Source organism: Adiantum capillus-veneris, chromosome 9, assembly GCF_014529385.1.
Source record: "Adiantum capillus-veneris isolate H3 chromosome 9, ASM1452938v2, whole genome shotgun sequence".
Classification (NCBI taxonomy): Eukaryota; Viridiplantae; Streptophyta; class Polypodiopsida; order Polypodiales; family Pteridaceae; genus Adiantum; species Adiantum capillus-veneris.
Genome location: NC_140939.1, coordinates 123,120,507 through 123,264,685, shown reverse-complemented (window position 1 = coordinate 123,264,685; position 144,179 = coordinate 123,120,507). Strand labels below are relative to the sequence as shown.

Here is a 144,179-nt window from a genome sequence, read left to right as displayed (position 1 = left end):
AGCATTGCACAATCTTTTCCATAACTCTCTAGTTGTACAAGCATCCAACCCAATGCGATAGACAGACTCACCAAGTTGTAACATGATCGTCGAACGTGCAAGCTCATCCAAGTCCTCCCATTCATCGTTAGTCCTTGACTCTGGCCTAGCATCCATGCCCTGTAGTGGCAACACTTGGCCCAACTGAGTCAATGCATCATGCATACCTTCTTTCCAATGCTCAAATTTTGAACCATCAAACTTTGTATGGAAAAGCATAAACCCTGACAATGATGTACATGCCAAATCCATGGCAATAACCTGTGACAAGATCCAGCACAAGTCGAGCAATTGACAATAGCCAAAGCTTGGCTAACTCATACACCAAGTACTGTCAAAATACAACATAAGCTGGCATAAGCTATCTAAGAGAAGTATCATCAAATATGGCGATCAATGTAACGAAACAAAGTGAGCAAAACCGCTCAAATGATGCCAAAACACCCGCTCTAACCCAAGAGCACTATGTGGTAATCGATGAAACCATCATCAACGATCTCCCTCCTGAAGAGATTACCACATGTATATCAAATGACATAATCCGGTGAGAAAACACTCTCACAATGCGATGCCAAAACACTATGGCAAAGCAACCACTGAGTGCCAAATGCAATCAAAACACGATTGCAAAGCATGTGCATAAACAAATAAACTCGCAAGAAAAATCCGGCAGAGTTTCGGCAGTATTTGGCTATCTAACCATAATAACCATACATGCCATAAACATACTCAAAACCATGAGCAAATCATGCGCAAAATCCACACTCAAGCATACATGAGCTGCCCCAAAGTCTCAACTCCTTAAACTTGGAAAACAATCCTGTAATCCGAAACACAAAGTGCATCAACCGCACTCTACAAGCGAAGCATATACTAGCATAAACTTGGATGCAAACCAACCAAAATGTGGCACAAATTGATGCTGAAAACAGCTGAAATTCATCCCACATATGCCATTGCAAGGCGAAGAATACCATCCGTCGAAAAGCGCACATCATGTGCATCCACATGGCAATATAAACGAGCATCAAGCATGTACCAAATGTGTATCAAAGAGCATCCAAATGAGCTGAAAATTCAATTCACAATCATGCTATAAATTCTTTTAAATCTCTCTACAAATCTATGCACCACACTTTCCGAAATCTGCACAATCGCATAAGTCAATGCACATAACCTGTGATGAAACCACTCTCGAACCTGAGAGTCCACAAGAATGCATACATCCACGAATTGTTCTCAATGTGTGCGCATAAATGTGTTGAAAATATCAACCCACACTCTCTTCATTGAGAGTAAAACATCAATGCGCAAAACAAGAGAATGACAAAGATCAATCAGAGCTCTCCGAATGTAGCAAATCACCACAATATACATACATAATCTTCAACTTTTTGAATACCCTACAGCCTGTCAGCTCATATCTTACAAACCGCTCTGAATTTGCAGAAACTTCCTTCTGCAAAGTTATAGACCACGCGAGAACGGTTGGGCCTCACAAGAATGGACCTGAAATGTGTTGTTTATATAGGTCAAAATAGATCTGTAAAAATCTGCACCTGTGTACCCTAGACGTGCAGGCAGTCTGAGTGACGTATCTCAAAATTGGTGAAGATTTTGAGAAAACTTTCTTCTGCAAAGTTGAAGAAGAAGAAAAACCAGTCCGCTACCTCGAGAATCGGCTTGAATGAAAACGTTTTGGTAGGCCAAAACAGATCTGCAAGAACGTGCTGCGGTTTTTGTTGCTTCTCTGTTTGCTTCCTCGCTGAGCTCCAATGGTGCTCCCAATCCCTGAGCTCTGATACCAGTTGAAGTGCGCGAGCGAGAGCGTGTGTGAGTGTGTGCAGCGATGGAGAAGAGAGGAGAAGAGGAGACCTTGTGTTTGTAGGGGCTGAAACTCACTCTCTACATGCGAGCCCCCTTCTTCATGTACATAATGAATAAGTATAGTGGGCGGGCACCTGGCCTAACCGGCCGCATGGGGCTTTACCCCAACAGTAGCGATGATGCAATGAGAAACATAACACATGAGTCCAATCACGATAGCACTTTCCATGTGCACAAACAATATTTTCCAAGTAGTCAGACTGTACAGGGTCTCTACCCCCTTACAAGTCCACCATAAACTATCAAAACCACTTCATGATCCAATCCAAAGCCATAAACCACAATCCAATCACATCACATGGGTGATACCTCCACCCAACTCAGGGTGATGCACATCCATCCTTGCAAAAACCACTTTAGCACATAACATGGCTGCAAAAAATTTTGCAGCATAACCATATCCAAAAAAATAAAATCCAAGAGCACACTCGCTTCCACAATCAAAAATCACAACCATAATCCATGAGGGATCCCATCCCTTGACCATAACCCATATTCCATACTGGACTGACTCCCATACTTGGAGTTTGACATATCCACTACAATCAAACCGAGTGCAAACACATGGCCCTTGAGACATGAATCTTCTATGCATAAATTAAGTCCAACCAGCAACTAAACATGATATCAAATTCCAATTTTGACAATATCCAATCATGCATAAGTGATGCACTACGACTATACCTCACCCCTAGCACATAGAGCTACTTTTGCCCTAGAAAGGGTGGAAAGAAACATACACATGCACATGAGGAATCAACATCCATCTGTGAGGTTCCATACATCATATGACATCATTCCATCAACATAAACATGATGAAAAACAGCTCCGTCAGTTTGACTTACCATAACTTCATATATATGCAAAAACCATAACTTCACAAATATGCAAAAAAATATAACTTTTTGCCATTTTTGGGTGCATGCATAACATGCAAAGGAAAGTATTTGACCTCAAACAAATGCATCAAGCTCATATTCATAATATAGACTAACATCTTATCACATCACTTTGCCCCTATGAGACTCATGCAACAACGATAACACAAAAAGAAAGCCACTTTATTCATAGTTGCCCGTATGGTTGGGAGTGACTAACCATATACCCTCATATAAGTTTATGGAAATCTAACACTTGAAATCAACTCACCAAAACAAACCACTATGAAGACCAAACTTTAGAGCTTACGGCTTACAAGCTTTGCAGATATCCTTAATGCAGGCAAACCTATTGAGCTAGAGTTATCAAATAGTGGGAAGAAGAAGCTAGAACCTGCTTTTGTTTGTGAAATCAAAATACCTCGTCATGGGGAGGAAGAAAGGTCTGGGAAACCATAGTAAAGAAGAGAGAACTTATTGCGTATGAAGGCTAGATGAGATCATTTATGTTATACTTGTCTTTATCCTGACCATTAATCCAGAGATTGTTCATTCAACAATTAATGCTTCACAAAATTTGGTGGACAATTATGAAATCAGAAACGTCAACCCAAACCGGAACTTCAAAAATCTTAGACCTAGACTGCTTTGCAACTCAATGAAGCTTCAATCAGTAAAATCAGAGACGGGCGCAAAACCAATAGACCAAGGAATCCACTTTTTCTCCAAAATGGACCACCCACCAACAATAACAACAAAAATGGGGATAACTTCAATCGTCAATCCAAGAGGAGGAGGAGGAAATCAAAGACCTCAAGGAAGAGCTCAAGTTAACAAAGCTCAAGGTGCTAGAGGTGAAGGAAACCAAGCAAATGTATATGTTCATGTTGCAATCGAACATCAGACTGGATGAACAATTTTTAGCGATTCAAACCCCATCAAAGTATCAAGGTAATCAATTTACCTTATTGATTGATTTTGGGAGTACCCTAGATGCATAAGAACCTCATTCTATCTAAACACTCTGATTCATACCTTACAATGGAATTATGTACGGGTAGGAAGATTAAGTCTTCTACTTCAGTGGGTAACTTGGATTTTGTATTGGATGGTCACAATACCTCAACACACTTTAGAGCATTACCCATAGCAATCTACGATGGAATCCTAGGAATGGATTGGCTTAAGACCAATGATGCTCACAAACATTGCAAAAATGCCTCATTAACTTTCATAAATGACCAAAACTCCAGAGTTACAGTTACCAAGAAATGGGGGAAACCTAAACTTAATATAGTGAACTTTACCAAACTAACAAAAGACTACAGAAAGAATGAGATGATTTATGCAATAAAGCTTAACCCTACAGAGAAGAAGCTAGACACATTTGAACCCAAATGGTTGACAGAATTTGATTATATATATTTAGAAGAACTTTCACAATTACCGCCTAAGCGCAAAGTTGATCATGCAATAGATCTTATTCTAGGAGCTCAACCTGTTGCTCGCAGACCATACAAGATATCAATGCTTGAGTCTGCAAAACTCAAAGAGCAACTTCCTCAACTTCTTGAACAAACTTCATTCAACCCAGTGTTTCTCCATGGAGTACTCCTGTTCTCCTTAATTGAAAGAAGGATGGTCTCTACATCTTTGTATCGATTATCGTGGATTGAATTAGGTAACGATCAAGAATAAGTATGAAATACCAAGAATTGATGAGTTACTTGATCGATTGCATGGAGCTTCTATGTTCACGAAAATTGGTCTTAAGTCGTAATATTATCAAATCCAAACCAAGGAGAAGGATATATCAAAGACATGATTCAACTCTCACTTTGGACGTTGTGAATTTATAGCCAATGTGCCTTTTTGATTTACTAATGATCCTGCAACTTTTAATCGTCTTATAATTGATGTGGTTAGAGAACATCTTGATAATTTTGTTCTTGTCTTCTTTTATGATATATTGGTTTACTCAAAGAATAGAGAAGAACATGAACAACATGTGTGATGAGTACTTTAACTTCTATCCAGAATCAACTTTATGCTAAGCGTAGCAAATGCACCTTCTTCACTAACAAAGTAGACTACTTGAAATTTATCCAAGGATGGTGTTTCTATTGATCCAAGTAAGATTGAGGCATCTCCACACCATCACGCATAGTCTTGATAAGCCGTTGTACTTCCACTCCCATCTAAAGATGCTCTTTCACAATAAGGCGAGAGAGTATATCCGTACATATCTCTTGAGGTAAAATGTTAGTCATCTATACACACACCCCATCACTCAAGTTAGTTAGGAATGGTAAAACAAAAGTTCAAACTCAAAGGTGATGACCTTAAGAAAATAGTATGGATTACATCAAAATCAAATTCTTATAACCATAAGAATCAAAAGGTTACATGCTACTTTAAAGAAGGTACATAAATACAAAAAGGTCCTATGAACCAATTCTTGGTTCCTACAATTGAGGTTCTATCCTTGTATTTGTTTACATCTCGGGTTTCAAAGTTTAAAACTTTTACTTGTGCGCTGAGACATCCTTTTTGTCATACCACTCTTCCCCTCGAGATATATATGTGGGTGGTATTGCATTAAAGCAGTTTACATGAGCATGTCATTTATTGTTGATATCATCTCTATAGAAATACCTACTTGAGTTCACTACCATTGGATATGCTTGAGCAAAATTGTAGGTACATCTAGGCTTCTCATGGTTATCCGAAAGTGATAGTGACATTGTGAGGATTGCACTCAAGAATAGATCCGTAGACTCTATTGAACCAGTCTTGAGGTACATAATAGAATCAGTTGCCGCTATTTGACTTCTTCCAAACTTGGATTATGAATTTCTCACAGAAGCCATATCAAGAGCCTTCTTATTAAGGATGATTTCATGGCTCGCTATACCCAAGAGTGAGCACAGGTTAAGATAACATATCTCTATACTTTGACATCACCCTCCTGAATCTTCTCCTTGACCCAAAGTTGTGGGTCGACCACGTGCCTATAAGGCACTTGGTTCTAATGTTCAGGTTGTGCTTTGACATACAGTTTCCATGCTACGTAAGTATTTGGAACAAGGTAATCTCTAGTCCCCTTTGAAGCTCAAACCACTTCAACTCCCCAATGAACATTGAATCCAACCACATAGTTGAAAAATATATTTCATGCAAAATTCCTTGAAAGTTCATCTAGATGGTTAAGAAGATCAGTCTAAAAACAAAACAAGGAGAGAAAGACTTAGTACACATGTACAAAACTGAGTCTATGCTCATTATTCACATCAAAATTTGATTTTTACTATTACTGATGTTTCAGAGCCAAATCTCTAAATACTCTTTTAACTCTCATGATTGGGTATTCCCTTAGACCTCCCACACGAAAACGTGGTCTATAGTTATCTTCTAGCCTTTCTTTCCCTATGACAACTGCAAGTGCTTCAAACTTCTTGGTAACTTTGACAATCCTTAGCATCTGTGAGTGTATTGCCAAGTAGTAGTACATATCTCTTAGACCCAGCCACATCCTAATTTGAAGTAGTATGAGGTTGGAAAACCAATCTCTTGGTCTATCATCGATGTAAATAAAGAACTAATGGAAGGGTTCTGGATTACAAGTAAGGTAACTACGATCAACACTCTTCCAACAAGTCATGTTTCCTGACATTGCAAAGACTTTGGTTCCGATTTCTAGATAAAAGATTTTCCTCGCGTCCCTCGGTAACCGCGTTGCCATATTGTTGAATACCATGGTAAAAACCTCGTTCCCCTTGCTAAAGTATTCAGACCCACCTTAGGAGCCATTTGTTACTACAAAACAGACATTCAAAGAAATTCTCATTACAATTGTTGAACACTTTATCACTTCATCATAACTCAAGACCACATAATCTCATACAAGAAGACAAGTCAAGCAGGTACCACCAATCAATGTCACTCATAGATGCATGATGAATACAATATTCTTTATCAAACGACAAGCATGAATGCATGCATGATGCATAACTTCCGACTAGTATCACGCTTCACGCTATCCATACAACCTATAACATGGCTCTGATACCAAGTGTGAGAGATACCTCTCTCCATGGGTCTATGCACAAAATACACAATTTACACTTTTATACAATTTTCAATATACATCAGAGTTGTGGAAGCGTTTGCATAGGGCAACACCGCACCCGACCTAGCATGGATTTTAGGCCATAAGTTGTGACTGCATCCAAAGGTACCTAGCGCCTAGTGCTACCTCTCAATGGGTGATATAATGAAAGTGTAATCAAGAAAAATAACATTGTGCAGGTTGAATATTTGTATACATAGCATTGCTAGGGTATAAAGAGAGAGAGACAATAGTAGAGGGTGAAATAGAGTGCATAGAGACACTAGAGAATGACAAAAGAGAATCTTTAAATACCCCATATAAATGAAACAATAAACCATGTATTAATGCAATAAAAGAATTTGGGTATATCATAACAACTAAATAAAAAATGAATAGCAGAGCATCGGACCTTGTTTAGGGAACGACTGGTCCGCCCATCCATTTCCACTCTATTGTGGAAAGAGAGAGTTTCACTTCACCGGGAGAAATCCATAACACCTCCAACCTACCTCAACTATACATAGACTGGGGCCGCTTTGCCTCCCTCCATGAACGCAAGCTCTGAAAAGATCCCAAATACCAAAAGATGGTAGGGTATCAACACCAACTATACCAGTTGAAGCGCCATGCCTCTTCGATGCCCAGCATTGGGTGTTTAGGAAAATCCAAGGTAAGATCCCCGACATGTTAGCCATGTAGGTTGTTCCACCTCCAACACACTAACTGTGTAGATGAGCCTAACAAAAAAAAAGAAACCCTAGGCAACACCCTTGATCTAGCAAAGCCCCAGGTCGTTCAACCCCCGACGCACTAACTATGTAGATGAACCTAACAAAAAAAAGAAGACCTAGGCAACACACTCGATCCAGCAAAGCCCCAGGTCATCGACCCTTTTGTCTAAGGATAGCAATGTATGTGATCCTAGTCTTGTAGCGACGTTGCCATGAGAAACATAACACATGAGTCCAATCACAATAGCATTTTCCTTATGCACAAACAATCTTTTTCAAGCAATCAGACTGTACAGGGTCTCTACCCTTACACGTCCACGATAAACTATCAAAACCACTTCATGATCCAATCCAAAGCCATAAACCATAATCCAATCACATAACATGGGTGAGCACTCAACCAATTCAAGTTGATGCACATCCATCCCTACAAAACAACTTTAGCACATAATAGGCTGCAATAAATTTGGCAGCGTAACCATATCCGAAAAATAAGATCCAAGAGTCGCATTGGCTTCCACAATCAAAAATCACAACTATAATCCATGAGGGATCTCAGTCCTTGACCATAATCCATATTCCATGACCGAGTCCCACACTTGGAGTTTGACATATCCACTGCAATCAAATTGAACCCACACACATAGCCCTTAAGGCATGAACATTTTATCCATAAAATAAGTCCGATCAGCAACTAAACATGATCCAATGTTTACAATATCCAATCATGCATAAGGGACGCACTACGACTATATCTCACCCCCTCAGCACATAGAGCTAGTTTTGACCTAGAAAGGGCGGAAGCAACATACACATTTACATGAGGCATCCACATCCATCCGTGAGCTTCCATACTGTTGGGCGGCGCGTTGTAGCACGACCTAATCGCAACCCACACAAAATTATCAAATCCATGGATCCGCAACCCGGCTAGGGCATGGAAGCACGAGCATCGAATGAATAGAAATAGAGGATTAAAGAGAATACCTCACCAATGCAAGTAGAGATTAGCCATGGCAAGACTAACTCTAATCATTCTCTAATCACTAATCTATCAACTCCTACACACATCAAGTCCACTGAAGTCTGACTTGCCAATCTTATGGAGTCACAAGAACACAGTCAACACAAGCATCCATGATCAAAGCACACACTAAATGCATTGAAGTTGGCTTTCCCAATCATCACATGCCAACAAAGTTACTTTAATCACATCACACACAAGTGGCATTGAGCTCAAGGCTCTTAAACCTTCACAGACTTAAGCACACAATTAGGCACAAACTCTAATGACATGACCAAGAGTGCACACATACTACACTAATCAAGAGAATTAGAGAAGTAATCAACTAATTGAAATATAAGGGAATAAGAGAGTTAAGATCAAAGCAAGAAGTACATACCTCTCTCAAATCTAGAATAATGAGAGTGTAATACTACCTCATGACATAATGAAATGTAGAGAAGATAAGACTAAAGAGTAAAATAGGGATTAGATTAATCAAGCTTCTCTAATTACAATGGATTAGTACTAGCCTGTTAAGCATGGGCATTAAACTCAAGGCTAGACCATCCATAGAGTAAGCACTCAAGAGAGAGAGAGAGAGAGCTCTCAAAAGTGGATCCTCAAGAGTGGATACTCAAGAATGAGCCTCCTTGCATAAAGGCTTCTTTTCAAAGGCTTTCACCACAATCCCTTCTACTATGGGTTTAAGTTTGCGCCCTCTAACTAGCATATACAACTTTGGAACTCCCAATGATCCCAAGACTTATACAAAGTGAGTTGGAAATATTATGCACAACCATAGCATATCTCCCGCTTGATGCATATTCGGTGTAGCCTGTGTTAGCCGTTGCTAACACATATATCATATGACATCATTCCATCAACATAAACATGATACAAAACAACTCATTAACTTTGATAAACCATAAACCATAACTTCACATATATGCAAAAAAAAATAACTTTTTATCATTTTCAGGTGCATGCATAACATCTGAAAGGTTTCTTGATGAGATCAACTCTTATACTATAGCGTGGGAAAGCATGGCTCCTATCAATGGCATGTCTATCACTGGCAGCAAAAATGGAAGATGCATAACACACAAATGAAAGCTTTTGACCTCAAACCAATGCATCGATCTCAGCTCCATAATATAGACTAACACCTTATCACATCACTTTGCCCATATGAGACTCGTGCAACAGACGGTAACACGAAAAGAAAGCCACTTTATTCATAACTGCTTGTATTGTTGGGAGTGACTAACCATATACCCTCATATAAGTTTACCACTTGAAACCAACTCACCAAAACAAATTATAAATCATATATAAACAAATCGACTAACTCACAACGTCATAGGGTACTTCCCTTTGGTAGCACCCCTACATGCATAAGTAAACCCATTTATGGAACAGTTAATAACTCGCACTCACGAAGTGATATCCGAGACCTAAATACATTTATCATCAAGTTTAATCAAGACTTTTAGTTGACTAAGTGGGTTTTCTAATCCAATGAATCTATATAGTGGTTCTCCAAGGAGTGTGAGGTCCAAAAATTTGACTGTGCAATGGCCAGCCAGCTGTTTTTTGACCATAACTCTTAACTCATGCAGAATTTTCGCATGACACTTAAGAGAGAAAATGTTTTGAATGATGTGTTTCATCTCTAGTTTAAAGGGTTCGGCCAGATTCATAATGGTTTATGAGATATGACCAAAATAGTATTCTTATTGTCTACGTGATGTGAAATGAAAAGCGCTTTTTGTGTACACGCGTAACCATAAACACATCGTGTGCATAAATCAGCGTGCTAAACATAATGGAATAAGCATGGAGAAACTTCATACACACCTGAAAAGTCCATACATGCACTCGTATATGAAAAGCAACCACCGAGAGGGTAGCTACTAAAAAAAAACATAGAGAGAGAGAGATGATGGTTACGGAGTTTAGAGCTTCTCACCGTGCTTTAGGATTGATTAGGGACTGTCAAAAGGCTTCTTGCTTTGCTGCAAGAGAGCGGTGATGAGAGCTATGTAGAGGCTTTCACCATGAAAGCCATCAAAGAGCGCGTACACCGTGAAAAGAGAGAGGAGATAGTAAGCAAGTAGAGAGAGAGTATTCTTCTTTTCGCAAACAAGATCGACACGGAAAACTGAAGCTTGCAGGTGAATTTATAGGCACTGTAGGAGGTTGGAGTGTGTCCAAGACAAAAAAATAGCACTACCTTCTCATCGAGACTTAGCTGCATACTTTTGGATACTTTGCTAAAAACATGGCTTAGCTTTTGACAGTCAACTCTCCCAATTTTCCTTTAACGAACTATTTCGCTAGTATCCCTACAACTAATGAGATTGTGACTAGACTATGCCGTATTGTGATGCCTGGACATAATTATGACTCTCCCGTACTGCCCCGTCATATTTATGGGTTGCCTTTTTATAAAAATAATTCTCGTAAAAATTTGTTTAATCCCGTTTTTTCTTCGCGTAGTCATTATTAAATTTGATGTGGAGACAAAAAAGAAATTAATATTTTTATCTTAGATCATCCTAAAAAGCACGTTGCTTTTCAAAAATGCCAAAAAGCACCAAAAACTAAAAATAGCATAAAGAGCAAAAAAAACAAAATCTACTAAAATTGAACCACGAGTTCCCCTTGTCCACCAGAACAAGAAATCGAACTCGCTTTTCATTAAAAAGCACTCATAATCATGAAAAGCTTAAAATACCGTGAAAAGCGCTCGAAAACGGATTTTTACAAAATTGAACCACAGCTTCTCCGGGACTCGTAGATTAAGGATCCGACCCTGGTTTTTACAAAAAAAGCATGAAAAAACTAAAAAAGATGGACTTTTCCAAAACTGAACCGAAGTCCAGAACATGGAAACAACCTTGCCTTTCACTTTAGAACCTTATAACACTGCCAAATAAGCATTCTAAACCAAAATTTTATGAAGCACATATTAGAATCTATTTTTCTTAATTTAAAAAAAAAAACCCAAAATTTGGGGATCTTACAACTTGAACTCTTGCAAGCATAGACGCAAAGATGGAGGCAAAACCTTGTTCATCTTCTTCTTCACTAACTCAAGATAAGAGGTCTTCATAAAAACATAAAAGGAAACTAATACAATAGTCTAGTGTGAGATGCTAGTGAGTGAGGTTAATGGTTAAGTCACTCCAATAGGTAGACCAACTGGATGTAGTACATATGTAGTATCATTGATGAAGTTATGCATATCCACCAAGGCATACCAGTGATGATGATTGTTAGTGATAGTCATCTAGGATGTTGAGCTCATACCTCAACGTTTTCCCTTTGATTTTTCCCCCCAGCATTACCTAATTGAAGGTACAAGCAAGATATAAGCTTCACAAAGAGTATTGTTTGAGCTTAGAAGACAAGCTCTACCACCACAAGGACGTGACTTATGAGGATTTACTAGCAGTATTTACAAGAAAAAGGGAGAATGGATGCAAGATCTTCTTGCATATGGTGCGGCCTCACCATGTGGAAGAGTGCAGGTTACTATTTCACAAGGTCTATCGAGGCATTCCTGTGAACATGGAGATTACAACAAAGGTTTCAACTTTGTTTGTTTTATGGGAGATGCCCAATTGCAATGCAGAGTCTAGGATGTTAGAAAGGTACATGGGCTTTGCTCGGTGAGCAAGTCCTTGAGCATTATCGAAAACTCTAAGGTGAAATGGACAAGAAGCTGAAGAATTAGATTGACCGCAATGAGGTCTCTTCCCTACCACATGTTAGAGTCTTGCATACCACTCGAAAGTCGAGGCTAGCATGGGGGACACATCAATTACAAGTTTCCCATCCACTATAAGCCTGAAATTATATAAGAGAGACTTGTCAAAGTCCAGCTTATGGCTAAAGTGGAGTAGATGGTGGATTCCAAAAATAACTACATCGCTTATAAGTGAAAAGTACATTGGACGCAACGAAAGTGTAGATGCAGGAGAAAAGCCAAAGCATGTGGAAGATAGAGGGCACCTAAAGACTATTTTTGTGCTCCACCATTTGGCTGTGATGGATTTTTTTAAAATATGAATGAAAATTGTTGGTGCGTCAGAAGATTAGGATGGTAGCAAATAGATAGAGCTCTAAAAGTCCACCATCTAACTAGGATTGAATATAACATGATAGTTACCAAGGGGACCTTAAGAGCATAATCATGGTAGAAAATAGATAATTTGTTAAGAAACTCTATTTGGTATCTTGGTATATGGTTAGTTTCAAGGTACAACCAAGAGTACCACCATAGGCACTTTGTACATACTGCTATATTATTAGGTGGCTTACAGAGCACCTTGAATCTAGTGGTACACTTGGTTGTACCTTGAATTTGACCTTAGATAGGTAGTACTCTTGGTTGTACCTTAAATTTGACCTTATCAATGTCCTCTGTAAGACACCCTATAATATAGCAATACATACAAAGTTCTCATGGTGGTACTTTTGGTTGTACCTTGAATCTGACCATATATCAAGCTACCAATTAGAGTATCTTCACAAATTACCTATTTGCTACCATCCCTAAGTTTATAGAGTACCTGTCCATAAGCACTTCAAAAGTACCTTTGCCTTGTTTTTTCAAAGTACCTTTCAAGGGACTTTCATAGGTTAGTTCTTTGAAAGTAGTTATGCCCTATTGTTCAAAGTCGTTCATGTGTTGATACTCTTTAAAAGAACATATGTCTTGTTTTGTGCAAAGTATCTTTCATATGTTCTTGGTAAACCTTAGGGGTTCACTCTAAAAGTATCTATGATTGGTGCTAGAATCTTGCCCTTGGTATATCATAGCTACCTAAGGTGTACCCTAGGCACATTTTTTAATGTACTTGCAGTGGATGGTTTGAATGTACGCTATTACCTTGGTAATATATCTAAAAATAATCATCATAGTTGATTTCATCTTTACCATATGAGGTAACATAAATTTATTTCTTATTTTTTGTGCCAAAATAATTGATTCACCTAGAAGCATCAAAAACTATTTGTGCTTCTCAAGCAAGCTTCTGTAAGGGCGAGAAATTGAGCAGAGGTGACTCAATGTTGGTACTTCCAATAGTTGGTGAGTAGGGGACTCACTTGCATGCCACTTGGATATTCTAGGAGTATGTGCTACATGCAAACTTTCACTCATGGCTTAGGGTGGTGTAGTATGTGTGTACACACTAGCATACAGTGAAGCATACCATGCTTTGTGTTTTGCTAGCTAGTTGGGCTGAATCATGGACAAAATGTGCCAACCCCTCTTGTAAGTAGAGTATATTAACTCAGAAAAGACAATGAACTTATGTAATGGTTGGTTACTTATTTGTTGATGATTTTTGTTTAGAATGTTTTCAGGAATTTCTAATTGTTATAGCTTTTGTGGTATAGTTGCAAGCTTTAATAACATACCATGTGTCACACCATTACCATATGAGGTGCCAAAAATGTGTTTGTTGATGCTACTCTAGATGCCCACACTATGGACACAAACACCCACTTTGATGATCAGAACAACTCTTGCAATAGAATCAAAGAAAGGTGAGCTAGTGGACGATGTTGATGTTGACATGATGGAGTCTATGGCACAAGAGGGTGTGGATGTGCTGCAACACATGCTTCACACACACACACACACACACACACACATAGAGAGAGAGAGAAAGAGAGAGAGAGAGAGAGAGAGAGAGAGAGAGAGATTCCCCTATCTTCCTCAGTGACATGATAAAGAACTCAAAGAAATGTAAGAAACTCAAGGATGGCATGTGATTTTGGCTACATTGAGCATTGAGAGATTGTGATTGATGTGATTATTAATAATGCAGCTAGACATTCCAAAAAGGCACAAGCATCAAAGATAACATGCTCAAAGAAACAAGCTAACAAGGATAAAGGAGGAAAGTGATGTGAGACCTCTGTTACTCATGGATTGTTCATGAATTTAATCTTAATATATGGAGGAATTTTGTAAAGAATATCAGTGATGTGCTCATTTCTGTAGCTCATGTCATGCTTTCCAACATGTAAGTCTTTTGGACTTTCGTTTTAGGTGGAGAGAAGCAACAAGCAAGAAAGCACCGAAATCACCACCTCTTATGAAGGAGACTCCCAAAGAAGGTACTCCCCTTTGAAATTCTTGTACTATTTCCCACCCCGCAAAGCCTCATGTACACAAGAAATTGTGACATTGAAGACACATAGTTTCTTCACTCTCTTGTAATGATCTTTTATTCTTGATTTTTGAATAAAAACGTGAAATGCTTTTTTGGCCTCCATTTCTACTGCCCCTCATTTTATTATGATGGTTAGAAAGTGCTTAGTCTATATGTTCTCAATGTAAAATCGTGTCTTTCACAGAGATACCAAATGGAATGTGAACTCTCAAATTGGCTATCAAGGAAATAACAATCATGAGAGATCCACCTCCATATATTCCTCCAATCATCACATCGTTGCCCTTTGATATTTCCTACACGACCAATGTTAGTTTTTTATCTTCATGGTGTCCTTTGTGTTCCATGGAATTCATTTGAAAAGGTCAAAGAATCAAGCGACAGGTTTAACTGAGGCTGGCCTTTTTCTAGAATTTTTTTTGTGTGCCTCTTTGTTCCCAATGATGCATAAGAATTCCTTGCTTGGCTATGAACTGGGCAAACATATAGATCTAGAGTTCCTATATGCTAGATAGGAAAACCAATCTTTTTCAAGGCTCTATAGAATTCTATTCATTGACAATAGGAACCAATGAATAGCACATTTCTTTGAAGGGTTGTTATGTTGTGGTTGTGGATGTTATGTGCCTTGAAAAGAAATGTGCAATTCAAAGAAATGTGGTTGTAGAATTCTATAGAGCCTTGAATAAGATTGGTTTTCCTATCTAGCATATCGGAACTCTAGATCTATATGTTTGCCCAGTTCATAGCCAAGCAAGGAACTCTTATGCATCATTGGGAACAAAGAGGCACACAAATAAATTTCTTTGAAGGGTTGTTATGTTGTGGTTGTGGATGTTATGTGCCTTTGAAGTATTCTATGTGCTATTCATTGACAATAAGTGCAATAAAAGAAATGTGCTATTCATTGACAATAGGAGTTATAAATTTCCTTTTGATCCTTCTGGTTTGTACATCATTGTCACCAGCCACTACAAGAGGCTATTCATATTAGCGACGCTCACACAGCGACGCTCAAAAAAAAAAATCCCGGCGTCGCTATGAGCGTCGCAAATTTACAAGTAAATTTGCGACGCTCATAGCGACGCCGACTGGGCTAAAAAAAATAACAGAGAGCGCCCAAAAACTCAGATCTCAGATCTGAGTTTTTCGGCGCCCTCAAGCAAGGAGCAGGTAACGCTCTCCCTCTCTCTCTCTCTCTCTCTCTCTCTCTCTCTCTCTCTCTTTCTTCTCCACACACACACACACACACACGAGGAGAGGAAGGAGAGCCAGGTATGCTCCTTCCCTCTCCTCACTCTCATGTTCCCTTTCCCTCTTTCTCTCTCCCTCTCTCTCTCTCTCTCTCTCTCTCTCTCACACACACACACACACACACATAGTGTTTTTGAGAGAGAGAGAGAGAGAGAGAAAGAGTACAAACATAAACAAAAACGCACACACACATACATAAACAAAGAATGCACACACACATTGAGAGAGGAAAAGAGAGAGAGAGAGCATGCATAAACAAAAAACGCACACATTGAGAGAGGAAAAGAGAGAGAGAACATGCATAAACAAAAAACGCACACATTGAGAGAGGAAAAGAGAGAGAAAACATGCATAAACAAAAAAACGCACACACATTGAGAGAGAAAGAGAGAGAAACTAATTTAACGTCGTAGGAAACTAATTAAAATTAAAAGACCTAAAGATCTAGCCGACGAGGAGTTGAACTCAAGACCTATTATTCAAGAGGGAAATGGCATAACCAATCTATCATACTTGGCATGGGTGATAGAAAGGTTATACCATTTATCTCTTTTTATTGGCACACACATCCACACACGCGCACACACACAAGAAGAAGAGAGTTATAACGTCGTAGGAAACTATCCTAAAAGACGTTAAAGATTAGGTTAGATGTAGACTTACGTTAAATTAGATTTAGATTTATTTAAGTTAAATTAGATTAGATTTAGGTTTATTTTTAGTTAGATTTACGTTTATTTACGCTAGATTTAGATTTACGTTATATTAGATTAGATTTAGGTCTCCATAGACTGTGATGCCTGCATGAAGTGGGTGAATAAAGCCCTCAATGGAATATAGGGTATTGTTGCCTTCACTCATGGTGGGCTCCGTCGATCCAAAAGTACTAGTGAAATGTCTTCAGAAGATAGGGAAGAAAGTGGATCTTGCGGGCGGCAAGAGTCACTACATCCCCGACAATGACCATCTAGACAACCTCTAGTCATTCAACAGCAACTTCAAAGTTAGTAACAAGAGCAAGAACGGTCCAAAGGGCCAATTGCTGTCATCAGATGTGGATGGAGATGAGGCAGCGTCACCGCCGGAAGTTAACTCTCACATCTTTAGTGATGAGAATGCCAACTCTTGCCGAGTTATGTGAAAAATTATGTGTTAAATCAGTTTTAAGGTTCTTATAATCCCTGTTAGTTTAGTTCTTTGTTTTTAATATAACATAATTTACGTTACATTTAGATTTATGTTATATTAGATTAGACTTAGGTTTATTTAGGTTTACCCACACACACACACACACACACACAAGAAGAAGAGAGTTTTAACGTCGTAGGAAACTATCCCAAAAGACGTTAAAGATTAGGTTAGATGTAGACTTACGTTAAATTAGATTTAGGTTTATTTTTAGTTAGATTTACGTTTATTTAGATTTACGCTTATTTACCTTAGATCGAGTCCACGCAAGAATTACTTACGGTTTAGGGTTTAGAGTTAGACGAACAGTGAAAAGATCTACTGTGAAAATATGTTAAGATGCTGTGAAGTGCTACAGCTAGAGAAGAGGCAAAGGGGTTTTATCCACTACATGCAGTATCATGTAGACGTGGGTCTGTAGATTTATTGTACCCACAAATATAGGTATTGACCAATAAAGACGAGATTATAACCCGGTGGTTCTGATCTCCGTGCACCTCTAGACCGAGGTGTGCGGGGATTGGACATGACTAGAGAATGTGAGGTAGAGAGAGAGAGAGAGAGAGAGAGAGATCAGACGAAGAATGCCAATAGAATATTAAATTTGTTGTCCAGGTTATAAGATTTTTATCCTCATTATGAGTAGTGACGAGGATGTGGGACCGTCCAACCGAAACACCTATCTCTCAATGAGGGTCTTATGTCCTTGTAATCAATGCAAGCATGTTGTGCGACGAACAAGACGTGTTTCTTTGCAGCACGTTCGCGAATTTGGCGAGTTCGATCCATCTATAATAGATCGAGTTGTTGCCAATTATAACTCGTCGGACTCTGACGCTAGCCAACAAGCAGCAATCTTGCAACCCAATAGACGTGTTCGCAGGCACTTTGGTCAAGCAGCATATGTGAGGCCACAAGATGTAGCCTCTGACAGCTCGGGGGATGATCATGCAGAGCACATTCCCAACGAGGCAATGTTTGAGCCCGAGATTGATGAAATGATCGAGACGATCATGGATTCAGAAAGGCTTATCTATGATGATATGAAAAGTGAAGTCGATACGCCATTGTATAATGGAGCACGTATGTCTAGATTGAAAGCACTCCTGGTTCTTCTCAACATGCAGGCAAAGTTTGGATGGAGTGACACTAGCGTCACAGCGCTTTTCAGGTGATCTATTACAATTAGTTTACTTTAATAAAACTCTAAATGTATAATGATCTGATAGATTTTTACACGACTGTATCGTATTTTTATGTTGTGTAGATTGCTTAAAGAGCACATACTACTAGCTGACAATGTGATGCCAGATTCCCGAGATGAAGCAAGAAAGATTTTGCGAAACTTGGGGATGGATTACAATTCTATCCACGCTTGTCCTAATGACTGCATTCTTTTCAGAGGGGAATACATAGACATGGAGAAGTGTCCGAAATGTGATTCCGAAAGATATCGAGTAGATCTCCACGGGACAAAAATTCCACAAAAGGTTTTGCGACATTTTCCTCTGCTTCCTCGCATCAAGCATTTCTTCGAATGTAAGTCCATGGCCGCCCTAGCATCATGGCATGCGGAGAATAAATCTTCGGATGGTGTGCTAAGAATTCCTGCAGATTGCGCAGCCTGGAAACATATAGATGGAACATGGTCGGATTTTGCCAGGGAAGCTCGAAATTTGCGCTTAGGCCTGGCTATGGATGGCGTAAATCCATTTGGTCAAAGATCAACATCTTACAGTGTATGGCCCGTTGTCATCGTCAACTACAACATTCCCCCGTGGTTGACTACGAAGAAGGGGCACCTATGGCTAAGCTTGATTGTGCCAGGGCGATATAAAGTGGAGAATATGGATGTGTATCTTCGTCCACTATTGGAAGAGCTACAACAATTGTGGATTGGCATAGAGGTGGTGGATATGAGCCGACACACAGGACGACTGAATGCTTTGATCAGAGGCATTCTAATGTGGACCATGCATGACTATCCCGGGCTAACAGAATGCTCAGGTGATTTATTGACACTCCTCACTCAGACACTGTAAATCTTGTTTTTTCCCATAGTTGATCTATTATCATGTGTATACATGCAGGGCTTCAAACAAGCGGATACAAAGCATGTGTCACATGTGGACCTAGACTGAATGCACGTAGGGCGCCCTCACTGAAGAAGCAAATCTACGAAGGTCATCAAGCGTATCTTCTAGAGAATCATGTGTTACGCGACGGCTTTTTGGGAAGAGAGCCACCAAGGATGTCTGCACAAGCATGGTTAGAGCAGAAGGAGATGTGCGATGACGGATTGCCTCCAGGGATGAAGAGACTATCTCTATGGTATGAGTTACCATATTGGCCCCAACTCATGATCAATCACTTGCTCGATCCAATGCACATATTCAAGAATGTGGGTAATCTACTATGGGACCATCTGACCGGCAAGAAAGATACTTTGGGAGCCAGAGTTGACCTTAGAAATGTGGATCGTATGGAGCAATATTGGCCGCAAACAGCGTCTGATGGATCGATAAACCTCCCTAAAGCACCATGGATTTTCACAGGAGCCCAAGAACGCAAAGTAAAAGAGACCATTCGATCTTTGCGGACCCCCATTGGCGTAATGCACTCGCTCCGAACGTGTTTTACTAAAGAAGGAAAGCTTACCGGTTTGAAGTCACAAGATTGGCATAAAATGTGTCAGGTACGTTCATAGTGGACTTTAATATCATTGCATAAAATGTGGACTTTAATATCATTGCTGCACATACTTTACAGTTTATTTTACCGGTTGCCATTGAGGGATGTTTGTCTCTCGACATCCGTAACACAATCTACAAACTTGCAAAGCTGGTGCAATGGATCTGATAAAGCCCGGGACACGCTATGGCGAACCATAAATGATGAGCGCATATCTGGGATTGTCATGTGCAATCTCGGTGTTGAGAAGAAGGTGACGGAAGATCTAGAGGCTAAAATCAACCGATTTTGCATGCTTCACAATCCAGTGATGCAAAAGTGGATTTCACAATATGAGGATGCAAAGCAAGAGCGACAAAGGGCACGAATCGAGTGGAGACGGGGAAGACGACCACCGATGCACTATCCGACGGTTCTTGAGAGCCTACCAACATTCATGAGCTTAAGATGGTTGCACAACCAATTGAAAAGCGCACAACAATGCGGTGACGAAGTGACTGAGGAAGAGTGGGAGTACTCTCGGGGTTGCGCGACCAAGGTAAGTTTGCAATGTATGACTAGCTAGTGACTTTATTTCTAAACGTTTGAACGGCCACTCATAATCTTTGTTCATTGTAGTATAAGTCATACACAACAGCATGGTGTAAAGGTCGACATTTTAGGGTGGAACGGATCGACAAAAAGCGTTTTACTCAAGATTGTGGAATCATGGCAAAATTTGAACAGTCTAGTCGACGACGTTCCTCTGATGCAGATCCTGTGGTGGCGGAACTCACTTACTTCGGCACGCTACAAGAGATTTTGAGGATCGATTACAGAGGATTTTTTGTCGACTTGTTCGACGTGCAATGGTTCAAGATAATCATGGAGGGTCGCAACGCTACTGTGCGTAGAGGAGAGTCTGGTTTTCTTGAGGTGGATTCTACTAAGAAATGGACTGACCTAAGAGACACTTTCGTACTACCCGAGCATTGTGAACAAGTAAGTATGTAAATAGTTAACATCCCCCTTTTACAAGTTATGTGCTTGAAAGCTCTCATGTAAGTTATGTGGCTCTGGCAGGTAATATTTCATCCTACAAAGTCTACATCAAACTGGTGGTACGTCATAGAGGTAGCCCCTCGTAGTGCAAGGATGTATGAAGGCTACCATGTGCCAATCACAACGGCATCAATGGAGGAGATCAGAGAAGATGCTCAATCAGAAGCCGCTGCGGTGGTGCCAGACGAGCATCAAGATGCTACTACTCTATATGGGGTGCATGCAGAGGAGCTACAAAATGAAACAGAGGATATGTGTTTAAACGGAGAGCTCTATATAGATATAGGAAGTTATGCTGAGTTATGCGAGGATGAGAGAGAGATCACTTAAAGCCACAAATATTGTATTTGAACAATTTTGCTCCGTGTTGTAAAAGCTTTGGCTCTCTAAGTACCTTCCATGGTGTATAACGCTCTTTTCTACTCGCGCTCACATCTTTTGATTGAAAATTCTGAGTTTTCGACTTGCCTCTTCTATCACTCAATTCATTGCGTCATTGTATTTATATGCGTCATTACATCATTGTATTTAATGGTCTTTGTGTCATTGTCTACTCTATTCATTCAATATTAAGTTTAAATATTCGTGTGTTTAATGCAGGTATGGATGATGAGGAGTTTCTTTCTTCTTTGTCACCGTAGCAGAGACAGTGGTACGTGGAGCGTCATCGCTCTGGCGCATCATCGCGCGTTCCTACTCCATCCGCATCTCCCTCTCTTTCGGAGCATTCGGCGCGCTCCGAAGCTTCGGTGTCGACGAGACGATCTTCACACTCGTCTAGACACCGGCGCTCTAGTGGTGGCGGTGGCGGTTGTTGTGGGGATTCCGCCGCCGATGCCTCCACACCGCCTCGTGTTCGACGAGGCTCTTTACCCTCCCCTTCTTTGCCCGCCCCTACACCAGCCACAGCATCGCCATCTACGCCAGGTTTTGCGCGGCTGACTGTTCCTAGCAGCTACACACCTCTACCTACTCCGCCAGGAGCCACCCCACTTGACACTCCTCGCTTCGGGGCCCAGACGCCGATGGAGACACCTGACGTCCGTACCCCCATCGACACGCCGCTAGAGACCCCTGCCGGGACACCCAGGTTCACGCGTCACCGGCCAGAGGGCTTGCCTTACTCCGTCGACTTCAGCGGTGGCATCATCATGGATGATGACGGCAAGAAGGTGATCTCGCGCATGCGTGGTCTTTGCTCTCAGCTGTTTAGACACTACATACTAAACAAATGGAGTGAAGTACCAAGTGATTTAAAAGACAGAGTCATCAGCATACTTCATGATGAGTTTCCCGTTCCAACACGGGATCATCGCTTCAATGAAGACCTGATGAAGATTCGAATGCGCGAATACTGCAAACACAAGCGTTCCGAAGTGCAAAAAGCAATCAAGCATGGGTGGAACAGGCCAGATTGGCTGGCCAAAGAAGATTGGAAGAATGCGAAGAAAGCAGCGCGCGAGAATCCCGACAAGTGGAAGCAACAAAAGGATGCAGCCAGAGCGCGAGTAGAGACAGGGAGCTCGCACCACTTGGGGAGCGGTGGATGGGCATCATTTGAGGCCGATTTTGTAAGTGTTTTCGCATTGCTCTTTATGTTCGATAGTTTAGGGTTTATGAGTTTTTTAATTCTAACATAATGAAATCTTTGTATGTTTTGACAGTGGTCGATGACAAGAGGTGATCCCACACCGTACGAGCGCGAGTACGCAGGCAGGAAGGGCTTAAACGCCCTTATGGACATTCTCAGTTCTCGCGGCAGCATGGTTAGTATTAGGGTTTACTCTTTTCTATTTTTTGTATTGTTTTATAAATGTCGTTATATGTTTATACTTACTGAAAGCTGTCTTATTGTCTTTTTTTGTAGAATCCGACAGATACGCCGCTTAGACGCGATGAGACGTCTGACTAGACGACGTCAGTTTAGCCATAGCTAGATAGCATTAGTTTAGGGTTTCTCATAGCTTATGTATCATGAGACGGATTTTATACGTCTTTTTGAACCATGTATATTATTACATTTGTCACCGCAGTTCATTTTTCCAATCAATTCTTTATGCCTATGATGTTGTACAATTGTCATTATTACATTTGCCAATCAATTCATTTTGCCTATGATGTGTACAATTGTCAATTTTACACTTGTCAATTTTGCAAACAATGCGTCTTGTGGGTGACTATTTTGGGTCTATTATCTACCCTTGCACTTTTTTTAAAAAGTGAATCAAGTACAATATGGTTGATGGGTGGCAGGGCATTCAATGCCCTGTCACCAAAAAAAAATTCTCTCAGGCATCACTATAACCGTCGCTATTTATGGCTATAACCGTCGTTATGACCGTCGCTATATAGAGACGCTCATAGCGATGGTCATAGCGACGGTTATAGCGATGCTCTCGTAGTGACGCTATTAGCGACGGTTTTAGCGACGCCGGGGGTTATAAAAACCCAGTGTATTTCCGTCGCTAACAGCGTCACAAGAGCACACAACCTCTTGTAGTGCTAGCATAGAGGACTATTAGCCTAGTGATTTCTTGCTTAGAGATTTGAGGGAAGTTCTCACCAAGTGGCATGATGCTACGGATTGGCCAGCATTTGTGCTCACCTTCAAGAATGTAGAGTCTACATCGAAGGACAAGTATGTGGAACAACTGCTATAGCAAGATGAAAAGAAGACTATTATCTTTAGGGATACATGATGGGGCCATGACTGATGCCAATGCAATTAAGGCGGCGGTATTTGTGCAATTTCATGGGAGAGAAATTCACAAAAAGCTCATGTAATATTTGGGTGTTAAGGTCCCTTGTATTAGCAAATTTTGCATTATAGCTAACTTTTTGTAAGCTAACACTCAATATAAAGCCATATATATGCCTACTTTCCACAATGGACGATTTTTTTTGGCAACATTTTGAAAGCCACTATACTCACTAACCTACGAGTATCTCGTCACCAACATGAAGGTTCAATTTATAAATATTCCATTTTATCACTTGCATTTTTTCTTTGAAGGGTTGTTATGTTGTGGTTGTGGATGTTATGTGCTAAATTTTGGCTTGTAAGACCATGCAATGCTTTAAAATTGGAGGTGTCTTTTCATTGCGTAAATGCTATGTTTTAGCATTGTAGACGTACAGACGTTTTGGAAGTACCAACGTTGGTACTTAAAGTACCTCATGTGCAAATAAGTTCTTAGAAAGGTACTCATGCAAATAAGTACCTCATGTGCAAATAGGTACTTAGAAAGGGACTCTAAAACCACCCTCACAAGTAGTTTAAACACCCTACATGTAGATAGGTTCTTGTAAAGGGTGTTGAAAGACCACCAACAATGATACTTAAAGTACCTCATCTGTAGATAGGTACAATGCAATGTAATTTTAGTACCTAAATCGTAGACTATTACATGTAGAATAGGCTCTTTAAAATTGTCATTAGGTACTTTCAAACTCGGGGGGTGCACTATGAAATCATGTTAATGTACCACGTGAGTTCAGTAGGAGGGGTTTTTAAATACAAAGCTTTTAGGAAAAGTAACAGAGATACATTATCAAAAAGGATTTTTACATTCCATTTTGAATAAAATTCCCAAAATAAGGGGTCATTTTATTCATTCAAACATGTTAAGAAGGGGCTTTTTAATTACCCCATGAATGCACGTTATATAGGGGATTCTGAATAGTGCACCCCTTGAGCTTTCAAACTACCCAAAAATCCCCTTCAAGTACATGAACAAGAAGTTAAGTACTTGGAACCACCAATTGTAAGTATAAAAGTACCTCGAAGTACATTTTCATGTAGGAGAGTAACTTGAATAACTACCTCTCATTTCATAGAGACTACCATTATGGTATTGTACAAGTAATTAGCTACTTGCAAAATTTTCAATTAGGTGGTTTTGGAGGAGGACTTGAGTTTGAAAAACAACAATTGAAGCAAAAAATATGTATGTTAGGTCAGAAGATACAAAGACCTTTGTAAACTACATGTTGTTGTATACATTTTCAAAAACCTCTCGAGACAATATGAAATTATGTGGATCACCATGCAAGGGTTGTAAACGTATCTTAATGGATCAAACTAAGTTATGCCAATAGCACTTTTGGTTGACCAAGAGGTATGTAATACACATGCTTCATACCATCAACTAGCTCATAGTAGTAGCCCTCGGCCAAATAGCAATTTGCACAAATGATGATCTCACAAAAGACTCTTAGAGCTTAATCAAATAGGAATTTTCACAAATATCCTAAGAGTCTCTTAGAACTCGTGCTATTTTGTATTTCTACTTTTAGCACTTCAAGAAGTAGAAATTAGTACCATCTTCATTGGCATTTGTGGCAAAGGTACCACCTACATGTAGAGCATCACTAATTGCATTGTGGTATCCACCATACATAGGAAAATATAATCCTTTGTTGTCACTTGGCTAATCACTTTCTTCATCGCATCTCCCCCAATGCTATGACATACAAAAGAAGTAGAAACATGAGAGAGCTCTAAAGAAAAGTGCACAATGTCATTCTTAGAGTATCCATTCACACAATGAAATGAGTGTGATCTTTCCACCCTCTTGTAGTTCCATTTCCTTTCCCTAGGCAACCCCTTTGACCACCCAACATAAAATGTGATTCACCTCCAACAAGGTATTTTCAACATGAAATTTATGCTTCAAGAAGCTAACCACATCCTTTGCACATTCCATGGCCCATGCATCAGGCTTCAAGTTCTCATGTGTCAAAGTCCTTTTGACATTTGTGCGAGCCCCATCATGCTCTCCTTTACCATGATGTGATGCAAAGAAACTCCACATAATCTCAATGCTAGTTAAAGATTAGTATTTGAATCTATCACCCATCTCAAAGGTCGGGCAAGAACAAACCACTTCATGTTTCAAGGCTAAAAGCAATGTGCATACCTTGACACAAAGAAAAGGGATCAAGATGCCTTGAATTGAGCAGCCCATCCATCTGACCAGACTCGATGCCACTTCAAGAAGTTGAACCCTTGATCTTGTAGAGCCACACACTATGCATTTGTAGACAGTGCTGCAAAAACAATGTGTCATGAACTTTGTCATCGTATATATATATATATAATGTATATACTTTAACACTTTGTTAGCCTTTTCTTGAACATAATTGATGTGCACCAAGATTGTGACTTGTGAAGAGTATCAATCCATTGATTGGACTTCATTTTGCTCCTTAAAAGAACAATTTTTAGCGAAGTCTATAACAGAGACTACCATGTCTCTAGAAAACCTTTGATTGTAGTCTTTGAACTATTGATATTATCACCTGGCAATAAAATTGTGTTTGATGTAGGTGGTCAGATGATTTTGAAGGAAAGACATAAAATCATTGCATCCCATTTGCTTCACCAGGAGGTCCGTATGCTTCTTACCTTCTTATGGGTCAAGACAACATCCTCAAATACCTTTACTGAAATCTAGATTTCATTTTTGGAGTTTTCTCTTGGACAGAGAAGTAATCATCGCGAACCACATTGATGGCATTCTCCCTTAAAGCAAGACAGCTTATGAAACACACAATCCTCTACACAATCTTAGCCTATGTGTCAATGCTAGTGTGCATGTAGGCAACACCTCCACACTTTTGTGGGGCCTCTTCTCTATCAAGCACACAACTACATGCAGCCACCCACAACCTTCAATTTGCACTCTTCTCTTGCTTTGTCTCATGTGGTTGAATGCTTCTTGAGGTATATTATTTGGATGTGAGCAATATAGCAGATGTGTACCAATCCTTCAACTTGCAAGCAAACCAAGGTTCTAATCCTTCAAAACATCTAAGAGAGATCTTGATGTGTGCATATTGCATTTGAAATCTCTTGTAGATACTAGACCTCGTCAAAAATTATAATGCAATTCAATGTTAAAGTCATTGTATCATGAACATACAATCTATCCTTTTTTAGGTGCCATGGTGCTTTTAGCTATCTCGAAAGTACCTAAGTCATTGTATATTGAACACACTACCTACTTTTTTTAGGTGCCATCGTCGCCTTTATCAGTCTCCATAGTAACTAAGATCATGAAATTGTTTCTTTAGGAGTACCTAAAAACCTACCTCCTATGAAGTAACTATAGGCCTAGAGTTTGTATTGTGTAAGTACATGTTTGGTCTTATGCTAGGGTTTTCCTAGTGTCAAGGTACTTTTCATGATTCCAAGCACCTCAAGAGAGCCTATTAGTATTCATTGGTGGTTGTACAATACCTATGTACAGTACCTACATGTTTACAATACTTTGAGAATACATTGGTGTTTCATGCTAGCCTTTCCGAATATCAAGGTATTTTTCATGCTTCCAAGCACCTCAAGAGAGCCTATAAGTATATATTGGTGGTTGTACAATACCTATGTATAGTACCTACGTGTTTACAATGGTGGTTTAAACTACATTTTGAATACATTGGTGGTCCAAGAGTACCTTAACAATGCATACATTGGTGGTTTAAACTACCTATGAGTATACATTGCCGCAATCAAGATACACAACTATATACTTATCATTTGATGAACATAATATTCCACTTGGGTATCCCCTCACTTTGATAGATGTACAATTTTCGCCCACATCTTTCATCATACAAGGTTAAAATCCTACGAAAGTTGGCTTCCACTTTATTGAAAATGATGAAGAAAAATATATTGACAATCCTTGACCATGCCCTCAAAACTGCTCTTACAAGTAATCAATAAAAAAGGTACTCGACTAAATATATAAACCATTCCTTGGAAGTTTTCCAATGGATATCATAAGCATCACAGTCAGAGAGTATTGTGAGGGTGAAGAATGCAATATTGTTTACTTGTAGAATATGGGGATAATGGACTAAGAATTTCCATAGCAGCCAAATAATTATGATATTGTATAAAAGTCAAGGATGTAAAAGCATAGAGCTAAGGAGAGAATGCAAGAGAGAGAGAGAGAGAGAGAGAGAGCTGAACGAATGAACTTGGTAGTGGATTAATGATCATACATAGGGGCTCAAAGTGCACTTACATGCTAACCTAGGGACCTTATATAACCCCCTTGGTAAATTTCTCTACTAATAATCATGTCAAACAAGTAAAAAAATACCCAAAGACAAATAATTAACTAGGAACACATTGGTCCATTCACTTTCTGATGCTTGAACTTTACTACCCTCTTTGCAACTCATAATGGGTATATGTAGGAAGAGAAAGTTGACAAAGTAGCTACCATGGACACCCAAGCACTATTGGAATAATCTTTGGGATTTGCACCACCAACTTGTCACCCAAGAAGAATGCCATCTTGAGCACCGGTTTCCTTATAGAAAATTGAACTCTAGACCACACTATGTCAAAGAATCCCCATTCATGAACTATGAACGCATTACGTGCAAACTTTCTAGGGCAGTGAACTTTGGAACACATCATGTACATACTAAGGGCAAAAACAACGAATTGCATACACATCCATAGTGTTTTGTATATGTCATATTGGTTTGTTGCTAGATGTTGTACCTTGAACTCCAACTCATAGGTTCAAGCATACGATGAGTACACGAGTCCAAATTGTGTATATAGAGAGTTTGTCTTGCCCCTCTCTAATGCTCACAAGCGTCTCTTTGGATGAAGCATGTTGTAGCAACTACCATTTGGCTAGAATCTAGAACCAAAGCCACTATGGCCACTGCCACGTGCACTTTGGTGATTTCCTAAGTGGGATCATTACATCTATTGTCCTTGTCAATCTAGCATCTACCTTTGTCCTTTCTTGAAACTTGAACCTTGGTTTTTCCTTCGTACCGATACTTGCTATCCCAAGACAAGTCAATCCACTTTTTGCAGTTATAACAATGGGTCTTGGACCCAATGGGTATCGAGGCAGCTAACTCAGCACTAGCCAATAGTTGATTAAAGACCTCTGATACCATTGAAGAGTAGGCCATACCTTTGCAAGATGGTGCCAAAAAGAATAGCTTAGGGAATGTGCCACCACTCCATCTGAACACACTGTCGGACATTTTGCCTATAGAATCTTCAACCGCGCCCCTATCAAAACACCATTCAGAACACTACCCTAAACTGCATAATTTTCCCATGGGTCTCAAGATACACAACAAAGTTCTCACCCCACATAGTGCCCACCTTTAGCTAATTTTCAAAATGCCTCTCTTCAGGACCTACCAAGTTCCATTGCCGTCTCAAAACATTGTGGAGACCTTGCTATAGAGTGTTTCATAATGCACATAAAAGTAATTTCTAATATCAATTTTGCTATCACAAGGGGCTTATCCTCCCTCCAAGCCAGTGGTCCGACATTTCAAAACACTGGTTTTATAGCACTCCACCTTCATGCAACAAAATGCTAGAGCTTGTTAGCTAGTAGAAAATGCCATGGCTAGTCCAAGAATTTCAAAATGCTATCGTTGATCCTCCCTTTCTTTTAGTTTTTTGTTATGCCACTCTCCATCAGGGCTCTAATCCCATGTCAAAGTCAATGATGGGAGCTTTGAAACATGGTACTTTACATAGAGAAGACTACATCCTAGAAAGAGGCATAGCAAAGAAAATTTGCTCAGATCATTTCAATAGGCCCAAATATTGGTTACTATGAATGTATACATGTATGAATCAACTCTTATAAAATTTTCTTTTGAAGAAGGACAAGGTATAATCTCAATTCAAAGTGTCTCCATAGTAGGTGGGGATGATAGCAAGTCTAAAGAGGATTCTAAGAAGTCAAAAAGCAAAAACAAAGAGGAGATATCTATATTCATGATACATAAGGAAATCTCCATCAATGTCTTGTCTGACAAAAAAAATGAAGCTAAATTTTATGATGTTGTAGAAGAGATTGAATCAGATCCAATCACTTTAAGTGGATCATATTTTTAAAAGAAATGAACAAGAGCACAATTGTTAGCTTAAAATGGAGAGGAGAGACTTTTTTCTTTCCCAGCCAATGATGCAATCAACAACACCATCACCAAAATAAATGAGAGGCAAAGTGGACACAAACACATCCTATGCCAGCATGAAAAGAGAAAACACACTATCTCATGTTAGTAAATGCATAGGATGTGTGAAGGACATAATTGGAACATGGAGCACAAGAGTCTCTATAACAAAGTAAACAGCAACTAAGATGTAGATGAAGCAAACAAGAATACCAAGGTTGAAAAAAATTAAAGAAATGAGCAAAATATCAGGAGTTGAAGAAAACTCTAAAGGACGTTTGGATAGCAAAAGTGGGGTCAAACAAGGATAGAAAAAGTGACGGCATCAATATTCCATCCCAATACAAGAAGTGTACACTTTAGGATAGTGGTGAAACAAGGAGTTGAAAGAAACCAAAAAGGCCTATAATGGAGTAGAAGAAGATGCCAAGAAAATAGATTTAGTGTAGCAAGACGAATATAAAAATCTCACACATATGGACATATACTTACCTCCAAAGAAGGAACAAATTATGATCAATACCAGAGGAATATATGCATGCATTTGTTTGGTCCTATAAAAATCTTAAAGGGTGGATCAAAATATTTTTTCAACATATGAGTCCTATGTGTGATGATGCAAAGACTACACCTAAAAGGCCATGCATGTACAACAAAACCTTTGCAAAGAAAATCAAGGAGGAGATAGAAAATCTCAAAGAATTTTACATATGAGAGCACACTAATTTGGTATCTCCGATTGTGGTAGTGCCCAAGAAGAATGGAAAATTGAGAGTGTATGTGAATCTCAAGAAGGTAAACACGGCTACTATGCATTGAAATAATTATCCCCATCCAATCACCAAATCTGTTTTATAAAGGATAGAGGGCAAAGGAGCATACAACCTCCCAAATGTGTTTTCAACATATAACCAATTGGCAATACATCAAAAAGATCAGCATAAGGTTGTTTTTATTACGAAAGTGGGGCATATTTGCTTATAGAGTCATGCCCTTTGGATTGATTTATGAGCCACTCATTCAAAGATTATCTACAAATATTCTTGAAAGTGTACATGCATGAGTTGTATGTTTATTCTTCAATAAGTGGTGATCATGTCAATCATTAAAAACAGTCTTTGAAAAATGTTGATTGTACTAGATTTGATTTATGAGCCACTCATTCAAAGATTATCTACAAATATTCTTGAAAGTGTTCATGCATGAGTTGTATGTTTATTGTTCAATAAGTGGTGATCATGGCAATCATTGAAAAACAGTCTTTGAAAAATGTTCATTGTACTAGATTTGTTTAAATGCTCAGACGTGTGTATTCACGATACAATAAGGTAAAATTATTGAATATATAGTGTTTAAACATGGGATATCAAAATGGATCTTGAAAAGATAAATACAAGATTTTTGAGATCCACAATAGTTCATGAAGTACATTATGGATATCACCAAAGGTTCATATACAAGTATGTTGTAGTGGATAAACCTCTTTATGTCTTAATTACTACTTCAGTTGGATTGATGAATGTGAGGAATCATTTCAGAAGCTGAAGGAAGAGATTTTGGAGCTACCAAAATTTCATGAGGTTAAGAGAGTATTTCAAAGAATGGGATTGTAAACCTGCTTTGAGCAACCACTTGGTGGAGTGGATTTCAAGAGATCACATAGTCTACTACCGACCGTTACAGATGAAGGCATGACCCAACTTTTATATTCAAAATCTAAATTTTTTGAGGTAAGCATCACTGAGGATGTGATAGTAGATGCTTTCAAACTACCAGGTATTGTAGGGCACATGAGGATGAGAAAAATCAAGTGTGGATGCATTTACAGAATTGGGAGTAGTAGCTACATACAATGACTTAAAGAGAACAAGAAGAAGAAGAGGAAGAAGAAGAGAGTTTTTAACGTTGTAGGAAACTATCCCAAGAGACCTTAAAAGGTATACAACATCGAACCATGCAATCGTAAATACCTTCGCTCATGTGTTGGACTCAAGCTCTATAAAGCATATCAATTTTGTTGAATATAAACATGAATCTTTGACTAAGATGCAAACTCTCAAAGGAGAAAAAATCTTGTATATCAAAGGAGGGGAAGCCTTGACAAGGATTGCATATCTTGTATTGCGTATGGCCGACAACCTACCTCCCACAACATAGCAAAACGAGTGGCTTGCACCTGAAGAGGAGAGGAAACAATAAAGAGCAACACATTTGTAAGAACAATATTAGCCAAAAGAATAGTAATAGTGGATCCATTTAAGGAAAATACCACTGATAAAGAAGAGAGAGATGATGATTGGGTTGATCAATCTAGTTCCAACAATGATGAAGTTCATCAAGGCAGCGATGACATTGAAGAGCACACACATGCTAAAAGATGAACCAAGAAGAATGGACAAAGCTCAAACGTGACCACTTATAGAGAAGCACAAACTGTAACCCTAGAATCTCAAACTTGATCTAGCGGAAAATTGTGTAAATGCTTGTATTCTAGGTGGATAATGTGGCCTATGGCATGCGAGATATGCCCAAAAGTAGGCCATGTCATGTTACTATCCATGGGGGCACATTCTAATCATAGTAAGAGTCGTTTGGGAGTAGTTGGAGTCATCCTAAAGTGCCCTAGAAAGGTGGATCTGAAAATCAAACCTCTCTTCTTAGCATGTGCTTGTGGAAAGTGGTAGAAGGCTCCCTTGTGCTATTTAAGCACCTCTTGTAATTTCTCATTTTAAGAAATATAGTTATTACATTGTGTACGTTCTGCTCCAATTCTATTGTGCAATTATTGTGTGATTAAGCTTGCAATTGGCATGCCATAACCATTTTAGGCAACAGAGGTAGACAATGGTGCCTCTACTCAGACAAATCTACATGCGCGGGGATCCTCCACGACTACCACCTCTCCACGGGAGAGATACCACCTGCTTCTCCTTAGGATTCCTAGGGATATTGTTGTACTTTCATGTAGTTCTAAAGATATTAAATTCCTCTTGCTGTGTTGATGACACAATATGAGGAGAGATTTCCCAATTTTGGATCACATAAGAATGAATATGTTACCTGTAGAGAGACCCACATAGCGCTACCTTACACAAAGGTGCCATGATCATGTCCACAATGTTGCCATGTTATCCCTTTCATTTAAGGACAATCTGCAAATTTTTAGTTGTAATTTTTTTTCAAATAAAAGAAAAATTTACAACTAAAAAAGTATGTTTTAAACAAGGTGAAAATTCACTATGGCCTTCATTAAGGCTGTTGAAAAGTATTTTACAATAATAGGTTGCTTTGTGAGAGAGAAAACAAAAAGGTGACACTACATTTTAAAGCACTTTTTTTCACCACAGAATATTGGATTTTTTGAAAATGAATGTATTAATAAATTGTTAAGATTACAATAAGTTTGCAAATAATTAAATAAATAGATGAAATAATTTTTAATGAAATTCTTAAATCAAAAGATTCTTTATCAATACTTTATAAACATCATGGGATCAAACTCATATGACTATACTTTTCAATCCAAAAAGGTGAATGCAACTCTAAAAAATATCATTCAAGAGACCATCATTTCTTTTCATTGCAAGACTTTTAAGATTCTTGGGACACTTGTCAAGCCATAAAATTTGAACGACCTTCACCCATAGTGCAGTAAGGCCTTTAGAAGGCCAATAAAAAAGTTGAAAAGAAAGTCATTAGGTCCTTAAACGAAGATACCCATTTACAAACTAGATGAAGACGGAAAAAAGGAAATTCAAGTGAACATTAAATGAGAGGACCAAGTTACAATGATGGAAAACCCATTTACATGATATAAGGAGGATATAAAATTTATAAAACCTTCCTTTTCAATCAAAGAGGACACTTGTCCATCACCGACAACCTCTGTATCAATGGCTCAAAACATGCACGTTTTCTCAACCTTCCCCTATGGCCTTTTGTATGCCAAAAATTAAGACAACCTACATTTACATAGCTTAAATATATAATATTATAATTTACCAAAAATAAGGATAGTTAAAACTTGAATATTTGATGTAAAAAAATTAGTATGAAAATTATAAAAATGTAAAGTTGATGTGCAAGCAAATAAATTATCTCTCTCTCTCTCTCTCTCTCTCTCTCTCTCTCTCTCTCTCTCTCTCTCTCTCTCTCTCTCTCTCTCTCCATCCACCGAGAGAGGTATTATGAGAATAAATAACTCCAACAAATTAGGCACCAAAATGGTTCATGGTATTTAGTGAAACCAAATCTATAATATCTTCGCGCATATAATTGAAGAGTATTCTCTAATATGGTAGATACTTAAAAGAGAAACAAGGGAGAGCACTCAACTCATATTCATCATTACCTAATTTACCTCTTCTACGTAGTCCTTCCACGGAATATTGACAGTGGAACCCGAACAAAGACTTTTGGTCAAAACATATGAACAATACTTCATGAATCTTCACGATCTTTAGAGTTGATTATGCCAATTTGGGGGTGTGTAGCTCCATAATGTATTTTATGACCCCTCAAGGCACATTCTGTGCTTAGGATGCTTGAGGGTTATTGTACATTCCTTTCTACTCACAATTGTGAGTATGGCAGAAAAAAAGAAGAAGATTTATACCATTTTACTAATTTGATGAGAGATCAATGGGCAACTTCATGATTATTTTGTTTATAATAAAAAAAGAAAAAGTGTTGCAAGCAACTCAACCTTAGGAGCAAGTGCTCGAAGCTTGTGCATTGCCAAGGTCATCTACGTGTGTTGCAAATCAAAGATCATCGTGTCTTATGTAGAGATTCCTAGGGAGAATGGTCTCTTTCATAAAAGCTTTGACGAAGAGAGATGCTCAACAAAGCTAGAACTGCCATTGTGTAGACCGCTGGATAGTTCACTGTGTGGGAACGTCTTCTTAGAGGATGGGCAGCGAATTACTTAGTAGTTACTATGGTAATTACTACAGTAAACCCGAAGTATATAAATAGGGCCCATTACATTGTAATCGGGTTGGCAATTATTATCATTTGGGTTATCGTGTGTAGACGGCTGGATAGTTCACTGTGTGGGAACGTCTTCTTAGAGGATGGGCAGCGAATTACTTAGTAGTTACTATGGTAATTACTACAATAAACCCGAAGTGTATAAATAGGGCCCATTACATTGTAATCGGGTTGGCAATTATTATCATTTGGGTTAGCGCCTTGGCTATACTTATACTTGAGGATCATTGGCAATATTGTCGGTTGTACTTTCTCTCTGTAAATCATATTCGCTGTAATCTTGATCTGTAATCCAAATCATGGCATATATTCCAGTTATACTTACTTCTCGTCCAGCCTTCTGAATCTGAATCTGAATCTGAACCTTATTTCAGTACATAAGTCTGATTCTTATTTCAGTATCCAGATTCCAGTCTAGTCTCTGATTCCTGTCCAGTCTGCTGTCTGAAATCTTCCTACACTAGTAGCTGAAATCTTCCAACACTGGAATTAGTTGTCTCAAGAGATCAGCTCCAATTCCATTTTGGCGATCACGGTGGCTCGAGCTGAAGCTCATTGACTGAAAGACTCTTCTCCCAGTTCGAAGTTTTCAGCAATGGCACCAAAATCCAATCGTGGCCGAAAATCAACCATTCGTGTTGACCCCATTCTTGAGGAGTCAGGAAGAGAGTCTGACCCCAAGCAAGAGAAGATGACTGACACTGAGGCTCAGAAGGAGCATAGTCAAGCTGATGAGGCGCAGGACTCACAGCACTCCAGTAATTCTCGACGCCGACGGGCGGAACGGGAAGCACGGAAGGCAAAGAGCTCCAAGAGTTCTCAGTCCCGACAGAGAGATGAGGATACCAGGGGCAGTAAGGGAAGTGGCCGTACTTCTAGCAGACAAACCAGAGAAGACACTGACACTGAGACAGAGACAGAGATTGATTGGGATGCTGACACTGACAATTGGAAGAGGGCTCCCAAGCGTCATTCTGAATCCAAGAAGAGAAGTGGCAGGATCAGTAGTAGTCGAAATGATTACACAGCTTCCCTGAAGATTTCCTTTCCAATATTCAAGGGGGGGAAAAAGGATGATCCAGATGTTCACATACAAGCTTTCGAACATTATGCTGAACTAAAAAACATTGATGAAGATGATTGGGGGGAATAGTTTCCACAAACCTTGAAGGAGGCAGCGAGGAAATGGTATTACCATTACCCTGCATGCCAGCTCAGATCATATAACAAATTGCTCAAGGCCTTCAGGTTGGAATATTCCGACAATAGAGGGGACGAAGATATTCTCTGTGAATTAGATAAGATCAAACAGAGAAATTTGTCAGTCCGCAGTTATGTGGAAAAGATCAAGGAGCTAACCAGGCAGTTGCAAGAACCGCCATTGGAGAAGAGATTGAGGGCATGGTTCGTGAATGGGTTCAGAAGCAAGAAGCTTAGGGAACAAGAGGTACCAACCCCTACCAAGAAGTTCAATGATCTGATCCAAAGGGCATTAAAACTGGAACAGCAGGCTAAGAAGGAAAAGAGCCGCAAGAAGCGAAGGACCAGTAGCAATAGCTCTACTACTGAAACTTATGATTCCAGTGAGATGTCCAGTAGCTTTGAGAGTAGTTCTAATGAAAGACAAAGGAGAAATCAAAGAAGGGAAGAAAATTGAAGAGATGGCTAGGTAGATTGCCGAAATTAGCCACACAAGACAACCAGTTCAAAAGACGGAGACTTGATGTTCAAGATGCAAATCCAAGGACCATATCTCCATTGAATGTCCACAATGTACCTACTGCAAGGCCTATGGTCACCTATGGAATAATTGTGGCATCAGAATTCACCACTTTGAGAAAGGAAAAGATCTATCAGTGGTTGCCTACACTGAACCAGTGAAGGTAGAACTAGTCAACGTAGCTCAAGAGGAGAGACCAGGTACCAGTGGTACTGGTCAGGGATGTGGCAGATACCAACCAAGAATAGGCAGAGGCAGAGGAAGAGGCAATTTCCAGAACAGGAGCATGAATTGCTATACTTGTGGGAAGTATGGTCATTTTGCAGCCCAATGTCCAGATGCACCTGTAACGACTACTACTGAGGCTAAGGCACCAGAGCCAGTCCCAGTCAGGGTAGTTACCAGGAGCAAGGGAGTAGTCATTGAAGAAATCCCAGACACTTCGGAAGCACCAGTCAATCCTAACAGTAGCAAGTGGGCTCAACAAAGGGAAGTTTGGAAGGCCAAAGGTAAAGAGAAGGTGGTAGATGAGTGGCAAGAGCAGAGGGAACTAGTAGCTAAAATCACGAAGGATTTAGCTAAGAAGCTGCCAGAGCAGCCAGAAAGTTCCGAAGCTAGAGTCATTCAGAGGATACTAGCCCAATCGACTGATAAAGATCAGTCAGTACCGGCCATGACCGAGACCATGTTGGCTGTGGTACATGGACTAGCTGATGAAATGGGAGTGGTTGGAAAGAGTGGAAGCACTACAAGAGAAGAATGGCAGTGTGAAGATACCAGTTCTTCAAGCTCTGACAATCAGTCTGACCAAGAGAGAGAAGAAATTCATGTGAAAATTTGTGATAGAATTCAGAAGCTGACTGTAGAGCTGGAGGATATAAGAAAAACCTTGCCCGAGGTGGCCAACTTTATCAGACATCGCAGGAAAGCTGAGGGAGAGGCCAGAACAGTGGAACTAACAGCTGTCCGAGATGATGAAGTTCCACTTATTCAGGTAGACTACAAGGTCAGGAAGCAGTGGGAACCTCTCTCAAGCGTTATCCTGGATGGAGGGGCAGGAGTCAACATAATGGGAGCCCATCTTCAGCAAAGAATGGGTATCACCAATATGAAACCAACACCATTCAAAGTACGGATGGCAGATCATAGTCGTACAGGCGACGGGTATGATTGAAAACATGCAGATAAGAGTTGGGAGGGAGAAATTCAAAACCAGTTTCCTAGTCTTGGATGTGCAAGGAGCATATGGGATGCTACTAGGGCGCCCATGGTTGAGAACAGCGCATGTTGTTCATGACTATGCAAACCAAACTTTGACCATAGAAGGGGCCAGTGGATGGCAGAATCCAAATCCAGACCAACAATACCAGGAGCTGGAAAAAGCAAATGAGACCGAAGGAGTTATGTCAGAAGTAGAGAGCCAAGAATATCGAGCGAATGCTAGCGGCTATGAACATATTCCCTTTGGCAGAAATTGACTTGAATGCAGTCTTGCTGAACAAAGAGCAGGCTGACAAGCAGAAGAGACAATTCCCTAATCAGTTTACTGAAGTCAATACAGGGGAAAGAACAGTTCAGCTAACTGGAAGGATGGTGGAACCAGCTGATACTAGTATAGTAGAGGAACCAGTATGTTCTGAAGAGTACCCACTGGATCAGAATATTGATTCAGAAACGAATGGACCATCCTGGGATTACGCGGAAGAATCGACCAAACGAAAAGAAGGCAGACCAAACTGGTTGCTTCCAGACGACCAGGAAGTAGAAGAGTGGAACCTAGGATCAGAGGAAAGTCCTAGAATGATCAAGGTTAACAAGCACCTCAACCCAACAATGAAGGAAAAGGCACGAAAAATGTTCCAGAACTATAAAGATGTGTTTGCCTGGGAACATACAGATCTGAAGGGAGTAAATCCTAAAGTCTGTCAGCACCGAATACCACTGAAACCGGATGCTATGCCAATACGATTGCAAAGATACTGAATGAACCCCAACTATGCAAAGAAGTTCAAGGAGGAGATTGATAATCTTTTCAAGGCTGGGTTCATTACGGAAGTGGCAAGAAGTGATTGGCTATTTCCCATAGTTGTCGTCCCCAAGAAGAATGGAAAATTGAGAGTTTGTGTCGACTATGGGAAACTAAATTCCCAAACTATTAAGGATCCATTTCCCTTACCTTTTTACTGATATGTTGCTTGATGAGATCGTAGGATATGAGATGTATAACTTCGTGGATGGTAGCGGCTATAACCAGATACAGATTGCTCTTGAAGATAGAGCCAAGACCACTTTCATCACTGAGTAGGGAGCTTTCATGTATCTAGTGATGCCTTTTGGCCTGTGCAATGCACCAGCTACCTTTCAGCGGTGTATGATGGAGATGTTTAATGAATTTCTTCATCGATTCCTCGCCATTTTCATGGACGACTTCACTGTCTATTCAGATGAGGAACAACACCTTCTATTCCTAAAAATGGTTTTCAAACACTGTCAGGAGAAGAGGATTTGTTTGAATCCATTCAAATCTGATTTTTTAGTCTGGAAAGGACAACTACTGGGACATGTGGTTTCCCGCAATGGAATAGAGATGGCCAATGACAAAATACAGTGTGTTCAGCAAGCTAAAGCACCCAGAACTGCTTCAGAGTTGAGTTCTTTTTTGGGTTATGTGAATTTCTATAGAAGATTCGTACACAAGTTTGCTTCTCAAGCAGTACCACTATATGAGCTTACAAAGAAGACCAGTAAGTTCAACTGGACTGCTGAATGTGAGGAGAGTTTCTAGAATCTGAAAAAAGCCATTACCAGTAAACCAGTCCTTAGGCAGCCAAATTGGGATATTATTTTCCACGTACATGTCGATGCTTCGGGATTGGCAATGGGGGCAATATTAGCTTAGCTAGATGGAAGAACGGACTATCCAGTTTATTTTGCTAGTCGCAGATTCAGTCAGGCTGAACAAGGCTATACGACTACTGAGAGAGAAGCCCTTAGAATGGTTTTTAGTGCTACAAAGTTCACGCATTACCTGTTGGGAAAGTTATTCCATTTTTATGTGGACCATCAAGCTCTTCTGTTTCTGATTAACAAAGTCATTATTCAAGGCAGGCTGATAAGATGGATGATGTTCCTTATGGAATTTGAATTCAGAATTTTCCATAAACCTGGTCGAAACCATTGTGGAGCTGATTTTCTTTCAAGAAGTACGGAAGGATATTTAGAATCACCCTTGAGAGATGAACCAGTGGATGCTGATTTATTTCAGTTAGAGGCAGAAGAATCAGTGGATCCTGAATGGTATGATATTTATCAATTCCTTTCCCAAGGTGCCTTTCCAGAGGATTGGAAGCAGAATCAGAAGAAAGCTCTGATCATAAAAAGCCTGAAATTTACTATCATAGGAGGATTACTTTATCGAATGGGTGTTGATGGTATACTTCGACGATGTGTCCCTATGGAAGGAAGAATGCAAGTAATTTCAGAAGCGCATAATGGTGAGTCTGGTGGACACTTTTCCAACGAAGTAACCTATAAGAAGATTTTGCAAGCTGGTCTGTGGTGGCAAACACTGATTGCTGATGTCAGAAGTTTTTGTAAAACTTGTGATATATGCCAAAGAATGGGTCAACCAATAGCTGCAGATATGACTCCCTTGATGCCAGTACAACCACTGGGATTATTCATGAAATGGGGACTGGATTTTATGGGACCTTTTAAGAAGGTTACTCCCAGGAAGGCAAGTACATAGTAATGGCTACTTGTTATGTTACCAAGTGGGTTGAAGCTAAGGCTCTTCCTGACAACACAGCCAAGTCAACTGCAAGGTTTCTATTTGAGAATATTGTCTGCCGATATGGATGTCCAGTAGAGATTGTGACCGATCAAGGAAAACATTTTATCAATGACACTATGAAAATCCTACTGGATATGCTTTCATTCAAGCATCGGAAATCTACTCCTTACTATCCCAGATGCAATGGACAGGCTGAAAGTAGCAATAAGACAATAAAGACTATTCTCACTAAGGTGGTGCAAAAGAAACCAGACCAGTGGGATTTGAAACTTCAGACTGCTCTATGGGCTTATAGGACAGCTTATAAGGTAACTACTGGAATGACACCATTCAGAATGGTGTATGGTACTGAAGCTGTGGTTCCTATGGAGTTTGTGATCCCCAGTCTGAGAATGGTTGTGAAGTATGGGTGAGACTTCAACCATAATCTTAAAGAGGCTAGATGAACTGATGCAATTAGATGAACTCAGGCAAAGGGCTATGTTGGAACAAGAAATTGTTCAACAACGAAGGAAGCACTGGAATGATCGCCGAATAAAAGTTCGAGAATTCCAGAAAGGAGACTTAGTGCTTCTACATCAATCTAGACTGGGTCCAAAGAAGCCAACTTGAAGATTGCCTGGGTAGGACCATTTGAGGTAGACTGGGTCTTCTCCGATGGCACAGTCAGACTGAAAGATTTATCTGGATTGTTGTTGCCAGGAGTATATAATGGGGCAAAGATCAAGCTTTATTATTCAGAGACCAGAGAAACTAGGCCAGAACAAGGTACTAAGGAACTGGAACTTGATGATCAAGAGATACCAGAATCAGACATTTTTTGACTTTTTCATGTGCAACCAGTACCAGAAGAACCAGATCAGGCTGACCTTAGAATCAGTACCAGTATGGTCGAGCCAGACTGGAAATCAGTCCTGTATCAGTGGGGACACACTTTCCAAATTTTAAGCGCCCAACCGTCAAATTGCACGCCAATAGTAATTATTTCAAGGATGGGTTGCAGTCTTGTCCAATGCATGTCTGCCACAACAGCAGCGACGCACACAAGTCTAGGAGCGGCGAGTGGTGGAGCTTTTATGGCGCGAACATGTATAACAGTCAAGAGAGTTAGCATTTTTCCTCATAAATCCCCTGCGCGATGCTTTCCTCCTGCTAACCATTCACCATCGCCAAGCTCTGAGGTTTCTTCGCTACAGCGGCAAACCCTCTGAAGAGACAGTTGACTATCAGCTAACCTTGCCAGCAACACCAGGGAACGGCTTTGATAAGACAAGTAAGTCATCTTCTCCTTCGCCTATTTCATCGTCATCGTCCTCACAGTGTATGGGTAGAAGGAAACGCTCAAAGAAGATGCAGGAGTCTCTTGAGGAAACCCATGCCATAGTTGCTGCTGCGAAGGCAAGCCTTCCCATTATCCCGTACAGTATAATCAAGCGTTATGTATTCACTGATCAAGCAATGACTCTGCTACAATTTTGGGATCTTCTAGTTGTGTTGCAAGCTACAAGAATTGCTTTTGATGCAGACATCATCAAGCAAGTTCTTGATTCCTTCGACGCTGAAGATGGCAGTGCCATGGTAAATGGTAGGAAGGTGTCAGTGACACCAGAAGCCATAGCATTTGCATTCAGAATGCCCAACGAGCCCAAACCTTCTGTGGCAACCGCACAGCATATAAGTATAGCTCTGAAGGAGGATGAAACGGCTAGATGAAAGCGCAAGGCAAGTGCTCAAGGAGTTCCAGTAGCAGGACTGGAAGCTTCCACTGCTTACAGGTTTGTAGCCGAAGCAGTAAGCCTTAAAAACAACCCAACGTATGTATCCGAAAAACTGTTTGCTATGCTGTTGGCCAAGATATTGGATCCACAGGTTCCTATTAATCTTTGTCAAATTCTCTCGCACAATCTACTCCAGCAAACTGCCAAGCTAAAATCTCAAAATGTTTTCAAAGCCTGGTATGTTTGGCAATTCCTGTATTGAGCTACTGCAACAGATGCTAATGAGCAGGTAGAGAAGGCTTGGAGTGAGAAGCCAATTTCTGAGCCGAAGAACATTGAGCTGTCCTCAGACGATGAAGAAACAGATAGTCAAACTATTTCAACAGACCTGAAAAGGAAAGCAACAGGCTGGCAATTCAAAAAAGCCAAAGACTACACTGACAAAGAGCAGTGAGTTTTTGAAGCAGATAGAAAGCCAGGTCAAGACAATAAACACTGAGAAAGCTGTAGTGAGCCAGACAGAGCAGCAATCTGCTCAGAAGACTGTGCCTAACTAGTCAGTAGCAAAAAGTGCAGTTGCTACTGGTTCTGGGAAAGATCGGGCCAAGCCAGCCACTTCTGAGAATATATAAGACCAATCAGGGGACAAAGGCAAGAGCCAACTGGACAAAGGGAAAGCTCCAGTTTCCTCAACACTACCAGGTGGAGTTCCTACTCCAAATACTGGAAACATTCTGCAACAACTAGTAAAACAGAACAAGTTGCAACAAATGCAGACTAAACAATTGAAAGGGCATCTTCTGCTAAGCAAAGCTGATTATGCAACTTTACCTTACATAGCTCCAGTGGCAATATATGAGCCTACTGATTCTGATCCAACCACAGTCAAAGACAGATGTTCAATTCTCATACAGTCTTCTTGGAATACCATTGTCAGTTGTATGGGACAACTGATGGTGGTTGCTGGATCAGAAGATGAAGTGAAAAAGCTCAAAGCTGATTTGACAGAGGCACAAGATCACATTGAAAAGCTCCAGAAAGCCCGGGAAGAGCAGAACATACAACACAGAGTACTGGAAGCTCATTCAGAAAGGACTAATGAGTTGCTAAACAAAAAGTTAGCTAAGGCTAAGTCTGAAATAATGATCATCAAACATCAACGAAATGAAGCACTGAGAGCAGCAGAGCGGGCTGAAACAATGCTCAGGATGAAGCGGGCAGAATTCAAAAACCTGTTAATGTGCCATACCGCTTTGAAGGCCTCTTTGACTGAAAGATACATCTATAATAGCTTGGCTGAAATTTTAAATCCATCCGGCAATGTTGTATTCAATCTAGAGAATTTAAAGTCCTTGATGGAAAGTATGCAGAGTGATTTGCAGGACAATGTGACTGAGTATAATAATGCCCCACCACCACTCCACCTCCAGGACCTGGTATTGGGGGGACAGGGCTAACTGAAGGAGGCCAGTCACAGCTAGACCAGCCAGGCCAGAATGAGGGCCAGCAGGAAGGACAAGAAGAAGGGCACCAGTCGGGTAAACAATAGACTGAAGAGCAGCAGCCCAGTCACAATGGGAATCAGCCAACAGATCAGTCCCAACTCAGCAGAGATGCTAAAGGAAAAATGACAGTGCAGGATGAGGGACCAGTTGCTGATCATCAACATTCACTACAGCTCATTACCTTGAATAGGCAATTGAGACATCAACAGGACTCGGTAACCAGACAGTATCTGGAGGATGATGATCTCTTGTCTGACTTTGAAAGATTTCAAAGACTATATGTGGGAGCCAGGGAAATGGTAGAACATTGGAAATCAGCAGCTTTCCATGATAAAGAAGCTTGCCGACTACCCGCGCATCCAGTACAGTCCAACTGTTGGAACGAGTTCCTGAATGGATACTCAATGCTGATGAAAGAGTGGCAAACCCGCACTGGCAAAGGCAGTCTACTGCAAATTGTCGCTCCCTAGCCCTGGAACTGGAACTTCTGCTAGGTAACAAACCAACTTACCGATATATGAAGGATGTTAGGATATAACTCAAGGAAGTTTTGGTGCAAATGTAAACTGCCATAGGTGTTTTGGATCAGAGAGTCAAAGCCATTCTTGAGGACCAGACAGCCACTAGCAGAGGACCTTCGACGAGAATGTCAGTCGGAGCATAGGCAACTGCTCTCCGAACATTGTTCCAGCTAGTGAGAATCACCAGAAAGATGATGCAGCAAGAGAACCACGCTGTTCTCAATTTCTTAGAATTTGTGTCTGATTCTCCAGTTCTCTTGTATGTTGTTCCAACAAGAGAAACAGAGCTGCCAAGATTCTTTCCAGCGCTGTATCCTCAACATCCAGAACCAATTGATCGTCTCACATACTTCAAAATTACTGATGAGCTTCAGGATTGGTATGAGAGATCAACTGTGGAATGGAAGACTTGGCAGACGCTGTTCAATGATGCTCTCCAAATCAATGACATTCAAGCACTGAAAGAGGAGATGCATAGGATCCAGCTGTGTATGGGCCAGTGGAAGATTCAAGTCAGAGGACTGACCAGGATTACTAATCGGTTGCTACAACTTACGGTCGAATCTTCTAAATTGCCTGAAAAAGACATTGCAGCAAAGCCATGTCTAGCACCACTGTACATGGAGATGGCTGAGATTCTTTTCGAAGCTCGAGTCAAAACTAATCAACCTCTTCCAGAAGGATGGATCCATACTGCTTCGCATTGTCATAAGCTGGCCAGAACCAGATTGAGCAAGGGCAGGCATACACTCTATGATCCTGACACCAAAACCTATCATTCCCTCACGCCTTATGAAATAGAGATGACCACTGATCGGCGGGATCAGCTTGAGCAGGAGGCCATTTACCGACTGATTCAGAAGGAGAATGCTGGTACTAGAACTTCTCAGGCGCCATCCAGGTCAAAGGGCAAACGGAAGACGGTCCAATGGAAGGATACTGGGTAGTTCCATCTCAGAATTCAGTGGCGACTTTTCTCCTCAGCAGGCAAGTGGAGATGACAGCTCTACCTTGGCCTGATGACAGCTCCACCTTGGCCTGGTGAGAGCTCCACCTTGGCCTTTTCAGCTGCCTCTCGCAATCCTTGGCCTTTTCAGCTGCCTACTCGCAATCTTTGTATGGCCATTCTGCCAGTGGTCAAGCCGGAATCCCAACATCAGAACCAGACGATGGATTTTTCAGTCTCACGTCAGAATCAGACAGGGAAAATTTTCAGAAATTTTGGAATCTTGCCAAAATTCAAGAAAGAAGGGAAGGATGTAGACGGTTGGATAGTTCACTGTGTGGGAACGTCTTCTTAGAGGATGGGCAGCGAATTACTTAGTAGTTACTATGGTAATTACTACAATAAACCCGAAGTGTATAAATAGGGCCCATTACATTGTAATCGGGTTGGCAATTATTATCATTTGGGTTAGCGCCTTGGCTATACTTATACTTGAGGATCATTGGCAATATTGTCGGTTGTACTTTCTCTCTGTAAATCATATTCGCTGTAATCTTGATCTGTAATCCAAATCATGGCATATATTCCAGTTATACTTACTTCTCGTCCAGCCTTCTGAATCTGAATCTGAATCTGAACCTTATTTCAGTACATAAGTCTGATTCTTATTTCAGTATCCAGATTCCAGTCTAGTCTCTGATTCCTGTCCAGTCTGCTGTCTGAAATCTTCCTACACTAGTAGCTGAAATGTTCCAACACTGGAATTAGCTGTCTCAAGAGATCAGCTCCAATTCCACATTGCACATGTGAAAGTTTATAGTTTGATAATCTTGCCTTCTATGGAAAGACACACAACTTAGGTTTATGGTATATCACAACCACTCATGGAAAGCCATCTCTCTCTCTCTCTCTCTCTCTCTCTCTCTCTCTCTCTCTCTCTCTCTCTCTCTCTCTCTCTCTCTCTCTCTCATACACACACACACACACATGCACACATGAAATGCATTGATTGCATACACTTTCCATAGGATGTAAGTGCCATCATGTGCCTACGATTCTAGGGAAATCATTTTATTAATGTGAAACATGAAAGATGGGGAAGGCGCGATAGGTGGCAGGCAATGCGAGGGGAGGAGAGGGTGCAAGCTCCTGGTAGGCTGCTAGGTGGCATCATGAGGCGAGATGAGCCAAGAAGCTTTTGCTTTTATATGTTTTGGATCGCTGTGCTTATGGCAACGAGTAGTGGCAGGTGGCCTACAACAAAATGTTCTTTGTGAAATGGAGGCCATGGACTCGATTCCAGGTCTTGACAGGAAACCGGTGCAAGAGTGGTAACAAGGAAAGTGACAATTCTTCATTACCACAGTGAGGGTGTGGACTCCTAAGCAATTCACCTAATGGCTTTATAAAAAAAAAAACGCTATCTTCATAGTACAAGGACACTTTGAAGAGAAGAAAACGCCTAAGGAAAAATAAAGGAGAAACAAGTGAAAAGGTCACGGTTGCTTTCTAAAACAATAAGAGAGTGATAAGATCATTAGATGGAGTTTAACTAGAATTATATAAGGTGAAGCATTGCTCATGAATGTCTCTTTATTGAGCGACCGAGTTCCCTCCTCACAAAGAAGCAAACCGGAAATACTAGTAGAAAATTTACAATTTGCAAGATTTTTGAATTAAGTTCTTACATATATCATCGGTTTTTCTTCCCTTTACCATGGTTTGCATATATATATATATATGTGTGTGTGTGTGTGTGTGTGTGTGTGTGTATAATTATTAAAAAATAAAAAAGAAAACATAATCATTAATATATATATGTTTGTGTGTGTGTGTGTATATAAATGTAAATATAAATAAATAAATTAATAGTATAATTAAAAACTCAATACTATGTGTGTGTGCATATAAATATACACGAGTAAATAAATAAACACATATGTGTGTGTGTATGTGTGTATAGAATTTACTAGAAGTATGCAAGGTGAAGCTTCACTTTAGCATTCTAAAAGAATAAAATGCAAGAGGAAAGTCAAGCCATGTGAGGATGTGAAGAAAGGTGAAATAACAAGGTGAAAAGGCAGGAAGGCCCGCTAAGTTAAGGGGGAAATGCGATTTATGGAAAGTAAGTTTAAATAAGTGTCTACAATCATTCCTTTTGTGCTAATGCACATCCTCCATGGTGAAGTCACATTCCTTTTTGAATGTCTTTCATCGGGCTCTCGTGAACCCAAACATAATCTCGAATGGTCTATATATTAGAAAAGACTCCACTTAAATAATAAGTTGAAAGGTGCACATTACATATTATTGTTTGAAAAATAAAATTTTTTTTAAAAAAAAATGAAAACAATAAAATAAAAAACACATCAAAAACTAAAACAAAAGAATATATTAATTCTTTCATTAAAAAAGATAGATTTTATAAGCTAGAGAATAGTAAATCAATTTAATAATTTCATAAAATAAATCTTTGTGAAGTCTTCAAATAAAAGGGCTCTTTACAAGTGAGAGTATAAATAAATATATAAATAAATAAATAAATATAAATATATATATATTGAATCAATACTTCACATTATGGATCAAACTCCTACAAATACTCTTTAATCCTTAATACTCTTTAATCCTTTGTTATAAAAAAGACTATGGATCAAACTCATATTCTTTAATCCTTTGTTCCTAAAAAGACTATGGATCAAACTCCTATTCTTTAATCCTTTGTTCTTTGAAGTCTTTTTCAGCATGCCAAAAAAAAATGAAAGCAGCTTTGGGAATATGGCATCTGAAAGGAAATGCTTTCTTTCTCTTAATTTTTAAAGGGACGCATGTCAAGCAAACAAATTTGAACTACCTTTACCCACCCATATGAATACTAAGACCTTTAGCATGCCAAAAAGATCCATTTAATATTGTAAATTAAAAATAAGATTAAGATAAGTCTTGATCATCACTTCGTTAAGCTCATAGGGGCTCCATCTCACCAGGGGATATTTTTAAAAGGGAGCTAACATTTTTCATCCATTGACAATGAGCTGAATGCTTTAGAGTAGGTGAAATCCCAACAAAAACCAAACTTGACATTGGCACCTCGAATAGGGAGAGACATTTCCCCGTTGACGGGCCTTTTACCAATTGTGGGGTATTTCATTCTTTTAATTTTAAGAGTGAAACTGTGGGCCGCATTTAAATGTCTCTAAATGCAGAGAGTGTTATCCATGGAGAGAGAGAGAGAGAGAGAGAGAGAGAGAGATTGATTTTATTGTCAAGCTCTTAGGGACTCCATCTCACTAGGGGATATTTTTTAAAAGGTAGCTAACATTTTTCATCCGTCGAAACCGAGATAAATTCTTTAGAGTAGGTAAAATCCCAACAAAAACCAAACCTGACATTGGCACCTAGAATAGGGAGAGACATTTCCCCGTTAATGGACCTTTTACCAATTGGGGGGTATTTCATTCTTTTAATTTTTAAGACTGAACATGTGGGCTACGCTTAAATGCCTATTTATTCAATGAATTTTGGCAGGAAAGCATGCCTACCAAAAAACAATGTGTGTGTGTGTGTTTGAGAGAGAGAGAGAGAGAGAGAGAGAGAGAGAGAGAGAGAGAGAGAGAGAACTCATAGCCATCTATGCTTTCTTTTAAAGAGATTGAGAAAAAGGAGATTGCTCCCCTGTCCATGTGTCGACTTGGTGTCGTCTCTTTAGCTACAGTGTCAATTTATCAACTACTATGTCACATTGGCAAGTCATGTGTGTATGCACGCATGAGATTGTTATCCATCCCAACACATGTGTGTGTGTGTGTGTGTGTGTGTGTGTGAGAGAGAGAGAGAGAGAGAGAGAGGGGACACGAGCGAACTATAGAATTTTTGAATGTTATCGTTACTAAATTGGAACAATAGCAAAAGGCCTGGAGATATATGTGACAAATTTTTGATTCAAATATATATATGTGTGTGATTGTGTACACATACATATGTGTGTGTGTAAGAGAGAGAGAGAATTTGACAACATAAGAACAACGATAATTTCTCTCAAATTTCTATCTATAGGGTCTTGAACTCATGCGCACAATGTGTGTGTGTGTGTGTGTGTGTGAGAGAGAGAGAGAGAGAGAGAGAGAGAGATCTCAACTTATACGTGTCACCTATGTATCATTCCAATTTTATTATATGATTCAAATCTTTGTTGGGATTCTATCTTGATGTTAAAATATTTTATAACCTTCTTTATTGACATTAAAAGTTTCCTAAACTCTTGACATGTCCACACATAACCGTCCCCTTCTATCATCGCATAGTGCTCAACAAGAGAGGATGCTCGCAATCGAGCATATCAACAAAGAGCGACAGGCTTGTGTGTGTCTCCCTTGACTAGGTGATGTCTCTCTCTCTCTCTCTCTCTCTCTCTCTCTCTCTCTCTCTCTCTCTCTCTCTCTCTCTCTCTCTGCCCAAGCCCTCAAGACCCTTCTAACATGTGCTCTTTGTAGCCAAAACGCCCTGCATTTTGTTGATGTATTCGCAATGCACATTTCCTCCCCATTAAGATGGAGACCAAAATTACTAATACAAGTTGAAATTTTAGAGCATCTTTACTATATTTAGCCGCTTTACTTCATGTTAACCTGATTTGAGGTCCGCTAACCTAAAATCTCAATTAGTTGGCTTAAGCAAACCTTCTCCAAACAATGTTGGCAAGGAGTCCTCCTGTTGCATAGCTTGTGTGTGTGTGTGTGCGAGAGAGAGAGAGAGAGAGAGAGAGAGAGAGAGAGAGAGAGAGAGAGAGAGAGAGAGAGAGAGAGAGAAAGAGAGAGCATTTAACATCACCAAAATAAACAATTGAGTGAAAAATAGTATCTAATGAGTTCTAAGAGGGGGGGGGCAGAGAGATTGAGAGAGAGAAGAAGAAAAAGAAAGGAGGGAGAGAGAGAGAGAGAGAGAGAGAGAGAGAGAGAGAGAAGAAGAAGACGAAGAAGAAGTACACAAGAGACCTAAAAAATATGACCGATGAGTTTTGATTTTTAAATGCGAGTGCTTACATATTCGCATACTTTCTCAAGGAGGGAGAGGAGGCTAGGAGTTTTATTATTGTAGTAACAATCACATTGACCATAAAGTTGAGAGAGAGAGAGAGAGAGAGAGAGAGAGAGAGAGAGAGAGAGAGAGAGAGATTTTCCTTAAAGGTTAGATTTACCTATGGACCAAATACAACATGTAGCATGCATATAGGCTATGGATATAATGGTGACAATTGACAAAATGAATCCATGAAGTTTCTGCGAGAGAAAGAAATGTAGGCCGTGGACTAGCATACTAAAATGTAAGAAAAGCAAGTTTGATATGATCAAGAGTTGAGCACTTAAGTAGGATATAATGCTCCACGCTCTTAAGTTTTTAAGGGGCGTAATGTGTATACATAAAGAGCTCTCCTACACTACCTCAATGTCCGATCTCACATTTAAGGGAATAGGAGCTAAGCCAAATGGTTGATGTTGTGTAGATTGTCTGCTCTCTCAAAGAGGAACATGCTTTTGTAATTTTGGCAGAGACGGAGAGAGAGATCAATGACATGCATGATTTTAGATCACAACCTTAATTTTGCACAGCGTCCTTCAGTTTAGCATAATGGCCGAAAATCTTGCAAAAATAAACAATTGAGCAACCTTATTTTGCTTTGAGTTCTATCACATTTTAAGTTGAATATGGCGTGAAAGTGTACATGAAAAAATAGTGTGCACCATATTGTTGTAAGCTACATATGCATTGTTATGATTAGGTGACGATGTACCATGCTTATGCACAAAACATAGATAGAGATGCAAACAAGGCAAGTATGTGGCCCTAATTTTCGGAGCAGCTCACATTAGTGGGAATCTTCAGAGATGCGCACTGGTTAATCAAACAGGAAAAGGCACTGGTCGCCATCTGGCGGGCGCGTGTCAGCGTGTCGAATTTTTTTTTGGCAGGCATCGCAGGTGAGCTGACTTTTGTGTATGTCGTGCAGTCGAGGAATGCAGTTGCGCAGGGAGTTAGGGGGAGAGGAGGACATACGTCTGATCTTTCTCTCTCTAGTGCAGGCAGCAACATTGCAACTCCCGACACACTGCGCGGCAGGCTCTAGATGGGCAAGCCCAGATGCATCTAGAAGCTTTTGTGGCTTGTGTCCAACGTTCACAAGACATCATGCGCACCATCCCTATGCCTACATAGACGATGCTAGGCCTGCTATTCGTGTTGCATCTCTCTCTCTCTCTCTCTCTCTCTCTCTCTCGTTTCTTTACAGGGTACATGCCTGCATCCTTTGTCTGCTCGAAACTACGCATTGCAGAGCACGATGGTGTTATAGAAAGAAAAGCAAGCGACGGGAGCGTTTGTGCAAGGTAGGCTGAAAGCCATGCATAATGGTAGAAGGCGTATGTCTCTACTTGCATGGTCTTTCTCACGAGGGGAAATTCGGACGTAAGACAACGACAACGCAGGTGAGAGTATGCTGCACATTTTGATGCAACCCTGAGGTGCATTCAAGACGACATGCAAATAGAACAGAGCGTGTGCACCGACTACAACTAGGAGACGACTGTTCATACTTAAGATATTGAGGGAATCTCCACAGGAAATTAATTAATGGGGTGTTGAATGGACCCAATAAGGCAATTAGAGAGCAACATAGATGGAATGGTCAATCAAATTCTTGATATTAAACTCTTTGAAACTTGAAGCTCTCATGGTATATTGGAAACTATGAGCCTTAATCTTTTCACAACTCCACTCTTAGACATGAAAAGTAATATGATAACATAGTGAAGCAGTTTTGGGTCTTCGTCGTTAAAAACTTGATGACTTACCCGATTTGTACTTTTGGACTTGATGGAAAAGTAATATGATAACATAGCGAAGCAGTTTTGGGTCTTCGTCGTTAAAAACTTGATGACTTACCCAATTTGGACTTTTGGACTTGAAAATAAGAGAGTAGAGCAAATACATTGAATTGAATTGTGTTTCCATTGTTGAAACCGAATCTAAAACCCACTCTATCTTTTCACACCATGCTAACTTATTTGGTATGCATGATCAAGCTCGGTAGCATTGCTAGACAAAGATAGACCAAAAGGAGGACTCTCTCTCTCTCTCTCTCTCTCTCTCTCTCTCACAATAGAAGTAGAGCACTCCTACGTTTGTTGAGCAAGGGCTAGCACCTCATAAAAAATGTCGTGAAAAATAATGTCTATGAGAACCTCTCAAGCTTGGTATCAAAGAATAATTTGCGGCATTTTACATATATTCATGTTTATTAGAATCTATCAAGAGATCATGTCATGCATCACTTTTTGAAATGCGAGAGACTATACATGTAGAAAGAGCGTATTGATAGTGTTCCACTTGGAACAAAATATAGCCCTATGAGAATAGAGGTGATGTTTGTGGTATTTTACATATATTCGTGTTTGTTAGAATCTATCAAGAGATTGTGTCATGTATTACCTTTAGAAATGCGACATATTATACATGTAGAAAGAGACTTTTGAAAGTATGCCTAACCCAACTCTCCTCTATGGCTTCTATTAGAAAGCCAAAAGAACACAAAATGCACAAATGTGAAGTCCACTGCCTCATTTATGGACACAAGAAATCTTTTCGCTGTCCACCTTCATAGGTCTTTTTATTTCCTAAACTCACCATACACTTAAGAACTTAAGAGGCCTTTCGTACGTTTGTTGGCAATGTTGAGCTGACGACAACAATGACTTCGTAGGTGCATTCGCATGGAAGAGTGTCGGGGGTAGAGAGAGCAATTTTGTAACTCTGTCAATTTCCCCATTAACAAGGTTTGCTGAGCTCACGAAGGGTTAACCCCCCCTTGTGCGAAAAGCCTCTAAGATGTTTTGAAAAATTGAAAGGCTTTTTATGTTTCCGAGATCGGGGAGTTGGGGAGATTTAATTGAAGTTATTGAACGAATTTCACTCCTCGTTAGCCTAGTGTCCCGACTCGTAAGCCACATGGGACCTTCTCGTTGATGTAAAGCAGCGCAACTATTTAAAAAATGTAAAGGCAAGTAAGGAGGAATTTTCAAATTTACCTCCCTCAGGGCTCCAGCTTCCAAGCCGCGTAAGCCAGGTTGAACGTTTCTCTCCAACGAGAGCACAGCCCCCTTTCGCGGCAAAGCGATCCCCCTCTGAGCAGACATCAATCTGCAGAAAAGGTTCTATAGCCGCCATCGCTGGATCAAGGCTTCTTATATTTGAAGATAACCCGTAAATGTGAAGGGCGGGAGAATCAAAGACGACAAGGGCGGTAAAGTGAGCTATTTCCAAAGACGCAGAACAACGGGTCCCGTTGCTCTCAGTTTTTGCTCGTTCCCCTTTTACCCTTCCTTCTCAGCTTGAATTCCCAGGGATTTTCGCCATTGCCACGCCATCCTCCGCGTCTCCTTGGAGGTTGGGGTTTTCTGTTCTACTTGGTTAACCTCCTCTCAGCTCAAGACGTGCTCTCGTCTGCCTACCATGCGTTTAAGCTTCTCAATCTCCTCCAGGTATGCTCTACCCAACACATCTACGTTAAAGTGACGCTTGATTGTTTCAAATCTCATTGAAAATCTTGGGTCATTGGGGTAATTTCATGGCGATCACAGTGTGAGGGCATATGTGAGTTATGCTGCAAGCAAGATGAACAGTAAACTCTGATGGGTTTTGCAAAGCCTCAAAGGAAAATACACAGGCTATCAACAGGAAACCCTAGTCATTTGAAGTTACATATACGTTAGTGTAAAGTTATCTTTTTCCTGTTACCTTGAATTCTTTCGATATGGATTCGCCAGCTGGTCAACCCAGCTCTTCCCCCGTCTCAGTGCCATCTTCATCGAACCACACGACGGTCATTGCAGTGATCATCACAGTGATAGTAACCAGTCTTGTTATTGGGCTTGGCTGTTTCATTCACAGAAAACTGAAGCTCAAGATTAAGACAAAAAAAATGGCATCTCCTACAACTGCTAGCTATGGTAACCCACTTCTGGATACAAACATCCGCAGTCATTTCTGGAGGCATCCTGTTGGGACTGCAAGTTCTGCGAATGGAAGTTCTCTTACAAAGCAGAATGATTCTTCATTAGAGTCTGGTGTAAGCAAGCATGGTGGAGTTCTTGAGGCTAATAAGCATGCATTTGATTCAATGCCAAGCAAGGACACTCTTTTGACAATTTCGAAACTGAATTACAGTGCAGAAGAGGAGAAGTATGGTCCCCCATACAAGGACGCAGAGCACCTTAAATTGCAGGAGAGCCAGCTCGAGCTTGGAAGTTTGGACCGTCTCGGTCCTCTTGGATTTCGACATTCCTCAGTGTCCTCTTCTTTAGCAAAAGAAACGAGTAATGGAGTGCTTCAGAAGCCTGTGGTGGGCCTTCCAACCCACCTGACGCAGTTTGCACCCGTGGCACAGCTGCATTCATCTCATGGGTCTGAAGAGTCAGCAAGGTTTTCAGATTTATCATTTGATGAGAATATGAATTTCAGCTTTGAGAGCTTAGGGCCAGGCTTCTTGGAAGATCAGCTTTATGATATTGCATTAGAGCAGGGGAAGGGTGGCTTGCCTGACCATCATCTGGATATATCCGCAGAGGTTTATGGGACCGATCCCATGTCAGAACCGATTAGGCATAGCTTGGCTGAGCATCGGAAATCCATAAATAATGCCAAACTATTAGCAGAGACTTTTGGTCCACCAGCAGTCCCTATTGTGGTTTCCTCAGCAATGGTTGCTTCATCTTTACAACCTCCGCAAAAATCAAGTATTGCAGGTTCTACCGCCTTCAATTTTACCCCACAACCAGTGCCGCCGCTCCCTTTGCCACCTGCCCTTGTTTCAGCTGCCATTCTCAAGCAGAAAACTGCACCTCCAGCTCCTGACGTGCAACCATCGGTCCTGGTTAAATCTGCTGCTGCGGCATTTGTGAAGAAATCATCTGAAGTGGATATGGCAACACCTGCTCTCTCAGCACAAGACATTTTCTCCTCCGTGCCTGTTAAGTCTGTTGCGGCTGCTTTTGCAAATCAGGCTGCTCAATCAGAAATACCATCATCTTATTCTGCAACCGATATTCAGCCATGTGTGCCTGTCAAGATAGTTGTTTCTACCTTTGATAACATGCAGGCTACTGAAGAAGAAGCAACAGGGCTTTCTTCTCTGTCGTCTTCAAAGCAGATTGCATTCCCTAGTGAAACTTATGTTTCTGAGATGACCAAGTTCTATTCATCTCAAAAGCTTCCATCTTCGGTCTCTGTTTCGGGCATCGAGTCATCCCAAGCTGAGAATGTATTGCATGCTCCTTCCTCCACAGTACCAGGAAATCCTTGTGCACAACCTTCAGGTGTGCAACTTGTAGATAAGATGCAGTTTGGAGATAAGGCTCGGCCTAATGTATTTCCCCCTTCTGTCACTGGCCCTCCATGGAAAAATTCTAGTACATCCTATACAGATGATCCTGCTACATTCAATTCGAATGATCCTGGGGTATCTGAGGGTGTCATTATCCTGAATTCTCAGCCCGTTTCTGCTAATGTTCCAGGTGATATGTTTCCCCAGAAGTTTCCAAAGGAAAATGCTCATGGTGTACCTTATAATTCCACTAACTCTATGACATCTTATGAACAAAATTTTCCAGCTTCAGGGCAAGAAGCCACACCGATGTTTTCGCCATCAATAAGTCAGCCCAGTGTACTAGTTGGTCTGGCTCCACCTGCTCCACCGCTAACACCCCACGGTGCCTTGTCTTTACCTCTGTCTTCTTCAAACACTGGGAACAGTAGTCCTGCAGCTCTTTTATCAACAGCAAATGACCCTTTTTCAAACGCGAAAACTTCTGCGCCACCACCTCCACCACCACCACCACCCTCTTTGCCGAGTACCAAAGCTGCAACTCCGCCCCCGCCCCCACCCCCACCCCCACCACCTTCTTTGCCTAGTACAAAAGCTTCACCCCCTCCCCCACCGCCTCCTTTGCCTAGTTCAAAAGCTGCCACTCCTCCCCCACCACCACCACCTCCTTTGCCAAGTAACAAAACTGCAACTCCACCCCCTCCCCCTCCCCCACCTCTCCCTTCACTTAGTACAAAAGCTCCAAAACCCCCTCCTCCACCTCCTGTACCAAGTACAAAGGGCATTTCCAAGCCTGATCCATCTGCTGTGCCAGACACAAAGGGTCCTTCACCCCCACCTCCTCCCCCTTTACCTGCCACCAAGGGTTCTAGTGCGCCACCTCCACCTGCTTTACCTGGTGCAAAAGGTCCTCCTCCACCTCCTCTACCTAGTGGAAAGGGTCCTCCCCTTCCACCTGCTGCACCTGGTCCACCACCTCCGCCTGGCTCTGCTCCCCGAGCTCCTGTGCCATCAAAACCTCCTCAGCTAGATTCAGCTCAAAATCTTCAGAAGCTCAAGCCATTGCATTGGGATAAAGTTCGGGCAGATCCCTCACATTCGATGGTGTGGGACAGGCTGAGGACAGGATCTTTTGAGTGAGTGTATTAATGCTTTCTGACAATCTTAAAATGTTATTTTTGCGAGGTTGACATACTTAAAAACGAGGTATTTTGCAGGTTAAACGAGGATGAAATTGCAGCTCTTTTTGGTACAAAGCCTGTTCTAAACAAGGACGCTAGCAAGGCTCCAGCACCAGTGAAGAGAAAAGGGATCCTAGATTCAAAGAAAGCTCATAACATAGCAATTCAGTTACGAGCACTCAATATATCTACACAAGATATCCGTGATGCTCTGCTTGAAGGTACCTGAACTAAGGATAAAAACATTTGCATATGCTGTTATTATAGATGTGCACAAGGCAGTGATGTTTCAAAAGGTGAGAGCTCAGTTTGCACTTACAACTATCAGAGACAGCCTATTGCTGTTGCTAGAAAGATTTTAGACACATGCGTGTTCTCGTTTGATACAAATTTCACAATTGCCTTCCATTGCCAATCTGGCATGGTCAGGCTAGCAGGCTGCTTTTTTTTGTGAACCAGGGGTCACAAAAACACATATATGCAACTTGGGATATGCTTTTTGGCAATTTTTTTTCTTATAGCCTGTTTTCTTTACCTGCAGCAAGCTTTCCTGTTTGAGTTTTGATCAGTTTGTTTTCTACAATGTAAAACTAAGCAATACCACTGTGCAGGCAGTGGTATGAAAGCTGAGTTGTTAGAGGTGCTGGTGAAGATGACTCCGACTCAAGACGAGCAAAAAGCATTGTTGGATTTTTCTGGGGACAGATCAGAGCTTGGTCCTGCTGAGCGATTCTTGCAGTCTGTTCTTGAGATTCCAAATGCATTTCAACGCTTGCAAGCTATGCAGTTCAGATCCTGCTTCAAAGATGATTTATCAGCATTACAAGAATTATTAAAAGTTCTAGAGGTATTCACCAAACTCTTATGTCTCTTGTGGGTGAAGTCTGACATACCCACCTATGTGTGTGTGTGTGTGTGTGTGTGTGAGAAAGAAAGAAAGAAAGAAAGAAAGATTTTTAACGTCTATGTCAGGCCGAAATCGGCCTATGAGACAAATCAAATGTACATGGTGTGTATGTCATCCGTCTATCGGAAAGACAAATGAAACAAAACTGATACAAAACTGAACTGAATGTAGGTAGGTAGGGGAGTATCTGAGGAGGGATGGAGCTCTATCTCTAGGGGTATATGCATGTCTATATGCTCAAGGTAGTACAATCATGAGAATGAGAATGCATCAAGCTATCTAGCTCCATCCTGTACAAATGGGGGGATGTAAGATGTGGTACATGGGCGGGGCTGGTGCCAAGGCTACCCGGATGAAAGCTGTCGGGTCGGCCCTCATCTGAGCTACTCGCTCCTCAGTGGCACGGCGCTCCCGGGCTCGGATCTCCTCGATCTGTCGGTGGTGGGAGCTCGCGCCCCTGTAGCCTGTGACTCGTGGTCGTCGTCTAGCTCGGCTCACCTCCGCCTGTGGGAGTGTCACTCCCCTCTGAGTGTCTGGTGAGGGAGGGGCGGCAATCCTCTGAAAGAAGTCTGTGAGCTGCGACTGTCTCCCCTCTGTCTGTGTAGCTGTGCGTGGCTGTAGTAGTGTGTCCCGATGGCTCTGTATCTCTAGTAAGAAGCGTCCGAGCTGTCTCTGATCTCGAGAGTCCATGATCTCTCGGAGAGTGGGCTGTCCTCTGAATAAGGCCTCATACCTGCCTCTGATCTCAGTGTATGCTCTGCATCTACATACAAAGTGCTCCTCACTCTCCACCTCCTCTGTGCAGGCTCTGCAGACTCGCTCCTCCCTGGGAACACCAGTATGTCTCCCGATCTCAATCTCTAACCTGTGTGAAGCCACTCTCAGCTGACCAATCGCCACCCGTGAGCTATGTGGCATATATGTGTCCATATAGCGTGGTCTCTGTATGAACCCCCCAGACAGTATGGTGAGAAACTGGTCTCTGTAATCTGACATCCTCGTCCCCAAGCCAGGTGACTCCCAGACTCTCCTGGTGTATAGCTGCCACAGATCCTGTCTCAATACCAAGTTCCTCTCACTGCGAGAGAGGTGAACAGATGGTGAGTGGGGGTCGTACTGGAATGGTGGTAGGCTCTCCATGTCAAGACCGTGTCCCTCAAACCATGCTCTGACCTGTGAGTACCATGCTCTCTCATGCCCACTCTCCGATAGCTGTATAGCTGCCTCAAATGCTCTACGAGTAAGTCTGTTAGGAGGTAGCTCTCTCATCCTCTGGATGAAGCAGACTGTCTGGAATAGTGCCTCTACAGCCATAGGTGGTGTGGCGAGCTCGGCTCTAATAATGTCATGTGGCACTGTCTTCTTGCTACGGAGCAAGCGTGAGATCATACATACCTGTGGCCTCTCAAGCTGTGTCCACTGGTCAGCTGTCAATCCTGGTGCCCATATTGCCGCCGAGTACATCAGGGCCGGGGTGACTAAGGTGTCGAAAAGCCACCCCTTCGTGCGGGGCTCCTGAAAGTGTGCCTGGTGGCATCTCCGCTCTAGCATGGTCAGAGCTGCATATCCTCGGGTGAGCCTGTCAGCAGCAGCCTGCCTCATAGTGAAGGGTCCTGGTAGGCTGGTGAATGTGATGCCAAGGTAGACATAGGAGGTGACTACATCAACCTGTCCTCCTGCGCTCCTCACTGCACTGGATGTGTGAAAGATCATGACCTTGGTTTTGCCAAGGTTCACAGTCAACCCCCTGTGTGTGCTGAATTCGTCCAAGGCCTCAAGATGGCGTTGCAAGCCCTCGGGTGACTCTGAAATCAACACAATATCATCAGCATATAACATGATGTGGACCGGAGTACCTACCAAGTCGCTCCCCTCTCCCCTTGCTCGTAGTATGTAGTCGGAGATCTCGTCGATGTAGAGCCCAAAGAGTGTCGGGGAGAGTGGGCATCCTTGCTTAACACCAATGGTGCTAGCAATGGTCTCTGAAAAGCCGCCTGGGCAACGAACTCGACCCGTCACCCTCTCGTAGAGAGTATATATGGCCCAAATCATCTCTGTTGGTACCCCAATGCTGTGAAGGCGCTGGAAGAGTCTCTCGCGTGGGACTGTGTCAAAGGCCTTGCGGAAATCCACAAAGCAGCAGTAAAGCCTCTTCTTCCGCGCCTTTGCCCCATCAATGAGGCAACGCAGAACGAAGATGTGATCAGTGGTGGAGAAAGCTCGTCTGAAACCTGCCTGGCCTGGAGCTCGTAAACCCTCGGTCTCTGCGTAGCAGCTGAGCTGTGCCTCAAGTACTGCTCCATATAGCTTGGCCATCGTGGGGCCAATCATGATAGTCCTGTAGTTCCCTGGGTCCAGGGTGTCGCCAGATTTGTGGATAGGCACTATGGTGTGCTGTGTCCACTCCTCTGGGAAGCCCTCCCCTATAGCCCGGTTGAAGACATGTGCAATCAACGGGGCTATAGTGGAGGCCGCATAAATGATGTGCTCACTCTGTAATCCAGTATGGTCAGCTGATCGTCTGTGCTGCATGCGGCGTATGGCCCTCTCTACCATCTCTGCTGTAAAGAAGGAGGAGCACGTGGGGCGTGGCCCGTGTGGCTGTGGGATAGGAGGCTGCCCTGGCACCTCATAAAGGCGCTCTGCATAATCATGCCATATCTGTGGATCCTCAATAGCTGTAGTCGGACGTGGCTCGCGCAGGGTGCGCCAAGCCGTCGCGCTATCTATGCTCATGAATAGGCGGTATAGCTCAAGCTCCTGTGCCTCTTCGAATGCTCGCCGCTTTTGGCGTGTCAGCATCTTCATATGTCGTCTGGCCTCTCTCTCTGTGATCTCTCCTAAGGCTCGCCGTGCACGGAGGCGTCGGTATAACTCTCTGCACTCATCATCATACCAGCGGTTCTGAGGCATAGTCCCGGGGGGGGGGAGTGCGTCCTGTGTGAGTGGTGTGTGGAAAAGAGCTAATAGCTGAAGTGTGGAGAACGGAAGAGATATGTGATGTGAGAACTGAGAGTGGTGTGGATGGGTGGAGGAGGCATAGGCCATGCTCGACCTCGGCCGAGTAAAGAGAGGCTAGCTCATGTGTGAAATGGATGGTGGTGTGTGGAGTGTGTGCTGTGGAGCTGTGTGGGATGGTATCTCCGGTGATGGAGAAAGAGAGGTATGTGTGGTCGGCTCCGATGGGTATGGGTGGAATGGTGAAGGATGTGATAAGGTGTGTAGCCTCCCTGGGTCCCAGAATATAGTCGACTGTACTCCCCCTTCCCTCTGTAACTCCATGTGGCATACAAGTCAGGCCCCCTGAGGTGGGCCACTGGGCCATCCCGTTATAAATAACGAGACGGTGCTGGGAGCCAAGTCGAAGTAGGTGTCGTCCGTAGGCTGTGACTGGAGCTCTGTCTGCTGTATCTCTCATAGTAGCCTCCTCATCTAGAGTGTGTAGTGCCTCTGGGTCCTCGTGGTCATATGCCTCACACTGCTCACTGCGCGTACGAGCATTGAAGTCTCCCATAAGGAAGACTTCACCCAGTGTAGAGTACTCCATAATCTCCTCCGTGAGGCATGCGTACGGTGACTCCTGCTCAATAGGGGCGAATCTGGAGCCTGTGGGAGCAAAGTAGCAAAGGGCAATGTAGACGATCCTGTCTCGTGAGAGCTCGAGGCGAATCCACATGTATCGGGCCTGTGGGTCCCGGGAAACAATCTGTAGTCTGCTGTGAAGCCCCTGTCTAAAGAGTATGGCCACTCCTCCTGAACCGCGAGTGGTGTGCTGGCGCATACATCCCCGATGTAGAGACTCCCATTGGAATCCATGTATCCGTGGTAACCCTCTCTCTGGGCTCTCGTGTGTCTCTGTAAGTAGAATCATGTCTCGACCTCTCATCACCTCCTCAAGTCTCTCTGGGTGTGTCCATAGGTCTCCATTGCAATTCCAAACCGTGACATGAATCTCCTCGTGTGTCCCACAGGCCGTGAGTCCCTATGCGATGGTCTTGCCATCAATGATAACCCTACCATCTCGATATACTGCCTTCTTCCCTTCTTTGCGGGCTTGGTGGACTCTAGGCATGCACGCGCGGCGGTGATCTTGTTGCATCTTTGTGAGGTCATCATCAAGATAAATCGGGGGGCCTTCTAGCCCTCTCAAGATGACCCTCTTTCGGAGGAAAGAAGTTCGAGACTCCTCGGAGGCGAATTGGAGGATGAGAGCTCTCTTCTTTGGATCTTTGCCGGCTCTCCAAACTTTGGAGAAAGGGATCTCTTCTTCCTTGTATCCCACTTTCTTGCATAAGGCTTTCCCATCGCTCTCGGGTGTAGACCCTTCTTCTTCTTTGATGCCGGTCACTCGCACATTGAGACGGCGAGCTTGTCGCATCTTCTCCTCTTCGATGGTTGTGTGTACGATGAGTACCTCATCTTTTTGGGCTTCCTCTCTTGCTACCTTCTTGATGTTCTTTTTGACCACTTCGACCCATCCTTCTTTGGTGGCCTCTAATTTGTCCTCAATGCTTGCGGTGAGGGCTTTGGTGATCTCCTCCTTGAGGGCTTCCTTAGCCTCCCCTTTAATCTCTCCTTCCTCGGGGGTGAGGGATGTGAGGGAAGCATGAAGGAGATCGATTTGTGCCTTCATCTCTACTTGCTCTTTCCTCCATCTCTCCCTCTCCTTCTCGTTCTCCCGTTCCCTTCTCTTCTTCTCCTCTTTGAGATTTTGGATTTCCGCTCTCATGTCCTCCTTCTCTTTGTTCCATAGCTTGATGAAGTTGGCTTTCTCCTCCTTCCATATTTCTCTATCCATCCGCCATTCCTTCATGTCCTTCTCCAATTGTGCAAGCCTCTTATTCGTGAGCATGAAGGACGTTGTCTTCGTTGTCGGTGTCGGTGTCTTGATGATGGGGGAAGACATGGTTGTCTTCGTAGCTACCCTCTCTTCATATTGTGAAGAAGAGGGGAGAAGGGGAAGAGAACACTCGGCTTGTGTGTATGCAGGGGGCAGCGGGCAGGGGATGGGGATGGGGTGTGTGTGTTCAGTGGATGAGTTGGTTGTCTTGACGTGCAGGGAGCAGCGCACAGGGGGGGGGGGGGGGGGGGGGGGGGGGGGCAGCGCGCAGGAGGGAGCAGCACACAGGGGTGGGACAGCGCGCAGGGGAGGCAGCGCGCAGGAGGGAGCCACGCGCAGGGAGCAGCGCGCAGGGGAGGCAGCGCGCAGGGAGAGAGAGGGGAGGCGAGGGCTGGCAGTGCGCAGGGGAGAGGGCTGGCAGCGCGCAGAGAGAGAGAGAGAGAGAGAGAGAGAGAGAGAGAGAGAGAGAGAGAGAGAGAGAGAGAGAGAGAGAGAGAGAGAGAGAGAGAGAGAGAGAGAGAGGAGAGAGAGAGAGAGAGAGAGAAATGAAATGAAATGTTATATTAACGTCTTCAAAAGGCCATAATGACCTGTGAGACCCGAAAGTTACAAAGTGGTGGATCTGATACAAAGTCAGAGTAACAAAATAACCTAACAACAGTACAAAACAAAGATATATACTATGGGGTCCTAAGTTGATCGATGTGAACCAAGCAAAAGACTAAGCAAAAAATGGGCGGCTTGTTGGGATAGCTGAATCACAAGAGATCTAGCATCGGTCGTTGGCGAATCTCATCAATTTCCTCCATGGTTAGTAGTCTGACCGGGCGTCGTGCATGCCTGGCCAGCGTGCTCCGAATTTTCTGTCGTAGCCTCCGTCGATGCTGTGTAGTTCTTCGCAGTCGCGGGCGCCTGGATTTCCCCAGTTCAATCTCTCGGTCAATCAGTGTGCCTCTGGTATGAGACGAGGGGAAGCTCTGCTGTGGGAGTGGCTCTTGCGGCTGTCCCTTGTCCGCTCTGAAGAAGTCTGTGATCCGTCCTTGAGACTGGCTAGCCTCGCCATTCATCAGGCTATCTCTGTGTCTGCGCAGCTCGAGCAAGAACAAACCCAGACATCTCTGATCTTCGTATCCCATGACTCTTGAGAGTGGTCCAAAATCTTCTCTGAACAAGCAATGGAAGCGGCCTCGTATCTCGTAGTAGACGGGGTAGCAACATGTATAGTGTAGCTCTGTCTCAGGTTCCATGTTACACAAGGGGCATGTCTTGTCCTCTGCTGGTACTCCGCTATATCTCCCCGTCTCAATCAGCAACTGGTGAGAAGATGTGCGTAACTGGCCAATAACACATCGTATCCCATGAGACAAGTGGGTATCCATGTATCTGGGTCTCGCCACAAAACCATCTTCCGTAAGCTGAAGAAGGTGGTCTTTGTAAAAAGCCATCTTCGTGCCCAATTCCTGTGCTGGTTGTATCCATGTCCTTCTGGTGTCTAGCTGGGTCAGGTCTTGGCGTATGAGCTTGGTGATCTCTGACTGTGTAAGGGTGAGAGATGGTGCATCCAATGAGTAATGGAATGGTGGCAGCCGGTCTATGCTGAACCCATGTGCCTGAAACCATGATGTCATCTGCCCATACCAGCATGTTGTATCTCCTTGTATGGCTAACTGTCGAGAGGCTTCAAGTGCTATGCGAGCATATGTGTCTCTAGGAAGTGCCCATGTGCGGCTTATGAAGGAGACTGATCTGGTGAGCGCCTCCACCACAAGTGGGGGGGCCGCTAGCTCTGCTCGGATAATGGACCGTGGTACTGATGCCTTGGCTCTAATGAGCCGCGAGATCATAGAGACGAGAGGTTTCTCCATGTTCCCCCATCCGTCTGAGCGACGCGTCCTCCCGTGGTGATCCAGTGAAGGTCCCCATATCTCGGTTCCATAGAGCAATGCTGAAGCCACCAAGGTGTCAAAGAGCCAGAGCTTTAACCGGGGCTCCTGAAACTGAACCTGCGAACACATCCTCTCCAATCTACCCAATGCTGCGTGGGCTCTAGTAAGTCTGGTTTCTGCTGCTCTTCTGAGTGAGAAAGTGGGTCCGCTAAAAACCACTCCAAGGTAAGTGTAAGCGTTTGTGTACTCCACAGTCTCCTGGCCGTATGTGAGTGTAGGTGCTGACCTCCTGATCCACTGTGGGGTGGTATTAAACACCATAACCTTGGTTTTACCCAGGTTGACAGACAAACCACTTTCGTGGGCAAACGTATGCAGAGCATCCAATTGACGTTGCATTCCCTCTGGGGATTCGGAGATCAACACTATGTCATTAGCATATAACAAAAGTGGAATCCATGTCCCTGCCAACTGAGCACCTTTATCCCCATCGCTGTCAATGTAGTCAACAATCTCATCCACATACATACCGAAAAGAGTGGGAGAGAGCGGGCAGCCCTGCTTCACCCCAATAGTGGAGTGAACCGGTGTAGAAAGTCCCTCCGGGGTGCGTACATGCCCTACTACTGATCTGTACAATGCCATGATCCCCCAAATGAGTTCTGTGGGTACTCCCATTTCCTGTAATTTGTGCATCAGTCTAGCTCTGGGTACCGTGTCGAAAGCTTTGCGGAAGTCCACAGAGCTACAATAGATCCGTCTTCCATGAGATCTGCCTTCCTCGATGATGGCCCTGAGTGTTAGGATATGGTCAAGAGTAGAGAAGCCTCTCCTGAATCCTGCCTGTCAGTTGCACGTATTCCTTCCCTCTCTGCCCATCTACTCAGCTGTTGCTCAAGAATGGATGCATATAGCCGTGCCAGTGTGTGCCCAATCATAATAGTGCGATAATTCCCACGCTGCATGGGGTCTCTTGATTTGAAGATAGGTACGGTTGTAGATAGGCTCCAAGTGTCTGGTAGGCCCTCACACATGGCACGGTTAAACATAACTGCTAGAAGCTCTGCTAGTAGGTCTTTGGCATGCATGAAATGCTCAGCTACTAGGCCCTCATGATCTTATGCTCTCACAGTCTTCATCCTGTCAATGGCTTTCTTCACCATCTCAGCAGTGAAAAAGACACATGTATGTGGGCATGGGTTGGGGGGGTTGGGCAGGGGCGGCTGTCCAGGTACTGTGTACAGAGATGATGTGTACTGACTCCAGGTCTCTGTGGAGGAAATAGCAGGAGGGGGGGACTGCTCATGAAAGAGCCGCCACGCCTCACGCGAGTCTTGACTCAAGAATAGCTGATATAGATCCTGCTCGAGTCTAGCCAAAAAAGCCCTCTTCTTCCGCCGTACCAAGCGTCGGAAGTCCATCTGTGACTGTCTGTGAGTGACGTCCCCCAACAGCACCTCCCTTTGAAGTTCTGGCGGCACTCCTCATCGTACCAGTTGTTCTGAGGCATGCTCCCAAATCGGCGGCTCTGCTCAGGCTGGGTGTGTGGGTATGCTTTAGCTGCTGCCTCATGTAATGTCTGTGTCAGTATAGTAGTTAGCTCCTCCAGAGGTCGCCCCAGGTCCTCAGTGCATAGGCGTCTGTAGATTCCGTCCATGTATACAGAGTCTGTCTCCCTTGTGAATGTGTAGCGAGTAGGGACTTCTACTCGTGGCATTTGTGCTGCACTGAAATGGAAGGAGATGGTCATTGACACCAGAGCATGATCCACCGCCACCCCGACCGGTCTGGGCCCAACTGTGAGATCCTCGATACTAGAGATGAGATTCAGTTGTGCCATGACATAGTCCACCGTGCTGGCTCCATGTCTGTGTGGGAAGCATGTAAAGCCTCTCGCAGCAGCAGGAAATCTCTGCAGGCCATTCAAGATGGCTGACTATCACAATATAACACAGGCATCTCTTCTTTGATTCCCAAATCTGTTACTAGTCGATTAAGCCAAATTGATTCTTTGCATGCCTCTGATGCTGCAACATATTCAGCCTCTGTAGTAGACTGAGTAACACAATCTTGTAATCTAGAACGCCATGATACTGCTCCACTAGCCAATGTAAAGACATACCCTGACGTAGACCTTCGGTTGTCTAAGTCACCTGCATAATCTGAGTCTGTAAAACCCTTTACACTTAGCTCCTGACTCCCATAGCATATGCGCATACTCTTTGTAGCTTTCAGGTATCTCAATATTCCTTTCACTGCCTCCCAATGTTTCTTGCCTGGGTTTGACATGTATGGACTTACTACTCCCACTGCAAATGCAATGTCTAGGCGAGTAGCAATCATTGCATACATCAAACTACCCACTGCAGACGCATATGGAATCTTATCCATTTCAGCCTGTTCTTCCTCAGACACAGGACAATCTTGTTTGCTAAGTTTCACATATGGTGGCAATGGAACACTCAATGCCTTTCCCTTCTCCATATTGAAACGTTGCAAAACCTTGTCAATATACTCTGTTGGAGATAACCAAATCAACTTCTTTGATCTGTCTCTCTCAATGCGCATACCAAGTATATTACTTGCCTCACCCATGTCTTTCATGTCAAACGATTTTGCCATCTTTGACTTCAAAGCTGAAATTTCTTCCAAGTGCTTGCTAGCAATCAACATGTCATCCACATACAAAATAAGGATCAGCCAACTACCATCCTTAGCCTTCTTTGTATATAGACAGTGATCGAACTCACTACGTTTGTAGCCTTGAGAAAGCATAAACTTGTGGAATTTATGGTACCATGCCCTCGGTGATTGTTTTAAGCTATAAAGAGTCTTTAACAACTGGCATACCCAATCTTCCTTGCCTTTCTCAACAAACCCTTCTGGCTGCTGCATGTAAATTTCCACATCTAAATCACCATGCAAGAACGCTGTCTTGACATCCATTTGGTGCAACACCAAATCTAATATGGCAACCAATGCAAGAAAGCATCTCAATGTAGTCATCTTGACCACCCGAGAGAAGACTTCATCAAAGTCAATGCCTTGTTCTTGCTTAAAGCCCTTGGCAACAAGCCTTGCTTTGTACTTTGGCTGACTATCATGAGTGGTGATCTTATACCTGTAAACCCATTTACAAGGTAGAGCCTTTTTGCCCTATGGTAATTTAACTAGCTTCCATGTCTGGTTTTTATGCAGAGCTGTCATCTCTGACTGCATGGCCAATTGCCAATTCCCGGAGTCCTTCATTTGCACTGCTTCCTTGTAACATGAAGGCTCATTGCAATCAGTCAACATGACATAGTTCATAGATGGAACAAACCTATCAGGAGGTCGCGTGATACGTCCAGATCTACGCACAATAGGTGGCTCAGGCTCACCCACAGCATGTGGTTCCACTCTATCCTGTCCTTGCTCCTCTTGAGCCCTGACATTTTGTCTTGCACGTGCAGGTCCATCTTCTTGGAAGACAACTCTTCTAATCTCCTCAATCCTCTCTGGTTTAGAATGATATTTGGCTTCATTATAGTGAACATCGTTACTGCGGATAACCTTTCTGGATTCGGGATCCCAAAGCCTGTACCCCATTTCACCAGAATTACCATAGCCTAGAAAGATGCACTTTCTACTCTTTGGCTCAAGTTTGTTCCTAAATTCCTTTGCAACGTGAGTATATGCCTCACAACCAAAGACTCTGAGATGCTTGTATGAGGGCACCTTGCCTGACCATACCATCTCTGCCACTAAATCCTTCTGCAAAACCTTGCTAGGAGATCTATTTATAAGATGAACAACTGTTGATACAGCTTCAGTCCAAAACCCATTTGGCAGCTGTGCATTAGACAACATACTTCTGACCTTCTCTTGTATGGTCCTATTCATCCTCTCAGCAACACCATTTTGAGGAGGATTGTAAGGAGCAGTAAGTTCACGTTTTATACCTTTTGACTCACAAAAGTCCTGAAAGGCCTTTGAAACATACTCTCCACCATTGTCAGTGTGTAAGCATTTAAGCTTCTTGCCACTCTGATTCTCCACAAGTGTCACAAACGTTTTGAAAACACTAAACGCTTCATCCTTGTGCTTGAGAAAGTAAACCCATACTTTCCTCGAGTAATCATCTATAAATGTCATAAAGTAAGAAGCTCCCCCTAGAGATAGGTTAGGCATAGGTCCACACAAATCACTATGAACAAGTGCCAACTGTGTATCTCTTCTACTGCTTCTATGCTTATGTGGCTGCTGTGTTTGCTTACCATACAGACAATGTTCACAGAATTCAAAATCATTAAATGACAAGCCAGGCAAATAACCAGAACGAGACAAGATTTCCATTCCCTTCTTGGACATATGTCCTAACCGGCTATGCTACAAAGAAACGTTCGGCTGCTCGGTTACATTGATTACATTTTTAGAGACATTTGATACATAAATCATGTAAAGTCCTCCAGACTTTACTCCATGTGCTACTGTCATAGAACCCTTGGATATCTTCCACATGTTCTGTCCAAAAGTGGTGACGTAGCCAGCATCATCAAGTAAACCTGTGTTGATCAAGCTCTTTGTAATTGCGGGAACATGTCTCACATTCTTCAGCGTGAAAGAAGAGCCATTCTGAAACATCAATTGAACATCTCCAACACCTAAGATCTCACATGTCTGCCCATTGCCTAGCCGAACATGATCTTTAGTGGTCACATAAGAGGTAAACCACTCCTTGTTTGGAGACACATGAAGTGATGCCCCTGAGTCTATAATCCAGTCACTCAATGCATTTCCATCAGATGCTGTAAGAAGAGTTGAGTCCATTGTATTCTTCAAGAAGTAGATGTCTCCTGACACTAGACTGTCATCCTCTGCAACAGTGTTTGTCACATTTATTTCTTGAATCTTCACTGAGGACTTGTTCTTCTCACCATGGTCTTCAGCTTTCTCTTTGCCTTTTTTTGCTTTCCATTCTCTGCAGTCTCTTTTCATGTGACCCTTCTTGCCACAATGGTAGCATTCTATGTCACTCTTGCCTTTAGCACTGCGGGACTTGCTACGAGACTGATTACTCTTTCCACCTTTGTACTTTTCTTTGGTCCTTCTCCTGACAACTAAGGCTGTTCCTTTGCCTTTGTCCATTGTCTTTCTATTGGTTTCTTCAGTAAGCAGACTTCCTTCTACACCTGCTATGTTCAAACCATCTGGAGGTGCAGAATTACTCAAAGCTGTGCGAAAAGTGTCCCAACTTTCCGGCAATGTGATCAACAGGAACATAGCTCTAACAGGTTCATCAAACTTGACACCTTGAGCTGACAACTGACTATAGATTGTGTTGAATTTATTCAGATGATTGGACATAGGTGTCCCTTCTTTCATCTTCAAGTCAACAAGCTTCTTAAGCCAGTATACCTGTGAAGCAACACTCTGCTTCTCATAAAGATCACTCAGCTTTAACCATGCTTGATAAGCTGACATCTCGTCTGCTACATTGAAGTAAACGCTTTCTGCCAAAGTCAGCATAATGGTAGAAAGTGCCAATTCATCCATTTCGCTCCATTCATCTTCGTCCATATCTTCTGATTTTATCCCCTTGAGCTTTATAGGTTTTATCTGCTTCTTTTGTACCAACACGTGCCAAATCTGCTTCTTCCACAATGGGAAATTGGTTCCATCCAGTTTCTTGATATTGTAAAGAGCAGTGTCCTGTGATCTAGCCATAGCTACGCTTCACAATAGTTTACTTTCCTGGGAAAAATTAGGCAGAGTTTCCCTTGTAAACTGACCTCTGAACCAATATCAACCTGTCAAATGAACCAAGAAAGCTTCAGATTCTGCAGAAATTTCGGCAGAGTCTCCTTTGTAAAATGGCTCTGGTGTACTAAAAAACAGACCAAAAACAGCTCAAAAAACCACTATCTCTCTAACACTGTAAGCTGTGGGTAAACCTGTCCTGCACTTGTACTATCTCTCACTGTCCTGTCACTGTCCTGTAAGCATAGACTGCGACAATGCCTCAACGGCAGTAAACTAAATATGCAATCCCAACTGTCTAACTCACAGTCAATACATCCTAGCTGTCTATCTAAGGGTGCTCGAGGGATCGTTCCAAGACTTGTATCACCGAAAGGATCTCAACATTCGAGAATCCCCCAGCTCAATAAAACCTCACTCGACCCTCAACAAAGGCTGCAGTAAATCTGACAATACATCCACAAATTTCCCATTGTATGCTGTAACCGTTGCGGCGGTTGTTTGCTGCGTGACTCACAGCCAGCAAACCCTCAACAGACATACATCATCTCTGACAATACATCCCATGTGGAAGTACTTGCAATGTCAGGAAGAAATCTGGAATATCAAGCAGCAAACACAAGCTACCTGATGAACTAGTGGATGTCGCCTACAATCTGTGTGTAGATGCGCCCGTGTCGTATGTGACACGCCTCCAAGAACTGTGAGCCGTCCTTCGATGTGTAGACAGCCACAAATCAACACTCTAGGAGTGCCGATATCCTCAACACCTGCAGTCGTAGGCCGAAAACCTCAAATTTGCAGAGTCGGATCTGCACCCGTCAAGACCACGCAGTCGAAAATGGCCTGCGCAGAACTTTGTCGAAGCCGAACGGTGGCCACAGGAATTTGGGCCGTGTGTTCGCCTGTCGAATCTCACTCCAATCTGAGCAGGTGACTCTGGCTACCTGCAAATGCTACCCCAAGCCTCGATCTGAGCTCTGATACCAGTTGAAGGAGTACGAGCGGAAGTGCGACGCGAGAGATAGTGCGAGAAGAAGAGCACGACGATATGGTGAACTCGCTCTACTGTAATGTGTAGAGCATGGTGAGTTCTTATTAGGTTTTCACAAAAGAATATGTGTACATACCTGGCGGCCCGCCCACTTACCTGGGCGACCACATTGGGCTTTATACCCCAACACGAGAGGGTGAGATCGTCCCCAAGAAAGATGCCAGTCTCTTTAAGAGTTGGTCTTTTCTTCAAGAATGACTTCTTTGCTTCCATGGAGGGAAAACGGAGCTTTCTTTTGAGGTTTCTCCACTGCCTCCATTTTTCTTTATGTTGCCCACTCTCCATGCCCTTGTGTGTGTCGGCTCATGAATCCCCATCAAGGCTGTGAGTTCTTTTACTTCTTCGTCCACATTGCCTTTGTCTTTAAGACCGCAAATTCTCACATGTAAAGCGCGCACCCTTCTCCTCTGCTCCTCCTCTAGTGTCTGGTTAATGATGTTGTTGGGTGTGGACGTGGACGTTATCTCCTTGTCTTTTCCTTTCTTGGCCACCTTGATCCATTTCTCGGCTTCGTCTGCCTTCTGTTGGGTTTTGGTAAGAACATCCACCCAAGAATATCCATCCAAGAAGTCGTCATTTCTTTGTGCTGTTCTTCTCCCTCTTTGATGGCCCGTACTTGTTCCTTGATCGTGTTGATTTCTTCAATTACTGAGGGTTGCAGTTCGCCCTTTTCCAGCGTGTTTCTTGATCGGGCTTCGGCGAGTTCTTTCTTGAGTGACGTGATCTCTTCCTCTTGGGTCGTCACTCGGTCTTCCAGAGTGCTTATCTTGCTCTCTTGGATCAGCACACGTCCTTCGAGAATGTTTATTGTGCCTAGAGATTGCGGTTCATCTTGGTGATGGTCTCCGTCATTTCCTCTTTGCATTTTCGAATGGCATTCTCTAGGGGATCGGCTTTTTCGTTCGTTTTCCTCATGTTTGATCGCCGTCCGCAAGGGGGTTAGATGCGCGTGTGTACCCACTCTAGCAGCGGGCACGGCACTGGACGTACGTGTGCACCCATACTGGCGGCGATCGCGACGAGCGGCGGAGCGCGAGGCGGTGTGGCTTGGTGCCCTCAATATGTTCAGATGTGTGTGTGCGCGCGCCTCGAAAACAATAGTGAAGCAGAGAGAGGGGGGGGGGGGAGGGGGGTAGAAATGAAATGAAATGTTATACTAAAGTCCTCTAAAGGCCATAATGGGGGCGAGGGCGGAGGCAAAAAAAAAATAAAAAATAAAATAAATAAATTTGACGTCCTACGTGTAGAGGATGGACGTCCTACTCGTGAAAGAAAAAAGGGGGGGAAGGTGTGTGTGTGTGGGGGGGGGGGGGGGGGGGGAGACATGCTACGCGTAGAGGTTGGGAGGCTAGGGCAGGGTGCAGCGCGCGAGCAAGGCAGGGCGGCGGGGGTGCAGGACGACGGGCGCGCGGGGCAAAGGCGGGGGTGCAGGGCGGCAGGGCGCAAGCCAGGCAGTAGCACATCGTGGCAGCGACCAGTAGCGCGTGCGTGAGCAGCGAGCAGCACAGAGAGAGGCTCAACAGTGCGCGGGGCTGCAGGTGGGCACAACGGCGCGCGGGCAGGGGCAGGGGCAGAGAGAGAGAGAGAGAGAGAGAGAGAGAGAGAGAGAGAGAGAGAGAGAGAGAGAGAGAGAGAGAGAGAGAGAGAGAGAGAGAGAGAGAGAGAGAGATAGAGAGAGAGAAATGAAATGTTATATTAACGTCTTCAAAAGGCCATAATGACCTATGAGACCCGAAAGTTACAAAGTGGTGGATTTGATACCAAGTCAGAGTAACAAAATAACCTAACAACAATACAAAACAAAGATATATACTATGGGGTCCTAAGTTGATCGATGTGAACCAAGCAAAAGACCAAGCAAAAAATGGGCGGCTTGTTGGGATAGCTGAATCACAAGACATCTAGCATCGGTCGTTGGCGAATCTCATCAATTTCCTCCATGGTTAGTAGTCTGACCGGGCGTCGTGCATGCCTTGCTAGCGTGCTCCGAATTTTTTGTCGTAGCCTCCGTCGATGGTGTGTAGTTCTTCGCAGTCGCGGGCGCCTGGATTTCCCCAGTTCAATCGCTCGGTCAATCAGTGTGCCTCTGGTATGAGACGAGGGGGAGCTCTGCTGTGGGAGTGGCTCATGCGGCTGTCCCGTGTCTGCTCTGAAGAAGTCTGTGATCCGTCCTTGAGACTGGCTAGCCTCGCCATTCATCAGGCTATCTCTGTGTCTGCGCAGCTCGAGCAAGAACAAACCCAGACATCTCTGATCTTCGTATCCCATGACTCTTGAGAGTGGTCCAAAACCTTCTCTGAACAAGCAATGGAAGCGGCCTCGTATCTCGTAGTAGACGGGGCAGTGACATGTATAGTGTAGCTCTGTCTAAGGTTCCATGTTACACAAGGGGCATGTCTTGTCCTCTGTTGGTACTTCACTGTATCTCCCCGTCTCAATCCGCAACTGGTGAGAAGATGTGCGTAACTGGCCAATAGCACATCGTATCCCATGAGACAAGTGGGTATCCATGTATCTGGGTCTCGCCACAAAACCATCTTCCGTAAGCTGGAGAAGGTGGTCTTTGTAAAAAGCCATCTTCGTGCCCAATTCCTGTGCTGGTTGTATCCATGTCCTTCTGGTGTCTAGCTGGGTCAGGTCTTGGTGTATGAGCTTGGTGATCTCTGACTGTGTAAGGGTGAGAGATGGTGCATCCAATGAGTAATGGAATGGTGGCAGCCGGTCTATGCTGAACCCATGTGCCTGAAACCATGATTTCATCTGCCCATACCAGCATGTTGTATCTCCTTGTATGGCTAACTGTCGAGAGGCTTCAAGTGCTATGCGAGCATATCTGTCTCTAGGAAGTGCCCATTTGCGGTTTATGAAGGAGACTGATCTGGTGAGCGCCTCCACCACAAGTGGGGGGGCCACTAGCTCTGCTCGGATAATGGCCCGTGGTACTCATGCCTTGGCTCTAATGAGCCGGGAGATCATAGAGACGAGAGGTTTCTCCATGTTCCCCCATCCGTCTGAGCGACCCGTCCTCCTGTGGTGATCCAGTGAAGGTCCCCATATCTCGGTTCCATAGAGCAATGCTGAAGCCACCAAGGTGTCAAATAGCCAGAGCTTCGTCCGGGGCTTCTGAAACTGAACCTGCGAACACATCCTCTCCAATCTACCCAATGCTGCGTGGGCTCTAGTAAATCTGGTTTCTGCTGCTCTTCTGAGTGAGAAAGTAGGTCCGCTAAAAACCACTCCAAGGTAAGTGTAAGCGTTTGTGTACTCCACAGTCTCCTGGCTGTATGTGAGTGTAGGTGCTGACCTCCTGATCCACTGTGGGGTGGTATTAAACACCATAACCTTGGTTTTACCCAGGTTGACAGACAAACCACTTTCGTGGGCAAACGTATGCAGAGCATCCAATTGAGGTTGCATTCCTTCTGGGGATTCGGAGATCAACACTATGTCATCAGCATATAACAAAAGTGGAATCCATGTCCCTTCCAACTGAGCACCTTTATCCCCATCGCTGTCAATGTAGTCAGAAATCTCATCCACATACATACCGAAAAGAGTGGGAGAGAGCGGGCAGCCCTGCTTCACCCCAATAGTGGAGTGAACCGGTGTAGAAAGTCCCTCCGGGGTGCGTACATGCCCTACTACTGATCTGTACAATGCCATGATCCCCCAAATGAGTTATGTGGGTACTCCCATTTCCTATAATCTGCGCATCAGTCTAGCTCTGGGTACCGTGTCGAAAGCTTTGCGGAAGTCCACAAAGCTACAATAGATCCGTCTCCCATGAGATCTGCCTTCCTCGATGATGGCCCTGAGTGTTAGGATATGGTCAAGAGTAGAGAAGCCTCTCCTGAATCCTGCCTGTCAGTTGCACGTATTCCTTCCCTCTCTGCCCATCTACTCAGCTGTTGCTCAAGAATGGATGCATACGACCGTGCCAGTGTGTGCCCAATCATAATAGTGGGATAATTCCCAGGCTCCATGGGGTCTCCTGATTTGAAGATAGGTACGATTGTAGATAGGCTCCAAGTGTCTGGTAGGCCCTCACACATGGCACGGTTAAACATAACTGCTAGAAGCTCTGCTAGTAGGTCTTTGGCATGCATGAAATGCTCAGCTACTAGACCCTGATGATCATATGCATGAAATGCTCAGCTACTAGACCCGGATGATCATATGCTCTCCTAGTCTTCATCTTGTCAATGGCTTTCTTCACCATCTCAGCAGTGAAAAAGACACATGTATGTGGGCATGGGTCGGGGGGGTTGGGGAGGGGCGGCTGTCCAGGTACTGTCTACAGAGATGATGCGTACTGACCCCAGGTCTCTGTGGAGGAAATAGCAAGGGGGGGGACTGCTCATGAAAGAGCCGCCACGCCTCACGCGAGTCTTGACTCAAGAATAGTTGATATAGATCCTGCTCGAGTCTATCCAAAAAAGCCCTCTTCTTCCGCCCCACCAGGCGTCGGAAGTCCATCTGTGACTGTTTGTGAGTGACGTCCCCCAACAGCACCTCCCTCTGAAGTCTGGCTCTAGTCTGGCGGCACTCCTCATCGTACCAGCTGTTCTGAGGCATGCTCCCAAATCGGCGGCTCTGCTCAGGCTGGGTGTGTGGGTATGCTTCAGCTGCTGCCTCATGTAATGTCTGTGTTAGTATAGTAGTTAGCTCCTCCAGAGGTCGCCGCGGGTCCTTAGTGCATAGTCGTTTGTAGATTCCGTCCATGTATACAGAGTCCGTCTCCCTTGTGAATGTGTAGCGAGTAGTGACTGCTACTCGTGGTCTGTGTGCTGCACTGAAATGGAAGGAGATGGTCATTGACACCAGAGCATGATCCACCGCCACCCCGACTGGTCTGGGCCCAACTGTGAGATCCTCGATACTAGAGATGAGATTCGGTTGTGCCATGACATAGTCCACCGTGTTGGCTCCATGTTTGTGTGGGAAGCATGTAAAGCCTCTTGCAGCAGCAGGAAATCTCTGTAGGCCATTCAAGATGGCCAATCCATGTGCAGTGCCCATGTCTATCAGGTGTCGCCCATACTCAGTATATTCCATATCGTGTGATAGTCTGGAAAGGCCTGTCTCTGCCACATCTATCTCTATTAGCATCTCCTATGAAGTATCATAAAACACTGCCTGGTGATGGGCAGTCCTAGCATTGAAGTCCCTGAGGATGATAATGTCACCGTCCCTAGAGAACTCCCATATGTCATCATCGAAAATAGAGAAAGGGGACTGTCCTTTGGGTGGTACACTGATGTAGTCGGGGGAAAGTAACAAATAGCTAGATAGAGGTATCTGCCTGTCTCTGCTTTCAGTCTCACCCACATGTACCTAGCCTGCTCGTCCCTGCGGGCTATATGTATGAGTGGCTGCAGATCCTCTCTAAATAACACTGCCACTCCTCCCGAGCCTCGCCCTCTATGCTCTGAGCGTGTCTCCTGTCTGTAGGCTGTCTCACACCTATATCCACTGATGTGAGGCATGGATTGCCGAGGGGCCTGGTGTGTCTCAGAGTAGAAGATGATGTCTCTTCCAGTAAAGCTATCCTCAAAAGCACCCACATCAAGACGCATAGATCCATTGCAGTTCCAGGCAGCTACTCTGAGTGTGGTCCCATAAGTCTCGCATCGTCATGTGGAGCGTCGCTCAAGTATTACCACTTTTCCGTCTCGGTAAAAGCGATCTTACGTTTTCCCCTTGCCGCTCTAATCTCCGGCATTACTTGTTGCATATGAGCGATCTGCGAGAGGGTGAGATCGTCCCCAAGAAAGATGCCAGTCTCTGTAAGAGTTGGTCTTTTCTTCAAGAATGACTTCTTTGCTTCCATGGAGGGAAAACGGAGGATGAGTGCTCTTTCTTTTGAGGTTTCTCCATTGTCTGCATTTTTCTTTATGTTGCCCACTCTCCATGCCCTTGTGTGTGTCGGCTCATGAATCCCCATCAAGGCTGTAATTTCTTTTACTTCTTCGTCCACATTGCCTTTGTCTTTAAGACCGCAAATTCTCACATGTAAAGCGCGCACCCTTCTCCTGTGCTCCTCCTCTAGTGTCTGGTTAATGATGTTGTTGGGTGTGGACGTGGATGTTATCTCCTTGTCTTTTCCTTTCTTGGCCACCTTGATCCATTTCTCGGCTTCGTCTGCCTTCTGTTGGGTTTTGGTAAGAACATCCACCCAAGAAGTCGTCATTTCTTTGTGCTGTTCTTCTCCCTCTTTGATGGCCCGTACTTGTTCCTTGATCGTGTTGATTTCTTCAATTACTGAGGGTTGCAGTTCGCCCTTTTCCAGTGTGTTTCTTGATCGGGCTTTGGCGAGTTCTTTCTTGAGTGACGTGATCTCTTCCTCTTGGGTCGTCACTCGGTCTTCCAGCGTGCTTATCTTGCTCTCTTGGATCAGCACACGTCCTTCGAGAATGTTTATTGTGCCTAGAGATTGCGGTTCATCTTGGTGATGGTCTCTGTCATTTCCTCTTTGCATTTTCGAATGGCATCCTCTAGGGGGTCGGCTTTTTCGTTCGTTTTCCTCATGTTTGATCGCCGTCCGCAAGGGGGTTAGATGCGCGTGTACACCCACTCTAGCAGCGGACCCGGCACTGGATGTACGTGTGCACCCACATTGGCGGCGATCGCGACGAGCGGCGGAGCGCGAGGCGGTGTGGCCCGGTGCCCTCAATATGTTCGGCTGTGTGTGTGTGTGTGTGTGCGCGCGCGCGCCTCGAAAACAAAAGTGAAGGAGAGGGGGGGAGGGAGGGGGAGGGGGAGGGGGGTAGAAATGAAATGAAATGTTATACTAAAGTCCTCAAAAGGCCATAATGACCTATGGGGCCCGAAAGTTAAAAAGTGGTGGGGGCAGGGGCGGGGTCCAAAAAAAAAGAAAAAGAAAAAGAAAAAGAAAAAAACGACTTTCTACGCATAGGAGAAGGGGGCGGACATGCTACGCTTAAAAAAAAGAGGGGGGGGGGGGAGGGCATCCTACGCGTAGAGGAAGGGGGGACATCCTACGTGTAGAGGGTATAGAGAGAGGGGGTACTTTACGCGGGCAGCAGGGGAGCAACTAATGGTGGGGCTGTGCAGGCGGAGCGAGTGGGAGGGGGGCGGGGTTGCGAATGCAGCGCGAGGGGAGGCGCGGCAGAGGAGGGGGGGAGCAGGGCCAGCAGAGGACCAGCGCGACAGAGGGGTTGCCGGGAGGAGGCACTCAGAGCGCGAGGGGTAGGTGAGGGGAGCGCGAGGGGCAGCAGGGCAGGAGAGAGAGAGAGAGAGAGAGAGAGAGAGAGAGAGAGAGAGAGAGAGAGAGAGAGAGAGAGAGAGAGAGAGAGAGAGAGAGAGAGAGAGAGAGAGAGAGAGAGAGAGAGAGAGAGAGAGAGAGAGAGAGAGAGAGAGAAGGAAGGGAAGGGAATAACGGAGAGAGAGAGAGAGAGAGAGAGAGAGAGAGAGAGAGAGAGAGAGAGAGAGAGAGAGAGAGAGAGAGAGAGAGAGAGAGAGAGAGAGAGAGAGAGAGAGAGAGAAGGAATAACGTCGTAGGAAACTATCCCAAGAAGATTATAGTAGTAGGAAACTAGAAGGGAAGGGAAAGAGAAGGGAAGGGAAGGGAAGGGAAGGAGAAGAAGAAGATTATAACGTCGTAGGAAACTATCCCAAGAAGATTTTAACGTCGTAGGAAACTATCCCAAGAGACCTTAAAGATCTATCCGACGAGGAGAGTTGAACTTAAGACCCGTTATTCATGAGGGAAATAACCAATTTGCCACGCTTGGGTGATCGAAAGGTTATACCATTTTCCTCTTTTTATTAGCACACACCCACACGCACACACACACACACACACACCTGCTTCAGAAGAAGAGAGAGAGACTAACGGGAGGGCACCATGTGCCAACGGAAAAGAATAGATGATTGAATTGAAAGAGATGCACGAGATGTGGAGTGGCGGAGTTCCACCTCAAGAGAGCACTGGCCCCAGTCCCTAGCGCCCCTTTTGGTAATTCTTTATATTGCTTCAACAAGGTACAATCCTTGTGGCTCTGTTCTGCTTCTCCCATTGGATAGAATGCCAAAGTAAGAGCCCAAGCCACATATTTAAAGACCCTTGGCCATAACAAGTGGTACACATGAAAAGCATCTTATCTTGAAAGCATCTGGTCTCCAAAAGCAGCTAGCACCACAATCTTGCCATGTCAGCAGATGTTAATGCAAATTGTGAGAGTCTGTACAGTGCCACATCAACATGTCAACGTGAATTGCGGCCTGTCCGTATAGGCATGCCACATCATCAACTTCACACGCAATCGACTGTTTGTGTGTGAGCACTGAGTGGGTGGGTCCTGCTTTATTTTAACTGTCTTTGGGTCACTTGGGCCCCATTAGACGGGGGTCCCATAAGTTGGTAAACTTTTATTAATTTGCCCCCACTCGGCGAGGACCTGTAAGTGTAGAGCTCGCGTAGCAGAAGCGAATAGAGTTTCGAATTCTCATAGCTATGAAAGGAGTGTGCGCAAAGAGGAGAGAGAGAGAGAGAGAGAGAGAGGGGGAGAGAGATGATGATGATGTATTTATGTCCTCGGGGGGCCAAAATGACCCATGGGACCCAAAATCTCATATATGAGACTCCCCCCTTCCCATGTGAAGGAGGGGACGTGTCATGATTCTGTGGTGATTTTGTTTGTGAGTGTGGTGTGATGTTCTAGCACTTTGGCAAGATAGATGCCTAGTGCTACTGGAGAGGGATGTGTTCTTGAGAGAAGCTCCTCAAATGTAGTACATCCTTGAATAAGTTGGGGAAAGTCGACCCGAATGTGTGCATATGCTGGACATTCAAGGGTTACATGTGCCTCATTTTCCAATGAATTCAAGTTGCATTGAGTGCATCTCCTCATGTTTGCATCAATATTCAGCCATCCTCCCGTTTCACTTTTGAGCATGTGTGATCTTGTCCGCATCAAGGTGATGGCCCGTCTCGCATGGTAGGACATAGGTGTCCTGATATGTATTTGGGTTTCCTCGGTTTTGTACTCTTCCCATGGAGAGAGAGAGAGAGAGAGAGAGAGAGAGAGAGAGAGAGAGAGAGAGAGAGAGAGAGAGAGAGAGAGAGAGAGAGAGAGAGAGAGAGAGAGAGAGTATACACGAGCTGCGATCACTCTAGAAAAGAAAGAACATTTGTATTCAAGGAATTCACAATGTTTCATGATTGCCCGTTCTGTCAGTCAAGAAGGTGATGACAATCCAAATCACGAATGAGAGATTCGGAGAATGCGTATTGACTAATCATGTGATCAAGAGATACTTCCTGAATGGGTTCTTCGGATCTCAACTCGAGAGCCTAGATTGGTCTTGTGTGATTGATCGTATCTGCAATGAGTTTAGCTGTACTAGAAACACAACCATCCAAACCACCAAAATTGCTCACAAGACTGGAACCATCTAGCTAGACGGTCATCCCAAGGTGTACTCGGTACAGATTGGAGCAACTTGAAGGCTTGGTGATCCCGACGAACAATCACATCTCTATCATGCAAAAAATGCGTGTCGTGCTTCGGAGAAGACATGACAGCAAGAGAGTTCTTTTCATGCAATGACTCATGCTTTTCTAGACTGTGGGATTGTGTACTAAGAGAAACTATGATACTACGTGTTTTATCCTCTTTCGAAACATGAGAGTTAGAGACTAGTGGCAAAGACGGAATGTTCTAATCATAGCGAAGGACCACGGGAGGTGCTTCTTCAATTGTGTGAGAGTGAGTGTTTTCTTTCCAATGAATGCGTGGAATCTAACCTTTAAACTACGTGATGCCAAAAGTCAAATCACATTCTTTGAGAGGAGAAACCACAAATCTACGATGAAAATCGATATTTTGGACCAACGCTGTTGCATCAGGACATTCATGCGTGAACGAAGAGTGCATGCCAGGAACAAAGCCCGAGATCACAATGGGATTTATGGGAAGAGCTTTTAAACGTGCGCTTTTCAGGAGAGTCACTAATCACATCATGCATATTACTCGAATCAAACAAGATCACAATGCGTGTACTAATCACATCATACATGACCACAACACTCCATGAGAGACCCATCTACATGATCATCAAAAACTTCAGACACATCTATGTTCTCATTGAGTGCATTCACAGATGATGTGGATTCTATGGATTCTTTTGTGGGCTCCTCTTGGTGATTTCTAATGTGACCTTTAGTGTGACATTCAAAACATCTTTTTCTCGTGCATATTCGGCTCGTTCTTCAAGGGTTAACCTACCTCCTAAGATTCCTTGAGCAATTTTTTTATCAGGCATCAACTTAGGGGTTTCCTGAATTTTAGCCTTTCCTTTATTATCATTGTGAGAATTCAGTGCTCTAGGTGTAGAAGAAGATTGAGATGAAGAATTATTGTCATGCTTACCATTGGCTTTACCGTCGGTTGATTCTGAGAGGTACTCGACTTGCTCTCCTTCAGCTTATCTTTGTTGTGCTTCAATGCTTAAGGCGATTCTGACGGCATCATAATAGTCCTTAGGGCTGAAAACTTGCACATCAAACTTGATGTACTCGGCTAACCCAAAGAGGAAAACCTCCTTGCGATCCTCATCCGTCTTACACAATTGAACGCCAATCTGCTAAATACCGTTAGAAAAAGACATAAGAGGAGTGCCATTTTGCTCTAGACCATGCCAAACTTATTTAATCGATCAAGGTACTGCGGTGGCATAAAGAGAGCCTTGAGTTTGTCTTGGAAGTCGACCCAACTGAAAGAGAGGGGTACGCCTTCCTCGGCATGCTTAAGATGCTCAGCCAATTGTGACTCTTGCCAAGCTTGATACCAGTTAATGGCATCACCTGCTAGATATATGGCAGTAGTCAAAACTTTATTATTACTTGTTTTCTTGTTAGTGGCAAAGTAAGCATTAATGTGATGCAACCACCAAATGAATCACAGAAGCATCCATCTTACGATCATACTTACTAAACGTCAACTTCTCAGTGACTTGATTGTTGGAATCTTCACCTCTACCTGTGCTACGTGATGACTCGCCAACCTCCTTGAGTGGCTCGGTCTTCGAGGAGAGTACCTGTAGGACCCACTCTTGCATGCGTTGGTCTCTGTGCGCCTCTCGCTCTAACTCCATAGCCGTGTGTTTTTCTTCGGTTGCTTTGTGTTGAGCCTCGCGTGCTTGCTCACGCTCGAGCTCCATAGGTGCCCTTCTTTCTTCACAATCTCTGTCCATGTCGGCACGTTGAGTCTCTTGTTGTAGCATCATCTCCATCATCGTCTTGACCAAAGCCTCCATAGGGGTTGGTGCAATCCGTGGCGTAGATGGGGATGGGGGAGGATTGGGAACGATTCTCTTGGTGTAGAAACTTCCTCTTCTCCAACTCCACTTTCATCACCTTCACGCAAAGTATCCATTCCGCTTTGATGACCATGGACTGAGTTCTTGGGGTTCTTGGGTTCTTGAGTACGTGGGTTCTTGGGGTTCTTGAGTATTCGGGGTGCTTGTGGTTTTGGAGTACTCGGGGTTCTTGGCTTCCAACCTGTGTTTAAGAAGGCTTTTCTCTTACCCAAGCTCAACTCCTTCCTGCGGGTGCATGGGTTCTTGAGTACGTGGGTACGCGGGGTTCTTGGGGTTCTTGAGTACTCGGGGTGCTTGGGGTTCTTGAGTACTCGGGGTTCTTGGCTTGTAATGTCACGCGACACATCCAACCCTATGTGTCCGTGGACAAGCTACAACACGACAAGGATTCAGTCAATCTAGTCAGTCTAGATTTAGAAGTGATCTGGCACTTTTGTGAGTCTGTTCGCAGACCGTGCATGTCAAGTCACTTAGTGTAGATGCATATCCTCTGTTTGCACACAGCATGATCATAAGCATTCCCATCAGAATTCATCAGAATCCTTCAGGGGAATTTTCCAGTGCATTTAGCCTATTTTACCTATTTTTGACATTTTTCACTTATTATTTTTAAGTGACTTTTGTTGGAAAGTAGGTAGGGCAAATTGAGTAAGTTTGTATATAAGTAAACCTAAACTAGCACTATTTGGCAGAAGAGGCAGCAGGAGCACCAGTGCTCAACATGCAACTTCTCAAGCAAGAACCCCTTGGGGGCGATTTCCCTCAAGCAGACTCCCTAGCTTTTTCCATCCTCATCGCCTAGCTTCCAGACATTGGCGTTTTCAGCAGGATTCATCACCACAGAACATCAGCCCCTTGGCGTTTTTCATCAAGGTGATCATCGCCCACAAACCCCCAGCATTGGCGTTTCCAGATCTCCATCATCGCCCATTCAGTCCTAGCGTTTTCAGCAGCACATGTTTCCAAATGTGCATACCAACCATAGTGACAACCCGAAATGGAAACGGCAAAAATGGAAATGGAAAAATCGAAGTTTCGGAGTTTCGACGTCGGTCGAAACGGTTAAGAAACAAGGTTTACTTAAAAAAATTCAATATAATACAAAACTTGAGAATTTATATGACAAAAAGTCAGCACCTTCAACCTACGGTCTACAAGAAACTTGTTGTCGGGCATCTCCCCTGTGTGCAAAATGTGTTGGTAGGCACTACAAAAGTCTCGACATTTACCCCATTACTCCAAGAAGAGACTCAGAGTCAAACCATCCTTCCTTGGGCAACTACCCCTCGGGAGTGCCCTGAGGGCCTCTTGTAGCTCCTCAGTTTGGAGCAGGCGCTCAAGTCCTTGCCTTTTCACTTCAAATTGACCTTTTAAAAAATAAGGTTCGAAACGGAGTTTCTTCCGATCCGAAACGGCGAGGAAACGGCGTTTCTGTTTCAGGCCTTTGAAACGCTGTTTCTTGTTACTATGATACCAACATGATGAATCTCCTTGTGTTGTCAAGTGCTGTGAGGACTCCAGAGCTAACCAAGCATAACAATCTCGTGGGAGCTCCCTTAATGTGTGTATAAATGTCACTGATCTTGTAAGAGCCTCCACAACTAGAGGAGGGGCAGCCACTTCTGCTCTGATGGTCACGAGGAACCGAGGCCTTAGCCTTGATCATCCTGAAGATAAGTGGCCTCTCCATGCCTTGTCCCCCATCTGTACGTCCATGCCGACGACTATGATGATCTACTGATGGTCCCCATATCTGCACTTCATATGACAATTGAAGCAACTAGAGTATCAAAAAGCCATAGCTTGGTGCGAGGCTCTTGAAATTGTATCTGTGAGGTTATCCTCTCCAACCTTCCCAAAGCTGTGTGTGCTCGAATCAATCTAGCCTCTGCTGCTCTCTTTGTGGACACAAAAACCACCCCAAGGTAAGCGTACGTGTCTGTATACTCCACTTGTTCCTGTCCATAATTAAAAGTGGGTGCTGATCGCTTGACCCATTGCGTTGTAGTATTGAATACCATGACCTTCGTCTTTCCAAGGTTAACAGACATACGAGTAACTTGCGTAAATGTGTGTACAACATCAAGATGGTGCTGCATCCCCTCGGGTGAATCGGAAATAAGCACAATATTGTCCACATACCTCCCAAATGTGCTCCTCTGTCACCCTCCCTCTCTATGTAGTCTTGAGGCCTCATCCACAAACATGCCAAAAAGAGTGGGGGATAGTGGGCAACCCTGTTGCACCCTGGGGGAGTGAATAATCTCTGACACCCCTTGGGTGTACGCACTTGTATTGTAACTGTCCTGTACAAGGCCATGATCCCCCATATAAGCTCTACAGGCACTCCCAGCTCCTGTAGTCTACGCATCACTTTGCCCCTCGGAACTGTATCAAATGCGGAAATCCACAAAGCTGCAATAAATCCTCCTCCTATGAAATCTACCCTCCTTAATGATAGCTCATAGTGTGAGAATTTTATCTAGGGTAGCTTGTCCTGGCGCTCGGATGCCCTCTCCCTCTGCCCATCTTCTCAGCTCATGCTCGATGATGGATGCATATAATCTGTGGAGTGTGTGTCTAATCATGATAGTGCAATAATTCCCAGGAAAACTAGGGTCCCTAGATTTGAAAATAGGTTTAATTGTGGACATGCTCTAAGTATCTGGGCAACTCTCACACGTAGCATTAAACATCAATGCTCTCTCTCTCTCTCTCTCTCTCTCTCTCTCTCTCAAGTGTAGTAGATTGGTTATGCCATTTCCCTCTTGAATAACAGGTCTTGAGTTTAACTCTCGCCGGATAGATCTTTGAGGTCTCTTGGGATAGCTTCCTATCGATGAAAAATTCTCTTCTTCTCTCTCTCTCTCTCTCTCTCTCTCTCTCTCTCTCTCTCTCTCTCTCTCTGTGGCTTCGTAGAGTAGAGCATTTTCTATGTGCGAAGGATCTTTTGGCTGATCTGAGAGAGAGAAATGAAATGATATATTAACGTCTTCAAAAGGCCAAAATGACCTATGAGACCATCAGATACAAAGTGGTGAATCTAATACAATGTCTGAAGTACAAGTACAAAAAGTACTGAAAGTAAAAATGAAAACTGAAATGAAGTGTGAAATGTGAAATCTGAAAATGTAGAATAGGCCCTCAATGACAATATGGGTGTCGTGCTAGAATGCCTTTGATCCTCTGGTGGAGTCTCCGTCGATGTAGTGTGCTCCTTTATCTCGGTCGTGGTCGTCTCGATCTCCCGAGCTCAGTCGCCCTGTCAATGAGGGTGCCTCTCGTATGAATGCGGGTACAACCTTGTGCTGGTGGTTGGTCTCTTGGCTCCCTCGATCCAAAGAAGTCTATGATCTGTCTCTGCGACTGTCGTACTCCATGTCTCCTCAACAGACTATCTCTATGTCGGTGTAGCTCAAGTAGATATAGGCCAAGGCATATCTGATCCTGATACCTCATGACTCTATCTAGGGGTCCAAAACCCTCCCTGAATAAGCAATGGAAGCGCCCTCGTATCTCATAATACATAGTGCAGTGGCATATGTAGTGTAGCTCTGTCTCTGGCTCTCTACCGCATAGTTGACATATCCTAGACTCCGGTGGTATCCCTCTGAATCTACCCGTCTCAGTCCCCAGCTGGTGTGAGGATGTGCGAATCTGACCAATAGCACATCGCAGACCATGAGACAAATGAGTGTCCATGTAGCTTGGACGAGTCACAAACCTATCTCCCGAAAGTTGGAGAAGGTGCTCTTTGTAGAAAGCCATCTTGGTGCCCAACTCTTGCATCGGCTCTACCCATGTCCTTCTGGTGTCCAACTGTATAAGATCCTGCCGAATGAGTCTAGTGATCTTCGTCCGTGTGACTGGTAGGGAGGGTGCATCCAGGGAATACTGAAAGGGAGGCAATCTATCCATGCTGAGACCATGCCTCTGAAACCATGAGGTCATCTGCGCATACCAACATGATGCATCTCCCTGCATCACTAACTGTCTAGAGGACTCAAGAGCCAATCTAGTATATCTGCCTCTATGTGTATCCCATAGACTGTGCATAAAGGACACTGATCTGGTAAGAGCCTCAATCTCTATAGGAGGGGCAGCTACCTCCGCTCGGATAATCGCATGTGGTACGGAGGCCTTGGCTCTAATCATCCGGGATATCATAAATACCAAGGGTCTCTCCATGTTCCTTCAACTGTCATGATTCACAGATGGTCCCCACACTTCGACCCCATAAAGCATAGCTGAAGCAACCAAAGTATCAAAGAGCCATAACTTTGTTCGTGGTTCTTGAAACTGAACCTGCGAACACATCCTCTCTAGCCCTCCCAATGCCACATAGGCTCTGGATAGTCTAGTCTCTGCTGCTCTCCTCAGAGTAAACCTCGGTCTCGTGAATACCACCCCCAGATATGTATATTCATCTGTGTACTCCACAGTGTCTTGACCATATACGAGTGCAGGTGCCAATCTCTTGACCCACTGTGGTGTGGTGTTAAACACCATAACCTTGGTTTTACCAAGGTTCACAGACAGTCCACTATCCTCTGCAAAGTTGTGCAATGCATCCAAATGTCTCTGCATGCCCTTTGGCGACTCTGATATCAACACAATATCATCAGCATATAATAATAAAGGAATCCATGTCCCTGCTAGCTGAGCGCCTCTGTCACCCTCTCTGTCAATGTAGTCAGAGACCTCATCTACATACATACCAAAAAGTGTAGGGGACAAAGGACACCCTTGTTTCACTCCAATAGTGGAATGAACAATGTCAGAAATCCCCTTTGGAGTGCGTACTTGGCCAGTCATTGAGCCGCATAAAGCCATGATCCCCCATATGATCTCTGTGGGTACTCCCAACTTCAGTAGCCTGTGCATCAATATGGCCCTCGGCACTGTGTCAAATGCTTTGCGGAAGTCCACAAAGCAGCAAGACATCCGTCTCCCATGAGCCCGACCCTCCTCAATAATGGCTCTGAGTGTAAGAATATGGTCCAAAGTGGAGAAATCCCTCCTGAATCCAGCCTGTCCTGCTGCTCGTATGCCCTCATTTTCTGCCCATTTACTCAGTTGTTGTTCAAGAATGGATGCATACAATCTTGCCAATGTGTGCCCTATCATAATAGTAAGGTAGTTCCCTGGCATTGTGGGGTCCCCTGCCTTGAAGAGAGGTACAATAGTAGATAATCTCCAGGACTCGGGTAGTCCCTCACACATGACACGGTTAAACAACCGTGCAAGAACCTCTGACAGTAAATCTCTAGCATGTATCAAGTGCTTTGCCACCAAACCATCATGATCATATGCTCTCCTAGTCCTCATCCTGTCAATGGCGTTTTTCACCATCTCAGTGGTAAAGAAGGTACTAGTGGCTGGACATGGCTCTAGAGGGTCTGGTAATGGTGGTTGCCCGGGTACTGTATATAATGATGCTGCATATTGACCCCAAGTCTCGGGAGAGGTAATCACTGCAGGAGGTGAGTGCTCACAGAAAAGACACCAGGCCTCACCTGAATCTCGACTCAAAAAGAGTTGATACAAATCACGTTCCATTTGGGCTAAAAAGGCCCGCTTCTTCCGTCGCACCAAACGTCGAAGAGCAATCCGAGACTGTCTATATGTAATGACTCCAAGTATAAGCTCGCTCCGAATCTGAACTCTCATCTCTCTGCATTCCTCATCATACCAACTATTTTGAGGCATGTTCCCAAAACGTCTTCTCTGATCTGGTTGAGTGTGTGGGTATGCCTCTGCTGCTGCCCCATGCAAGATCTTCGTCAATAAAGTGGTGATCTCCTCCACTGTATATACAGGCTCGGCTGCCCAGATCCGTCTGTAAATCTCTTCCACATAAACTGAATCCGTCTCTGGTGTAAAAGTATACCGTGTGTGTGCAATCCTCTGTGGTGTCTGAGAGACACTATTGTAACCGGCCCGTAGGGCTGTAGGCGTTGGCTTTCACCCGAAATTCTTTACTTTATACACACACACAGAGCACTTTGCAAAGAGAACCTGTAATGGGAATTAACACTTAATCACACACACAGCTCGGAAGCTAGAATGCTCCGAGCAGACGTCGACAACCTGTAGGCCCCAAAATTGGCGCCCCTTTCGGTATTTCTTTATTCTTTAGGAGGGTAAACTACAAGGTAAGGTCCTGGGAATCCTTCACGTGTATCCACCTAGATACCATTTGATTTGGCCAAATTTCGGCAGCATAACAGCCCCAAAACTTGCGCGAAACCAATTCCCCTGCTGGAACTCGCTTGCACTGTCGTATACCCTTTGATTCCTGTCCAAAAACAGTAAATTCAGCACGCTGTATTTACTGGTTTTTGCCCTGTTTTCAGCCCCAAACAGTCCCCTAATTGTCCTCTGCCAGTGGGGCACGATTCCCAATGATCCTGGCGTCCGTATGGCTGAAAAACAGTGAATTTACAGCGCATACACAGTGCTGATTTTGCACCTGTACGGTGAGGTTATGACCCTCACGAGTGCCTGCTTTGGAGCAGCAGTTAGCTACCCCTGTTCCTGCTCAAGGAGGCTCTTGCCTCAGCACAAAAGCATGAACCCACACAACTGTACATCAGTCAAATGAGTAGCCCTCTTGTGGGGCATCACATAACTGCGCGTAGGGGAGAGAGAGAGAGCAGTGTATAGTGTGCAGGGCATCACTCCTAGCACCACACTGCACATGAGAGGGAAAGGAAGCACTCCATAGCTCTTAACCTGTGACAAAAGCTGAAATGAGGCCTCTCCCAGCATAAAAATCAGCGCCCATTTTTCTGCAAGAGGGAAGTTCACGAAAATGTGACACTTGGCGCATTTTCAAGCATTTTCCCGTTTCGGGTTCGCTGCTTAAAAATATCCCAACCGACGCGTCAGTTGACTTTGCGGCAGAGTTATAAAGTGTTCCCCTAGTCATACCGGAGGTAATGACGCGAACACATTTCACGGCCCAAAATAGCAGTTCCCTAAATTTTAGGAGATGCTTCCGTTGGGTTCCCACTGGTCTTCTGACCATCTATCCTCATTGAGACCGCATCCAAAAATGCAATGTGGCCCAACTGTCGGATACTTTTTGTTGGTAGTCCCACCTTGACTTTACGCCTTAATTGAGTTCACTTCCTAGTATCCACCAACTTGCTAAGTGCGACGGGGGGACCTATATGATCTTGCTTTGAGCCTAGACATCCTCTTACCATACGAATTCCAGTGCCGACCACTTCCTGTCTGCGGGTGAATCTACCGTTCACATTGGCCATACAATGTCCGACCGTTTGCTACTTCAAAAAGAGGGTCTCAAAACAAATAAAATAAACCCCATTGGAAAGAAACCAACAACCAAGGTTAGCAGTTGCCACATCTCTGTGACATGGTTAATAACTGCCACGTCCTCGTGACATACCCCCCTCTTGAAATCGCAAACGTCCTTGATTGCATTCCATAAATACACGCCACTGATGATCTTGTGCTATCAACACTCTTTTATCATCGCATGTATCCGCAAGAAAGGTCGTAACATACATAGATACAAATGACTTAATGAGGCCTTCATACTTTTGCCATTTCTATCTATGGCACTGAATTCATATGTACATTTGATGTACTAGCTCTGTCATTACCCCTCCTTTGCACATGTTGGGTTGGGGCATAAGTAGGCTGTAACCCAAAGGCTTCAAGGTAGAGCTGCAATACATTTGGTGACTCTGACAGTTCATGCTCTTCCATCCACTTTGCATCCATAGGCGGATAGTTCTTGAACTTCACCAAATAGCGTCTTGCAACTTGTCCTTTAACTTTTCTGTCCTTATGTGCCAAAACTTGCTCAGGTACCAGGATCTCATCAAGTTCCTCAACTTCTGGCTGATCCTCAACTGGCATATCTTCTGGCACATCACCCACGAAGGGTCTTAGAAGACTCACGTGAAACGCATTATGAATCTTCTACGTATCAGGGAATTTCAGCCTGTAAGCCACATCGCTGATCTTGTCAAGCACTTGAAAAGGCCCATAGTAACGCATGCTGAGCTTAGGAAACAGTCGTTCCTTGCCCTTCATCTTCTTTAACCTTGCCTTTTCGAACCTTAAGAGAACCCAATCACTAGGTGATAGTAGCAATTCACGACGGTGACGATCAGCAGCCTTTTTCTGTTTTGCCCGAGTCTTCTCCAAGGCAACTTTAATCTTCTTATACATCTCATCCATGTTCTCAACATATCGATCTGCCTCAAAGATCTTGTCCTTTGTGTGCAAAATGGGAGGAACCTTTTTGCCGCCTTCAACAATTTCAAAAGGTGCTTTGCCAGTAGACGAATGCACCGTATTATTGTACGCATACTCAAGCATAGGCAAATACTGTTCCCACTTGCCCTTATTATCTTACACATAGGATTTCAGCAGATCTAAGACAGTAGAATTGGCCTCTTCTGATTGTCCATCAGTTTGTGGATGAAACGAAGACGAGAACTTGAGCGTAGTACCCATGTTCTCAAACAATCCTCTCCAGAACAAAATGGTCATGCGAGGATCACGATCACTGATAATCGATTGTGGCATACCATGGTACTTAAACACATTGTACATGAACAAGCGTGCCATCTGATCAGATTTTATCTTCTTCCTGACAGGGATAAAATGGGCTTGCTTGCTGAACCTGCAGATAATGGTCCATATACCATCATTCCCTGTTGGCGTCCTTGGAAGATCAAAGATAAAGTCCATAGCAATGCTTTCCCATGGCTTATCCGGAATCGGCAATGGTTGTAACAACCCTGGTGCCTTTTGCCTGTCAAACTTGACCTTTTGGCAAACTATGCATGCTCGCACAAAGGCATCCACATCTCTCCTCAAGGTAGGCCAACAGAAGAACGTCTCTACCGCTTTAACTGTTGCATCTATGCCACGATACCCTGCATACGGTGGGACATGACTCTCTTCCATGACTTTATGTCGCAGTGGCCTAGTGACACAAAGTCTGCCATGCATCATCATAAAACCATCTCTGAGGAGGTAGTGCTCGTGATGTTGCCCCTCTTGTAACTGTTCAAAGATCCTTGCAAAATCTTCATCAGCAGTATACTGTTCCTTCATGTCATCTAACTCATGATGATAAGGAATTGACACAGCTGAAATTTGTGGCTTTCTTGATAACGCATTAGTCACAACATTCTTCTTGCCTTCCACATGCATAATCTGGAAGTGGAACATGGAAAGAATGTTTGCCCATCGCATATGCTTTTCGGATAACTTTGACTGTCTCAAGAAGTATCGCAAGGTCTGATGATCTGTTTGGACAACAAAATCAGCACCTAAGAGGTAGTGCTTCCAGCTAGAAAGCGCATGAATAACGGCCAAGAGCTCTTTCTCATAGACTTGCATAGTCCTCTCTGGCCCTTGCAAAATTCGGCTTTCATAGGCTACTACCCGTCCATCTTGCATTAGCACTGCTCCGATGCTACTGCCACACGCGTCACACTGGACCACAAATGACTTCCTGAGATCTGGCAAAACAATAATTGGATCTGAAGTCAACTTTTCCTTTAAGAGACTAAAAGCTGAAATCTCTTTTTGGGTCCATCTGAAAGTGACCTCTTTCTTTTGCAATGCGTGAAGAGGCGATGCTATCTTTGCAAAATTTCTGATAAACCTTCTATAGTAGGAACACAATCCCAAGAAGCTTCTGACATCGTGCACAGTCTTCAAGTCTGGCCATGTCTTGATAGCTTCGACCTTTGCGGGATCCATTCTAACACCATCCTTTGAGACTATGTGGCCCAGAAAGTGGATCTCTTCGAGGAAGAATTCACTTTTCTTAGGATTGACAAGTAACCTGTGACTGCGCAGCTCTTCGAACACAATGGTCAAGTGACGCCTATGCTCCTCTTCATTCTTCGAATACACAATCATGTCATCGAAGAATGTTCCAACAAACTGTTGATGCGAGCGGAAAATCCGGTCCATCATTCTGTTGAACGTGGCAGGAGCATTTGTTAGCCCAAACGGCATCACTAGAAACTCATAAAGACCAAATGTCGTTCTAAACGCAGTCTTGTACACATCCTCTGGCCTTATACGAATCTGATGGTACCCACTCTTAAGGTCTATCCTGCTGAAAATTGCAGCACCCTCTAAACGATCGAGAATATCATCAATGCGAGGAATAGGAAACCTATTCTTGATGGTATTCTTATTCAACGCACGGTAATCAATACACATGCGCCATGAGCCATCCTTCTTCTGCACTAGGAGCACTGGGGAGCAAAAGGGTGAAGAACTAGGCGGAATCAGCCCCTTCTCTAATAACTCCTCAACCTGGCCCATAATCTCTTTCTGCTGCGCCGCACTAACCCTGTAGGGAGGTCTATTTGGTGGGCTACACCCTGGCACCAAATCTATCCGATGGTCCTCAGGTCTCTCTGGCGGCAATTGCGACAGTAATGAATCAGAAAAACAGTCACTAAACTTTTGCAAAAATGCTGACCTTTCTTTATCTAACACAGATAAATTTGACTGATCACTATCTGAGACATCACGTGCAAAAATCAGGTACACAGAAAGATGATTCTTTATTACAGAAGTGATAGCAGAAGCAGATACAATAGGGACTGACTCTCCTTTAATCTTTACATCCAAGATGTGAGTTTTGCCCCTATGCTGTACAATGATCTTTTTGTTGTAGGCATCCAAGAGTCCATGCACTCGGAACATCCACGGGATCCCCAACAAGGCGTCACAACCTTCCAGCGGCATGATGTAAAACTCTTCAGTGTCCACATACGATTGAATATGCAGACGCAGTTTTCCAATGATGGGAGTAACACACTCTGAGTGGCCAGTACATGCCAACCCTGCCTCTGCTGTGTACCCCATCTCTTCAACTTTGATGCCCAGCTTCATAGCTAACTCTGGTGAGATAAAGTTGGCTTTGGCACCTGGATCAAAGAAGATGAGTGCCGTCTGATCCCTAACTTTACCCCATGCCCTGCATAACTCATTGGCATCTGTGCTGGGTCTGTCACCCACCATGTCTGGCACTAAACCTGCCGTGGGTTTAGGCTTCTTGCCTTTCTGGTCTTCTTTATCCTCTGAGTCAGTTGGCCTTTTTCTTTGTGGACAATTGATAGAAATATGACCAGGCTGCTCACATATAAAGCATTTGTTCTTAGCCATTAGGATCTTCTTTTCCTCGAGCGACTTGCGCACAAAAGGCTTCCTTTTCTGTTTCTTTGCCTGCGCTCCAAAAGTCCCAGCTGAATCCTTGTCTTTGGTGGCTTGTTCTGACCCCTGTGACGCACCAGGAGCCGTTTTCACAAAGGGCTTCTTCGCTGAATTTTTCTTTTGCTGCCCTCCTTTATCACTGCTCGGAAATCCACCGTCCTCTCCTTTCAACAAGGCAAGACTCCGCAACATGCGAGTGTTCCCTTTCCTCATGCGCCTCATGAAGTACCTGGGCTTGAGCTCCAACAAGCTCTGTACGCGGCGTAGGTTGCCTATTTTGCTGTTGCACTGTTGGCGCTTGCAAGAATTCCATAAACCTCGGATTCTGCACCAGCTGCGAAAAGACATTCACCGCGGCAACTAACTGAGTCTTAAACGCATCATCCTCAAGTTGCCCTGTCATAAAGCCCTGTACTACTGGAGGGACATTCACGTTGACACGAGGTACATACTGACGTGGCCGTGAGCTCTCGCAAATCTCAAAAACCATAGGAATCTCCTGCCTGTCCTTTGGAGAGGAACCCTCTTCCATAATTCCCTTCCCCTTGTCGGCCATAGTGTAATCCCCGTGTTCTTGCACTGTGTGTCTTTAACCTAAACAATCCAGGCTCACTCTTTGAGGAAAAAGTGATTGATATCCCGGCAATGGAACCATGTAACCGGCCCGTAGGGCGGTAGGCGTTGGCTTTCACCCGGAATTCTTTACTTTATACACACACACAGAGCACTTTGCAAAGAGAACCTGTAATGGGAATTAACACTTAATCACACACACAGCTCGGAAGCTAGAATGCTCCGAGCACACGCCGACAACCTGTAGGCCCCAAAATTGGCGCCCCTTTCGGTATTTCTTTATTCTTTAGGAGGGTAAACTACAAGGTAAGGTCCTGGGAATCCTTCACATGTATCCACCTAGATACCATTTGATTTGGCCAAATTTCGGCAGCATAACAGCCCCAAAACTTGCGCGAAACCAATTCCCCTGCTAGAACTCGCTTGCACTGTCGTATACCCTCTGATTCCTGTCCAAAAACAGTAAATTCAGCACGCTGTATTTACTGGTTTTTGCCCTGTTTTCAGCCCCAAACAGTCCCCTAACTGTCCTCTGCCAGTGGGGCACGATTCCCAATGGTCCTGGCGTCCGTATGGCTGAAAAACAGTGAATTTACAGTGCATACACAACGCTGATTTTGCACCTGTACGGTGAGGTTATGACTCTCACTAGTGCCTGCTTTGGAGCAGCAGTTAGCTATCCCTGTTCCTGCTCAAGGAGGCTCTTGCCTCAGCACAAAAGCATGAACCCACACAACTGTACATCAGTCAAATGAGTAGCCCTCTTGTGGGGCATCACATAACTGTGCGTAGGGGAGAGAGAGAGCAGTGTGTAGTGTGCAGGGCATCACTCCTAGCACCACACTGTACATGAGAGGGAAAGGAAGCACTCCATAGCTCTTAACCTGTGACAAAAGCTGAAATGAGGCCTCTCCTAGCATAAAAATCAGCGCCCATTTTTTTGCAAGAGGAAAGTTCACGAAAATGTGACACTTGGCGCATTTTCAAGCATTTTCCCGTTTCGGGTTCGTCGCTTAAAAATATCCCAACCAACGTGTCAGTTGACTTTGCGGCAGAGTTATAAAGTGTTCCCCTAGTCATACCGGAGGTAATGACGCGAACACATTTCACGGCCCAAAATAGCAGTTCCCTAAATTTTAGGAGATGCTTCCGTTGGGTTCCCACTGGTCTTCTGACCATCTATCCTCATTGAGACCGCATCCAAAAATGCAATGTGGCCCAACTGTCGGATACTTTTTGTTGGTAGTCCCACCTTGACTTTACGCCTTAATTGAGTTCACTTCCTAGTATCCACCAACTTGCTAAGTGCGACGGGGGGACCTATATGATCTTGCTTTGAGCCTAGACATCCTCTTACCATACGAATTCCAGTGCCGACCACTTCCTGTCTGCGGGTGAATCTACCGTTCACATTGGCCATACAATGTCCGACCGTTTGCTACTTCAAAAAGAGGGTCTCAAAACAAATAAAATAAACCCCATTGGAAAGAAACCAACAACCAAGGTTAGCAGTTGCCACATCTCTGTGACATGGTTAATAACTGCCACGTCCTCGTGACACTATACTGGAAAGAGACTGAAAAAGTCAGGAGAGCATGGTCCACTGCTACTCCAACAAGCCTAGGGCCCACACTGAAATCTTGAATATTAGAGATGAAGCTCGGTGAAGTCATGACATAGTCTACTGTATTGGCCCCATGTCTGTGTGGAAAGCATGTGAATCCCCCAGACGAAGGAAAAATCTCTAAACCATTAAGTATGGCTAGACCATGCGTAGTCGCCATCTCTATGAGATATCTCCCATACTATGTGTGCTCTCTATCCTGTGAGTGTCTGTCAAGCCCCATCTCCGATATATCCATCTCTATAAGCATCTCCTCCGAGGTATCATAAAATACCATTTGGGAGTTGGCCGTCCTGGCATTAAAGTCTCCCAAGAGAATGATATCTCCATCTCTAGAGAACTCCCATATGTCATCATCAAGTATAGAGAAAGAGGATTGCCCTCTAGGTGAGGTATAGACTGATGTGCTAGGGGGAAAGTAACATATAGCAATGTATAAGAATCTGCATGTCTCAGCTCTCAGTCTCACCCACATGTATCTTGCCTGGTTATCTCTCCGGACAATCTGTAATAGCGGCTGCAACTCCTCCTTGAATAAGACTGCTACCCCTCCTGAACCTCGACTCCCATGGTGGGATCTAGCGTCTGGCCGACAAGCTGTCTCGCATAAATAACCAGTCACACTTGGCATCAATTGTCCAGATTTTTGATGTGTCTCTGAGTAAAAGACAATGTCTCTATCTCTGAAGCTATCCTCAAAGGCACCCACATCTAGCCTATATGATCCATTACAATTCCATGCCACCATCTAGAGTGTGGTTCCATATGTCTCGCACCGTCATGCTGTGCGTTTTTCCAAAACCACTACTTTCCCTCCTCTATAAAAGGCAATTTTTCCTTTCTCCCTTGCTGCCTTGATCTCTGGCATCAACTCTTGCATATGTGCTATTTGTGCTAAAGTAAGGTCATCCCCCATAAATATTCCAGTTTTCTTAAGTCCCGGTCTCTTCTTCAGGAATTCATTCCTTGTTTCCAAAGTCGGAAAACGCAAAATAAGTGCTTTCTCTTTGATGTTTGCCTTCTCATCCACTCCTTTCTTTCCTACTCTCCAAGCACCTGTGTGCATCGGTTCCGGGATGCCCATGCGCTACAAGAGTTCCTTCACTTCGTCTTCTACATTTTCGGTGTCTTTGATACCAGTAATACGCACATGGAGGGCTCTAGTCCTCCTCTTCTGTTCCTCCTCAATGGTCATATTGATGATGGTAGAAGTCTGTGCGGCTTCTGGCCTGCGGGCCTTCCCTTTCTTTGCACCTTCAATCCATTTTTTTGCTTCGTCAACTTTCTCTTGTGTTTTAAAAAGGCGCTCCGCCCATGAGGAAGCCTCTTTCGAGTTTTGTTCTTCCCCTTCGTGCAGAGTTTTCACCTGCTCCTTAATATCGTCGAGCTCCTTTAACATCGAGGGCTGATTTTACCCTTCCGTTTTGGGTATAATTTTGCAAGCTGCAAGTTCCCCTTTAAGCTCTTCAATCACTGCATCTTTTTCCTTCATGCACTTTTCCACGTTGGTTTTCCAAGATTCAAAGCTTGCAATTGCCTCATCCAACTTTTTCTGCATAATACATTCCATTACATTCACCTCTACCCGCATTAGAGCCTGCATCTCCCCTTTCACAGATAGATACATCTCATCATGCCTATCAAGCATTGCTTTATCTAATTCTTTCCTCATATCTGCATACCTAGAATTCTTATAACTACCTGCATTTGCGTACATCTCTTTCCTGATGTCATCTCTCATAAAGCTGAGCTCAGATTTAATCATCACTTGAACCCTCTCCATCATTAAATCATCTTGGAGTCTGACGGTTTTCCTTGCCCGCAGTGAGCTTGGCGAGAGTATACTATCTCTGCTCCTCCGCTTGAAAGTCGCTTTCATTTTTTGTGGGGTGGTGAAGCCACTTGCATCACCATCCTCGGCTGGTTGGTCCATCTGAGAGAGAAGAACAAAGACTCACCAGCAGAGGTCTCGCCTCCCCCCTGCTTGGCCTCGCCTTTGTCTCCAAAGTCCTCGCCCTAGCCTTGGCAGGCTGGTCTCGTCTCGTCGCCCTTGGCTCTTCTCGCCCTCGCCCTTGGTAGGCAGCTCGCTCTCACCCTTGGCAGGCAGCTCGCTCTCGTCCTTCAGAGGTCAGGACCCTCGCCCTCGCCCTTGGCAGGCAACTCGTCCTCGCCCTGGGTAGGCTCCTCGTCCTCGACCCAGGACTCGACCTCTTGACACTGGACCAGCAGCTTGCCCCAGGCTTAGCAGCTCGCCCTTGACCAGGTCCAGCAGCTCGCCCCTCGCCTTTCGACCAGTAGCTCGCCCCTCGCCCAGTCGAGCTCATCTCTCGTCCAAGATCAGCAGTTCGCCCTTGCCCAAGACTCTCGTCCAGCAGAGAGAGAGAGAGAGCTCGCCTCTCGTCCCTCGTCCAGCAGGTTGGCAGCGCCTCAGCCAGTTCGCCCTTGCCAAGAACCTGCTCGTCCTCGCCTCAGATTCTTGCTCGCCAAGAACCTGCTCGCCCTCGCCTCAGCCAGCACGCCCTCGCCTCAGCCAGCTCACCAAGAACCTGCTCGCCAAGAACCTTGCAGAGCTCTCAGCCAAGAATCTGCTCGCCAAGAACCTTGTAGAGCTCTCAGCCAAGAGCCTGCTCGCAGAGAGAGAGAGAGAGAGAGAGAGAGAGAGAGAGAGAGAGAGAGAGAGAGAGAGAGAGAGAGAGAGAGAGAGAGAGAGAGAGAGAGAGAGAGAGGCGACTTCTTTATCATACACAGCCTACAGCAGCAGCTTGCTGCATTCCCTCACGATGGAGACCCTATATGTCTGTGTGACGTGCTTGGGTGCTACCTTCCGTCATCCCTGTCTTGTTACTTGCAGGCTATGGCTACGGAGGACTACTCTTAGTTTGTTGGCCAATACACCATCCTCAAGACAGCCGTTGGTGGCATCCAGCCCAGCCGCATCAAAACAGATGATGCACTGACAGTGATGACAGACCTTGCCAACAGTATTGCCGAGCGGCAAACTGGAGAGAGAAATGAAATGAAATGAAATGTTATATTAACGTCTTCAAAAGGCCATAATGACCTATGAGACCTGAAAGTTACAAAGTGGTGGATCTGATACAAAGTCAGAGTAACAAAATAACCTAACAACAGTACAAAACAAAGATATCTACTATGGGGTCCTAAGTTGGTCGATGTGAGCCAAGCATAAAACTAAGCGGAAAAATTTGAGAGAGAGAGAGAGAGAGAGAGAGAAATGAAATGAAATGAAATGTTATATTAATGTCTTCAAAAGGCCAAAATGACCTATGAGACCAATCAGTTACAAAATAGTGAATCTAATACCATGTCTGGGTACAAAAGAACTAGAAAAGAACTAGAAGTGGAACAAAATACTACTACTACTACTACAATCTAAAACTACGTGGGTGTAGCAGTTGATACAATAGGTACCCGGTAAACTGGATGTAACAGTGTGTGAAACAAAGATGGAAGAAATGGTGAGATCCATCCTCATCTGCACTCTGGATGTCGAGAGAGTATGGCTTGAATCTTCTGTTGTAGTCTCCGTCGATGCTGTGTAGCTCCTCTCCTCAGTCGCGGTCGTCTGTATCTCTGTAGCTCCAATGCTCGGTCGATGAGAGTGCCAGTAGTGGTCGAATGAGTGTGGGACGAGCTTTGCAGTGGTGGCTGCTCCTCTGGCTGTCCCATATCTAGTGAAAAGAAATCTGTAATGTGTCTCTGGGAGTGCCTCTCTCTAGCTCTCCCCAGTAAAGTGTCTCTATACCTGTGTAACTCAAGTAGATATAGTCCAAGACATCTCTGATCCTCATAACTCATGACCCTAGATAGAGGACCAAAACCCTCTCTGAATAAGCAGTGGAAACGCCCCCGTATCTCATAGAACACTGTGCAATGACATATGTAGTGCAACTCTGTCTCTTGCTCTCTCTGGCATAATCGGCATATCCTGCTGTCTGCTGGTATCCCTCTGAATCTACCAGTCTCAATCTCAAGCTGATGTGAGGATGTGCGTATCTGACCAATGGCACAACGCAAACCATGAGACATATGTGTGTCCATGTAGCTGGGTCGAATCACAAACCCATCTCCTGTGAGGTGGAGAAGATGCTCTCTATAGAAAGCCATCTTCGTGCTCAACTCCTGAGGCGGCTCTATCCATGTCCTCCTGGTGTCGAGCTGGATCAGGTCCTGACGAATGAGTCTAGTGATCTCCACCCGTGTAAGAGACAGCGAGGGTGCCTGAAGAGAATACTGGAAAGGGGGCAACCTGTCCATGGTGAAGCCATGCGTCTGAAACCATGAAGTCATCTGTGCAGACCAGCATGAAGTGTCCCCTTGTAGAGCTAACTGTCTGGAAGACTCAAGGGCCAGTCTAGCATATCTGTCTCTAGTAGTATCCCATAGGCTGTGCACAAAGGACACTGATCTGGTAAGCGCCTCAATCTCCATGGGGGGGGCAGCTAGCTCTTCTCGAATGATCGCGTGAGGTACGGAGGCCTTGGCTCTGATCAATCGGGAGATCATAGATACCAAGGGCCTCTCCATACGTCTCCAACCATCTTGGCCTACAGAAGGTCCCCATACCTGTACCCCATACATCATAGCTGAGGCTACTAAAGTATCAAAGAGCCATAACTTTGTCCGAGGTTCCTGGAACTGAACCTGCAAACACATCCTCTCCAAGCCTCCCAAGGCCGCATAAGCTCTGGTCAGTCTAGTCTCTGCTGCTCTCCCCAAAGAAAACCTCGGCCTAGTGAAGACTATCCCAAGGTAAGTGTATGCATCTGTATACTCCACAATCTCTTGACCATACGTGAAGGTCGGTGCCGATCTCCTGATCCACTGCGGTGTGGTGTTAAACACCATGACCTTGGTTTTACCAAGGTTTACAGACAATCCACTATCCTCTGCAAAACTGTGTAATGCATCCAACTATCGCTGCATACCCTCTGGTGAGTCAGAGATCAAGACAATATCATCAGCATATAACAACAATGGGATCCACGTCCCTGCCAGCTGGGCACCTCTATCACCCTCTCTGTCAATGTAATCAGACACCTCATCAACATACATACCAAATAGAGTAGGAGACAATGGGCAACCCTGTTTCACCCCGATAGTGGAGTGAACTAAGTCAGATATCCCCTCTGGGGTGCGTACATGTCCCATCACTGATCTGTATAAAGCCATAATCCCCCAAATCAACACTGGGGGCACCCCCATCTCCTGCAGTCTGCGCATCAGTCGAGCTCTCGGTACCATGTCAAATGCTTTGCGAAAATCCACAAAGCTACAATAAATCCGTCTCCCATGTGACCTGCCCTCCTCAATGATAGCTCTGAGTGTCAGAATATGGTCAAGAGTGGAGAAACCCCTCCTGAAACCTGCCTGTCCCTTTGCCCGTACACCCTCACCCTCTGCCCACTTACTCAACTGCTGCTCAATAATGGATGCATACAATCGTGCCAGTGTGTGTCCAACCATAATAGTGCGGTAATTTCCAGGCTCTGTAGGATCACCTGCCTTGAATATAGGCACAATAGTAGACAACCTCCAAGTCTCAGGTAATCCCTCACACATGGCACGATTGAACAGCACTGCAAGAACCTCCATCAGCATATCCCTAGCATGTATAAAGTGCTCCGCTACTAGACCGTCATGATCGTAAGCCCTCCTGGTCCTCATCCTGTCAATGGCTCTCTTTACCATCTCAGTGGTAAAGAAGGTGCTCGTAGGTGGACATGGCTTTGTAGGATCTTGAAGGGGATCCTACCCAGGAACTGTATATAACGATGTCGCATACTGGCCCCACACATCAGGAGAAGTAATCACTGGGGGAGGGGAGTGCTCATGGAAGAGTCGCCATGCCTCGCCTGAGTCTCTACTCAAGAACAACTGATACAAGTCTCGCTCCATCTGGGCCAGGTAAGCTCGTTTCTTCTTTCGCACAAGGCGCCGGAAAGCAATCCGCGACTGTCTGTAGGTGATGACTCCTAAATGAAGATCCCTCTGAAGCTGGGCTCTCATCTCTCTGCACTCCTCATCATACCAACTATTCTGGGGCATGCTCCCAGAATGTCGCCTCCGATCCGGTTGAGTGTGTGGGTATGCCTCTGATGCTGCATCATGTAGTGTCTCAGTTAGTAAAGTAGTGCACTCCTCTACTGAGAGGCCTGGAGCAACTGTGCATAGACGATCCCAGATCGCCTCTGTATAAACCGAGTCAGTCTCTGGTGTAAATGTATAACGGGTGTGTGACCTGCCTCCTGATTTCTGGGCTGTACTAAACTGAAAAGATACGGACAGTGTCAAGAGAGCATGATCCACTGCTACGCCCACTGGTCTGGCTCCCACTGTGAAATCCTGAATACAAGGAATAAAGCTCGGCTGTGTCATAACATAGTCCATTGTACTGGCCCCATGTCTGTGTGGAAAGCATGTGAAGCCTGCTGCTCCAGGAAACCGCTGTAAGCCATTAAGTATGGCTAGCCCATGTGTAGTCGTCATCTCCGTGAGGTATCTCCCATACTCAGTCTGCTCTCTGTCATGTGAGCATCTGTCAAACCCCAGCTCACCCACATCCAACTCTCTAAGCATCTCATCTGAAGTGTCGTAGAAGACTGTCTGACAGTTGCCCGTTCGAGCATTGAAGTCTCCTAGGAGGATGATATCACCATCCCTAGAAAACTCCCATATATCATCATCTAGAATTGAGAAAGGCGACTGCCCTCTGGATACAGCATATACTGACGTACTGGGGGGGAAGTAACATATAGCAATATATAGAAATCGACCTGTGTCAGCTCTCAGCCTCACCCACATGTATCTAGCCTGATCATCTCTCCGTACAATATGTAGTAGTGGCTGTAGCTCCTCCCTAAACAACACCGCTACTCCTCCTGAACCTCTACTCCCATGCTCAGATCTCGTGACTGTTCTGTGGGCTGTCTCCCATTTGTATCCCACCACATGTGGCAACAGTTGGCCAGGGGCCTGGTGAGTCTCTGAAAAGAAAACAATGTCCTTGTCTCTGAAACTGTCCTCAAAGGCACCAACATCCAACCTCATAGACCCATTACAATTCCAAGTCGCCATCCTCAATGTGGTCCCATAGGTCTCGCACCGTCATGTAGAGCGCCGCTCTACAATCACCACCCGACCATCTCTGTAAAAGGCCATCTTCCCCTTCTCCCTTGCCGCTTGAATCTCGGGCATTACTTCTCTCATATGCGCAAGTTGTGAGAGAGTGAGGTCATCGCCTAAGAAAATACCTGTCTTCTTGAGAGTAGGTCTCTTCCTCAAGAATTCCTTCTTCTCTTCCAAGAAAAGGAGAAGAGGTGGAAGGACGAGAAGGATCATCTTCTCAACAAGATCGCCACGTTGGAGAATAGCATTTTGGACCTCCACAAAGAAGTGTTGGAAACACGGTCAAAAAATGGGCTTGAAGAGGGGGAATTTCAGCCCTCTTTGAGGGAAGAAATTGACAACATCAATGAGGAGAAGAAGTCATGGGCCGCGGTCATATCCGAAACGCAAAAGAAAGTAGAGGAGGCCGAAAAATGGATTGAGGTTGCCAAGAAAGGGAAAGGTAAGGAAGCTCCTTGTACACCCACTCTTATCAACATGACCCTCGAAGAGGAACAAAGAAGGAGGGTGCGGGCTCTACATGTGAGGGTAACCGGCCTCAAAAAAAAAAAAAAAAAAAAAAAGGAAAAAAAGAAGAAAAAAAAAAGGTCGCGAACCCTAAAATACAGGTCGCGAGCCCTAAAAACAGGTCGCGAACCCTAAAATACAGCAGCAAACCCTAAACGAAAGCATGGTAAAGAGAGAGAGAGAGATGGCGTGATATGTGAGAGAGAGAGAGAGAGAGAGAGAGAGAGAGAGAGAGAGAGAGAGAGAGAGAGAGAGAGAGAGAGAGAGAGATCTTTACCTTAATCTGTGTTCGCGAGCCCTAAAAACAGGTCGCGAACCCTAAAATACAGCAACAAACCCTAAACGAAAGCATGGTAGAGAGAGAGAGAGAGAGAGAGAGAGAGAATGAAATGAAATGTTATATTAACGTCTTCAAAAGGCCAAAGTGACCTATGAGACCAGCAAGTTACAATGTGGTGGATCTGATACAAAGTCAGAGTAACAAAAAAAACAAAAAAACAAAGAGAGAGAGAGAGAGAGAGAGAGAGAGAGAGAGAGAGAGAGAGAGATTTGTTCCCTTTTTTTTTTGGGTTCTACAGGCAGCTTGTGGTGAAGTGAGAGAGAACCGTCTGTTCTTGAAACTTTTGGAAGCGGTTTTGAAAACAGGGAACCGGCTCAACAAGGGAACAAATCGAGGGGAAGCTGAAGCATTTAAACTTGACACACTGTTACGGTTATCAGATGTCAAGGGTGGAGATGGCAAAACGACTCTGCTTCAATTTGTAGCTGAGGAAATCATCAAGTCAGAAGGTCTAAAAGTTTTGCGTGGTGCAAGCCTTGGTGGCGATCCGTCTACCGAAAATTCATCAGCACCTGAGGTCAAATTCAAAGAAAGTGATGTCAGGCGCAAGGGACTAGAGGTGGTTTGGCAGTTGTGCATAGAACTGAGAAGTGTGAAGGATGCGGCAGCGGTTGATGCAGATGCATTGAATCAATCTGTAATGAAGCTAGCAAGTGGGCTGCTTACAATTCAAAACAGATTGAACTCAATCTTTCAAGAGCAAGCACAGTCCTCGGGTATTTTTGCCACCGAGGATACATTTAGTGCAAATATGGAAGCATTCTGCTTACAGGCAGAGAGTGATGTCGTCAAGCTAAAAGAGGAGGTGACGAGAGTCTTTGACAGAGTAAAGAAAGTGACTGCATACTTCCATGGTACAACAAGAGAGACTCAGCCTCTGCGGTTGTTTATCATAGTCAGAGACTTCTTGGGTATGCTAGAGAAGGTATGCAGAGACCTGGCGAGGCCATTAAAGATGAACTTACGTGGCTGATTACGGTCTGCCTAAAGCTCTGTATTCATTCAATCTCCAAGGATTTGTTTCATGTGGGAATGATGGCCAAAGATATTAGCTGGAGGAGCTTTGCTTATGGGCTGTGTTGAAAGCTATTCTTGGGTTGAAGAGCTCTGTTTTGAAAGCTTTTCTCGGGTTGGAGAGCTCTGAACACATTGCCAATGTCGACAAATTGTTTACTTGTGTAGCACAAGACATTAGTTTTGCTAAACCTGCAGCAGGCCATTACTGTTGTGGTTTGTAAGTACTTGTACATATGGGCTGCTGTCAGTTGTCAGCACAATTACGAGTAGCCAAGGGAGAGGTTTTTTTTCCAGTATAGGCTGTCAGTCTTAATAGTGTTTGAAATGCTTCTTGATCTTTTGGCTGTTTTGAGTATGTGTCATGAGTCGGGTTCACATTTTCAATAGCTCTCTCTCTCTCTCTCTCTCTCTCTCTGGATAGTTTCCTACAATGTTGAAATTCTTCTTCTTCTTCTTCTCGCTGTGTAGGTGCCCCGATTGGCCCACATTGGTGCCACCAATTGGCCGCCATTTCATTCAGCTACAAACCATTGGAATGTAACAACAGCAAACGGGCCTGCTTGTGTCTGACCAGTGACAAGCAGCCTTTTCACGGCCTGCAAATATCCTTTTGCAGCTTTGTAGGTTCTGCAATGTTGCCAAGTCAGCACCACTAATGTATGCAGCAGCCAATAGGACTACATATGTGATCTTATAGCCACGTTATTGAATGACACTACAGCCAGCAATGGAGGATTAATATCTGCCTTTGGTGGTGCTGGCACCTGACTTGAAGAGGAGGAATAGTTGAGCTGAGCAAGAAGTGAACTGCAGGACCAAAAGCTGAGCGTAGGCACCCCCATTCTGCGCCGTGAATCGTGGGACTACTGTCATGGCACTGTGCGAATTGTGCTGACGTAGGAGATCAGGGCTGGAGAAGCTTTTTGGTTACATTTCAGGAAAGCAATTGATTTTGGTGCCAGATTAAAAGCTTTTGGGTTTTTTGGGTGCGTGCCTATAAATCAGCGATCACGGCACCATTACTCCATGGGACTGTGATTCTCTGGATGACTCTAAGGGAGAGTGTCAGCTCTCGGGCAGTTGTAACTGTGGCTTTGCAATGAATAAAGAAATATACATAATGGGGTGCCTAGTTCAGGGGCCAATGCTTTTGAGATTGGAAGTTTGCCACTCTACATATGTTGGCTACAATGTTTTTTAATCCAATTGTTGCTTTTCGTCTAGTTTGGTATTGTTGGAGTGATTTACTGCCTTATCAGGTGACTTGCAGGTTGCAGCTGGTGTTCAAAACCTTGACCCTGACATGGCTGGATGGTCATGATTAATGCCGCTTGTGCCGTCTCTTTTGAGCCATCGACCCCCTTTGACTGGCTCTGTGTCATTTTGTCAATGGGCCACTGATTATTCCTATCCATACACTGCTAAAGAGAAGAAAAACTGCTGCCGTCAAGCACAAAGAACCATCAATTTTACGACCACCTACAAAACCATCTCCATGAAAGCATGCCTGTTACAATAACTTTAAAGATTGCAGGCAGAGCTCAACACTGTCAAAGCATACGTTGCTATTGAAGATCAGAAGATCACAGCATTAGAAGCCAAGCTACAAATGCAAGAGATAGAATAGACAATAGTCATTGAAGGGCGACCAGAGTATGCATTTTTACAATGATGACAATATATTTTTTCCAAGAAAAAGATCCTTCCATTGCCCATAGGGCTACATCAAAAGCATGGGGAGACTCCCACTGAGGAAACAAAATATGTACTATGGGGCTAAATCACAAAATGGGAGGAGAGCCACACAAGTGGCTGGTAGCGCCATCTGGGCACATTCTGGACCATGGTGAAGAAAGGCCTTGGGCGCTAGAGTCTTAGCAAAGCCTTTGTGTGCTCCTACATACAATTGGAGCGACCCTGAAGTCTCTCGAACTGACCCCTAAGAGTGTGAATCAGCTCCAACTAGAAGTCACGAACAATTTCCGTCAGTGGGATGCGGCGAGCTTGGAAGATGCGGAGGCAATGGGCCCGCCAGATGAAGCAGAGTGTTAGGCCATAGACGAGCTCCCAACACACCTCTCTAAGCTTTGTGGCAGGCTGAAGTGTAGGTTGACCCCTTGAATCACTATCATCCTGCTGGTGGAGGCTAGTTCAAAATGGAGCGCAGGGTCAGTGAGGGTGGACCAGGCAACAACACCCCAAGTGAATTGTCGCGTGGTGGAAAGAGCTGGCATCAGTCGAAGTACCTAAAGCCAGACGTGTTGTGCCATGGGGTAGTCCCACAGACAGTGATGTTGACTCCGCAAAGGGTGGTCCCAAGTTGCACAGGCTGTCGACAAGCCACTATGTAGCTCTGTGTGCAACTAGCCATTGGAACTAAGTGACTCGCCTCGGCTGTCTGGAGTCCTATAAAACCTAACAAGAACTCAATTGTGAGACCCTCCTCTTGCCAATGAAGTGCTATAGCAGGACGAGCCTCTCTCCGTGTTGCTAGTAATGTGTCATCTCAGTCGAACAATGTTTTGAAAGAAGGGGATCCTAGGGTGAGATGTTGAAGAGAAGGGGTCTCTCCAAAACCACTCTCCTAGGTCCCACTGCACTCGTGCCAATGGGCAGCTCTCCCAAGCCCAAAGCCTCCAGTGGCCTATCTCAAGATCTGTTGGGTCAGGATCTATGACACACGTCCTCCCAGAGATGCCCACTACACGTATCCTCTAAAAGTAGCACTCTGCTACCTGTGGAGCCTACCAAGACTCTGTGTAGGGCCTCTCTGGATCTCAAAGAACATGGGGGTACGAACTTTGAGCAGGATAAAGTTCTTCAACGATCAATGCAATACTTTCTCGGACAACGTCCAATGCTGGATATCTGGGGCATTGATGATGATTTTAGTCTTTCACTTTACTTCATTTTTATTTTGATTTTTGTATCCAAACATTGGATTAGATCCACCAAGATTGTATTAGTTTGGTCTCATAGATGGCCTTTCGAAGACGTTTAATATAACATTTCAGTCTCTCTCTCTCTCTCTCTCTCTCTCTCTCTCTCTCTCTCTCTCACACACACACACACACACACACACACACACACACACACACACACACACACACACATTGATACTTATCTCTTTGTTTATGGTTTTTTTTTAAAACTATACTACCCCCTACTGTAGTCATCCTGGCTATGTATTTCCACTTAAAATATGGATTTATATCTTTCCTAGCTACACTAAGTTGGCATCCATCGTGGGATAGAACCCCTATAGGGTTATGATGGTTGGAAGTCTTTTCGTTGGCATCTATTAACGTGTTAATATTTTACTCTATAAACTGGGCCTCACCTACCTTGCCATGCTAAAGGCGCTATAGCTGCTCTGCTCTACTGTGCCGGACTACATCAGAGGCAACTATGTTTTTTTGGTTTCCCCAGGAGAAACAACACCAGGCCTACTCAGTGCTTGGGGTGATAAGGATTTGGCACGCTACACGCCATGAGTGATCGTGATCTACCTTCTTCTATTTAAAGAGGCGAGGGCGCATTCTGCCTCTCACTTAGCATTGTGTGTGTTCTACTTGCATAAAAAGTTTGAACTAAGTGTCTGTGTTCACTTTTTGCTGCACCAATCATGGAGCTTGCAACACAACTGACACAGGTTGGCTACTGTTTACTGAGCTTGGTATTTTGGTTTTTTCTCTCCTTGTTTACATATTTAGCTTTGGATGATATATGCACCCGGGCTTATGGGTTGGTGTACGCTATCGCTTAGCTTGGTAAGGCCCATTGTGTGGGTTGGCTTTGCTTGACAATACGTGGCATTACTGGTTGTATGGTATAACACTTATATGATATTTGGATTGGGATGACCTGCTGCATATTAGATCATGGGATGAGTTGCTGCGTATGCATACTGTTCATTAGTTTTTTTTAGATGGGGGTATGCCCCGATTGCTTACTGTCCTTGGGCTGTTACTAGCTGTTGCCTCTAAACACGATACAAGTCATGCAGTATTTAACTGGCTCTCCTAGAAGACCATTTCGGGATGGTTTGGTAGCAACTCTGGTGCTTGATGTTGCTTGTTAGAAATCTATACGCTGTTTTGGTGGGTCTTTACATTACACTTTTTTGGCATTCACTAGTTCGGATACTGTTGAAAAGGACAAAAAAGCCCCATAGGGCCACTAGTCTTTTTTGCTTCAAGGTTTAAACCTTCGTTCTGGCTAAATACCATGTTTATATTAGGAGTTTGGCCACTTGGTGGGCTAAACAACAAGGTACAAGATTTTGTTTTGAAACTAAGAGGAAGTGTAGTTAGTGTATTCTTCCTATTTGGGATACAAGCGTAGAGTGGTTGGATCTTGAACCCTAATGAGCATATACTATTCAAAGTCTATCTTAATAAACAGAAATAAGTTTGATATTCTTAAAAATATTAATGGAATTTTATGCTACTTTATGGCTTCATATAGCAAATGGAAGTGGAGCTTGACTAATCTGGCAAAGAAAAAAGCTCAAAAGACTGATAAGCTTTTAATAGGAATGAGACACTTCGATGACAAGGGGTAGTGGCCTTCTGATCAGAATCATATGTATGCTATTATGATAAAAAATTGAGAAATATAAACTTTGGGATAATAAAACATAAAATCTGGAACACATGAGTACTTTGGACTGTGATTTTAAGTTAAAAAAGTTGTAAGACGAACATGGATAACAATTGAAATAGTCCATTGATACCTGTAAAACACATCCAAAGCTAACATATCTGTTGTCTTGTTTGGATGGATGCAGATAAGGACTCTATCTTATCTTGGATTTTTTTTTTTTTTTGGCTTAAAGCAATTGTCTACACATGATTACACTTACACCTACTACTGGGGAAGTACTTCTGATATCTATATATTGGAATGAGGCTTCAATCTTATAAGCATTGTACAAAGATAATTCTAAGACTAAGTTTTTTTGTACTTATCATTTCCCTTTCTCTGGAGCCAGCTGTCTTTTGAATGTAAAGTTCAATTATGTCTTTTAATTTATGTAAAAACAGCTACATACACATTGTCACTATACTTGGCTTGACCTAATGACCTACCTAGATAAGACTTTCCATATGGCTTGGAAGAGTGCTTATCTGAGCGTGCACGCGCACATACACTAGTTCTTTTACTTGGTTTTTGGAGGTTTTTTTCACCCATAGTTGGCACCTTTATGACTATGGACACATACCGCCTTAAATTAGCATTTTTTCACCATCATTCCTATTAGTCATAATTAGGAGAACTGCACCATTACTTGATACTTAAACTCCATATGGTACTATAGCCTTGTGGGGTTATAGCCTTGATAATGGACTTGCATAAACATATGCCTTACCACTTATTATCCCTCGATTTGAGAAATGACTCATAAAAAAGCATCACGCTCTACGCTACTGACTCTCTCTCTTCCTCGCGTGCTCTCTCTGTATTTGCCTGCATACTCATTAATAATGAGTCTTACCATACACCGAGCGAATTTTACCGAGCAAATAGAAAAACTGAGCGAAACTTTGTGTGTGTGTGTGTGTGTGTTTGCTGCAACGTGTTAACAGAGAAATCTCTAGCACCTTTGTAGCATCAATTTTTGTTAGTGGTGTACGTTTCTTTGATGACTGCTTGCCAAGCCATAGTTCTATGATTCCCCTCCCAAATGAACATCTTTTGAGAAAGGAACTCCAACTAAGGGTGTGCAACAAGCTCTTCTTGATACTCATGGTAAATCCCACTCCTCCATAATGGCATTTTAATATAAAAAAAGAAATAATCTACTATTGTATTGAGCAAAGAGAGCAGTGATATCAAAAGACTATTTAGGGTACCTGTCACTTGTTCTTTCTCCTTTGAAATGTGTTCAAAGAAACAATGAATGCTCCCTACCCTTTGATACCTATCCTTCACTAGAAAATGTAGACTTTAAAGCACCGACTACATCATATCTCAAGCCCCAAACTCTCGCATGTGGAATGAGCCTTCTTAGTGGCACATAATGATACTCGAGGCAACTAAAAACTCTAGTTTTGGACAATATATCATCCCCATCAACAACACTTGGTCACATTTCTAGTCTTGTTTCAAAGGGATCTATCTGAAATGAGGCTTTAATTGGTGTTTCCTCCTATTTTAACTCATATAGAGACCCTAAACCTATATCTTGACTATCATTTCCATCTTGAATCTTTGTCTCTGCAACCAAACTAACCCGTTGTGTGATCAAACTAACATGCTCACTCCGCATAGGCAAAGAATTTGATGCATTCTCACCACATCTTCTTGAATAACCTTTAGATAAATAAAGCTTGGTACGTAAAATGTAATATATAATTAAGTTGTGCAATTATTTTGCATGAGATAAACACACGTCAATGTTATCAAATTGAGTGATTGTAATGATGCAATTACAAAAAGACAATTAAATATGATCTCTAGATGCTATCTTGTTTTATGCTTGAAACACACTGCATAAGCACACACCGTGTTTACGCGGTATGCATAATAGCGTACGGGATGAGAGCGCAAAGGATTCCTAATGAGGATCAAGATAGGAGGAGCATCCTCCTCATCCCCCATTTGGTGCCCAAAACCTTACTACACCAATGTGACATGCTTTCAAACATTGTATGAGCAAAGAACACATGATGAGAGGAGGTGTGGAATGAAGCCCTCTCGTTTGGCGCTCGATTTACGTATCCCACCAATGCGGGATGCATAAAGGCACTTTGGTTGACACAATCAGATACTGAAAGCTAGCACCATAGCAAATTTGCATGCTTAATGATGGTGGTGCTTGAAACCTTATCGCACCAATGCGACAAGCATAACGGCACATTGGTTTGCACAATCAGATATTGATGTAGCTGCCATTATTGGGTTTCTCGTCGCACTTAGGGCTGGCCAGTAGCGAGCTTTTGCATTGAGCTACACACATGTTGACTAGCAAGGTGGAGAAGACAAGTGCCGTTATCATCATCACCAATTATGTAAGTGCCATTGCAACAAATTATGCAAATTTCGGCACTCGGTAGGTCTCTTGGGATTGATCCTACGACGTTAAAAAACCTCCTCCCCCCCTCCTCTCTCTCTCTCTCTCTCTCTCTCTCTCTCTCTCTCTCTCTCTCTCTCTCAAATAGAGACACACAATGACACACACGCACATATGAGAGCTTTATTTACGCGGAAAATATGGGGATCGATTCGAGGCATAATCAAAATTATGCAAAGCACCTTGGTGAACAGAGGATCACGAGGCATCGAGGTTGCTCAGAGGCTGAGCTTCGCACAGCTCCTCGCTATAGTTTCTCCCATTTGCTTTGAGAGTAAGTCTCTAGGCCTCCTTCCGAGTGTTCAAAAACTGCATACGAACCAGGAAACGAGAAGAGAAGAGTAGCGGCAGAGGTATAACAGTTTGTGAAGCCCCTCTGCTCGCTCGCTCGCTCTCTAGGCCTGGTATTTGTCGACCATTCAAGGGCTAAGGCAAAGCGAGAAACTTGCAGGGGCCAAAATTAGAGAGTATGAGTGTTGAAGTTGAGGGAGGAGCCATCACCAATACCTCTACACAAGAAGTTTTGGAAAAATTCTCACAATAATTCCCACATTGTGACTTACTTCAACATCATGAGCTTTTGTGAGGGAGGCACCGCATACCTAGCTAGGTACGATTGGGGGCAGGGGACCCGCGGCCCGGTTGGGGGGACCAGGTTCCCTTGTCCCCAATCGTACCTAGCTAGGTATGCGGTGCCTCTCGAGCAGAAGCTCATGATGTTATGCATTGTATGAAAAACACTGGAAAAGAATTCGTTTTCCTACATGAGAAATTTCTAAATCTTCTTGTGAGCTACTGGGTGCACTTTCAAAAACCCCATTAATTAAGCATGGAGATTCCCTTGCCAATTCGAAGGGAAAGGGAAACCCCCCCCTCTGTTGTCGCCTTTGTCATGTCGGTCATCGTGCTTGTCCCCTCTGTCAGCGCCTCCTCAGCTTGTCCATCATGTCGCTCCCCCAGCTCGTCGTCATGTGCCTCCCCTTCTTGACCATAGTCTGCACATAGAGTCGGGCAGTACCTCCTCGTCATGAGAGAGAGAGACACAGAGAGACCATCGTTCAAATGGTATCTCCCCCCATCAGAGCTGCCCTCCTCTAAATGCAGACGATCGCTCCCTCGCCATGGCTGGCTGAGTGCAATATTGGCCACTTCTTCTTGCATGCTCCTGCCTATGGGGTACCACCAAATGCAAGAGAGCTCGACTGCCAGCTACGTTCGACTGCGTCCATACTCCAAAAAGCGGATTAATTTTCTCTCAAGATTGTTTGCGAATCGTCCAATTTGAAGGAGAAGACCATCTCTATGCCCCCGCCTACCATCACTGAGTCTGCATCCCCGTCCGTTGCCCTACAGTGCACCCTCACCATCACGAAAGCACCCCCGCAGCTGCCTCCCGGCTTGTCAAGGAGAAGAAGTCACTGAATGCCGGCGCCGAGCTGAGATGAACTCTCTCTCTCTCTCTCTCTCTCTCTCTCTCTCTCTCTCTCTCTCTCTCTCTCTCTCTCTCTCTCTCTCTCTCTCTCTCTCTCTCTCTCTCTCTCTCTCTCTCTCTCTCTCTAAAAGTCTCAGAAAGAGCGCGCGCCGGCGCGCGCTCCTTTAGAGAGGTTATTTTGGAGACTCCCTCCCCCCCTCTCCCTCTCTCTCTACCGACATGGCAAGAACTTGATATACACTAAAACAAAAAGGGTACCCATACACATTTAGTGCAAGTACGCTACGCCAGCTTATTTTGTGCATGACTTATGTGACTTGCATTGTACATTTTTGCATCCATCGACACGTCTCGAACAGATGATCGGCCCCGTTGGTGCTATCGGCTTCGTCAAGTGCCCAATTACTCCAATAATCACTGTAATGTTTCACACCGGGTCCCCGTCCATGCACGCCCACACCAAAGGTAAATACCACTTGCCTCTTTTCTATGAAGTGGGGGACGTTTGTTCTTGCCTCAATACTCCTCTAAAAATAACCTCTCTGATGGAGTACGTTGGCGTGCACTTTTTCAGAGACTTTTAGCGAGAGAGAGAGAGAGAGAGAGAGAGAGAGAGAGAGAGAGAGAGAGAGAGAGAGAGAGAGAGAGAGAGAGAGAGAGAGAGAGAGAGAGAGAGAGAGAGAGAGAGAGAGAGAGAGAGACAATGCCAGGCCAAGAGAGATAATAGAGAGACTGCATTGACGAAGAGGCGTGTGGGTAAGTGGTAGGTAGTAGGTAGTACTCGTCCATCGAAAAAACTCGTCCTATGATCCTTGACCCAGCGTCAGGGTTTGAATTTTGAGCGCCTCCCCATTCATTCAAAAGAAGTCTCAGAGCCATTCCTCTCTCTCTCTCTATATATATATATAAATAACCTTTCTGAAAGAGCGTACGCCGGCGCAGACTCTTTTGACAGTTTTGAGAGAGAGAGAGAGAGAGAGAGAGAGAGAGAGAGAGAGAGAGAGAGAGAGAGAGAGAGAGAGAGAGAGAGAGAGAGAGAGAGAGAGAGAGAGAGAGAGAGAGAGAGAGAGAGAGAGTTCATCTCTGTTCTAGCCAAGTCCCTTCTTCCATGTAGCGCTTTTGCAATCAGCTTGGCACCATCTTTACCTTTCATGTCAGCTGCAGTACCTCCATGATCTTCATCACCTCCCCCTCCCTTGCCCACGAAGCCTTTGTTGAGAAGGGTCTCCTCTTTGCAGCTCGCCCTGAAAACTAACTCCAAAAGCTCTCAGAAAGAGTATGCGCTAATGTAGCCTCATTTGGAGAGCTTTGGGACGAACACTAGATGCGCTTTTCTTTATATGTGGTAGCTCGTCTAAGGTTATTTTTCTCGCTATGTAGGCGGCTCATACACCCCGTATCCTCTCACACTCTGTGCTTTCCCCAACATGCTACTTGTCTCTCTTTCCTCCATGCATGCGATGCTCTGTCTCTCACAACCTGCAGACATGCTCTAAAGGTTTCTCTTTATATTTGGTGAAAATGATTAAGAGGGTTGACCTTCTTGCCTCAGCTAGTGTGCCTCCAACATCCAGCAGGCTTCTATGAATAGGGAGTCCTAATGTTTAGAATCAACTTTACGAATGTACAAAATTCCCTTTAGGATGAATTGAAAGAGGATTTTTTTCTAAATAATCGGCATTTTTAACAATTTAACTCTATTTTTAAAAATTTCTAAGGTAGATTTTCTCCTTCTTCACTTCCCTTCAATCCTCTGTTGTTTTGAAGTTTCAACCGTTCTAAGACAAAGCTTAGGCACACTTTTCCCTAGCACTAATAGGGACCCTCATATATGCCTTTCCTAGCCAACACCGTCGTGTCAAAGTTGTTGGTTGTAGTCGCCAACAATCGAGCCACCCTTTTGAGAGAGGTACCCTATGGGGTGCTCAGGTGGGTGCGCAATGGTATTTCAATTTGTTCAGAATTTGCAAAACAGAGTACCGCCTAATAGGAGTGGGACAAGTCCACAAGGTAGTGTCAGAGACGCTCCAGCATGAGGACAACATACAAGTTAAAGGAAGCCAGAGGAGCAGATTCAAGTTTTTGCTTATATTGGGGTCACGATCTTGTAAGAGTCTCATCTAGAGATGGAAGATTATCCTATGGTCAAGAATGTAGAGATTTTAATGATGGTGAATTAGTCGATCGAATTACCGCGGATGTTGTGGCATCCAACTCATTGAACCTATTGATTGCACACATTGGGTTTGTGTCGTTGTTGGTGGAGGGCCTCTTAGTTCGCTTTTACAGTTTATCAAAACCTTCCTGTGGAATTCACATTAAATGTGGTGCTCTTCCATTTCTTCAGGTTGGGCTGTTGACAACCAGGTGCATTGGTAGATGGAATGATGCAGTAGACACCTTACATAAGGGTAATTTATTTTTAAATTAATCAAAGCATCATTGAGTGTGTGTGTGTGTGTGAGAGAGAGAGAGAGAGAGAGAGAGAGAGAGAGAGAGAGAGAGAGAGAGAAGGGTAGAAGATGCAAAACTTACAATAAGAACAAGCCAAAAAGAGCTCAAAAATGTAACCAATATTGTAAAACTTTGCATCATCTCATTCGAACATTCCATATTAGGTATATATGAAACAATTGCTTTTCGTATGTCCACTTAGACTCTGCCAAAAACTACTTCTTGTATAACTTCCTTAGACTAGGCATTTCATTTTTTCTAAAAAAACAAGGCTCTCTTCCTACAAGCACTTTCCATAATATTATGTATTGAGACACACTCCCCCCCCCCCCCCCCCCCCCCCCAAAACCACCCCCAACAATAGAGTGCACACACACACACACACACACTTGCCCAAGCATCTACCATGACTTGATTATCTATGACCACGAGTTGTGCTTCGGAGGAGGGAGCATAACCTCCAAGGAGTTAATATAAGGGTGGATGAGTGAAGTTTCCATAAGGTGTTTTGGGACAATATAATATGTAATTTGATGCTAAATGTTTCCTAATATGATCTAAGTTCTATATGTATCTTGTTGGGTTCGCTCGTTTTTATGATTGCTCGGAGTTTGAAATTCCCCTTGCTCTTTTTTATGATTGCTCGAAAAGATTTTCTTGGAGTTTGAAATTTCTCATCCTGCAGTCAACCATGGCTAGGCACATAACCATTTATGGATGACAATGTGGTCACAAGATTGTTCTTATGTTTGACGATAGCATCTATGCACTTTCTATCTCTTTTGTGATACAACATTATGAAATATCTAATGCATTCAATTTTCATCCATTAACTCTAATGGGAGAGCAGATGAAGATAAAGGCTACTAAACTTGCTAGTGGTGAACAAATCTTCCTTCTCAATCATGGCCAATGTCAATTCTAGAAGGTTCACATTGTTATTGAAAGCACACAAGGCATTGGAATGAAGGACACACTAGTAATAGTCCGATGGTCCCTCCAGAGTAGGTGGTATACTACATGCAATGACTTCACAAAGCAGCATACACATGGCACTCAAGCAAGCAAAGGATATCATTCAAGTTCAAGAGCTACATATGCATTATGATGGACATGTGGCATTTGAGTTACCATCTTTTGATCTATTTGTGCATGAACTTATGACAATTGCAACATGTGAATTTACCATGGAGAATAAGTTTGCACAAATAGAGTTTTGGAATATGCTCAAGAAGATGGTTCAAAAGCAAGGATATGACTGTGTATCAATGTGTGTGTGAACACATTAAAGGAAGAGTATGGCTCTTTTGTTTCAGACTATTTTAATGTGTATGAACACATTAAAGGAAGAGTATGGCTTTTTTGTTTGAGACTATTTGAGATGCAACATGGTTACTTTGCTACACTATTCTCTATAGAGTAACTATTGAGATCTTGATCTAATATTTTTCACTGCTTATGCTCGCTCGGTTTCTTGTTCGCTCGGAAGTACTCGCTCGAGGATTGGGATTCCTCTTAATAATCCACCTCTAACTCCTTCAAAGCAAAGATTGTGGTGGTCGTCGCTCGTGCTTCTAGACCTTGGGAATTGGGTAGATTGTGTTGATCAAACGAATCCTCCATATGGCGCATTCACCTGCAGGACCTTCTATATACAAAGGTGAGGGTTGCTATGGGCACCTCACTTAGCCTTGAATCTGCATTGTTTGTGTGTGTATGTGATAATAGTGAGAGAGGGCTTTTTCGTTTGTCTGCTTACTATGGAGCTATGGAGTTGGTTGAATGTGGAGCAACTTCTCACGTCGATAAACTGCCGAGTATGCTCTATTCTTGCAAAATTAGTTTGTTCTTTTTACTATAGATTGACCGAAAACATGAGGCCTTGATTATTTTTTTCACTGTTTACTTAGCATATTAAGGTTGGCCTCTCTAAAACACACAGTCTTATGGTTTTTGGTTTTCATTGTCCTAGATATTTCATCACTGTGGCCATGGTCGGCATATACTTTGTAAAAACTGTTCTAAACCAAGTATTGTGGCCATCTTTTGATACCTAGCACAGGGTCGGATCCCATACACTTCACATATGAGCTTAGTAAAAATTTTGAGGCCTAAATATTGGCTCATGTTTTTTCATATTGATTCACATTTTTAAAGCTACAGACAATGGTTTACGCTGCTAGTGTCACTGTGGGGTAGGATGCACCTAATAACGGGGATTCATCTACTTACTCATACTAGTTGGTACACTGGGTAGCAAGAAAAAGGGGGGGTAAGTTTGATTTGTCCCTTTCGGACTATATAATGGATTTTTGCGCAGATTTGTTTTGAGTGAAGGTGTAAAAACAACATTGTATAAGAGGGTACCCAAACAGATGGGCTTCAGTTGCATTTTGATATCTAGTTTTTGTTGGGTTGTTCTCATAATGATAGTCACTTTTTTGACCCTACGGCACACGTTTACTATTGATTGGATGTTATACTCTGCGGACAAATAATGTCGTGTAGTGGCTTTAGTATTTTGGAAATGAATGATGTAATTGTTACCTAGACTGGTTATGAGGTAGCACATTGAAGGTTGGCCCAATTGGCCATAATAAAAAAAGAAGGGGAGTTTTTTTTCTTGGTTTTTTTAATGTTCTATACAACATATGGTGATGTTATACAAAAAAAAAAATGAATTAAATAATAGAATGTCATCTCATCCATTTTATCATGTTTTTTAATTTTTTGAACTAGGATAGAAAAAATCAAAGCCACATTGATTTTAAAATTTGGAAACTAGGGACTATGACATTTGGATCGGAAGGGGTGGTTGCCTTTTGAACAGAATGATATGTACTTAGTTAAATACCTATTGAAGGTTTTTCTAAAAAAAACTGGGTACATAATTACCTTATCTATAATAAAATAACATACTTGGATCTTAAAGGAGTGATGACCTTTTGATCTCGAGTTAGACAATGAACAAAAACTAAAACAAAAACACTTTACATCTGGCATAACTGGATTTCATGACTACTTTGAGTTGAAAAGGTTCTAAGATGGACATGGATACAACTGATATAGTCCATTGGCACCTGCAAAACACATTCAAGGCTAACGTGTTTGTTGTCTTGTTTGAATGGATGCAGGTGAGGACTCTATCCTTTCTTGGAATCTTTTTGGCTTTGCTACTGTCCATCCTTCATATAAAGACTATTCCTACTTTTTGTAGCAGACAATACAAAAGCTCCTTTTTACTTTTACACTAGAATGAGACCTCACTCTTATTACATTGTAAAAAACTAATTCTAAAACTGAGTTGTTTTTGTGCTACCTCTGTTCACTTGTCTAAAGCCAGCTATCTTATGAACAATTTAGTTCCTTTGTGCTTATGTATTTAACAACAACAACAACAACAACACACACACACACACACACACACACACACACACACACACACACACACACACACACACACACACACACACACACACAAAATTACATGGGTCCTTACTCAGGCTTCACTACAAAAAATGGACTGAAAGAGCACGGATTTAAGTTAAAAAAAAACCTCTTTTTCACCATTACATCTCAATTAACCCTCCCATTACATGATCACACATGCAACTATCACAATAGTAACAAATGTTTGGACGCTCAGCCAAAGGTAAGATATAGTTGACTAAAATTACTCCTAACTCCCTGGTGTGGGGTGTTTGGTTAAAATATCCTCATAAGGGTAGGCCAAAATGGGGATACAAATATATTTTATGATGTGGTAGAAATTGAGCTAGCAAAAATAACCGCTCAAAAAATCCACGCTTCATTAAATGTCCCACATAATAATACTGTGGCCCTAACCCTAGGGCTTCATTTACCATCCCTAGAAGGATATTGTTCCTGAAGTGTTCTTGACCCCAAAGGGTCACCCGTGTTACTCTATTTTGATATGTCAACCATTTAGTCTGTGCAACTGATGTTCCTAATTGAGGGAATAGAAGACGTTCATAACGGAGTATGGTGTTTTGACGGATGGAATCTCTTGACAGCTGCAGATGAGAAAAGGACATCGCTATTACCTGTTCTTGAATATAAACCATAGCTGATGAAGTATTAAGACACAGCTTAAGACAACCTATTGCAGAAACTTGTAAACTGTGAGTGAGTTTAGAAATGCCCGAGTCGGTTACAGTGCACTCTGAGGTATAACATGCCTGTCTTATAATAGACCCATATTGCAACCACTATTCGGTGGTTATTCGTACTAAATGCCCTCCTTACGTGCCCTCTCTACTTGAATCCTGTAACACTTTAACTCGTCTTTTGTTTCATGACATTTGTTTCTCCTAGGAGCATACCCTTTTGGCCTTCCTACCGAGTTTAGTCTCTTATAAAATGTCGGTACTATTAGTAATTGTTCGTCTGCAACCTTCCAGTGTCGTAGTCTTTACCTCATAGAAGTTTTTTGAGCCGTGCATCGACTATAGTCTGAAGTGTCCAAACTAGATACTACTACTCAGTTACTATTGCTCTTATTTTCACCACTAGCAGTAAATGATAATGGGATTCATTGTAGCCTCCTTTGTGTAATTATTCAAACTTGTTTTTATTTGTTGCCTATAAACCCTAACCTTTTTATTTCTTGACTGCTAATTGAACAGTTTTATGATCGTATTGAGGTCTTGACTCTAGGCGGTTTGTTGTCGCTGTAATCTGTAAAATAGTTGTCTGGGTATTAAGGTACTGCCAGTTTTTGAAAAGTGTCAGAAGGGTTAAAACACATCATGGCTTTTTAGAATTGAGCGGGGCTGGTTTGTTTATTACGAATGTCAAAAACTTGGATAAATAATAAAATCTTGGTATGATCAACTCTGGCTAATTGGACAGATTTAAGATCAAATGTGTTGCTCAGGTTCGGGGGGGTTTTTTTCACTGAATTTTCTTAGAAAATAGAAGCTCACTGTCATATGATGACTAGTTTCTCAAATGTTGCTGTATCTTGAAATGATTTGTAGTGGTTGAAAAGCATCACTTACCCTAATGATGTAGTATTTTTTGAGCTTGATCTCTTTTACCTTCTTACATCACCTTCCCGTAAGATTTCTAGCCTTTTTGTGGCTCACCACTTGCATGGCTTGCTGACTTATGATAGTTGCTTGCCTGGTTATGGTTAGGAACCTCCGCTATACAATAATCTAAGCTTTACTCTTTTAAGCTTGCCTATTATTTTCTCACACTGTTGTATTACATTTTAGTGTGTAGGAGGATGAGCACTTACCCACATGATGCGGCTACAAGGAGTATAAACTGGGTATCTCCAGCTAGTGTTAAATATCCTATTTGGGTTGATGGTTTAAAAGATATTCTCTAGTGTAAGAGATGTCATTGACTATGCTCTTACTGGTCCCTGCTTTTTAGCCTTACTTTAGCTTTTTTGTGGTGTTTTCTATGCCGTTTTTGGGTTAATGCTTTTTTTTTTAATGCTTAGACATGCCAGGCTGGTTGTGATTAAGAGTTTTACCACTGTGGCTGACACTATCAATACATATTTTTTTCCATACCTAGAAGAATGAAACTCTCGCTTTTTTTACTAAAAAAAGAGGAGGGAAGGAGTTTGTAATATATGTTAGCATGGAATAAAATGGAAGTTGTAACAGCCTGTGTAAAATATATGATGGACATGACATAAGTTAAGAGACTGCGGGATTTGATGATGGCAGTTAATATGATTGAATCAGCTCGCAAATCATAAAAGGAAAATTGCAAATGCCAGACTTACTGGTTGTGACTCCTCTGGTCGTTTTGTTGGACTTGAACATGATAGTGTCGGTTTTTCTTTTACATTTGAGCTTGATCTCTTTTACCTTCTTACATCACCTACCCGTAAGATTGCTGGCCTTTTTTTTGGCTCACCACTTGCATGGCTTACTGACTTATGATAGCTGGCTACTGCTTGGCTGGTTACGGTTTGGGCCCTTCGCTTTACAATAATCTATGTTTTACTCTTTTAAGCTTGCCTTTATTTTCTCACATTTTATTTCATTTCAGTGTGTAGGAGGATGATCACTTACCCGCATGATGCGGTTATAATGAGTATAAACTGGGTATCTCCAGCTAGTGTTAAATATCCTATTTGGGTTGATAGTTTAATAGGTATTCTCTAATGTAAGAGATGTCGTCGACTATGCTCTTGATGGTCCCTGCTTTTTAGCCTTACTTTAACTTTTCTCTGGTGTTTTCTGTGCTGGTTTTGGGTTAATGCTTTTCTTAGTGCTTAGACATGCCAGGCTGGTTGTGATTTTGAGTTTTTGCACTGTGGCAGACACTATCAATACATATTTTTTTCCATACCTAGAAGAATGAAACTGTTGTTTTTAAAAAAAAAAGAGAGAAGGAATTTGTAATATATGTTAGCATGGAATAAAATGGAAGTTGTAACATGCTGTGTAAAATAAATGACGGACATGACATAAGTTAAGAGACAGCGGGATTTGATGATGGTAGTTAATTGGATTAGCTCGCAAATCATAAATGGAAAATTACAAATGCCAGACATACCGTTGTTACTCCTCTGGTCGTATTTACTGGTTTCCAGTGACTTGAACATGATAGTGTCGGTTTTTCTTTAAGGACATCACCTTAGAAAGTTGGAATTTTTTTATTGCTTTGCTTTCTCGATAATGCTACGGTAAACGTCTAGGCTTGGTTAAATGAAATAAATCTGGGTTTGACATGGTTCATGCGCAACCGGTGATCCTCTTAACACTTCTTGAGATGTGTTGAAATTGATTAGTTGTAAAAAATTGATGCCTACTATAAGATGTTTTGTCTCGAGCCAACTTGTGCTTGATTATATGGGAAAAATTCTCCCAATACGGGTTTAAGAAGGATTAGAAAGTCCTGTTTGAAAGAACCTTCAAAATAAAGAAAAAAACTTAAAATTAGCTCTTGAAACTTTTGAAAAATCAGGAAATACTTTGATAAATGGGAGAATTTACTATGGAATCTCACTGTCTAAGAAAGATTTGCGAAATACCAAAGAATTTCGTATAGTAAGAACTTGGCAAAAAAAAACTCTTATTCTTTGATCAAATTACAAATTACATCATGAGAATTGTTGTTTTTGTCATTGGGACATTGATAACAACTGGGATGCCCATGCATCACGTTTACACAATAACAATTGCTAACCGAGCGTTTTCTTGTTTACTATGGGTGCAGGTGAGGGCTACCTTCTTTGATAAAAACATACTATTCGACGTGGTTGATGACATGTGGATTATCTTTTACCTTAAAATAGTATGACCCCCAAATTGGGATTACTTTTTCCCTTGTCATTCTTTGTTCTCTTCACTACCTTGTACATAGGTTCTGTTTTTTTGTGTATATGTATATATTTAGAACCGCTACACACACAATAAAGGCAAAATAGAGATTGAATTGTCTATCTCTCTCAGACTTTAGTTCTAGGTCTTAGCGCCTGTTACAATATAATTTATTATATTCTAATAGGCAGGGGTGCTATCACACAGTCGTAGTGGTCCCCACTGACCTGACAGGTGAAAGGTTGCTAGCACTACCATTCTATTCTAACTATTCTCGTTCTCTCTTTCTAATGACCTTTTTGCCTTGTCTTTTCACTATTTTATATATTTATGTCCACCAGGGTACTTGAAAACTCACTGCAAGAATGAAGGTCTAACCGAGTAAAAAGGGCTTTGGTCTCGGAGAAATTGCGACTTGCTAGAGAATCAGAGATTGTCTTTCCAAATATCTTACTTAGGATTAGGCCCTATATTCGTAGGGCTGTAAAACTCAAAAAGAAGTTACTCTCTGTATAATCAATGTTAGTATGACTACTCTTCTCGTCAAAAAGATGTTAATCTAACTTTTATTTTTAAAATCTTTGTAGATTATCTCTCTTTCTTACCCTCCCTATAAAACCACTCTCCTTTGCTTCTCTACTAGTGCTGAAATGTATCCAAGATAACGAAGCTTCACCTTTACTTGTTGATGCCTCAAAAGATTTTAGTCTGTTACTTGTCCAGTTTCTTTCGTTTGACCAATGGGTGAAAGTTCTCGCTCTCTTCATTAAGAATAAAACCGAGGGTTTCAACCTGTTGGTGGAATTTACTTCTAACTTGGCTAGTCTGTCCAAAGCACATATTCAGGACTTAGCTTCCTTTTCTTCTAAAGGCTCAAAATTATCCAATCTCCTTAGAAAATTTTGTGGACTATGTTACTTCTCCCTCTACTCCAATAGTCCCTTCACCTAATAGCCTTTTTTGTAGAGATGCTGCGGCTTTGGAAGTTGTAAAAGAATTTCAAAAGGACCTTTGTTCATTCAATGAGGCTTCCCTTTTGGATATGGTGCCGAAAGTCTCTAGAGCCTTTCCTTTTTTACCTTCATGTCAGATTGAAGTTGAATCCCTGGGTGTAGAACACAGAGTCTGGTTGTTTCCGAATAAAGAGTTTCTCGCTCCCATTTCTATGGAAAATTGGGTCTTCCTTGCCAACCTGGCACCTGCCACTATTGAAGAATGCAAGCAAAGTTCTTAAAGGGATTTAGATTTTGGACAAAGGTGATCTGATTAAAGCTCCGTTCAAAATGAATTTCCTTGACGAAAAAAAATACGGATCTAATACAGGTTTATATGCAAGAACCAAAGGTGTGATGACCTTTAGTAAAAATAATGTTGATTACTACACTGAAATGGTGTGGAATGTGTTCAGACCTTACCTTAGGTGTGCATGCAGATTTTTAGATCCGAAAATTGCTTGTGACTCGAGCATCATTTGGTTTGACCATGCTATTTGGTATGCCCTCAACAATCTTCCAAATATCTTTCCTGATAAAGCTGAGAGTTTCATCTTTCCCTCTTCTGTTCGTGGCTGGATATACAAGCTAGGGATCTGGTCTTAGCTCAAATCACCTTTATTCATTATGGATCTTTTATGTGCGACACCCTCCAAAAGCTGGGTTCTGAAGGTTGTGGCACAATGTTAACCACTTATGGAGGTTTTAAAGGAATCAAAGGTATGGTTGGGCAAATCAAGTCAAAGATTGATGATGAAGATACTCAAGTATCCAAACGCCCCAACACTCTTGTCTCTCTGTCGGCTTCTTACACCTCTTTCTTGAATCCCTCCTCTAGTGATTCTTTATTTGGTAGAGGGAGGGCTAAAAATTTTACTAGAGGCCGTGGCAGAAACCTACCAATCTGAATCTTATGGATATGTGATGTGCAGGTACGAAGGAATGCCTATGGCATAATTTACCTACCTCCGAAGGAAGAAGCATGTAATAGAATACTTGCACAATGCTTATTTACTAGGAAAATTTTGGAATTTTTTACTCCCCAATCTATTTTTACTGAATGCTTTAGACACGTGTTTGGACCAAATATATTGCTAAAAAATGTTATGATTGGTTGGAAATACTTGCCTTCTATCAAAAATATTATTTATTCTAATGATTTCCTCCACAATGAAGAGGTTATGATTGGTTGGAAATACTTGCCTTCTATCAAAAATATTATTTATTCTAATGATTTCCTCCACAATGAAGAGGTTCATGTCTGTGTTTGTCACTTGCATCCTAAGTTTGTAAATATTTTACTAACTTCGGCGTACATGTGTGTACTTCGAACTTAGAAATCATATATGAGACGCGTGTGAGGAGCCTCCTAGGTAAGGGCTTGAATCATATCCCTCCATTTCCGCTAAATCCTCAGCTTGCCTTCTTGGCTCTACTCGAATGCTTGGCCGACTTGGCCTTAAAACTCCAACTGGAGGTTGATGTTCACTTTCTACTTACATCTACACTTAAAGAAATTTTCACATGAGTGGTTAAGTATTGAGACTACCTGGTTGACTCCCAATATTAAGACTTCCATCTCTGATATTAAAGAGAGATGGTTCATTGTAGGCCTAGATAAAGCGTCTAACTTTGCTTCCTTTATCTGTAAAAAAATTAGCGTTTGAGGCTGCCTTTTCCAGACTCAATGGAATTGATTTTTTTAAACTTGATACCTCTCCTCTTAGAACTTCTACACTTCTAAATGATGAATTATCAGAACTTGGCTATTATCCTAACTCTCATAAGATACCTATACTCTTTCCAACATATAAAATTCATAAACATACGTTTAGATGGATCTCTGATGCGTTTAATAGCTTGTTTTCATGTATTAATAATGACATCAACTTCTGCTTAAACTTTATTCTACTAGAAATTGAAGCAATTTGCACCATCAAGCGTAATGATCTAAGACGATTTGTGAATTTAGACTGTGCCCTTTTTGGAATGTAAAGAATGCAGTTGAGGTCTCTATTAGCCTCCCAGAAAACATTTTCTTTATCTTTACGGAAGACATAACACAATGTTATGAAAATATCCCTCTAACAAGGTCTATTGGTCTGTTTAATACCCTATCAAATCTTATAAAGATTACTTTCTCCTACAGAGCGACGCTTGGATATACTTGTATCTCGACAAAAAAGAATATAGGTTGGGTAAAAAAATCTAAAATGACGACATCTATCGTCTTTAGAGAAGACGACCTATATAAATATATCTTTTGGCTCCTTAACAATTGCTGTCTCCAAATTGGGATTACTTGATACAAACAAATTTTAGGGATCCGAATGGGATTTTCTTGCTCTCTTGTTATGTGTAATCTTTATCTTGTCACTTTGAATACCAATGGCTCTTAAAAATGATGAGGGACCCTTCCAGGACTTCGTTACTCTCACACTTTGTTCATACCTTTAGGTTTATGGATGACCTCTGTAGCCTTAACAGTCCCATGTTCGAAGAAACGCTTAGAGAGATGTATCCGACCTGTCTTAATATTGAACCTACCTTCTTTGATAAAATTGTGAGCCTTGATAAATGGTTTATCTCTAGGAGTCACTTCTTGAATATCGAGATTACTTTAACTCCCCCATTCTTGGGTAGTTTTTATACTCGTTTCTTCTGGAAAAGAGAAAATCTCAGGCTCGAATCTTCTGAATTTACAAAAAGAAGAAGCAATAGACCCTTTAAAAATTCCTTACACACATGTCTAGGAATGGTAATTCTTATATTGTATGCCTCGTCAGACAGTTTTTCGGCGTATGAAGAAATCAACACTTTGATTACCAAGTTTATCAATAATGGGTTTCTTAGATTGTTGCATGTATCTGCAATTCGTTAAAAATGCATAAATGGTTTGGCCTTGAGTTTGACCTGCAAAACTTGATTAGTTTCATTAAACTAGAATAAGATACACTTAAGTAAGTATTTTCTTGAAGGAAACTCTTTTTACTTGAATTTTTTTTCTCGTGTGGAGGTAGTAGGCCCATATCTATGGGTCTACTACCTCTTAGAATATGGTGGTTGGGAATGGGTGGGCACGCGCGCGCACACACACACACACACACACACACACACAAAATTGCATGGGTCCTTACTCATGCTTCACTACAAAAAAATGGAATGAAAGAGCATGGATTTAAGTATAAAAAAACCCCTCTTTTTCACCATTACATCTCAATTAACCCTTCCATTACATGATCACACAGGCAGCTGTCACAATAGTAACAAATGTTTGGACGCTCGGCCAAAGGTAAGATACGGTTGACTAAAATTACTCCTAACTCCCTGGTGTGGGGTGTTTGGTTAAAATATCCTCGTAAGGCTAGGCCAAACTAGGGATACAAATATATTTTATGATGTCGTAGAAACTGAGCTAGCAAAAATAACCGCTCGAAAAATCCAAGCTTCACATAATAATACTGTGGCCCTAACCCTAGGGCTTCCTTTACCATCACCAAACGGATATTTTTCCTGAAGTGTTCTTGACCCCAAAGGGTCACCCGTAATACTCTATTTTGATATGTCAACCATTTAGCAACTGATGTTCCTAATTGAGGGAATAGAAGACGTTCATAATGGAGTATGGTGTTTTGATGGACGGACTCTCTTGACTGCTGCAGATGAGCAAAGGATATCGCTATTACCTGTTCTTGAATATAAGACATAGATGATGAAGTATAAAGACATAGCTTAAGACAACCTATTGCAGAAACTTGTAAACTGTGACCGAGTTTAGAAATGCCCAAGTCGGTTACAGTGCACACTCTGAGGTATAACATGCCTGTCTTATAATAGACCCATACTGCAACCAGTATTCGGTGGTTATCCGTACTAAATTCCCTCCTTACGTGCCCTCTCTGCTTGAATCCTATAACACTTTAACTCGTATTTTGTTTTCATGACATTTGTTTCTCCTAGGAACATATACCCTTTTGGCCTTCCTACCGATTTCAGTCTCTTATAAAATGTCGGTACTATTAGTAATTGTTCGTTTGCAACCTTCCAATGTCAGAGTCTTTACCTCATAGAAGTTTTTTGAGCCGTGCATCGACTATAGTCTGAAGTGTCCAAACTAGATACTGCTACTCAATTACTATTGCTCTTATTTTCATCACTAGCAGTAAATGATGATGGGATTCATTGTAGCCTCCTTTGTGTAATTATTCAAACTGGTTTTTATTTGCTGTCTATAAACCGTAACCTTTTTATCTCCTATATAGCATGTTCTTACTTATTGCTTTACCGCCTGCAAACTGTACACCTGCCCATACTTTTGCTCTGTCGCACGCTACCTTCTGCTTAGGAATGGAGTGTCTGCTGTCTCGCGGCTTCTGCATCCACGATTTATGGATCTTGTGCGATTAAAATCCCTGGAGACCTGGGCTATAAGAGATACCACTATTGCAGGGATGGCTGCCTATTGTCGAGTCCCATCACCTACAATTGCACTTCGTCTTCTATAAATCCCACACTGATGTGGATCAGATGAGTACCAGACTCACTTAGCAGTTGTTATTCTGTACCTGTGCATTCTAATTTATAAGGTGTGGGGACTACAAGATGCGTAAAGTTAAAGAGAAAGCTGTGGTGGAGTTGTCATCTCCTCCGAGTTTATAGGTGCTTTATTTTTTGGTGGTGGTTGTCACTCTACTTGCTGTTAAGATGGGGCTGAGCAGATTTAGTTAAGTTTATTATGATAATTGGGATAAATATATGTATGTTGGGTGGTTTTAATTACTAGTCATTGGACAATTTTATGATCGTATTGAGGTCTTGACTCTAGGTGGTTTGTTGTCGCTGTTATCCGTAAAATAGTTTCTCCATTATTGAATTAATTCTGGGTACTAAGGTACTGCCAGTTTTTGAAAAGTGTTGGAAGGGTTAAAAAACATCATGGCCTTTTAGATTGAGCGGGGCTGGTTTGTTTATTATGAATGTCAAAAACTTGGATAAATAATAAAATGTTGGTATGTTGAACTCTGGCTAATTGGACATATTTAAGATCGAATGTGTTGCTCAGGTTCGGGGGGGTTTTTTCACTGAATTTTCTTAGAAAATATGAAGCTCACTCTCATGATGACTAGTTTCTGAAATGCTGACGTATCTTGAAATGATTTGTAGTGGTTGAAAAGCATCACTTACCCTAATGATGTACTATTTTTTGAGCTTGATCTCTTTTACCTTCTTACATCACCTTCCCTTAAGATTTTTGGCCTTTTTTGTGGCTCACCACTTGCATGGCTTGCTGACTTATGATAGCTGGTTACTGCTTGCCTGGTTATGGTTAGGGACCTCCGCTATTCAATAATCTAAGCTTTACTCTTTTAAGCTTGCCGATTATTTGCTCACATTGTATTACATTTCACTATGTAGGAGGATGAGCACTTACCCACATGATGCGGCTACAAGGAGTAGAATTTTGGTATCTCCAGCTAGTGATAAATATCCTATTTGGGTCGATGGTTTAATAGATATTCTCTAGTGTAAGAGATGTCATCGACTATGCTCTTACTGGTCCCTGCTTTTTAGCCTTACTTTAACTTTTCTCTGGTGTTTTCTAAGCCGGTTTTTGGGTTAATGCTTTTTTTAATGCTTAGACATGCCAGGTTGGTTGTGATTAAGAGTTTTTACACTGTGGCTGACACTATCAATACATATTTTTTTCCATACCTAGAAGAATAAAATTGTTGCTTTTTTTCTAAAAAAAGAGGAGGGAAGGAGTTTGTAACATATGTTGGCATGGAATAAAATGGCAGTTGTAACAGGCTGTGTAAAATATATGACGGACATGACATAACTTAAGAGACTGCGGGATTTGATGATGGCAGTTAATATGATTGAATTAGCTTGCAAATCATAAAAGGAAAATTGCAAATGCCAGACTTATTGGTTGTGACTCCTCTGGTCGTTTTGCTGGTTTCCAAAGACCTGAACATGATAGTGTCGGTTTTCTTTTACATTTGAGCTTGATCTCTTTTACCTTCTTACATCACCTACCCGTAAGATTTCTGCCCTTTTTTTGGCTCACCGCTTGCATGGCTTACTGACTTATTATAGCTGGCTATTGCTTGCCTGGTTATGGTTTGGGCCCTTCCCTTTACAATAATCTATGTTTTACTTTTTTAACACTAGGTTGGTAACCGAACAGTTTTATGTCCTAGGACAGTTTTATGTCCTTTTAACTGGAAAAGTTTGACAAATTAATTCTAGAAATTCAAGTTAGATAACATAGATTGACCAATTGGGGTAGGTGAGGACAAACTTGTCAAAAAACTTGGAATTTTTTTCTGCATTGTTGCATGCCTTCTAATTTGAGTAATTAAGCGATTATCCAATCTAAGCATGGAAAATTGCATGCAACAGACACCTTCCAATTGAGTGTCGTGCCTCCCCAAAAGCCCGAATTCATGCATGGGGGATCCAAATCGGGGAGAATTGAGGCCCGTAGGATCTTGCCTAGATCGAAGGGCTCCAAATGAAAGCGCCAACTCAAGAAATTGGGTTATGGCAGCATGAGGAGAGCCAAAATTCCGAGAAACAGAGGCCGAGGAATGGGTGCAGGGATCGATTTTTTTTTGCGCGCATGGAGCTCAATCAAAGGCGCTACTCACCTGCGCAGGTATGCTGCAACCGTGCTGGACGCTCCTCTAAGTTTCTCGCGGCCCAAGTGTTAAGTATGGAGCCTGATTTACCCTTGTAATTTTCTGTGGTAAAAGCACACATTTTTAAGGCCCCCATTATGAGGAGAAGCCATCGTGCGTGAAGGAAAATCACTCACCGGAAACCAAAATTTTCACGGACAAGAATCATGGGCAACTTTAGAGGAATTTTTTTTCGCCGGAATATTCCTTTTCGCCGGAATATTATGGCGGACGGCGGCCAGAAAGTGGTCGGAAAACAACCGGTCGGTTGGTCGGTGGCCGATAGTCAATGGCCGATGCCCGGTGGTCGGAAGTCAATGGCCGGTGGCCAAATTCAAAAGCGGACTTGTCTTCTCAAGGGCGGCCACACATGGGCGGATTGGAGGGTCCGATTTGGACTTATTCGCACAAGGGCGGCTACACATGGCTGTCTCTCATAAGAGAGGGCAGCCCTTTTGGCCTATAAAAGGAGGCCATTTCTACACACATTTCATAGTGTGAAGTTGATGCAACAAGGTGAGTGTGAGGTGGTGAGAGTGAAGCAAGGCGGGAGCTCTATCAAGGGTTTAATCCCTTTGTAAACTACTTCTTCTTTTGAAGTCCTAAAGCCATTGAGTGGCTGCTTTCCCGTGGACATAGCCCACATTGGGTGAACCACGTATATCGTGTGTACTCTCTCTCTCTCTCTCTCTCTATACTCTATAATCTCTTGTGTGTGAAATCTATCTCTCTCCATTAAGTAATCTACTCAAAAATCTATTTAGCTATGTCTTATTTCCTAACAACTGGTATTAGAGCAAGGTTTGCTCGTAGCTAAATTATCTCAAGGAAAGGATTCCTTGAATTGAGTGGGAGTTATGGCGGAGGAAGGGAAGCTCAAGATTGAGAAGTTCAACGGCAAAAACTACCAACATTGGAAGATGCAGATTGAAGACTATCTCTACCAGAAGGACCTCTATTTGCCACTAGGCGGTCTTGCGAAGAAGCCCGCAACAATGGCAGATGAAGCATGGATTGTCCTTGATCGAAAGGCACTGGGAACAATCCGGTTAATCTTGGCGTCAACGGTGGCCTTCAATGTTTCGGAGATGAAGACCACAGAGGACTTGATGAAGTCACTTGACGACTTCTACGAGAAACCATCAGCATCCAATAAGGTATTTCTTATGAAGCGCTTGTTCAATCTAAAGATGGCAGAGAATGGTTCAGTTGCAGAACACCTAAATGACTTTAACACAAACATAAGTCAAATTCGATCAGTGAAAATCAATTTCGATGACGAAGTGCGAGCTCTCCTTATACTATCATCTCTACCGGATAGTTGGGACAGCCTTGTGATGACTGTAAGTAATTCTATCTCTGGTACAAATACTCTTAAGTTTGATGATGTTGTGGGTGTTCTCCTAAGCGAGGAAATACAAAGGAGAAGCACAGGAGAATCATCAAGTGCTGCATTGTAAGTGGAAACAAGAGGAAGGCCTAAGGAGAGGTTCAAAAACCAAAAGGGTCGTGATCGCTCAAGGCGGAGCAAGTCACGCACAAAGTCAGTTCTTGAATGTTGGAACTGCGGCAAGAAGGGCCACGTCAAGAGGATTGCTGGTCCAAGAAGAAGAAGGAGACAAAGTCTCAAGACAACAAGCCAACATCGGAGGCCAATGTGGCAGGTAAAGTAGAGCAAGATGCTCTAATTCTCTCATTAGACAATGTGTCTAATTCCTGGATAGTAGATTCCGGGGCTTCATTCCATGCGACACCACACAAGCAACATTTCCAAGACAACACCAAAAGTAATTTTGGGTATGTATAATTGGGAGATGATGAAGCTTGTGAGATTGTCGGCAAAGGTACAGTTTCTGTCAAAACTGCTAACGGAAATGAATGGAAGCTTAAAGATGTTAGGCATGTTCCTTCTCTTCGCAAAAATTTGATCTCTACAGGACAATTGGACGATGAAGGTCACAACATTGCATTCGGAAACAAACGGTGGAAGTTCTCAAAGGGATCTTTGGTGGTTGCCAAGGGAGAAAAGGTTGGTACACTTTACTTGTGTACTGTTAGCAAGCAACCTTCAGCTTGTGCAACGACTACAGAAGTTGACAGTGCGGTGTGGCACTACCGACTTGGGCATATGAGTGCCAAAGGAATGCAAATCCTTCAAACAAAGAAGCTTCTACCAGGTTTGAAAGAAGTGGACTTAGAGTTCTGTGAAGATTGTGTTTATGGTAAACAAAAGAGGGTAAGATTTCAAAAATCAGGAAATGAAAGAAAAAATAAAAAACTTGAGTTGGTTCATTCTGATGTTTGGGTCCTGCAAGTACACCATCACTTGGTGGCTCATTGTACTATGTAACATTCATAGACGATGTGACTAGAAAAACATGGGTTTATGTCATGAAGAATAAATCCGATGTATTTTCCATATTTCAAAGGTGGAAAGCCTTTGTGGAGAATGAAACAGGTACCAAGGTTAAATGCCTCAGATCCGACAATGGAGGCGAATATTGCAGCCAAGCTTTTGTGCTAGCAATGGCATTCGGAGGCAAAGGACAACCCCAAGGACACCTCAACAAAATGGGATTTTGGAAAGGATGAACATGACAATCATGGAACGAGCACGAAGCATGCGGCTACATGCAGGCCTACTGCTTGAGCTTTGGGTGGAATCTCTAAGTACGTCTGTGTACTTAATCAATCGGTCACCCTCAACGGCATTGGATGGGGGAGTTCCAGAAGAGGCATGGATAGGTAAACCGGTGAATTATGCATTTCTCAAAGTGTTTGGGTGTGAGGCTTTCATGCACATAGATAGAAGCCTAAGATCAAAGCTAGATGCAAAGTCCAAAAAGTGTTTCTTCATTGGCTATGGAGAAGGAGACTTTGGGTATCGCCTATGGAATCCTGAAGATGGTAAAATCTTAAGGAGTAGGGATGTAATTTTTAATGAACAAAATATGTACAAAGATTACTCGGAAAGAAAACAAACAAAAGAAATAGGTGATGAGTACATGGAGCTTGAGGACGGTGAAGACTCAAGGACTGCAAACGGTGACAATGTGCAACAACGTCAACCAAATGAGGAGCCTCAACCTATTCCCCGAAGATCTACAAGAGCAAGTAGACCTCCAGAAAGGTTTGTTCCTTCATCTCTTGATCTCAGATTCTGGAGAGCCGGAATCATACGAAGAAGCTATGCAACATGAATCCAAAGAAGAATGGACGAAGAGCATGCAAGTGGAGATGGACTCACTACATCGTAACCAAACATGGGAGTTGGTTGAGTTGCCTAAAGGTAAGCGGACACTTCAAAACAAATGGGTGTACAAGCTGAAGGAAGAAGAAGGTGGGAAGAAAAGGTACAAGTCTAGGCTTGTGGTAAAAGGTTTTTCTCAAAAGAAAGGTATTGACTTCAATGAAATATTTTCTCTTGTTGTAAAAATGAACTCAATTAGGCTTGTCTTAAGCCTTGTGGCTGCTCATGATCTAAATCTTGAGCAAATGAATGTAAATACGGCATTCCCTCATGGTGACTTAGAGGAGGAAATCTACATGCTTCAACCAAAGGGGTATGAAGTAAAAGGTAAAGAGAAAATGGTTTGCAGATTAAAGAAGAGCTTGTATGGTTTAAAGCAAGCATCAAGACAATGGTACTTGAAGTTTGATCGATGGATGTTGGATCATGGATTCACAAGATGCAACTCGGATCACTGCGTCTACACGAAGAATTTGGGAGATGGGAAATTCATCATCCTAATGTTGTATGTTGATGACATGTTGATTGCAAGTGCTAACATGCAGGACATCAAAGACCTAAAAGAGGAGCTGTCCAAATCTTTTTCAATGAAAGATTTAGGTGCTGCAAAGAGGATACTTGGTATGAAAATATCAAGGGACAGGACGAAGAAGACAATAAAGCTATCTCAAGAAGATTACATCAAGAAGGTACTAGAAAGGTTTGCAATACAAAATGCAAAACCAGTTTCTACACCTTTGGCTGGTCATTTTAAACTAACGAAGGATATGTGTCCAAAGACACAAGAGGAGATAGCCTATATGTCTAAAGTTCCATATGCTGCAGCGGTAGGTTCTCTAATGTATACTATGGTCTGGACAAGGCCAGACATTGCACATGCAGTGGAAGTTGTGAGTAGGTTCATAGACAACCCAGGTAAAGAGCATTGGCAAGCTGTGAAGTGGATACTTAGGTATCTAAAAGGGACAACAACAAATGCTTTGTATTTTGGAGGAACTGATATTTTTCTAGAATTGTATGCTGATGCAGATATGGCAGGTGACAAAGATACTCGAAGGAGCACTACTGGCTATGTGTTCATGGTTGGAGGCACAACAATAAGCTGGGCTTCAAAGCTGCAGAAAGTGGTTTCATTTTCTACCACGGAAGCAGAGTATGTAGCAATGACGGAGGCAAGTAAAGAAATTCTATGGCTTCACAGATTCTTAGAAGAGCTTGGATTCAAACAAGACAATTGTGTCTTGTACAGTGATAGCCAAAGCGCTATCCATCTTGCGAAGAACTCAGCCTTTCATTCAAGGACAAAGCACATTGAGGTGAGATATCACTTCATACGCACTCTTTTGGAAGAGGGACAACTAAAGCTAGGAAAGGTGCATACAAGTGAAAATCCTGCAGACATGTTTACAAAGGTGGTCAACAAGGAGAAGTTGAGCTTTTGATCATCTTCAATCGGCATTCAAGGATAAGAAGCCAGGATGGAAAGCAGTCACAGGTTTGGTTTGGAGATCAGTCTCCAAGTGGGAGATTGTTAAGTATGGAGCCTGATTTACCCTTGTAATTTTCTGTGGTGAAAGCGCACATTTGTAAGAGCCCCATTATGAGGAGAAACCATCGTGCGTGAAGGAAAATCACTCACCGGAAACCAAAATTTTCACGGACAAGAATCAGGGGCAACTTTAGAGGATTTTTTGCCGGAATATTCCTTTTCGCCGGAATATTATGGCCGGACGGCGGCCGGAAAGTGGTCGGAAAACATCCGGTCGGTTGGCCAGTGGCCAATAGTCAATGGCCGATGGCTGGTGGTCGGAAGTCAATGGCCGGTGGCCGGTGGTTGGAAGTCAATGGCCGGTGGCCGAATTCAGAAGCGGACTTGTCTTCTCAAGGGCGGCCACACATGGGCGGATTGGAGGGTCCGATTTGGACTTATTCGCACAAGGGCAGCTACACATGGCTGTCTCTCATAAGAGAGGGCAGCCCTTTTGGCCTATAAAAGGAGGCCATTTCTACACACATTTCATAGTGTGAAGTTGATGCAACAAGGTGAGTGTGAGGTGGTGAGAGTGAAGCAAGGCGGGAGCTCTATCAAGGGTTTAATCCCTTTGTAAACTACTTCTTCTTTTGAAGTCCTAAAGCCATTGAGTGGCTGCTTTCCCGTGGACGTAACCCACATTGGGTGAACCACGTATATCGTGTGTACTCTCTCTCTCTCTCTACTCTATAATCTCTTGTGTGTGAAATCTATCTCTCTCCATTAAGTAATCTACTCAAAAATCTATTTAGCTACGTCTTATTTCCTAACACCAAGAAGGTGCCCTGCTACAAGTACACGCGGCCTGGTTTGGGGCTTCCTGGGCACAACAAGAATTTGGGGATAATCATGCTGAGGTGTTCTTCTTACGGGTGCTACACAAATACCATGCAAAAACTTAGAAATTTGCATGTCAGAAGTCCTAAGTGGGATCCGAAGTCCTATGCTGCAAATTGGAATGACATCTGCGAGTACCTTGTTCAAAGCTCCCTGACTCTCACTCCTCCTCGGAAAATAATCAAGGTAAGCCATGCAAGTACACCTGTTTCTTCCACATATGAAATTGGTCAATCTAGTCATGCATCTATGGTTGAAATGTGGAGGAAGCTTGCTGAGGATGCATTGGGGGAGGGAAGCCATTCCTACCATCTTGAAGAGGATACTCCTCTTAGCAGTCCTGATTTTGAAAGCACTCTAGTGGAGGCCACACCGATTGCAAAGCGGCGTGGAAGGCCACCCAAACCACAAAACCGGGGTAGACCCAAGGGCTGTAGCACACTTACAAGTGATGACGCCTCAGGACCATCACCCAAATTTAGCAAATATAGTGGCCGAAATGGTGGCCAACCTCGTAAACATAAACTACCGCATGCAGGAAGTAGAGCTAGTCCCTCACCTAGCCCATTTGATGTATTTGATGAGGAGGAAAGCAATGATGAGCATGCATCGGAGGGTGAGGGGGTTGAAGGTGGTGATGATGAGGCCTTGGAGGCAGAACGGCCGGTACTTGATGACTCTCCCAAAACGGATAATGACTTTGTTGATGTTATTCCTCCGGAATGGCATAGTGTTGATGGCCTTGAGCAAGAGCCCCATGGCACATTTAGGACTCTCCCTCCCTTCAATGGAGTCCATGGACCCGATTTGGGTCATTTACCTCGTGATTTTTGTGAATTTCATTTGTTTTTGATGTTGTTTCCACTAGATCTCATTGATCACATTGTAAGTGAGACAAACACTTATGCGGAAAAAGAGAGGAGAAGGTGTGGGAGCTTGCATGACTCCATGCATAGGTGGGTTCCTATTGATCATCACTCTTTTATGCGTTTCATGGGCATAGCATTGGGCATGGCACTTCACTACATGCCTTCCAAGAAACACTATTGGAAGGATGACGTGGTAGGCTCACTCTTGTTTCCTAACTTTGGTGAGAAGATGAGCCAAACCACACTTCAACAAATCAAACGGTTCTTCCACTTACGAGACAATGCACAAAGGCCACCTCGTGGATGTAGAGAGCACAAGTTGTGGCAATTAATTGATTTGGAGGAGCGGCTGAATTACACTTTTCAAAAGCATTACAATGTAGGCAAGTGTGTCACTGTTGATGAGCGCATAATTCCCTCTAAATGCAAATTGATCCCATGTAGGGTTTACAATCCAAAGAATCCGCATAAGTTTGGCATACAGATATGGAACCTATGTGATTCATGAACGGGGTATAATCATGCATTTCAAATCTATGATAAATTGCCATGCCCGGAATTGTCTTTTCATGCAGTTGCAAATTTGGTAAAATCCCTTCCAAGGAAGGGTCATCATGTGTTTTTTGACAGGTTTTTTACCTCCATTGAGCTTCTTGAGCACTTGCTTCATGAGGGCCAAGGTGGTACAGGTACTTATGTGGCAAATAGAAAGTACTTCCCGCATGCAAAGATGCTACATTTGGGTAAGCAAGCACGAGGTGCTTGCTGGTTTGCATATTGCAAGAAGCAAGGTGTCCTTGCTTGCACATGGATGGACAAGAAAGAAATTTTGTTTGCTTCTAATGTGCATAATGTTTTTTGGTCATCCCTATTCATGGTGCACATGGAAAATTATCATGGAGGACCTTGATTCAAGCTTGCAAATTTGTTCCTCTGCAATATAACTTACTAGTACTACAGTGTTCTATACCTCGGAAGAACTTCTCATTCATAATCTCCTTGTCATTATCAATGGAGGATGAAAAGAAATGACTTTTTTGTGTTAGTGATATCTAGCAAGAGTCATAGTGATCATAAAGTGCTTCGTATACCAAATTGAATGATCAATTAGCCATTTGTAAGCGTACATGCACTTACACCTCAAACTGTCTAAAAACATGCTAATTTAAAGTAAAATGTGAGACTTCTAATAGATTTTTTGAGGTCATAGGTACTCTTCCAGTTGAAATCTATACTATTATAGATTCCTGGAAAAATGTTGGAATGACTAGAACAATTTTTCTTTTAGAGCACTAAGCTACGCACTAATGGACTTCCCTGTTTTTTGTTGTTTGTAAAAAAGCACTTACTTTGAGGGCTTAGTTCTTCCATTGGATTACACATTTCAACATTCTTATAATTTTTCCTAAAGCACATGGGTCTTGTGAATACTCTCAATGAAGGGTTTTGTGAATAGACACCTCATCTAGGAGTTGTTAAGTTTTTCTTGGACCCTGCAAAGGACGGTTTTATGTCCTGTTAGGTTACCAACCTAGTGTTAAGCTTGCCTTTATTTGCTCACATTTTATTTCATTTCAGTGTGTAGGAGGATGATCACTTACCCGCATGATGCGGCCACAATGAGTATAATTTGGGTATCTCCAGCTAGTGTTAAATATCCTATTTGGGTTGATGGTTTAATAGGTATTCTCTAGTGTAAGAGATGTCTTCGATATGCTCTTGCTGGTCCCTAATTTTTAGCCTTACTTTAACTTTTCTCTTGTGTTTTCTGTGTTGGTTTTGGGTTGATGCTTTTCTTAGTGCTTAGACATGCCAGGCTGGTTGTGATTTTGAGTTTTTGCATTGTGGCAGACACTATCAATACATATTTTTTTCATACCTAGAAGAATGAAACTGTCGTTTTTTTTAAAAAAGAGGGAAGGAATTTGTAATATATGTTAGCATGGAATAAAATGGAAGTTGTAACATGCTGTGTAAAATAAATGACGGACATGACATAAGTTAAGAGACAGCGGGATTTGATGATGGTAGTTAATTGAATCAGCTCGCAAATCATAAATGGAAAATTGCAAATGCCAAACATACTGCTGTGACTCCTCTGGTCGTTTTTATTGGTTTCCAGTGACTTGAACATGATAGTGCCGGTTTTTATTTGAGGACATCACCTTAGAAAGTTGGAATTTTTTATTGCTTTGCTTTCTCGATAATGCTACAGTAAACGTCTAGGCTTGGTTAAATGAAATAAAATCTGGGTTTGACATGGTTCATGTGTAACCGGTGATCCTCTTAACACTTCTTGAGATGTGTTGAAATTGATTAGTTGTAAAAAATTGATGCCTACTATAAGATGTTTTGTCTCGAGCCAACTTGTGCTTGATTATATGGGAAAACTTCTCCCAATACGGGTTTAAGAAGGATTAGAAAGTGCTGTTTGAAAGAACCTTCAAAATTAAAGAAAAAAACTTAAAATTAGCTCTTGAAACTTTTGAAATATTGGGAAATACTTTGATAAATGGGAGCATTTACTATGAAATCTCACTGTCTAAGAAAGATTTGCGAAACACCAAAGAATTTCGTATAATAAGAACTCGGCAAAAAAAAATTCTCTTATTCTTTGTATCAAATTACAAATTACATCATGAGAACTGTTATTTTTTTCATTGGGACATGGATAACATGGGATGCCCATGCATCATGTGTACACAGTAACAATTGCTAACCGAGCGTTTTCTTGTCTATTATGGGTGCAGATGAGGGCTACCTTGTTTAATAAAAACACACTGTTCGACGTGGTTGATGACATGTGGATTATCTTTTACCTTAAAGCAGTATCACCCCTAAAGTGGGATTACTTTTTCTTTTGCCATTCTTTGTTCTCTTCAGTACCCTATACAAATTTATTTTCAACAGCAAATGAATTATTGTACAATTCCATTGTATTTACCTAGAATTTTTGGTCTGTGAATAGGTTCTGTTCTTTTACGTATATGCATATATTTAGAACTGCTACACACACACACACACACACACACACACACACACACACACACACACACACACACACACACACACACACACACACACACACACACACACGCACGCACGCACGCACGCACGCACGCACGCACACACACACCCACACACTCTTGTCACTTATACCCTAAGAATTAATTCCAAGTTCATTCTCTTAACACCTAGATTTCCTTGGTTTAGTAGCTCCATACAATCTATGAGAGTACTTAGGGGCACTTACATTGTAGCAAAAAAACCATAGAAGTTTGTGGGACTTCCTAACCGGGTTCCCCCCCTTGTGTGTGACCCTCCTCGTAAATTGTTAATTACACCCACCAGGTGGTGGATTCACACCTCTCTCTTCCTAGCCCACACATTCGTGTGCATACATGTTCCTTCTCTCAGCCTGTTCCCTGTAACTTCTTCTGGACGTGTCTATAGCTCTCTGGTTCTTTTAAAGCGTGCCTCCGGATTCTCTCCTGAAAGCAGTGATAACTTCGATGGTGGTGGAGGTCGACGTGCTATACTTGTGCCTATATATCAACATGCAAGGGTGGTTTTTCCCCTCACATAGCCTTGAATTACCCTATTACTATTTCAATTTGTGAGACAGGGTCACATAGTTGTTTGTTGTCCTATATACTATGATATGGATCTGGTTGAGAAAACTGAGGCTTTGCAGGATGGTGTCGAATTGCTTGTAATGGTTTTCTTGGTTTAAACAAATCACTCTGGATTATTGTGTTGAATGATCTGTTATCTAAGATCATTTGCATATTGATATAGTAGCCATTGTAGGGATCTGACGATTTTTGTAGTTGTTTAAACTAATCACTCAAATTAGAATACTATGGGGGCTTCACCTGTCAATATTTGAAGATTTGTAATAGCGTCTGCTTTAATGAAGTCCTAGTGCCAAAGTTTCATTAATAATGATTCTTGATCTCATGTCTTTTACTGCAGTAGTTTTTTGTATAACTGTTTATTTGTTATCAAAGGGTTGGGCTGCTTTTTCTCTACTATATACTTTGTGAATCTGCTTATACTTTTTCTTCACTTTACTTACTTCTTTTGCTATGATTAGACTACGATGATTTGAACAAAAATAGGTGTATGTATTTATTTTCATACTTATGTAGAAGACGTTGCATTGGGGTTTTAGACTGATTTCTTTAACTCCCTCATTTGGCCTCGATATTGCATCTATCTGTGGTTATTGAGGACTATATGCCGCTGCTTGACTGGGGTCTTGTGCACCATGAGATTGATTGAGAATGCCATGTCACAAAAATATTGATGATCTCTGTGTTTAGGGTAGTGATCATCATTCCTTGGTACTCTATGCAACATTATTGTCGATGGTTAATATTAAAGCTTGATGATTACTAATCTCTGGTTTAAATAAACTCAAAAAAGGGGGGGACCCTTCTCTTTTATTTTGAATGTGATGAATTTAGGATACTTCTTGGCATGGACATGTCGAGGAATATAGCGGGTGTGGCTAGTCCTGACGTGAAATTGCTGATTGAATTTTTTATTCCTGCAGAACTAGAGCTAACTATAGAGTATGATCTGCTTTAATTCATTATTGGTTAAACAAAACATAGACAAAAGATTACAATGGATTCTACTTGCCCTTTGAAACTAGACTCATTGCAAAGGGGGCTTGACTCTTAATGTTGTAAAGCTTGAAATATTGGTCTACTTAATGGATTAATTGTGAAACTCATAGGGCTTCTTTCATTTCTTTAGCATTGCTAAAAACCTCTCATAAATTTTACTCTCAAGAATTGTTAGGGCTCAATTAAAAGGGATAATTGTATCGAATCTTCATTCTACTAATTGGAGTGAATACTTGTCAGGTCATTTGCATCAACAGGGGTAATGGCCTTTTGATGCCCATAAAATGGGTTTTGTAATTAAAAAAAGATACATCAGGTTTTAAATACATCACATTTTTATTTAAAATGAAACATTATAGGGATCTTGTGACACTTGGATCAGAAGGGGTGGTGGCCTTCTGATCACAATGAAAACTTGGGGAAACACGCTTCTCTAGGTTTACCTACTTGCTTTTAGAAGGGTCCAAGAATTATAAAAATGATTGAAACAAAAAAAATAATTCTAGATAGAGTTCTGTTAACACTTGGATCATAAGGGGTGATGACCTTTTGATAGTAATTAAAAAAAGCTACATCAGGTTTTAAATACATCACATTTTTATTTAAAATGAAACATTATAGGGATCTTGTGACACTTGGATCAGAAGGGGTGGTGGCCTTCTGATCACAATGAAAACTTGGGGAAACACGCTTCTCTAGGTTTACCTACTTTCTTTTAGAAGGGTCCAAGAATTATAAAAATGATTGAAACAAAAAAAAAAATCTAGATAGAGTTCTGTTAACACTTGGATCATAAGGGGTGATGACCTTTTGATAATAATTAAAACCACTTGAAAAAATAAGGCTGTTAGGTTTCAAACCACTTACTTTTGCAGGGTTTTTGATAGTTGGCACTATTATGCGACACGCTTATTTACTTTAAGGATGGTAGGCTTTAAGTTAAAAAGTTTTTAAGTAGGACATGGTAACAACTAATGGGTTTGTTGACACTCGTAATACGTATTTAAGGCTAACAAATATGTTGTCTTGTTTATATGGATGCAAGTGAGAATTCTATCTTCACTTACGCGTTCTTGGCTTTGCTGCTATCCAACTTTGAAGAATCCCGCTGATTCAACGTGGATAACCTCCACAATTCTATAGTTTTTCTGTATAGGATCATTGGAATGATGCCTCATTCTTATTATATTGGGAGTCATTTTTGTACAAATCTCTGTCCTATTATCTAAAGCCAATCGTCTTTTGAAAGTTATGTTCTTTTGTGTCTATGTATTAAGTTTGATATAACAAAATACACACACACACACACACACACACACACAATCTTTGGTACCAATATAGATGCATTGAAGGAGTTCTTTTAAAATAAAAGCGGACCTATTAGAGCTTGCAATGATCACTATCACTAAAAAATTCCCATGCCTTTCTAAGGCTTCTAGAAGCCTCATCTGTTTTACTAAACCTACATGGGTTGCAACCCTTCATGATGTTACATCTCCCTAAGGGTGTCCCGCATGTGAACCTCCCTATTAGGGAAGTGGCCCTCTTACTCTAGCGGTAAAAACCTTAAGGGTTTGACATCATAGTAGAAATAGAACTTTTATACCCTGTTTTTTACCCCTTAACTTGTACACGCAATAATTCTTTTTCACGCTTGCACGCAGTCTGAGTAGGATTAACACACCACCACCCCTAATCCCCCCATCTCTCCATCCTCCACTGGTGTTGACAAGGTGGCTGCCATAGCATTCACCTCGAAAGATAGTAACATGATGATAGGAGTATCAAGGGCAATTCGCCTAGCTTTGGATGGGGATTGCTATTTAAACCAGGTGAGGGATGCTCTATGCCCCTCACTTAGCCTTGTGTGTTGTGTGTGTATGTCAAAGAGAGTTTTGAGGGCTTATTTGTAGCAGCCACATACTCTGTGGCTATGGAGGTTGTTGAACATAAGCAAGCATCACAGGTTGGTACCCTACCACAAGGGATTGGGCTCTATTTTTTCATTATGCTACACTATCTGGTTTTGTAGGATGGATGTTAATACAATGTGGTTTGCAAAACCCGTTTATTACTAAGAAAATAGGAGATGGGTGTTGAGGGGATTGGTGGTTTTTTGTACATGTAACCAGTCTATACTGGTCATGTTGATGTTTATTGTCTGTTTCTCTCTGGAATTT

The 144,179-nt window shown here is 42.9% G+C and overlaps 1 protein-coding gene across 3 annotated transcripts; it reads left to right on the top strand.

Annotated features, from left to right (window-relative positions):
- The first annotated feature begins 53,243 nt into the window (after positions 1–53,243).
- Positions 53,244–105,269, top strand: LOC147451114 (uncharacterized). 3 transcript variants are annotated; one of them, XM_086520082.1, is made up of 6 exons: positions 53,244–53,705; positions 53,805–55,736; positions 55,833–56,682; positions 56,764–56,948; positions 57,339–57,574; positions 104,154–105,269. In XM_086520082.1, exons 2-6 carry the CDS (start codon positions 53,978–53,980, stop codon positions 104,886–104,888), a joined length of 3,765 nt encoding a protein of 1,254 aa, XP_086376208.1. In that variant the 5' UTR covers positions 53,244–53,705; positions 53,805–53,977; the 3' UTR covers positions 104,889–105,269. The 3 variants fall into 3 exon arrangements, with proteins under 3 accessions (XP_086376208.1, XP_086376206.1, XP_086376207.1); XM_086520080.1 differs by having other exon boundaries at positions 53,805–56,682; XM_086520081.1 differs by having other exon boundaries at positions 53,244–56,682.
- Positions 105,270–144,179: the final 38,910 nt, after the last annotated feature.

Coding starts and splice junctions, on each gene's coding strand:
- LOC147451114 (XM_086520080.1), top strand. CDS start 53,978: ATGGATTCGCCAGCTGGTCAACCCAGCTCTTCCCCCGTCTCAGTGCCA. Junction 56,949..57,338: donor CCGTGATGCTCTGCTTGAAG/GTACCTGAACTA, acceptor ACCACTGTGCAG/GCAGTGGTATGAAAGCTGAG. Junction 57,575..104,153: donor AATTATTAAAAGTTCTAGAG/GTATTCACCAAA, acceptor TGGGTTCTACAG/GCAGCTTGTGGTGAAGTGAG.